At 39.9% G+C, this 144179-nt stretch overlaps 1 protein-coding gene and 2 pseudogenes across 2 annotated transcripts; 2 read left to right on the forward strand and 1 right to left on the reverse strand.

Annotated features, from left to right (window-relative positions):
- Nucleotides 1-2449: 2449 nt before the first annotated feature.
- On the reverse strand, nucleotides 2450-87313 carry Cstf3 (cleavage stimulation factor subunit 3). 2 transcript variants are annotated; one of them, XM_048443664.3, is made up of 21 exons: nucleotides 87108-87311; nucleotides 67473-67574; nucleotides 67259-67354; nucleotides 29093-29125; nucleotides 27222-27319; nucleotides 26421-26487; nucleotides 26252-26286; nucleotides 26044-26170; nucleotides 24719-24796; nucleotides 23350-23512; nucleotides 21152-21261; nucleotides 20337-20453; nucleotides 19876-19950; nucleotides 14683-14826; nucleotides 13383-13485; nucleotides 8565-8634; nucleotides 7249-7444; nucleotides 4297-4450; nucleotides 3617-3711; nucleotides 3431-3491; nucleotides 2450-3166 (listed from the first exon to the last, which is right to left on the reverse strand). In XM_048443664.3, the coding sequence occupies exons 1-21, from the start codon at nucleotides 87132-87134 to the stop codon at nucleotides 2964-2966; spliced, it is 2154 nt and encodes a 717-aa protein (XP_048299621.1). In that variant the 5' UTR covers nucleotides 87135-87311; the 3' UTR covers nucleotides 2450-2963. The 2 variants fall into 2 exon arrangements, with proteins under 2 accessions (XP_048299621.1, XP_048299622.1); XM_048443665.3 differs by lacking the exons at nucleotides 3617-3711; nucleotides 4297-4450 and having other exon boundaries at nucleotides 87108-87313.
- On the forward strand, nucleotides 58157-58979 carry LOC125406544 (nuclear autoantigenic sperm protein pseudogene; annotated as a pseudogene).
- A 6204-nt stretch (nucleotides 87314-93517) lies between the features above and the next one.
- Nucleotides 93518-95105, forward strand: LOC125406533 (zona pellucida sperm-binding protein 4 pseudogene; annotated as a pseudogene).
- The last annotated feature ends 49074 nt before the right edge of the window (nucleotides 95106-144179 follow it).

A 144179-nucleotide genomic window follows, 5' to 3' on the forward strand; every position in this document is an offset into this window, starting at 1 on the left:
CTAGGGTGGTTATGCACTACCTGTTGTGTGTGCTGGGAACTGAATTTGGGCCTTCTGGAAAAACAGTCTGTGCTCTTAACCACGGAGCCACCTCTCCAACCTCAGAAATACCACTTTAAAACAGAATCAATGATTTACTACTGTGTAAGTGAACTTTTAGCATTTACATACTAACCACAGCTCTGTAGATATGCTGACAAAAGTAGGGTTTTGGGTTTTGGTTTTTTGGTGACATTGGTTTTATTCTGTGGCTTGGTCTAACAAGGAGCCTACTATGTAGCCCAGGCTAGCCGCTGTCTAGACGTCCTCTGGCCTCAGCCTCCATGGGATTAGAGGTTTGATTTTGTTTCACTTTTTTTTCAGTCTTAATTTGTTAAGGTTGGCCATACATTAGTGGCACCTTGTTTCTAAAATGTAGTAAAAGACACAATTTGAAGCTGAATTTCAAGCACAGGATAGGATAATGTAATCACACCTGAATTAAAATTATAAATGGTTTGAGTTGTATTCTCAGTATACGAGTTTCTTTAACATGGCAGCTCCATTGTACTTTGGCTTTTGTGTGTTATTCTCTTCCTTCCTGGGTTTGATCTAAGAAGCTTCTCTAGAGATGAGGCAGGAGGAGGCTTGTTTCCTTGCTACTAAGTGCTGGATTAAAGGCCTATGCCATGGCCTGACTGGGTAATTAACTTTAGTCTCTTAGATGATCTCGAGCTCATGAGAAAATGTACATAAGTACTTTTTGAAATACATTTCAACAGAGGATGAGACAGGGAGTCTTTGAGATGAAAGAGCCTGGCTCAGTGGTGCACACCTTTAATGCCAGCACTCGGGAGGCAGAGGCAGGTGGATCTGTATGAGTTCAAGACCAGCCTTGTCTGCACAGTGAGCGCCATGATAGCCAGGACTATATATACCCTGCCTGAAAAAAACAAAGACGAAGTAGGGATTGGAGAGATGGCAGTTCAGGGCACTCCTTGCTCTTGCAGAGGACCAGAGTTCACATTACTCTATATAACTCCAGGGCTCTGGCACCCTCTTCTGGTGTTTGTGGATACTGCATGCAAATGTACACACACAAAAATAAATCACTAAAAAAAGGAGGCTAGAAAGATGGCTCAGTGGCTCAGAGCCCTTGGTGCTTTGCAAAGGACCAAGGTCAATTCCCAGCCCTCACATGCAGTGGCTCTTAACCACACGTGACTCCAGTTCCACAGGATCCAACACCCTTTTCTGGCCTCTGTGGGAGTCACATGTGTGGCACGATACATAAGAATAAAATTTTTTTAAAGTAAAAAATACCTCAATTAATAGAGGGTCTTTTTTTTTCTGTGTGTCTACTACATGTGTGAGTTTCTTCTCCCCCAATAAATTCCTTTCTTCAACTGCAAAAATAACAAAATCCCCAAACAAAAAAAGCAAAAACCCCAATCTCCCTCAGAGTTGGGGAAATGGCATTCACATTTTAATATTTATAAAATGTTTACTTTGTCCCCATTTTTGTTGTTTTGTTCTCTGAGATGGGGTGTCTCTGTGTAGCCCAGATTGCTTGTGCAGGCCCATGCTCGCTCCACCCCAGTCCCCTTCAGCCCAGGATAACTTTGTCGTCCATACAGGATGGTCTTTAGCTCTTGGTCCTTCCACCTCCACCTCCCACATGCTAGATTACACACATGTACTACCATGTTAGGCAAGCACCCAAACTCCGGAACTGCATCCCCAGCCCTTAATTAATCCTAGCAACCACATGGTGGCTCACAACCATCTGTAATGAGATCTGGCACCCTCTTCTGGCTGCAGGCAGAACACTGTATACATAATAAATAGTCTTTTAAAAAAAGTATCAAAAACCCAGAACAAAACAGGAAAGGACATATGTCTGAATACACAGAAAATGACTTTTATCTCTCTCTTTCTTTCTTTCTTTTTTTTTTCTTTTTTGTTTGTTTGTTTTGAGACAGGGTTTCTCTGTAGCTTTGGAGCCTGTCCTGGAACTCTGTAGACCAGGTTGGCCTCAAACTCAGAGATTCACTGGCCTCTGCCTCCCGAGGCGTGCGCCACCACCACCTGGCTAGAAAAAGACTTTTCAGTGTTCTGTTAGCATTTAATGCAAATGACATTAGATGAATAATATAGTATCCATAGCTATGATCATAAAATCAGAAGAAGAAGAAATATTGGGGAGATGGCCAGTGGCCTGAGGCCCTGAGCTTGGATCCTTAGCACCCAGATAAAAAGCCAGGCATGCCTCTGCTTGCCTGTAACCCCAGCACTGGCAGACCCGAGGAACAAAAAGGCAAGCTTCAGGTTCAGGGAGAAGGTGTCTGTCTCAGGGACTAAAAGTGAGAAGACAGCTGACGTCCTCCACTGGCTTCTGCGTGTGCACATGTGGACTCTCCCCATATTCAAATGCACACACACACGCGCACACACAAAGAAACAGGAGGCATGTTTTTGAGGTCCTTTATTTTTTCAAGGGACCTTCTTAAAAATTGTCAAACTACAAAACAGATGCCATATATTCTGCCATAAATAAAAACAAACAGGCAGGACTATGTAAGCAAACTGAGAACAACTGTTTTTCAGAAAATGTGAAAATATTCTGCAATCATAAGTCATCCAGTTTTTAAAATAAAACTGTGGAAAACTCACAAATCTTCAGTGGCACATACAAGCCACCCTTGAAGAGGAACAAGATGTGGCTTTGCCATTTTGTAAATTATTTAAAGCCCATCCATACTTTCTTAGAGGATAGATAGGTCATTCCGTATTCAAAATCCACACAGGCTTAGTTTCTGTTTTCTCAAGAACCATATGATAGAGGCACCAATGACAATACAACTTTGTTCCCAAAAACATTGTAACAAAGCTTTGTTTCTTTAAAACATATGACTTAAGAGGCAAAAAAGGAATCCTGGAAAAGAGTCTTTTCTCTCAGAGGCAGGTAGGTTTTTGAAACTGTCTCATCGTATCCGCTTCTGCTGCCGTGCTCTGTAAATGTCGTGAACAGGGGGGACTACAGCCCCCTTTTCTTCGTCTTCGTCTGAGTCCTCATTGGGTCTCTTAACAGCCTTGGTGAGTACAGCGCTGCTTTCCACTGGGCCATTGCCTTCCACAGCCAGCTCCGGGGCCCCTCCAGTGATGATCCTCACAGCTTCCTCAACAGCTGTTGGGATGGAGCAAAAAAGACAGTGATGCTGCTATAGAAGAGGGCTCTGCTTATTCCCTGGCCTATCAGCAAGCTTCAGCTGTCTGACTGCTACCACACAAGATGCTGTTAAACTAAGACAGTGCACACCACAGCTAGGACTGTGACACATCTGCAGACTAGATAACTGGCTTTAGAGACCTCAGGGGAAGAGAACGATCCCTCCTCTTTGGGAAACACTAATGTGGGCCCCATAATGAAAATGGAGCTCCTATTACTCACTGTTTGGTATCTTGCATCTTCGGAAAATTTCCATCAGTTCATCCACTTGTACAAAAGGACCCTATTATGATATGAAGAAATTTAATGTCAGTTATCCGATAGATTAACTATTTTGTACTTCCCATTATACAAGAGAAAAAGCACAGAATTACTGGCCCACAGAACCGGTGTGTATAGTGAACAAACCTGGAAGCAGATAGGAGGAGGGAGCAGTTTCATTAGAACAACAGCCGCAGGAGGCACTGGGAACACGCCACCGGGGACGGGGTGTAAGCCTGGAGCTGAGAGAGAAGGCAGGCGTGAAAACAAGCGGCTGCAGTCTCTGTAGGAGAAGCTGAAATCAAGCGGCCTGCACACCTCCCTTGTCCCTGCTGCTTTCTTCTGAACACTTAAGACGGGCTGTGGTGCCTTCCCCTATGACCAACTGAAATGGGCCAGCCAGGAAATGCAGTGTCAGTCTCAGGGAGGGAGACAGGTGGCTTCAGGTAAAGCAGGCCAGGGCTGGACTAAAGGACATTTTTGAGTTACACATTGCTTAAGGTCAGTTAATCAATAGCACATCGAATCCAGAGGGTCTTGTTGAAAGAGGGCCACCAACCATCATTCACAGCTATGGTCCAGAATAGCACGGCCGCAGGGTTTCCAGTTGGCCAAGCAATCTGCACATGGCAGTGTTTCTGAGAACTGCAGCACTCAGGGCTGTGGTGATTTTTTAAATTCTTAGCTCATCTGGCTCAACTATTACTGTCAAGTCACTTGTCACTGTGACCCTAGGTCTAATAACCTACAGTGGAAAAGTTCAGGTTACCCCCCACCCCACGTTGAATTTAAATTAAACAAACCGAGGTCTCAGTACTGGGTCTTACGTGCTAAATGCCGTGGCTGAAACGGGATCATCTGCTGAGTGTCTGGCTTAGGGTACTCTGGTTTTCTGTCCACTTCATCTTTTAGAACAGGCACTATAGAAGGAGCTACAACTGGGTCTGGAATTATAGCTGCTAGCTTAGCACGGGAGACGTCCTGGAAATGCAGAGCAGAGGAGTCCTGAACCTGAAAAGGGTCTTACAGAGTATTGTGCAGCTCTATAATCCTCAGGCTACAGCAAGAAAAACCAGGCTATAAGCACAGGGAGTGTGGAGAAAAATAAGCAGGAAATCTTATCCTGCTTATGATACAGACTGTTCAGTACTCAACAAGGGAAGCCATTGGCTTTGAAGGTTGCACTTTAAAAAGTTTAACTTTAACCCCAGCAAAGATCACTGGACCATCTCCAGGCAAAGTCCTCGCAGAATAGAGACAAACCTTTGTGGGAAGAGTTGTGGGAATGGGCACCAAGGAGAGGGTGGAATAATTTGGAGGAAAAGATTTATTTTATATATATATATATATATATATATATATATATATATATATATATATATATTTGTTTATTTGAGATACGGTCTCAATATGTAGTGCAGGCTGTCCTGGAACTCACTCTGTAGACCAGGCTGGCCTCAAATTTATATATATAGATATAAATTTATATATATAGATATTCACCTGGTTTGCCTCCTAAGTGCTGGGATTAAAGGTGTGCTCCACCACTTCCCAACAAGATTTAGATTTTTTGATACCTCCCTTCCATTGGAATTGAACAACACTTCAGTTAAGAAGCCTGGATTAAGTGAAGTCTTGCTTCAGAAAGCCAAGAGAAGGATTATCTGCACCTATACTGTCTAGTAATGCCCTGGGGATCCGTGCCAGTGAAGCTGAAACCCACTCTCCCCTGGGTGACTACCCCAGGATTGTCCATGCCCTGGGGATCAGGCTGGAGAAACTGTAGCCCCTCTTTCATGACTGGCCAATAACATGACCTACCAGGGGCTGGGGAGCCAGGCAAGGGAAACTGCACCCCCTCTTCGATGGCTGGGCTCCCCAGAATGGGCCATGTCCTGACGAGCATGACCACTGAAGCTCTACCACAAGGAGCACTCTGCTAAGCAGTGAACTTCCTTATAGGAGCAGAGGAGAGAAGGAAGGGAACTGAGCAGCTCCATCTGTCAGGTTAACTAGGCTGTGTTTACTCTCTGAGGCCATGGACTGACACGCAGAAGGGATCACATAGCTAACAGGAAGTGGGAGAGGACTGGGAGCCCACCCTCTGCCCTTTCCAACATTAGCAGGACCCTCTCCAAGGTAGTTTAGAGGAGCCGTACGGTCACCTATTAACAGGCCCTATCAATTCCAGTCCTTCAAATCTGCTGACACAGTTGGTGACACTGCTTTTGTGAGCAAATCTAAACGAGAAGACACAGTGAAACTGCTCACTAGGCACACAACTTACTATACCAAACACCACATGGCAAAGTACTCTAGTTCTTCCCAAATATTCTTTTTTTTTTTTTTTTTCAGGATCTCCATGTATCTCTGGCAGGCTGTGCTTGAATTACAGACATAAGAGAGACACACGGCCTATGTCTCTGGAATGCTGGAATTAAAGCTATGCACCATCAAGCCTGGCAATTATTTGTCTGCCCCCAAAATTGTTTTAAATTATATTTATGCATGTGTATCATACATATAGGTGCACATGTGTTTGTCAGAGTTTAACTTGGAGGGGTTGGTTCTCCTTCCATCACATGGGCTCCAAGGATTGAACTCAGGTCCTAGGCTCCATTACCTACTGACCACCATCTTGCTGTGTCTCTTTATTTTCATTAAACTCCTGAAAACCACTTTCATCCTAGAAAAAAACTGGTCTTTTCTAATAATTTAAAAAAAATTTTTTTCATTGAGAAGTAAAGGTAGGAGTTCACTTTTTTTAACAGTGAAATGCAGGTTATTAGGAATCCTTTGATTCAGAATAGAATTATGGAGCTGGTGCAGAACTGGAGCTTCCATTTAGACCATTAGAAAAGGTCTAAAGCTAAATTATGTATAATTTTTTCAACGTTTTTAGTCTGGTTCAGACTGAGAGTGAGACTCAGGCCAAAAGGGTGGTGAGGAAAAGAACAATGGCCAAGGACATCCTACTGCCAGCTGATTTAAAGGGACCAGCCTAAGACACATGGACAGACAGCTTTCCTGGGAGTTTCTTCCTTGACCTTTGTTTATGCCAAGGGCACAGAAAGACCAAGAATGAAGAATCAATGGTGTTTTGCACAAGGGCTATTTCTGAGGCTTCAAAAACATTTGGGTCCAGGGACTAAATTAGTTTTTTTATGGGTCAGTCATCTACGTAGATGAAGACCACTTTTAGAGAAGCCAGTTCCCCCAGAGGCTGCTGTAGAAAGAAAGCTACAGGCCTCTCAAGGAAAGTGGTACATTTAGCAAATTGTGGTTTTGCTTTGTTTGGATGGCCTAGACTGACCTCAAATTTACAACCCTCCACTTTTCCCATCCCAAATCCTTCCTAGGCTTGCGGTTATAAGTGCATGACCATGCCTGGCCATATCCCTTCATGGTATCTTGACAAAATTTGCAACAGCAAATACATTTAGTTGATGATCCATCAAAAATATTCATCAGTTGATAAAAATTATTCAAAAAACAGACAGTACTAATGGTTACATTAAGACTTTTCTCCATTATCCATCAAACATAAGGCACCGACTGTTCTTGACACACAATGAGAGCATTTACTCTCTCTATCTCAAACATTTAATTTTCAATTTTGTTATATTTGATATTCATAAACAACAACAAAATCATTGAGTTTTTTGTCTTATTAAGTACCATAATAAAGAACTGATCTCAGAATGAAAATAATCTATGAACTCTTAAAGAAACATTGGGCAAGTGGAGATACCAACTATATTTTGGCGCTAAGAACATACCTTATAGCCCAGTGCTTTGAGCTCACTTGCAGAACAAGGGTATAGATCCATGAACTTGTATCTGTCTACGAGTAAGGCTGTTTCTTTGCCTTCATACTCTTCTCTGAATGCTGTAAACCGTCTTTTTTCCACTTTGAGTATACTAGCTAAATCACCAATATTACTTTCAAAAGCTAGAAATCGAGCCCAGATTTCTCTGTAAGAAAGTAAATATAACCAATATTTAGTCATAAAGTTTGTTTTAAAATAAAGATTTCCTAATAATAGAAAAATAGGATAATTCAATGAATAGCCCTTTCCTGAGTTGAAGGCGCTCCCCCCCCACACACACCTTATCTTCTTATTTGAGGTAAACAAGGTATTAGAGAGAGAATAAATTGTTGGTAGAAAAAGAACCTAGACAGAGGTCGATAATTTTTTCCTGTATAATGTGGCTTCATTATTTTACTTAGTGGCATAAATTATGTTGTAGAAGATTTTCTTCATCTAGTGTATGAATAAACAAATATTCCAAAATCTACTATGAGTCTATGATTGATTCACTGAGGACAAACTGTATACATTGCTGCTTTAATGTGCTCAGATTACTTTAATACCACAGGCACCTAAGGTAAGAGACTGGGTACCTATAATGTAAGAGGAACTACAGAACTTACACACTGCTAGACATATTTGTGATTCAGTAAGAAAATGAGGATTAGTAAGGTGCAATTTCCCACTGTCCTGGTGCTGAGCCAAGATGCAAATCCTGCTGTGATGGCTGAGCCAATAGACCATATTGCTTCGTGCACAGACAAAGCCACAGGTGGGATGGAACATGGAAAACTAGCTGTTGCAGGATATTTGATTGCACTTAAACTCCCAGACTGTTAATAAGGTTAACCTTAATCGGGGGCAGAGTCAGCAATAACAGACCGGAATTAGCCATAGAGAATCCAGAAATCCCGGAGACACATAGGAAAGAGAAAGGGAGACTTAGATTTTTCATGGTCTTTTTGATCTGGGAAGTGTGGAGAGGGTCAGCTAGTCATTCCTCCACTGCTTTCTTGATCTATCAGGTTTTTACACCAATATCTGAGTTTTTATTGGTAATAGGACAACTTAGATAAACACATCAATACAGAGGAGTCTTTGTTTTCCACTAAGGAGATACATTCCAGAATGCCAATATGTAAAGTTTTAGAAATATTAAAACAGAAAGATATATATAGTAAAATATCTAATAAATTAATTAGACAGAAAAGAAATTTCTCCTGAAATGCACACTCAAGTGTACAGTCCCACAGACCAGAGCTCACACATTTTGCAGGACTTACCCAGACTTCTCAGGAGGGAGACTTCCAGATGTTAAAACTCGTTCAAACAAAACTCGGGTATTATTGTCCTCTAGGATATTTAAAAAAAAATTAATGTTAAATCAAAGAAAGTTTTACAATTCAACAATTATTTTTTAAAATATTTATTTATTTATTATGTATACAATATTCTGCCTGTGTGTATGCTGCAGGCCAGAAGAGGGCACCAGACCTCATTACAAATGGTTGTGAGCCACCATGTGGTTGCTGGGAATTGAACTCAGGACCTTTTGAAGAGCAGGCAATGCTCTTAACCTCTGAGCCATCTCTCCAGCCCCCTCAACAATTATTTTTTAAAAGCAAAACAAAACTCCAAGCTTTATCTCAGCTAATCCTCACAAAAATCCAGTGCAGAAAAATAACTATGACAACTGACTTTTACAGAGAAGGAAATTTGGAGGTTCAACATCACTGAGTTTGAGAGATTGGTAGAAAAAACCTTTATTTAATTCCACCACTCAGGAGGCAGAGGTGGACTGATCTCTGTAAGTTCTAGGCCAGCCTGGTCTACACTGAGTTCAGGCCAACCAAAGATATGTATTGAGACCCCTGTCTCAGACAAACACCAATTATACCCAATGAGTTGGACTTGGCTCACTGTTGTTGAGTAACAAAGCTGTTACCAGAAGCAAGATCTTTCCACCTCAAACAGAGCCCCAGTTTGTACTATAGTGCAATGAAAACAGTGATGTATGAACCAGAGGTCCTATTTGTCTTTCAAAATTAATGAGAATTACATATCTGTTGACATAACAGATAGTATGAAGGATGGCAAACTTAGATACAACTTAGTTTCCTATTAGTTATTTCATCTCATAGAAGGGCAATAATATTTAGGTTGGGAGGTAGACATGTAAATAGTAAATGAATTAAAGAGTTGTCAGAAGTGGATTAAATTATAATTATCAGGAGTTCCTTGGTAAATTGAAAGCAGGACTTTTCTTATAAATAAAAGGTATATTTTTTAAAAAAATTTAAGAATCTAGCAGAATTTCACAACTGAATTGTACACTTAAAATGAGTACATTCATTGTATCTAAATGATAATTCAATAATTTTTAAATCCAGTAGCATGATCAATTGTTAATGTCTTAGCATAGCCACTTGACTTACTATCTGTCCATACGAAAGATAAGTCCATAAAAGATTAAATATATTCATCCAAAGAAGATGGCATCAGGTCATATTCATGACTTCAAGTAACATAGTGTATTTTTAATTTTATTTATTTTTATTTTATGTTTGAGTACTTCTCCTGCATTTATGTCTGCACACCACTTGCACTCATTCCCCTGGAAGCCAGGAAAGAGTACTGGGTCCCTAAGACTGAAGCTGTCAGACTCCACTGTTGAGTCTCACCGGGTGCTGAGACTGCAGGTCCTCTGTGAGAGCAGCCAGTGCTCTTAGCTGCTGAGCCATCTTTCCAGCCCCATATCTTTAAAAATCATATTAAATCTTACATTTTATTCTTGCTTTAATCCAAGCTTTGTTCCAAACAACCCTTTTACTATCCCAAGAACCTCCTTCCTGCTCACTACTTGCTGTGTTGTCTGGCTGCAAAGATGCTTTCTCTTCTCTTCATCTGGCTAACTATTGTTCATCTTCAAGACCCAGCTCACATGGCCAGGCAGTGGTGGTGCACACCTTTAATCCCAGCACTTGGGAGGCAGAGGCAGGCGGATTTCTGTGAGTTTGAGGCCAGCCTGGTCTACAAGAGCTAGTTCCAGGACAGGCTCCAAAGCTACAGAAAAACCCTGCCTCGAAAAACCAAAAGACCCAGCTCACATACTTTCTGTGAACCTTTGGGATAGCGCTGTCCACACAGTAGAATGTAGCAGAATGTCATTTAAACTTCTGCTAGACATACTAGCCATACTAAGAGGGTAAGATTTATCTTAAGTAGTTAACCAAGCATATCCAAACTGTCTTTTCAACATGTAAACAATATGAAAATCACCACAATATTTTACATTCTTTTTATTTTTGTTTGAATTAAGTCTTTGGAATCTGGCACACACACCCTGTTTGGCTTAGGTACACTTCACTTGCTCAGTAACTTCATAGCCACTCAGGACAACTCTAGAGCTTGGACTGTCATCTTCATGCACCACAGTGCATAATTCAGACTCTGCTATAGTTACTGCTTCCCATATTTCACATATAAATCAATATATGCAAGAACTTACTTGATCCTCTCAGTTTTATGAAAGGTATTCAGTATTATAACCATGTTGTCAATGGGAAAACTATAGTTTTAAGTTTACACACCTAACCTCATATACAAGTAAATATAAGTTTTCTTAAAACAACTTTCATACAAGGTCGGTATTTTTATTTTTTAGGTTTCTTTTGTGTGTATGGCAGTTTTACCTGTAAACATGTATATACACCATGTACATGCCTTTTAGATCCCCTAGTGCTGGAGTTACAGACAGCTACAAGCCACCATGTGGTTGCTAGGAATCAAACCCAGGTCCTCCTCAAGAATAACTAGTACTCTTAACTGCTGAGCCATTTCTCCAGCTGGCCTAGTTGCTTTTCTTTTTCTTTTTCAAGAAGTTATATATCCTGAACTGTCAATAATTATAATATTTTTTATAGAGATACACATATGACTGGGTAATTATCTAGCATGATTGACACGTACAATAGAATGACTATATTACTATTAACCCAGCAAAGTAGGAAAATAAAGATGTAAATGAACATGTTTCTTTTAAAATTTCATCCCTATAACCTCAGAGTGTTTTTCCTTACTATGCAAGTATCCCAGGATTTGGTGGTTATAGACTTCTGTTTCTGTTTTTGTAGCATTGTGTTCCATATTTCCCATCTACAGGGAAAAGCTTTATTACCAAGCTACATATCAGCCCTAGAGGGCTTTTAAAATATCTGTATACCCTACAAGATGAGAGATGAGTTGCAGAGGGGCTAGAGAAGAACAAACAACTCTGATTCTTAAATGACTTTGCAGCTTCACCTAATTGCGGGTAGCACTTTCCTGATCCAAAACCACTCTGTAGAGTCACAAGCCATCAACCATTGTTCAGGGAATGCAAATACACAGTCGATAGGGCTGGGTAGAGAGCTCAGTTGGTAGAATGCTTGATGTGATAGCTATTCTTGGTTGTTAACTTGATTACATCTATATTTAACTAAAACCCAAGTGGCTGGGTATACCCATTAGCTTTCTTTCTTTTCTTCTTCTTCTTCTTCTTCTTCTTCTTCTTCTTCTTCTTCTTCTTCTTCTTCTTCTTCTTCTTCTTCTTCTTCTTCTTCTTCTTCCTTCTTCTTCCTTCTTCTTCTCCTTCTTCTCCTCCTTCTCCTTCTCCTCCTCCTCCTCCTCCTTCTTCTTCTTCTTCACCTTCATCTTCTTCTTCTTCTTCTTCTTCTTCTTCTTCTTCTTCTTCTTCTTCTTCTTCTTCTTCTTCTTCTTCTTCTTCTTCTTCACCTTCATCTTCTTCTTCTTCTTCTTCTTCTTCCTCTTTTTTTTTTTTTTTAGATTTTTCATGACAGGGTTTCTGTCATGATAGCTTTGGAGCCTATCCTGGAACTAGCTCTTATAGACTAGGCTGGCCTTGAACTCACAGAGATCCACCTGCCTCTGCCTCCCAAGTGCACCACCTAGAAATACTTTAAGTGGGAAGACCTACTTTTAATTCAGATTTTTGAGGCGGGAAGATCCATCTTTAATCTGGGCCACATTTTATGGTAGCAGCCTATATTCAGGACATGGAAGAAGGAAGCTTTTACTCCTTGTCAGCTTGTTCTTGCTGTTGTTGGGTAGTCTATTCCTTTGCTGACATTAGAGCCTACTTCTTCAGGATTCTGGCATATACGGAAGACTAGCTTAGACATCCAGTCTCATGAACTTAACAATTATTGGATTATTGGACCTTCCCTTGGTAGACAGGACCACAGCCTATAAATCATTCTCTCTCTCTCTCTCTCTCTCTCTCTCTCTCTCTCTCTCTCTCTCTCGCTCTCTCTCTCGGTAGACAGGACGACAGCCTATAAATCATTCTAATCTCTCTCTCTCTCTCTCTCTCTCTCTCTCTCTCTCTCTCTCTCTCTCTCTCACACACACACACACACACACACACACACACACACACACACACACGCTCCCTCTATACTAGTTCTGTTCCTCTAGAGAACCCTAATATATACCTTTGCCTAGCATGCCAAAGACATTGGGTTCAATGCCAGCACCATAAATTAGGGATGGTAACAAACATGTAGGCACGTTGGATTTCTGTTAGTTCAAAGCTAAACTGGTCTACATATCAAGTTACGGCCAACCAGTGTTATATAGTAAGACCCTGTCTAAAAACTAAACTATTGAATTCATGGATAATAGGCCTCTATTTCCTAGATGTCTACCAAGTAGCTGTTTCTGGTGTAATGTTGGAATTACAACATTTTAAGAAGAAAATAAACCCACCCAAACCCAAGCTACATAATTTCAGATTGTTTAATATTTAAAAAACATGGTAGGGACTAGAGAGATAGCTCAGGGGCTAAGGAAACTGGTTGCTCTTTCAAAGGATCTAGGTTTGGTTCCTAGCACCTACATGGCAGCTGACAGCAGTCTGTAACTTCAGTTTTAGAGAATCTAATGCCCTCTTCTGATCTCTGAGGGCAATAGAGAGCTGGGTACACAGACATAATGATGAAGAAAGACGCTTAAAAGAAATCCCACATTAGCTCAGACATAACATGCAGGCAAAACACAAAATAACATAAGTGAATCTTGAAAAGATTCTAGATTCAACTTACCATTGAGGTGAGAGAGATAGTCAATATAAGCCAAGACATATTCTGGAATGTCTCCATATTTCTTCAGTCCCAATTCAAAAATCTTAAAGGCAACAGATTTGTCCTAGAAGTAAAGACAATACTGGTTTCCATGAAATGACAATGCATTAAAAAGAATATTAAAGCTACAGAATCTAATAGTTATAGTGGTGCACACCTATAATTCCAGAAGGAAAGACTAAGAGGAAGGAGAATTACCACAAGTTCAAAGTTAGAGCAAGACATTTTCTCAAAATATAAAAAAACAAAACAAAAAAACCTCTCATAAAATTTAAATATGACAAGACACAGAAGAGCGAAGATGGAAATTAAACTCATGCTATATTAAAAACTCCTAAGCTAAATAAAAACCAAGTAAGTGTTTAAGTTCAAGGTCAGTCTAGCGAATAAAGACTAGCCTGAGATACTTAGTGATATGTGCCTCAAAACAAAACAAAATCCAACAAATGAACCAAAACAATCAAGGGTGAGCTGGGAGGGGATCAGAGGTAGAACACTTGCTTGTCATGTATCAATTCTTGAGTTCAGTCTCCAGCAGGGACCCCCAGTCCTCCCCACCCCGCCCTCCAATTCTAGGTATAGAGTTTATCTAGGATGCATTAGGCCTTCTAGTATATTAACAATTAATAAAGAAACAAAGAAAAAATTAAAAATGTGGAGTTTAATAAGGCTCAAATTAGCAAGCAACTGAGCTGGATAATATCCACATAATTTAACACAGATAAACTTAAGACCGCCTTTAAAAAATGAAACAATTAAGCTTAATTACTTAAAGTGGGGCTTTTAGAGATGGGGGTCTTTGCTATGTAAATCTGTCAGGCCTGGAACTCAGTAAGGTTTGCCTGCCTCCACTACAGTGCCGGGATTAAAGAAAAGTGCCCAACAGGACTGCTTTTCTTTTCATAAATGTGCATCAGATGAAGAAAATGATATCATCTTTCTAGAAGCATTACAGTGTTTATCTTACTACAGTAATACTCCATGAGTGCTGCAGTGACATAGACATTACAGTGTTTACCTTACTACAGTAATACTCCATTACAGTGTCACCTTACTACAGTAATACTCCATCACAGTGTTTACCTGACTACAGTAATACTCCATGAGTGCTGCAGTGACATAGACATCACAGTGTTTACCTTACTACAGTAATACTCCATCACAGTGTTTACCTTACTATAGTAATACTCCATCACAGTGTTTACCTTACTACAGTAATACTCCATGAGTGCTGCAGTGACATAGACATCACAGTGTTTACCTTACTACAGTAATACTCCATGAGTGCTGCAGTGACATAGACATGATGACGGGTTCTGGCATCCTCTCTTGCTTTTTTAAATATCATTCTTCCAGATTTGATACCTTCTGCTCTCCTTGCAAATTTCATATATTGGATATATACCTATGAGAAAAAAATTATTTGTATTCTACACATTAGACAGAATATGGCCCTCACAGAATCTAGTACCAGAGAACTAAGTTCTATGCTGTTTCTAGTATAGGAAACTACAGGGTAGAATTATAAGTTACTTTTCCACAGGCATTAGGGATACATGCTAATTTTTATTGTGATGTGCAAAAAATGTCTTCTAATGCTGGTTCATACCAGGACTCTTAACCTGATACTAAAGCTAGGGCACGAACTGCAGAGGACCCGAGTAAAATTAAAATAAATGAAAAGGGGGAAAAATAAGGAATACAATTTGGAGGACACAATTGTGTGGTGATGGCACATGTTTTTAATCTCAGCGCTCAGGAGACAGAGGCAGGTGGATCTCTGTGAAGCCAGCCTGGTCTACAGAGCAAGTTCCAGGATGGTCAGAGCTACATAGTAAAACACTGTCTCAAAAAAAACCAATAATAATCATAATCATCATCATCATCATCATAATATTTAGAGGAAACAGGTAGGGCATAGTGACATATACTTTTAAGCTCAACCCTCCAGAGTCAAAGGCAGGCAGATCTCTGGAGTTTGTGGCCAGTCTGGGCTACATGGCAAATTCAGGCCAACCAAGGGTTCACAGTAAGATACTATCTCTGGGGGAGGAGAGACATATCCACCAACCAATGAGTAAAACACACACAAAAATACAAAACCAAAGTGCTGAAAATAAAATGAGACATCTATAGTAACTCTTATCCCCCAAGACTCAGAGACCATTATGGAAGAGGGGAAGAAAGAATGTAAAAGTTGAGGGACATAGAAGTCAGGCTAGTGGCACATACCTTTAATCCCAGCATTTGGGAAGCAGAGGCAGGCAGATGTTCAAGGTTAACCTAGTCTACATATTGAGTTCCAGGACAGCCAGGGATACATAGTCAGACCGTGCCTCAAAAAAAAAAAAAAAAAAAAAAAAAAAAAAAAAAAAAATAGGGAGGAGTGATCTGAAATGCTGCCTATAATTACCAGTTTACCAGTACAGGATCAAATCAACACAAGCAGTCAGCATTTCAACAGGCAGCACCAACTGGACACAGTGGGTTATTAATGTTACTAACAACAAAGAAGCCAGGTGCTGGTACACACCTTTAATCCCAGCACTCGGGAGGCAGAGGCAGGTAGATCTCCATGAGTTTGAGGCCAGCCTGGTCTACAGTGTGAGTTCCATGACAGGCTCCAAAGCTACAGAGAAACCCTGTCTCAAAAAACCAAAACAACAAAAATAACAAAGAAAGAGAGGAGAGACAGACAGAAGGGAAGGAGGAACAAGAAGGAAGGAGAGAGGGAGGGAGGGAGGGAAGGAAGGAAAAGGAAAGGAGAAAACACAAAAGACAATAAGAAGCTGTGTTGGGGGTGCCTGGTGGGAGTGAGTGGGGAGTCAAGGTACATATGGTCAAGATGCATTGATTGCATGTATGAGAGAGCCAAAGAATAGAAGATAGTCTTCATCTTTAAAACACAAAAAAGGAGACTAGTCACTGTGATCATCCACAACCTCACATTTCCTCAACAAAAGACTAAAATTAATGAGATAGCTAAATGCCAAAAGATTCCAGAGTCCCACTTTTTAAAAGGATCAACTCCCACATAGAAGGTGTGATGAAGTAAGCAGATGAATGAAGTAAGGAAATCAATTCAGATCCTAGACAGGAAACTTAGTAAAGTGGACAGAACTATCGGTGATTTGGAAGAGAATGGAAAACATGGAGGACAAACAGCAAGGGAATTACGATTCTGAAAAGGAACAAACAGAAAAGCTGAAAATTAAAACAATCAATCAATCAATCAATGAAGTAAAAAATATCATCAACAGATAAGAAAAGCAGCTGGGTGTGATGGCTCACACTTCTAATCCCAGCACTGGGGAGTCAGAGGCAGACAGATCTCTTAGTTTAACAGCCTGGTCTACAAACAGGGTTCCAGGACAACCAGGGCTGTTACACAGAGAAACCCTAACTCAATATATATATAATAAAATTTATATATATATATATATAAAATCAACACACACATATAATATATATAAATAATTGAGACAAAGAGAGAGAGAGGGGAAGAGAAAAAATTTTGAGATGAAGGATAGGATTAAGACAGAAGTAAATAAAATAGAAACTAAAAGAACAATACATGTAATCAAACAAGCAGATTTTTTTCTTTTACACTTCTTTATTTTATTTTATGTGCATGGTGTTCAGCCTGCAAGTATGGAGGTGGACAACATGCATGTCTGGTGCCTGTAGAGGCCAGAAAAGGGCATCAGGTCTCCTAGAACTGAAGTTCTAGGTGATTGTGAGCCTCCATGTGGTTTCTGGAAATTTTTCAAAGCTGGGTCCTCTACAGGGGCAACCAGTGCACGTAACTGATGAGCCATGTCTCCAGTCACAAAGAGCTGGTTCTTGAAAATAAAAGTAAACTGATAAATCCCTACCCAAACTAGCCCCAAATGAAAAAAATCTAAATTAATAAAATTAGATAAGAAAAATGAGATGCTATTAAATAGATTACAATAAAGGTAGACAAACATTAGGAAATATTTTGAAAAAAAAAAAAACAAAAAAAAAATGAGCCGGGCAGTGGTGGCGCATGCCTTTAATCCCAGCACTTGGGAGGCAGAGGCAGGCGGATCTCTGTGAGTTTGAGGCCAGCCTGGTCTACAAGAGCTAGTTCCAGGACAGGCTCCAAAACTACAGAGAAACCTTGTCTCGAAAAACAAAAAAACAACCAACCAAACAAACAAACAAAGAAAATTCCAGAAGAAATTAGGAAGTCAGGACCACGAAGGGTGCGTCCACCCACTGAGACGGTGGGACTGATCTAATGGGAGCTCACCAAGGCCAGCTGGACTGGGAGTGAACAAGCATGTGATCAAACTGGACACTCTGAATGTGGCTGGCAATGAAGGCTGACTGAGAAGCCAAGGACAATGGCACTGGGTTTTGATTCTACTGCAAGACTGACTTTGTGGGAGCCTGGTTTGTTTGGATGTTCACCTTTATAGACCTGGATGGAGTAGGGGAGACCTTGGACTTCCCATGGGGCAGGGAACCCTGACTGCTCTTAGGACTTGAGAGGGAGGGGGAGGTGGGGAGGTGGAAATTTTTAATAAATAAATAAATAAATAAAAGGAAATTTCAAGGGTTGGTGGTGGGGAAACAAGAGTCTTATTTGTTCATAATGGGTTGTTCTTGGAATGTGCTTTTGTGTCCCTACGGGGTGTAACAGATAGGAGTGGGTTTACTCATCATTTACTATTATTATTCAGGTGATGTGTCCAAGCATAGGTTGTCCTCATGATTGTGTATAGCCTAAGCAAGTATGAACTTTGTCTATATAAGCATGCTTAACCCTCAGAATATTCTCAGAATTGAGGTTATACCAATACATTGTCTGATGCTCTTAATAAGTTGGCTATTTCATGGGACTTTAGTCTGTCTCTCTTTTAGGCTCCACTCTCACAGGTTCATGCCACCAGCTAGAGCAGTAACACCTTAATATAAGACCTTAGTTGAAATTTCTAGAAAAGGTGGCTGGAGAGATGGCTCAGAGGTTAAGAGCCATCAGAGGTCCTTTCAGAGGTCCTGAGTTCAAATCCCAGAAACCACATGGTAGTTCACAACCATCTGTAATGAGATCTGGTCTGCAGGCAGAACACGGTATACATAATAACTAAACTGGAAAAAAAAAAAAAGGAACTGCCTAAGCTACACTAGATCCTGTCACAATACCCCCAATCACCATAGCCAAAAAGAAAAAAAAATGGTAGTATATATACACACAACAAAATTTTAATCAGCCATAAATAAAAAAATATAACTGTGACATTTTCAAGAAAATAGATGGAACTGGAAAGCATTATCTTAAGCAAAATAAGCCAGACTAAAGAACAATTCTACATGTTTTCTCTCACATGTAATTCCTAAACTTCTATTTTTATATATGTGTACATATGTATATATAGGAAAAAAGGTATATTAGGGTTTTTATGTGTGAAGACACACCATGACCTTGGCAATGCTTACAAGAAAAAAAAATTAACTGCGGTGGCTTGCTTACAGTTTCAGTTCAGTCCATTATCATCATGGTAGGGAACATGGCAGCGTGTAGGGAGACATGATATGGGAGAGATAGCTGAGAGTCCTATATCTTGCAGGCAACAGGAAGTGAACTGAGAAGGTAATCCTGAGCATAGCAAACCAGCAAACCTCAAAGCTCACCCCCACAAAGACGTGTTTTCTCCAACAAGGTCACACCTACTCCACCAAAGCCACACCTCCCAACAGTGCCACACTGTATGAGATAATTACAGCCAATTGTTCAAACTAGCACAGATGGACAATGAAACTATAAACTCAACCATGAAAAAAGAGATCGTTAGGGTAGAAAGTAAGAGAAATAGAATATATTTGACATAAAGGCAGAACAGAGGTTGCTGGAATTGGAAAGGCACCAGCTAAGGGGGAAAAGGAGATGAGATGGGGGAGTAGGAAGACAAAGCATGCATGAAAATACTGTAATGAAACCTCTATTTTGTATGCCTGTTTTAAAAGACTATTTTAAAAATATAAACTTATATTGTTAAAAGAACCTTTTTTTGTAGCTATTTCATACTGATGCAGTAAAAACAAAACCAATCCAACAGAGTGGAGATCACCAACTCTTAGGGGAAGAGCGAAGGGTTGACTACAAAGGGTCACAGAAGGGGATTTTTCAGGGATGATGGAAGTAGTGTTTCTTTATTTGGTTTTTGAGGCAGAACCTTATATAATGCAGGTTATCCTTAAACTCACTATGTAGTCAAAGATAACCTTGAACTCCTGATCCTTCTGTCTCCACTTCCCAAATACTGAGATTACAAGTGTGAGCCATCATGCTCAGCAGTGTTTTGTATAGAGGGTCCCACGATCTAATAAGACATAAGAACAACGAATCTTATTCTGTATGAATTAAATTTTTGTTGAATTGAGTCAGAGTTTGATGGTGGGGAAAACAGATTTAGAGGTTACTCACCAAGGTGGGGTCAATATCCTCAATTGCCAGAAGTCTGTTATATATACTGTGAACCTTCTCATACTTCATGCGACTCTAAAGTGGCAGAGAAGTGAATATAAATATATACTCACTAACGAGCAGATCTGAGCTTTAAGGAGCCCGAAGATTATACTCCTGTTCCCATAACACACACAATGGCACCTGTATGGCACATAAACTTTTATGAACTTGATTCTAACAACTGTTTATGGTTATCATCTCTGGCTACAAAAGCAAAAGAAGCTGGAATAAAAAAAATTTTAGTCATGCAGTAAAATTGTAAGCACTAGATGTAATCCCAGTATTCGGCAGGCTCAGGGAGAACCACAAATTTGAGGCCAGCATGGGACACACACAAACACACACAAACACACACACACACACACACACACACACACACACACACAGAGTTCCAAACCTTCTGACTCTTCACATCTCACCTCTTCATAATCTGCGTATGCAAAATAAAGAAGCATGTTCTTCTTTAATAAAGTGCTTATGGCTCTTTCATATATATTAGCAGCTTCATCACTAAATAATTTGGCATTGTTCATATCCTAAGAGGAAAAACAAAGCACATCTTCAATAACTTTAATGTAGTTGAAAGTAAAAATGAGACAGTATCCACTTTATAATGTATTTACTAAACAAACAAACCCAAATATACATTTGCATTTAAGAAAAAATTACCAAGGATTCTTCCTGCGCTGGTCAATGAAGTTTCTAGAGCTTGAGCCCAGGGGATTCTACTACCCAGTTATGCATTCCAGCCCCCCTTACTCTAAACTATAGGAGAACCATTCAAGTTCTTTAAATGATACTTTAAACAGTTTCATTTAACAATTTGAACAGTTTTAAAAGCAATCATATTTTAATTCTAAGGAAGTATAATCATGAGTGTTACTAAAGTTCATATTGACATAAGCTTAAATTTTTCAACATATACTTTTCATATATAAACGTTTAATAAATTTAGCAAATAGAATGAGTTTTATTATGACATTTTCACACATACACACACACATCCACCACTGTACTTTGCTGAGAGTATACCACTACCTTGTCTAGTCTCTCCTCCCCACATCCCAAATAGCTTCCCTTCTGTTATTTAATGCTATGCATGGGTGTATGTATGTTTGTTTAAACCTAGACAATATTTACACTTTATTACTAAAATTGGTGTTGTAATTTTTCCAGTAGATCTTATTGCTAGAGCAAAGAAACAAAAGGAAGGAGGATGGAGAAGGATACGCACCCCTTTTTCTGCAAGCAGCTTACTTGACTGCTCCAGATACTGGGCAGCTTCATACCAAATATCAGGGTGATGGCCCAGAACAAGCAGGCACTGTTCATAAGCAAACATAACTAAGAGAAGACAAGCACAAAAAAACTCAATTAAGATAAAAAGAACTAACAACAATATCACTACAAGCACACATGAGATTATTAGACTCAGACATGGTCTTTAACAATGAATGATGAGTTGAAATAAAGCAGTAACCTCTGATGTCACCATCCAGAGGCTGATTTGTCCACTATTCACCAAGTTACTATCTACTGGGACAACTAGATGCTGGAAGGAGAGAAAGGCATCAGCAGTGCAAAAGTGAACAAAACTTCCAACAATCAAGAAGGACAAAGGCTATGGTGGTGGCACACACCTTTAATTTCAGCACTCAGGAGGCAGAGCTCGGCAGAGTTCTGTGAGTTTGAGGCTAGTCTGGTCTACAAAAGCTAATTCCAGGACAGTTTGGACTGATACACAGAGAATGTCCTGCCCAGTCCTGTAGCCATTTAGTCCCAAAGAAACACACAGAGGTCTACATTAATTATAAACTGGTTGGCCTAGCAGCTCAGGCTTTCTTATTACCTAATTCTTACATCTTACAGTAACCCATAATTACTGTATGTGTTAGCCACATGGCTTGGTACTTTTATCAGTGAGGCATTCTCATCTTGCTTCCTCTGCAGACTCAGCCTTTCCTCTTCCCAGAATTCTGCTGTTCTGGTTGCCCTGCCTATACTTCCTGCCTGGCTACTGGCCAATCAACATTTTATTAAACCAATACAACAGACAAATCTTTACAGGGTACAAGATCATTGTCCCACAGCAAAACTCTTCAAAAACCAGTCCTCTGACTACCATACATGTACACACACACACACACACACACACACACACGCGCGCGCGCGCGCGCGCGCGCGCGCGCGCGCGCATGAGAAGAAAGAAAGCCTAAGTGACTTTACTGAGTAACTGGCATCTGGAGAACAAAGGGGCAGAGCCAGTCAGTGAGAAGTAAGTGGGACAGAGGAGAGGGTGGGTAGACATTGGCAGAGGTTACCAAGGATGTGACTCTGGTAAAGTTCTTGTCTGCCATGCATGTGGTTCTAGGTTTGATCCCCACTGCCCCAAAATAGATGTAAACAAAGAAATGGTATTTATAAAGCCCTGCAGGTGAATGAGCCTACAAAATTGAAGAATTCAGTGAAATTGCAATCCAGCAGTAACAGTAGTTAGAAGAAGTCTAACGCTTCTGAAATTAAAAATTGTGAACTGAAGACAGTTGTATTTCTGTGATAGAGCACATGCTAAGCATGTACAAATGCACAAGGCCTTGGGTTCAATCCCTGCTACTTCTTTATCTCCATGTGTATCTATGTGTGTATGTTTTCATGTACATGTGTTATATAAGTAAAGTAAAATAAAACACCCCTGCAAAAAAAAATAGCAAAAACCCTGAATATTAAATTGTACTGCAGAATAAAGCAGAAATTAAAGTAGATTGGGTAAGGAGCAACAGTGAGATTCATATTGTCCAAATGGACAATAAGTAATATACACACAAGCAAAAATTAAAACACACACATACATACTCAGAAATACACTGTAACACATGAATCGTAACAAAAAAATTAAAATTATAAAAAATTTTAGCCAGGTGGTGGGGGTGTCCGCCTTTAAGCCCAGCACTTGGAAAGCAGAGGCAGGCGGATCTCTGTGAGTTTGAGGACAGCCTGATCTACAGAGTAAGGTATAGGACTGGCTTCATAGCTACTGGGAAACTCTGTCTCAAAAAACTAAAATAAAAAGAAAATTAAAAAAATCAAATGGAAATTCATAGAACTAAAACTTACAGTACACAAAATGAACAATTTGCTATATTAACTCAACAGCAGATTGGATATAATAAAACAAGGAGTAGGTGAACATGAAAATAGATCTATAGACATGATTTTGAATGAAAAAAACGTAAGTGGAAAAACAAAAGATTTAGGAATAAAAAGCAAAGCCTCATCTGGGCATGGCCGTACATTCCTGTGACTCAGGAAGCTAAGATAGTAAGAGCCTGCAGTGGTGGGTGGGAGAAGAAGAGCTTGAGGCAATCCATGAGGTTAAAATCACACAGTCCAAGATACATGGAGTAGGAGTCCCACGAGGGTTACTCTTGTTACCTCTTTTTGTTATAAGGGTCTGGTCCTCAGTACGGAGAGGGTTACTCTTCTCCCACTGGATGTACTTCTTCCACATATCCACTTGCTGAGCTTCTTGAGGAGTGTTCTGAGGAGGCACTGACGGAGCATTGCGATCTAAGCCTTTCATTACTGTCTCATATTCCTAAGTAAACATTTACAGATTTTTTGATGAGCCTAGAACTCAGATATATGAGGGGCAAGTTGATCAGTCTAAAATACTTTGTTTAAAATGTTTACTCTTCTAAACCTAATATCAGTTAGTTAATATGATTTTAGAATTCAAGGTTATCTTCAGATACATAGTGAGTTTGAAGCCAACCTGGACTACATGAGACACTGTCTCAAAAGGCAGAAGTCAAACAACATCCAAAAACAACAAAACAAAACAAAAGCCCAAAGTAAGGAAAGACATAATAGAGTGTTACCAACCAAAACCAGATTTCTAGGAATGGTGAATAGAATACCCAGGGGCTATCTCTACAGGCACTGTAGGAGGGTCACTCTGCAGGATGGATGGTGTAAGATATAACACAAGTGGAGATTCGGGAGTATTGTTACTGCCTTCTTTGGAGAAGCTAATAGTTTGTACTATTTGGCTATTTTCCCAATGAACAGAAAGGTATGATGTACACAGCACAAAATCTCTCCCAGAGAGCTATGTTATTTTATAACCACACTCTGAATACAGAGTAACACAATATTCAGATAAGCAAATATGAAGGAAGGATATCAACTAATTCAATAATTCTATGTAAAACTTCTCTGTTTTGAAAAATATTTCTGGCCAGACCTGGAAGCTCCGGTCTATAATTTTAGCACTTGGGAAGATGATACAGAAAGAATGCCACATTTGAGGGCAGCTGAGCTGTACAGTATCAGGCCAATCAGAACTACATAGCAAGACTCCATTTCAGAAACAAACAGAAAAAAAGAACTTTTATGACTGGGATGTAACTCAGTATTAGAACACTTCTGTGAATCCCCAGGTTAGATGATGCCCTGTAACAAAAGCACACACTGGGTTAGTGACGCCCAGTAACACACACACACACTCCAAACAAACAAACAAAGGGAAAAAAATTCTTCCAAATATAACATATTATTTCAATTTAACTATATCATTTTGCTAGGCCTTTAATTCTAACACTCAAGAGACAGAGGCAAATTGATTCCTGTAAGTATGAGGCCAGCCTGGTTTGCTTAATGAGTTCCAGGACAGACATTACTATAGATCCTATCTCCAAAAAGACAAAATTGAAAATATCAAGAGTAACATCAGATAGGAAAACTTGCTAATTATTTTAATGATTCAAAACATTAAATTAAGTAACCTGATAGAATTTCATACCTTTGCTACACGTCGAGCATTCATGTAGTCTCTACTCCGATCTTCAATCATTTTTTTAGCTAAATGAATATTGATACCCTGAAGAAAAAAATAATTATTATTAATTGCTTTTTCTTTTCTTTTCTTTTTCTTTACAGTTCTGCAGACTAAACCCATAGCCTCCTGCATACAAGACAACTAGACAAACACTCTATCACTAAACTATATACCAGGCCTAGGGGGAAAAAATTTAACTATACTAGCATGCATGATGGTTTTAGTAGGCAAAAGCACTTGGGTTTGATTCCTAACACCCACATGGTAGGTCATAACTATCTGTAACTCCAGTTCCAGAGAATCCAATGCCTCTTCAGGTCTCTTGGAGCACCAGGCACATTAAGCAGTGTACAAGGCATTCATGTAGTCAAAATATCCATACATACACAAGCAAAAATTAAAACACACACATATACTCAGAAATACACTGTAACATATAAATTACAACAGAAAAATTAAAATTATAAAAAACTTTTAACCAGGTGGTGGTGGTGTTCGCCTTTAATCCCAGCACTTGGAAAGCAGAGGCAGGCGGATCTGTGAGTCTGAGGCCAGCCTGATGTACTGCAGCTCTGCAGCAGACATGACATCATGAGATTCTATCTTATTCAGTCACAGCAGTCATTAAGCAAACAAATAATAACTGCTCTCAAGGATGTGGACAAAAGGAACAATTATACACTACTGGTGGGAGCATAAATTAATTCAATTGTTAATACAGAGATTTCTTTAAAAAACTGCAAAAGGACCTACCCAGCTAAACCCCTCTTGGGTAGCAATCAAAAAGATTTGAAGCCAATATATCACAGAAATACTTGCACATTAATGTTACTGCAGAACTATAAAAAAATTAAATTATTTATTGGAATCAATATAAAACAATGTGTCTAGGAGTATATAGCTCCATCGTAGGGCAATTCCCTCATATGAATAAAACTCAGGGTTTAATCCATAGTGCAGCAAAATAAATCCCAATAGCAGGAGGACACACTATGTAACACTAATATTCAGACACCTGACAATAGAAGGCTATATTCCCTAAATTTAATTAAAATGTCCAGTTTGAGCTGGGCAGTGGTGGCGCACACCTTTAATCCCAGCACTAGGGAGGCAGGGGCAGGTGGATCTCTGTGAGTTCAAGGCCAGCCTGGTCTACAGAGGGTGTTTCAGGATAGCCAAGGCTATTATAGAGAGAAACCCTCTTTCAAAAACAAACCCAAAACAAATAAACAAACAAACAAAAAACAAAGGAAAATGTTGAGTTTGTAATAAACTCTGGCTTAATTTACCTCTTCATACTTGTTGTAGTCTCTCCAAAGTTGTTCGATGTTGATCATTGGATTAACACAACCTCGTTGATAAACTCTTCGGACAGCAGTTATTCTCTGATTTTCTGCATAAGACCCGACAGCTTCCCTGAAGTTGGGTAAGAAATACCATTAATTGTATTACAGCCAAATCAATTGTTTATATATTAAAAATTAAAGCAATACTTACACGCCTTTTAAGAAATTGATGTAATCCACCCAAATCTAAGAAATAAAACAAAGCATTAATATATTTGATTATGTTTACATTTTAGCACATACCCAGAGGTCTCATGCACACTGTGTAAGTACTCTACCTCTGAGCTATATTTCCATATATTTAAAACTATGAACTCTACCTGATAAGACATAATTTCCATTCCAATTTTATCCAGTGCAAAGTCATAAGCTTGAGCCATTTTTTCTCTGAAATGAAAATAAAAGATATTTTAAAAACTTGTTATCACCAAGGTATGGTGGTTCATGACTTCCCAAGAAGTTATTGACACAGGAAGCTGAGGCAGAAGCATTACCCTAAAGGTCAGTCTGGGCAACAGCAAATTCAAGGCCAGCCTAGGCTATATAGTACCCCTACTACTCTGAGCTACAAAGAAAAAAAATCAAAAACCAAAACCAAACCTAAACTGTTGTCAAAATGAATCAGAGAACATCAGGTTAGAGTCAGTGAAGGTAGACAGGCAGGAGTCATAGTGGGCAACTAACTACCAAGCCGCTGCCTTGGACATCTTAAGTGGCACATATAACTTATACTATATAACTTTCCAAGAATGGTGCTGAGAAAAGCATTAAGAAGTTTCTTGCACTTTTCCTGATTTCTTGGAGAATTCTGACTTTTCAAATGCTTAGATTTCTTCCCATCTGTCACTCAGAGACAAGAGATAGTCACGTAAAAATGACTGTGTCTAGAGACAACATCCAACCCCCAATGCGCGCGCGCACACACACACACACACACACACACACACACACACACACACTACAGTTTCTCTGTGTAACCCTGCCTGTCCTGAAACTCAATCTGATCAGGCTGGCCTTAAACTCCCAGAGATCCACTTGCCTCGGCCTCCTGGCACTCAGATAAAAGATGTGCACTACCACCACCTGGCTTCCACATGCATTAAGACCATGATTTTACTTACTTGTAACTTGGCAGTTTACCCTTGGTTTCTCTGACGTATGAAAGATAACATTTCCATAAATCAATGTGCAAAACCTTCATAAGGCATCTTTGAAATAGCTTTAAATGTAAAAAAATAGTATCAGCATCCAGTTAAATCAATTTCATATTTGCATAAATGAAATAGCATATTAAAAAATAAAGTCAGGTCTTTTCAGGAATTACTTTTCTTATAAATAAAAGGCAAATGGAGGATAGAGAGATGGCTCTGTGGTTAAGAGCACTGACTGAGGGCCTAGGTTTGCTCATAACCATTTGTAATTCTAGTTCCAGGGTTCAGATGTTCACTTCTGTGGGCACCAGACATGCATATGGTGTACAAATGTGTGGATATAGTATGTACACACACACACACACACACACACACACACACAGAGGCAAAACACTTATACACATATAATAAAAAGCTCTTTAAAAATTTTTTAAAAGGCAAATACAATCCCCTCCTTTCAGTTTAGACAATTAAAATCAAGCTTATGAATTTGTCAAGTATAGTCATTTTCTTCTCCCCAGAACCATAAGTAAATAAGTAAACAAATACAATCATTTTTCTTTTCTAAACTTTTCATTAGTTTAAATTAGCATATAAAAGGAATTTCATGGAGACATTTTCATATTTTGCTCTTGTTGACACTTGTCCGTCATCCCTCCCCATCTCCCGGTATTCCTGCTGGTTCCCTTCCTCTCAACAGCTCCCCTCTGCTCTCATGGCCAGTGTATTCCACACACTTACTTTTTTCTTTTTCCTCTTCTCTCCTGGCCCCTTTCTAATTCTCCCTTTCTCATACACACTCACCCACACAACCATGTCTAGAATCCCCATGAGAGAAAAATGCAGTATGAGTCTGGTTTATTTTTTTTAACATGTGATATCTAGTTTCATCTACTTTCTTGCAAATGTAATGATTTCGCTATGTATATGTACTGTATTTTCTTTATCCATTCATCTGATGATGGACATCTAGGATGGTTCCACTTCTTCTGCTGTGAACAGTACAGCAATAAACATGGATGTGCATATGTCTCTATTGTAGGATTCAGAGTCCTTTGAGTATATGCCCAAGTGTGATATAGCTGGGTCACATAATAGATATTTATTTGTTTCTGAGTCAGAGTCTCACTATGTATCCCTGGCTGTTCAGGAACTCCTTATGTAGAATAGGTTAGCCTCAAACTCAGAGACCCACATGCAAAGATTAAAAACTTATATACTACATACCTTGCTGCTGTTTGAGATCATGTTACCCAGGCTATGTACTAAAAAATGACTTTCTAATTCTTCCCCCATTTCCCAAAGGCTGGGATTATAGGTGTGCATTACAATGTCTGTGTTTTTTTGTTTTTTGGAGACAGGGTTTCTTGGGGTAGCTTTGGAGCCTGTCCTGGAACTCTCTCTATAGACCTCGAACTCAGAGATCCACCTGCCTCTGCCTCCCAAGTGCTGGGACTAAAGGTTCAGTGTCTGGCTTTTATGCAATGCTGGAGACTGATCAGCAGTCCTGGCTCCTGCTTCTCATTCTTTGAGAAACCTCCACACTGATTTCCACAGGGCTGCACTACTTTACACCCACTAACAATGTTACTTAACCATTCTCTTTTCTCATTTTCAACAGGATTTATTGACATCTTTTTCTTGGTGTTAGCCATATGACAGGAATGAATTAGAATTTCAAAGTAGCTTTAATTTATATTTCCTGAAAGCTAAGGAATAGTTAAGTTTCTAAGTGAAGCTTATAACTGGAGTCAATAACTTAAAATTGTTTAACTAAATTTATTTACCATATTAGTCATATAGAAACTCTTAAATTTCAAAATACATTTAAGAGAACTTACCTTTTCAACCTTGTCATAATTTTTAGCTTTAATCTGAAAACAAAGAAAAACATAGATTAATGTTACTTCTTTTAACAGTATCAACATACCATTATGAATTTTTTTACTAATTTGACCATTGTTTTAACCAATCTTACAAATTTTTCCTGCAAAAAAACCCAAATAAGTCAAATAGAGTGGTGCACACATGTGATCTAGAACTTTCAATCATGAGACCCAAGTGGTCAAAGAGAGAACTGGTTTCCAAGTAATCACTTATTACCCATCTATTACTATTATCACTACCACTAATTTCTGCTTGAAATTAAGCGTGTCCCCAACCTTCTTCTTTTTTCTTTGAGACAAGCTTTCCCTGTGTAGAGCTGGCTGTCCTGGAACTTGCTCTGTAGCCCAGGTTGGCCTCAGACTCTTAAATCTGCCTACCTCTGCCTCCCAGCCCAGTGCTGGAATTCAAGGCACATGCCACCACCACATGCCCTTTAAACTTGTAATTCTTTAGAATTTATTCTTTGAGAATTTCATACTGTATACACACACACACACACACATACACACACACACAATTACATCATTTCTCCCCTTCTCGTTTATATCTCCAAACCCTTCCATATCATATATACTTTCTTCTTTCAAATTCATGGCCTCTTTTTCATTATTGTTACATATATTACATGTATTCATAAATACAACCTGCTCAGTCTGTATGATGAAATTTGTATGTTTTCAGGACTGACTATTTGATACTGGATAACCAATTGGTGTGCTCTTCCCTGAGGAAGACTATCTGCCTGCTCTCAGTGTTCCTTGGTTGTCTGTAGTTCTTTGTGTAAAACTGAGGCCTCCCGAGTAGTCTCCTTTCCACATTAGCATATCTATTGGTATACTCCCTGTTTAGTTGCTGTTGGTAAGACTTAATGGATGTGGCTTCTGACATTCCTAAGAGACACATTTTACAGCAAATACCCCATTCCTCTGGCTTTTATAATCTTTCCATCCTTTCTTACACAATTACTCCTGAGTCTCAGGTCCAAGAGTTGTGTTGGAGATGTACTAGTTGGGACTGAGCTTCACATTTGATTGGTTATAGTTTTCTGTAATGCAAAGAGAATTTTCCTTGACAAAGGGCAAGAACTGCACTTCTCTGTGGCTTTATGGACAAAACTTTAGAATGTAGTTAGGGATTGATTATGCTGGTTTAGTAAAGTAGAAGCTATAGGTTCTCCTCCAGGATCCATGAATTCACTAGCCCTATGTAGAGGCTAGGTTTCTGATACCAGGTATGATTTCCATATTGTTGAGGTCTAAAGTCCAATTAGAGAGCTGTTAGTTACTGCCAATGTTTGCATGCCACTACTGTATCATTAGGGTTATTGTGCCATGCTGGTCATGGTTGTGGCTCATAGGCATCACAGCTGGGTAGGAAGGTTGGTTGTTCCCTCCTCTGGAAGCTTACATGGCACTTGATACCATAAAAGATAGTCCTGGGGAAACAGATTTTAGGTTATAACCAGCTCAGGGTACTTTGGGCCTTGTGTCTGAAGTGCATGGTGTCTTAAACAATAGCCTGTGTTATGGGAGTCTCTTGAACAATCAAACATAAACCCCAAAACAGGCATGAGAAGCCCCTCTTTTGAGCCGTTGATCAGGACTGTGCAAAAACCTCCTAGAATATTCTTTTTTTTTTTTTTTTTTTTGAGACACGGTCTCACTATATAGCTCCAGGTTTCCTGGAACACTGCATAGATTGGCCAGTTTTGAACTGACAGAAGTTCACCTGCCTCTGCCTTCAGGGGGCTGGGACTAAAGGCATGGGCCACCATGCCTAGCTATCTTATTCTTTCCCATCTCCAAATTCTTCCCGTATCCACCCTGCTATCCTTTCCCACCAAACTTCATATTTTCTCTCTTAAAAACAAACAGAAGAAAAAAGGCACTGAAAACCACGGAGCCTGATTTGTGTTGTCCTGAATATGGGGCTTACCTTGATATACCTACACTATTACCCCTCTCCCAGCACCTATCATTTGCAAAAAAAGCGTCTTAGTTTGGGATGGGACTTTGTACCCACTTCTCCTGTGCTGGGATTTTGTCAGGCTTGAGCTTTTGTAGGCTTATCAATCTCTGTGAGATCATATGTGCATCTGCACTGCTGTGTCTGAAAAATGCTATTTCTTTAAAATCATCCAGCACTCCAGCTCTCACAGCCTTCTGCCCCTTCTTCCATTTAGATCCCCAAGCGTTGAGGGCAGAGCTCCAATAAAGACATCCCATTCAGGACTGGGCATTCCAAAATCTCTCCAGGTATGTTAACGTCTCTGGTGTAGGTTGAGTGATGCTCTGCTCTATGTAGATAGCAGTGTGTCATTTGGAATCATTTTATTGCAACGTTCATTAGCAGAATAATTTTAGTAGGTTTCTTCCAAAGGCCCATGACCCATCTACTCAGGTTCTTTGCCTGGTATGGGCTTCATCTCATAGAGTGGGTGTTAACTCTAATTCAAAAGTGGTTGTGAACCTGTAAATTTAAGGTTTTTTTTTTTTCATTGGAATTTCTTTTCTTTTTGGGTTGAGCATGGTGGCGCACATCTTTAATTCCAGCACTTGGGAGGCAGAGAAAGGTAGATCTCTGAGTTTGAGCCAGCCCGGGCTACAGAGCAAGTTCCAGGACAGCCAGGGCTACATAGTGAAACCCTGTCAAAAAGCAAAAACAAACAAAAAAAAGACAAAACAATAACTTTCAAAGTTATGGTCTGTTTTCCATTGTTCCTTTTTCTTTCTACACTTAAGGTCTTCTAGTTATAGGCTCAAAATATTAATTTTACTTTTTTTAATTTAAAGTTTATCTGCTAGATTTTCCAGGTAATTAAGTCTGTGCATGACCATTCTACTTCAATTTAAGTACTGATACTGTATTTGGTTAACAAATTAATGGTTTCTGGCACCAGGTTTGCAGCAATCAATAATGCATTTTGAATCTTGTGTTAAACTTATTTTTTCCCAACTCTCCTCTCCTAGTAGCTGTTTGGTTGGGAGCCTGTTGTGTCAGTTTTAGTTTATATTCTTCCTGATGCTACACTTCGGTTGTTTTCTGATTCAAAGAGCTGTGCTGGCAGAGAAGTTGACTCCTCTCTGAGTATGGAGGAGCAGATATAGACAGCAAGCAGGCTGTTAGTTCTTTACAAAGCAACCAAGAATGCATGCTTTGGCAGGAAGGACTTAGTCTGCCTGTTTGGTTCAGGTTTGCTTTTGTTTCTTAAAGGCCAATATAAACAGCAGCAGTTAAAGGTACCTACTGTTCTTGCAGAGAACTTGTCCCAGTACCCACATGACAGCCCACAGTAACTCTAGTGCCAGAGCATCTGACACCCTCTGTCCTCCAGGGACACTGTTTCCAGACAGTGAATAGAAAGATTAAGGCAAAATACCCATAAACATGAAACAAAATTAATCTTAAAAAAAGAAGAAGGGAGGGCTGGAGAGATGGCTCAGTGGTTAAGAGCATTGGCTGCTCTTCCAGAGGTCCTGAGTTCAATTCCCAGCAACCACATGGTGGCTCACAACCATCTGTAGTGAGATCTGGCACCCTCCTCTGGCGTGCGGGCATACATGGAGGCAGAAATGTTGTACACATAATAAATAAACATCTAGAAGAAGGAGAAGAAGGAGGAGAAGGAGGAGAAGGAGGAGAAGGAGGAGGAGGAGGAGGAGGAGGAGGAGAAGAAGACGACGACGACGACGAAGGCGGCGGCAAGCTGTTAACTTTCTTCTGGGGTAGAAATGCAACAAACAGCTTCTCGGTCTTTTTTCCTGTACTTTATGCAAAGCCCTCTTTGAGACATCCACGAAACCCAAGGACACACATCTGATCATTGGAGAGTGGGGTTGCAGGTGAGTGTGAAGAGGATAAGTTTAACTCACCAGCTTCCTATATGCAGATGAAATTACTTACAGGTCTTCCAAGTGGTCAGAAAAACCAAATTATTCATTGTCCAAACTACCCAAGAAGATGAACAAATAACTCCCAACAGATGCAAAGTTAAAAACCATAAGGCAATATGTACAAACTTCCAAGTGAGAAAGATAAACCAGGAGCCTACATATCAATTTACATTCACCAGGATGGTAAAACTTTAAGAGTATTAAGCAGTGCTTGGTGGTGTGCACCTTAAATCCCAGCACTCAGAAGGCATCTCTGTGAGTTCGAGGTCAGCCTGACCTACATAGTGAGTTCCAGGACATCCAGAGCTATGTAGATAGATCCTGTCTCAAAAAACAAACAAAAATAAAACAAGCAAACAAAATTAGAAAAAAGGGATTAATACTAAAAAAGGGACAAAGACATGCAAGGAAAAGTTATACACTAGTGGACCAAGCAAGACATACCCTTTATGGAAAAAACACTGGTAACAGCCATTAAAAGAAAAACAATAAAAGACCTAAGTTGTTTATAGCTCAGTTGGTAGATTGCTTGACTAGCAGTAGTATGAAGCCCTGGGTTTGATTCTCAACACCACATAAATCAGATATGGTGGCTCATGCTTGTCACCTCAGCATTTGACAAGTGTAGGCAGGGAGATCAGACATTTAAAGCTATCCTTGACCACATGGAAAGTTTGAACCCAGCTTGGGACACATGAGACTCTATCTCAATTAAAAGAAAAGAGCTTCAACAATTCTAGTCCTAAGATCTATCCCAAAGAAACAAAAGCAGCAGGCTACACAAAGTGTTTGTACAAGGCTATTGTAAACATGAATAAGTGCAAATAAATGCCCACAATTTAAACAGTATAATAAATTATGATGCCTCATAGCATGGATTATATGCACCCATATAAAATGAACTATCTATACTAGCTAATTAAGAGGGATTTCCATCAGACCATGATAAACGGGTGTTAGTACTGTATGTAACATAATTCATCTTTATGAATTAATTTGATAAACCATGGAGCAGACATAAGGTGGTTAAACAGTTGTCACAGCACTCAGTAATAAAGGGTTTTCCCCTCAAAAGGTCCATACATAATTTATGCAGTTTTTCTACAAAAATTGGTCCTATCTCCTGAATTCTTTCTTTCTCTAAGACAGTGTTTCTCTGTGCAACCTGGCTGTCCCGGAACACAGAGATCTACCTACCTCTTCTTCCCCAGTGCTGGGATTAAAGGTGTGTGCCACACTGCTAGTTGATTATTTCTTTAATTGGTATTACCATAACAAATATATGCAGAAAAATATACTTTTGATTAATGTAAAATTAATCATAGTCACTGTCAATCATAATTCAACAAACGAATATTGAGAATTCCTGTAATAAACCAATCTTGACAAAAACACCACAACAGATATACTCTCATTACTTTTTTGTATATGAGAACATATTTGTGTGTGTGTGTGTGTGTGTGTGTGTGTGTGTGTGTGCGCATGTGGAAGTCAGAGAACAACTTGTGGGAATCTGTCCTCTCCTTCCACTCCTACCTTCTTGGACCACCAACCCCTAAATCATGACATGGAATAATTATTACGAATGTTTGGCTTTAGTTTAGGCTAAACTAGCTCTTAAAACTTATATTAACCCATTTATTTTAATTTAGGTTCTGTTACATGGCATTACCTCTCATTTTGCACCTCCTGTTTCCTCCCTGTCTGGCGACTCCGCCTTCTTCTTCCCAGAGTCCCCTCTGTCCCCAAAAGTCCTGCTTAACCTCTTCCTAGCTATTGGCCATTCAGCTTACTTTTTAAACCAATCACAGCAATACATTTTCACACAGCGTACTAATATCCCACAACAATGGGTCCTAGGTATCAAACTCAGATCATCAGGCTTGACAACAAAGCACTTTTTCTTTTTTTTACTGTGCAACCCACTTCAGTGCCAGTAGCCTACAGGCAGAGGCCAGGCAAAGGGGCCGCCCACAGGTTGCTCTAGCACAACAAAGCACTCTTTTACCTGTTGAGCAATCTCATTGACCCCCTGTCCTGTTTTTACTCTGTTCTTAGAGCTCACTGATTAGCTAGACTGGCTGTCAATGAGCTCCAGGGATCTATAACCTGTCTTTGCAAAGAATTCTAGATACGATGTACTCAGCTTTTATGTGGGCATTGGGGATCTAAGCTACCCCCCACACACATACACACACACACACACACACACACACACACACACACACACACACACAAGGTGAATGTATGTCTGTGTACATGACCAAGGAAGTCAGAGGTGTTGGGTCCTTAAGACTGGAGTTCCAGGCAGTTGTGAGCTTCCTGTTGTGGGTGCTGGGAATCAAACTCAAGTCCTATACAAGAATCAACATATACCCTTAACCACTGAGCCATTTCTTTAGCCCTAAACTCGGATCTTTATGCTTGCAAAGTAAACACTTCACCAACTGAGCCAAATTCCCACCCTAATTTTCTTATTATTTTAAAAGTTTTTTTAGGCCAGGCAGTGGTGCCGCACGCCTTTAATCCCAGCACTCAGGAGGCAAAGGCAGGCAGATCTCTGTGAGTTCGAAACCAGCCTGGTCTACAAGAGCGAGTTCCAGGACAGACTCCAAAGCTACAGAAAAACCCTGTTTCAAATAAATAAAAATGAAAGAAACAAAATTATTTTTTAAAGGAATTTTTTATGTGCATAGGTATTTTGGCGGCATGTATGTCTATGCACCATGTGTATAGAATACCCTCAGAGGCCCAAAGAAAGAGTCAGATACCTGGAACCGGAACTACATTTGGTTGTGAGCTATCAATATGGATGCTAGGAACCCAACTCAAGCCTTCTGGAAGAGCAGATAGTGCTCAACTGCTGAGTCATTTTTCTAGCCCCTTAAAAATATTCTTTAGTGGGGCAGTGGTGGCGCATACCTTTAATCCCAGCACTTGTGAAGCAGAGGCAGGTGGATCTCTGTGAGTTTGAGGCCATCCTGGTCTACAGAGCAAGTCCCAGGTCAGGTTCCAAAGCTACAAAGAAACCTTGTCTCGAAACCATACCCCCACATCCCCCCCAAAAATCTTTAAAATAATTGAGCAATTATTCTTAATTTACTTTGGGAGTAAAATTTCCATTGTAATAAAATGAAAAGAACATGATTAATTTGTATCAACTATTTAACATTGCCAGCATCAGCTTTGCCGTTTACACTATAGGAATGGCAATGTCCATTTCAAAAGGTATTCCAAGGACTGAAACTGTAAACCATCTGAAAGGTTCACATGCTGAAAAATCCTACTAACAACCAAAAAAGTACAAACTTGGAGTAAGAAACATCTTATTTACAATTACATATAAATATTCTTATTCACAAGCTGGGCAGCATCTAGGGTGTGTGTGTGTGTGTGTGTGTGTGTGTGTGTGTGTGTGTGTGTGTACGGGGGGGGAATCAGAGGCATGTCTACATAGTAAGTTCCAGCCCAACCAGAAATATAGTAAAGACCTTGCCTGAAAAAATGAAAATTCTCAGTCATATTCAAAATCTTATTTCATTTCATACCATTATGTAAAATAATTATAGATGGTGATCTGGGCTAGAGAGATGGCTTGGAGGTTAAGAGCACCTTCCAGAGGTCCTTAGTTCAATTCCCAGCAACTGCATAGTGGCTCACAACTGTAATGAGATCTGGTGACCTCTTCTGGCTTGCTTGCATGCATACGTTCAGGCAGAACGCTGTATACATAAATAAATAAATCTTAAAAAATAATTCCAAATGGTGATCTAACACCTCTGGTCTCTGTAGAAATTTGCATTCATGTACCCAAAATTATATGACCAAGTACAAGGCAAGTGGCTACATAACAAGAACCCATCCTTTGTCACAAAATACCTAAGCAAAACAATCTCAGTCTATATATTTTGTTGGGGTTTTCACAAATTCACTATTTGGAACAAGTCAAAATATGTTTTTAGACAGTACTGAGAAAAACGAGTAAGGATTTCTTATGGCAGTTGTTTACAGTAAATGATAAATAGAAGAATTGCAGACCTGTACTTCCCACTCGTTCTCACAGTCTTTTCCACTCTGAAGTGCAATCCGTACACTTTATGGGTCTTAGGACTAATGTGAGTATGAGAGTCAAAGATGTCAAATTCTAATTATGAAAAACAGTGGTGGCACATGCCTTTAGACCCAACACTTGGGAGTTAGAGGCAGGAGGATCTCTGAGTCCTAGGCCAGCTATGACTACAAAGGTAGTTTCAGGACAGCCAGGGCTACACAGAAAAACCCTGTCTCTAAAAACCAACCAACCAAATAAATAAATGGAAGGAATAAAGAAAGAAAAAGTAAGCTTAGTTCTAATCTTGAAATCTCAAAACAAACAAAATCCTAAATTCCCTTTGGATGTGTTTTTCCCCCCTGAGACAGGGTTTCTCTATGTAGCTTTGAAGCCTGTCATGGAACTCACTTGCTATGTAGACTTGGCTGGCCTTGAACTCATGGAAATTCGCCTGTCTCTGCCACCTGAGTGCTAGGATTAAAGACATGTGTCACCACTATCCAGGCTAAATTCTTAGTTTGAACATTTTTCCCACTACAATTTGGCTTCTTTTCAATCCCCTAATACAGTGAAAATTATAGGAAGATTATAGAATATAAACAAAACAATAACTATAAATGGGTCAGGCATGGTAGTGTACACCTGTGATCCCAGCACTCAGAAGGAAGAGGCAGTAAGACCACACATTTTGAGGCCAGCCTTGTCTACAAAGCGAGTTCCAGGACAACTAAGGTTGCATACGGAGAATCTACTTTAAAAACCTATTTAAATACATTTTCAAGTTGTTTAAGTGGTTGTGACAGTTCTTTGTGCCTCACTCAAAAGTTTTACGATAAAGTTGTCTAGGAGATGCAGCTCAAGTGGTATCTGTATATTAATCAATTTTTATTCAGCAGGCAATTACATGAACACCATATAGCAAGTCTTTCTCCCTTCTTGAGCACTGATGGACAAAACTGAGCTTTAACTCATGGAGTCGTATTTTAATTGTTGTACAGACAATTCAACAACTGAAGAAAAAAGACAAGTTTTGCCAGTTTCTATTTCTTAGTTTTTCCAATAATAACATTTATTGCTTAAGTAAGCTATAATTTTCCCATTAATTATAGATATAAATGGGGCTAAGGGTATGGCATGGCTCAGTGGTAAAGAGCTCACACTATAAAAAAAAAGAAAATTAAAGTATAAATATAATTGGGTCACTATAATGTTGTACACACCAAGACTTAGTAGGTTGGCCACACTCAAAGATGCCTCATATGCTTTAAAGACTTCACTGTCATAAAATTAACAACTTGTCAATTATAGCCAGATATTCTAGATCCCTGTGAATTATTATAACTATAATTAAATGTGTTAAAATTATTCTCTTTTATAAAATTATGCCTACACTAAACTTACTTCCCTCTGGGCTGTTTGTACTGCTCACTGAGTACTACTAATCCTTTGCTTTCCTGAGTCACTTAAGAAATCTGAGGGCTAGGAGATACAGCTCAAGTGGTGGCACATGTTTTCCATGCACAAGGTTCTAGATTTGATTCCTAACACCTCTCAACAAAGTGTTCATCATGTGTTCTTATTTTTTTTCTTTACCAAGTGGATATACTATAACTGAATTCTCTATAACTTATTTGGAAACATAAGACCAATATTGAGAACAATACAAAAGTGAATTTAAAATATTTTTTGCTCTGTATATCCTCTATATCCTATGAAATTCAGGAAAGGGGGAATGAAAAGTAGATTTTGTAACAAGTTAAGTTTTTAATGAGATGGAATCCTGGCCACCATGACAAGCAGAGTTTATATAACCCAATGAAATGAGACACTCAGGTATTCTGTAGAACAGTGAAGATATCCATGTTAAGTAAGAATATATAGTGGAAAAACAGGTTGGCTAATTGTAGTAGATCCAACAGAGAAGGCAAAAAGAGCCAAGCAGAGTTAAACTGATGCACAAAACACCTAGATGTGATTGTGTGGTGGGTAATGGCTACATTATTGCAATTCTTCTGGCTGGTGATAATGATGATGTAAGCAGAGGGAGAGATGGTTCATCAGAGGAAATGGTGGTGGTAGTGTTAGAGATCAGAGAGAACACTAGTTTCTGGTGCTGTGCAGTATTAGTTACAAGGATTGCTGTTATTTGTAGGTCAGGAAATATTGGTTTGAGCCAGCAATACACAGAAAAACAATAAACAGTTTTCCATGGAACAAACATGAAAACTGTTGAGGGCTTTTGCATAGTAAAGTTTATTTTATATTAGACAGACCATTTTCAAATAAGATAGTATGATTTATTACAAACATGAAAAAAATAATACATGAAAAAAAAATACACCCAGACTCCTCTTCTTTTGTTTTTGTGTTTTGGAACAAAGTCTTGAAATTTCGCTATTTCAAGTGACCAGGCTGGCCTTGAACTCACAAGAGATCTGCCTGACTCAGCCTCCTGAGATTAAAGTTTGTGTCACAAGCTTGGCCAAGACTCTTACTATCTGTTCCTAGACAGAGAAAAGGAAAATCCACAGAGTACTTGAGATAAGAGAAACAGGAGAAAAATAATATCAAAGAAGTCAGAGAATACAAAACAAACAAACAAAAACAGTGGATGGTGGAAAATGCCACCAATCAAAAATAAAGTACACAAAAAAAGTAGATTTAGCAATAAAAGGGTCATTATTTATTACAATTTGAATGTTGAAGCAATTCACCTTCTTAGGACTTAAAATTACTAATAAAATCCTGGTAACGCTATCAGCATCTATCACATATACTCAACAACTAACTTAGTGCATTAACTAATTCACTGTTAGAAAAAAACTTCAGGTCTGTGGCTGATGAGTTGGCCCATTTAAATTCAATCCATTGGACATGGTGGAGGAAGATAGTTGAGACCAGATATTACAGAATTTGTTATCCAGTTTCCACATGCATGCCATGGTATACACACACACACACACACACACACACACACACACACACACACAAAAAAGAAAAGAAAAAAAGAATCAAGTTTAAGGAAGAAGAAAAGGAGATACAAGGATGTTTAGACTTGTCCAAAACCACACTATTGAGGATTGTTACTATGTAGCCCAGGATAGTTTCAATTCATGATCCTCCCGTCTCAAAGGATCCCCTTCCCAATGCATTTAAACACATATGAACTAGAGAGATGCGTCAATGGTTAAGAGCACTTGTTCTTGCATAAGACCTCATTTTGATTTCCAGTACCCACATGGAAGCTCACAGTTGTCTGTAAACTTTAGTCCCCGGAGACATGATGTCCTCTTCTGGGTTCCACACAGGCACTAGGCACACATACTATGCATAGACATACATGAAGACAAAACAACCATATACATAAAAGAAAAGTAAACAAAGAACAAATATGTACATTTAGAATAGAGAATGGCAAGGGCTGGGTATGTACCTCAGTTTGCAGAGTGCTTGCCTACCATTCACTAAATCCTGGATTCAATTTCCAGCACCACATAAAATGGGCTGCAGGCATTACTTAAATTATTTTCCAATCTTTTGTTCTCTTAAAATTAATTAAAAACCACTTCTAGTGGGACACACATGTACTCGCAGAACCAAAGATGTGGAGGCAGGGAGATCAGAAGTTCAAGATCATTCTTGGCTACACAACAGCTGAGGCCAGTCTAAGCTATACAAGCCCCTGCGCTAACAAACAAACACAGTAAAAAAAGTAGACTACCCAGATGTGATGATGCACACCTGTAATCTCAGCCACTTGAGAGGCTGAGGCAGGAGGGTCACTTGAGCCTAGAAGACTGAGACCAGTCTGGATACAATAATAGCCTTCACAAACAAAACAAAGCAAGCAAGCAAACAAACAAAATCATTAAGAATGGAAATATCCATATTATTTTAAATGCAAAACTTAATGTTGAAGCATTCAAGAGACTGACATGGAGGATTGCTTGAGCCCAGACCTTCAAAGCTATTCTGGGAAAAATCATATGACCTTCTTTTAAAAATAATATACTAAATAGTATACACATTTGTTATCTATATATGTACTACCATGCTAGAGATAACAATACAGGAAGAATGTATTCAGAACCGCAGACCAAACTGCATACAGTGAAGGCTGAGACAATTACTGTTACAGTTATATATTTTTTCTAATATTTTATTTCCATACAATTTTTACAATAATCAAGAGAGTTGGGTTGTTTTGGTCAAACTGCTCTCCAGCAGATCCTCTTGAACTATCACTGGCATTTTTCCATGCATAGAAATATCCCCATTGAAAACCTACTTTTAGTGCTCTCAGATTTTTATCCAGGCTAAGAAAGTCGAATAACTGCTAAGTATACTGATCTCAACCAAGACTGTGAAACACAAAGTTTGGGCCTAAATTTAATTTTGCCCCAACACAGGCAATATCTATCAGTGAACATTTACATTCAGCCTTATTTTAGCTAACAAAATGAAGTAGTTTGTCATCATCAATCCGATTATTACTTTTCAAAGCATAACCGACCTTCAGTGTATATTTTTTAGAAAAATAGTGTCAAGGCTGGTCTTCAGCTCAAGATTATCTTGCATCTATTTCCCCGGTGCTATGATTATAGGGGTTTGCCATGTTTTGTGGTCTGTGCATACTATTCAACCAAACTGAGTTGTCTCCAGGCTTTATATTCCTGTTTTTTAAAGCAACTTTGCCACCCTCCCAGAATTGACCTATCACCATAGTGCACTTATCTGCACTATGAAATAAACCTTTCACTTATTCAATAACTTAGTGTTACCATACTCTAAAATATTCCATATTTGAAAAATAAAATGAATACTATTACTTGAACATTCTTAAGCAAACCAACTGCATTATGATCCAACACCCATATTCTCAATCCTATATTCATAGTTTCCCAATTTTATTAATGAAATGACTCAATTACAAATACCTTCAAAATGCTTATCAAATAATGTAATCATCTTCTGCACCAAAATGATATATTTTTTCAGTCCCATCCCCTGTACCCAAAACTACTCTTTAGCTACTCTTTTTACAATTCTGAAGTACAGCTGGGTAGTGGTGGTTCATGCCTTTAATCCCAGGACTGGGAGGCAGAAGTAGGAGAATCTTCCAGAGAAGCTTTTAAAAATCTAATGGCTAATTTGAAAGATCCTACCAGCAATCTTTGATAACGAAATACAAATTCTAAAAGGTAGACCTAAAGAAACATCGTGAATGTATAAATATTGAAAAGCAAATACTGGAAATAACAAGTGCTGGGATTAAAAGCGTGCGCCACCACTGCCCAGCTACAAGTGAGTCTTAAAAAATACAGTGCACTACCATTTCTAGGACTAAGCTGTGTGGTACAGCAGTTGCCTAGCATGTGAGGTCCTGTGAACAGTTCCCACCATCAGAACAATACTCTACCATGTGAAAAATACAAGCTGCCAAAAAAGCATTAAGAAGGGCTTAGAGTCCAATCAGGAGTTAAGAGCATTTGCATCTGCTCTTCCAGAGGACCTGAGTTCAAACCCTACCACCCACATTAGGTAGTTTACAACTGCATTTAATTCCAGCTCTGGGAATTCAACACCTCCTCTGGTCTCTAGGAATACCTGTACACATATATAACACACATGTAAATAAAAATAATAAAATAACTTCAAATATTTATTTTATGTGTATTAATATTTTGCCTACATGCATGTGAAAATGTATGTGTCCGTTGGATGCATTGGAACTGGAATTATGGATGGTTGTGAGCTACCATGGTTGCTGGAAAATGACCCCTGATCCTCTGCAAGACAAGTACTCTTAGCCCAGTGATGGTGGCACATACCTTTAATCCTAGCACTCGAGAGGTAGAGGCCGGTGGATCTATGTGAGTTTGAGGCCAGGTTGGTCCACAGAGCGAGTTCTAGGAAGGCTCCAAAGCTACAGAAAAACCCTTGACTAGTGGAAAAGAACTCCCTCCCCCCGCCCTCCCAAAAACAAACAAACAGAAAAAACAAGTACTCTTAATTACCGGGCCAACCCTCCAGTCCTAATATTTAAAAAAGCATGAGGGAGAGCATATGCCTTTAATTCCATCCAGTGCTTGGGAGGTAGAGGCAAGCAGATCTCTGAGTTTGAGGCCAGCATGGTCTACAGAGTGGATTCCAGGACAGCCAGGGCTACACTTAGAGAAACCCTGTTTCAAAAAACAAAAAACAAACACTAAACTAAAAGCAAGAGTAAACATTGTCCCTTTGTACTCATAATTTTACTACAAAAACAAATTATGCTTTTAGATAAAAATGTTTTCCTTCAACAATCAAAAAAAAAAAAAAAAGTCTGTGCTTTCCCTCCCATCCCCCTTTACCTGGAACCATTCATAGTGTTTGCCTTTTAAAATTAGTCCTTTGATTCTAAAATTATCTGTACATGTACTTAGCTTCCATAGTAAGTGTTAATGAAAGCCTGTGACAATCATATCTTTTCACTAGGATTATTCTGCTCACTCATTAGAAAACAAGATTCAACATAGTTTTCTTTTTCTTTTGATACAGGGTCTCATTTTGTAGGTCTTGTTGACATTGAGCTCACAAAGATCCATCCTCTTCCTGAGTACTAGGATTAAATGTGTGCACACACAGCTCAACATAATTATCAAAACACCATGAGTGCCAAGGAAATGGCTCAACAGGTAGAAGTCCTGACTATGAAAGCCCAACACAAGTTTAAACCTGGAACTCACATAAAAGTCAATGACACACGTGTAATTCCGGCACTGAAACACTGACAGGAGAGTCCACTTGAAGCTAGTGTAACAGAAATAACATTCTACCTCAACAACATGGATGGCAAGAACTGATTCTTAAAAGCTCCCTTCCGACTTGCACACAGCCCCCCCTTTAAAATTCCTTGAGTTTTTTTGGGGGCTGTAGAGATGGCTCAGTGTTTAAGAGCACTGGCTGCTCTTCCGGAGGACCAGGGTCCAACTCCCAGCAACCACATGGCAGTTCACAACTATCTGTAACACCAGATCCAGGGGATCTGACACTGTCACACCAACATACATAGAATAAATTTAAAAAAAAAAGAGAAAAATATCTTGTCTTTTCTCATAGAATTCAGAACAGTATTTGACATACAACAGTACTAAATCAATGTAGATAAAACCTATATTGATTTAAATTATCTGAATATGAATATCCATATTTATACATTGTGGTCAAAATTACTTATAAAACATACTATTTTGATTTGTTTTTTGAGAAAGAGCCTTAATATGTAGTCCAGGATGGCCTTGAACTCAAGATATGCCAGTCTGGGATTAGAAGCATGTCACCATGCCAAGCCATAAAATATTACCTTAAGTATTATGAGAATGTAAAATGTATAAAATCCTATAAACTCATAGGTCTGGAATCCTTAAGTTGGTAGCTTTAAAACTCCAGTTTATTTTCCTTGTGCATTTTGTGCATGCATGTACACATGCAGATGATAACTTGCAGGTGTCAGTTCTTTCCTTCCTCCATGTGGGCCCCAAGGATTTAACTCCATTGTCAGGGTTGGTAAAAGGCACCTGTACCTGTTGAGCCTCATTACAGGCTCTGAAATGGAGTTTTAAATTTGGTAGATTTCCATGATTTAGATCTTCAAATGAGTATAATAAAAATCAATGCTACTTCCCAATGATTCTACTAAAGAGAAACAAGGTTTTTAGTTCTAGAATCATCTCTTAGATGTGAAAATGAGAAATTAGAACCTGAATATGTAAGTATAAGGAAGTAGATATAACAAAAAACTGACCTTATAAGAAAAACAAACAAAAAAAAAAACAGAAAAAAATTCTACATTCAACAAATATAAACCCTTTCTTTGTGAAATAAAACAATTTAAAAATTGACATCTGGCTATTTCTAATTTAGCAGCTCATTACAGTGAACTGTCAAATTATCAATAGATATGCTAAAAAAGAAATAGGAAAATAAATTACAGTGCCAAGGTGAACCCAGTAGCTCCTTTTCAGTCACTACGAAAATCTGAATGAAGACAAAACCAACATTCTTTCCTCCCTATCCCCCACTGTTCAACCACATGTATACAAAGTATTAAATTTAAAGACAAATACATTTGTATAGGTAAGATTTTCATTGGATAGAATGGATTATATTTTGGAAAACAAGATTCCATTATTCAGCATTTGATTATATCACCAATAGGAAAACCAGAACAGAAACGTTTAATGTTAGTAAAGTAGAATATAATCTTTGTATATAAAACTTATTTCAAAAGACCTCTAATTATTGAAAGATTTCATTATGACTTTAATGTCACTTTCCATAAAATGACCCAATACGAGTCTCTCAAGAAAAAAGTCAAGGTCTTTCTCACAAACATCTTTTGTGGGGTGTGTGGGGAGGGCATTCAAGGATAATTTCATTCCAGATTAAAAAAAACCAAAAACCCACAACCCAGGGCAAGTAAGCTATAAATCTTGGCAGCTAGGTGGAGTGGAGAGGAATAAGGAAAAAAAAAAAAAAACCATGCCATTTCAGTTAAGCCTGGAGGTCAGCCACATGGCAGATAAGTCACATGGCAAGAGGAGGGAGGCTACCCAAAAGAGAAGGAAGCCCAAAGTGTTAGGGAAACCATATTTAGGTTCTGGCCAGCATCCAAAAGAAAAAGAGAAAGTCGTAGCTTTTGAATAAAGGCCCAGGAAGGAGAAAAGAAAGACCCAACAGAACTACATGGTAGCTTTGGAGCAACCGATTCTAGCTTATATTTTATAAGCAAATGATCAGAAAATAAATTCAACCAGCACAGATATTCCCTTGTAAAACTATGTGAAACTACGTTCACAAGAACACTCAAACCTTCTCATGCTTGATGTTGAATTGTAAAAAAAAAAAAAAGCTTCAAAGGTATATAATAAAAATAATCATAGTTCGGCCAGATGGCTCAGCAATCAGATAAAGCACTTGCTATTTATTTTTTTTAAGATTTATTAATTATATATAGTGTTCTGCCTACATGTATGCTTTTAAACCAGAAGAGGGCACCAGATCTCACTGTAGATGGTTGTGAGCCACCATGTGGTTGCTGGGAATTGAACTCAGGACCTCTGGAAGAACAGCTGGTGCTCTTAACCTCTGAGCCATCTCTCCAGCCCCCAGCACTTGCTATTTATACCTGATGCCAAATTCAATCACCGAAACAAAGTTAGGAGAGAACCGACTCACTGAAGTTGTCCTATGCTCTCCAAACTTATGCCATCCTACATTCTCCTATCATGGGTGGTGTGTGTGTGTGTGTGTGTGTGTGTGTGTGTGTGTGTACGAATTATAATATAAGTCTTGCTGGGCAATAGTAGCGCACGCCTTTAATCACAGCACTCGGGAGGCAGAGGCAGGCAGATCTCTGTAAATTTGAGGCCAGCCTGGTCTACAAGAGCTAGTTCCAGGACAGGGTCCAAAGCTACAGAGATACCCAAAAAAGTAAGTCTTAGGAAGTTTTACCAACAGAAACCTATATACAAAACATGTAGCTGAAAAATTCGGAAATATTGGTCCTTTATCTTAACTATATTGATCACTCCAACTGACATGAGAAAAACAAAGGCAATACACACAGTAACATATTGATGATTTAAATATTGCCAGAAGTATTTGAACTTATAAGACAAGCATGGCAGCACATGCCTGCAAAGCTAGAAACTGGGAAGTAGAAGCAGGACTACCCAGAGCTCAGGATCACCTTCTTCTCATGCAGGGAATTCTAGATCAGTTAGAACTGAGACCATTTCAACCCTCTGTCCCCTCTACCTTGAAATTATAAATAGCAAATTGCACTAAAGTTAAAAGTTCCCTTTCAGTTAACCAATGTTTTTGTGCAAATATGTGGGAAAAGATACAAAAAATGAAGTAAGATAAATTAGTTTTAGAAATTTAAAGAACTCCGAACATATGAAAATATGCTCAATCTTCTCCATAAAAAATGCAAATCAAAATTTTCCTGAAATGACCTTCAAAGTAATTTACCAGGCTTATTCTCTGACAATTTCATATGTGAAATAATTTTTTTAACCCAAAAGTATTGACAAAAGTTATTTTCTCTAAAAATAACATAGGAAACAAAGATTATCAATAGAGTTGGAATTTAAAATTTCAACAGCCTAAATGGAAGACTTTTTGGATTTGAGAAGTTCTGACAAATCTTCTGGACTCTTTGATAGAGTAATAATTAAAAATAAAATGTGTCATGGGTATTTTGCCTAAATGTGTATTTGTGCATCACATGCATGCCTAAGGCTAGAAGACCATGTCACAACCCCTGGAAACAGGGTTACACATGGTTGTGAGATGGGTGCTGGGGATCAAATTCAGGTCTTCTGCAAAATTAGCCAAGGCTTAAGAGCTGAGCCATTCCTTTAGCCCCATACTTCTAGGAACTTAATCTACAAATATTTAGTACAACTGGAGGTGATGTATAAATAATTATTCACTGCAGTAATATCTGTAAAATAAAAACAAACAACAAAAAAGTTGAACCAGTGGTGGCGAATGCCTTTAATCATCCCAGCACTCCGGAGGCAGGAGGCAGGTGGATCTCAGTGAGTTTGAGGCCAACCTGGTTCACAAAGTGAGTTCCAGCAAAGTAATAGAGAAATTCTGTCTTGAAAAACAAAAACACATAAACAAAACAAAACCTCAAAAAAACCAAATGACAAAAACCAAACAAACAAAAAAACCAAGTTGGGAAAGTATTTAATGTTCTGAAATACAGAAGAGAGTAAACAAAAGACAGTATATTGTGTACTAATAAAAAAAAAATCAACATTTGGGGCTGAAGAGATACCTCAGTGCTTAAGAGCATTGACTGTTCTTCCAGATAATCTGGGCTCAATTCCCAGCACCAACATGGCAACTCACAGTAACTACAATTCCATGAAAACTAATGCCCTCTTCTAGCCTCCAAAACCACCAAGCATACACATGATACAAATATGCATGCAGAAATAAGAAAGCACGTACATAAACACATTAGATATCTTAAAACTCCTGAGAAACTGAACAATGTTACTGACAGAAGGCTTTGTGCTTCAGTGCTCCATTGTAAGTACCTTCTTAATTTCCTGATCTTTGACTTTTATTGACATGCATTTTAAAGCTTCTCTTCAGGAGATGTATACCTTTTGGGGCTTCTATTTATTTGTTTGTTTGTTTATTGTGGTCCTTGAGATTGAACTTGATAGGCAAACACTGTACCAGTAAAATACATTTCCCACCCTTTACAACTTTTGTCTAGCTAAATTGTCTAGCTGACCTTGAACTTGTTATGTAGCCCAAGTAGGATTTGAAGTGGGGTTCTTCCAGTCAGCCTCTGAAGCAGACAAGATTACAGATATATACTATCATGTCTAGCTGTTTTTTTGTTAATATATTAAATGTACTGTCAACCAGTTCTCAAAACAGTTACAAAAACTTTTAAGAACGCACAAAAGAAATAAAACACACATTATACATATTAAAATTCAAAGTATAAAATAGTTCAATTATATGTTAACATACATATTAGTGTGTTCCTATAGAGGTCACCTTGAGACAGGGTCTTTTGTTTGTCACTGCTTAGATAGCTAACCCATACTCCTGGGAATTCTTTGTCTTCACTGCCCATCTCACAGTAGCAGGACTGAGATATGTGGCATTGCATCTGCATTAGATGGGTTCTGGGGATCCAAACTTAGGTCCTCATGCTTGCATTAAAAACACTTCAACTCTGTAGGCATTTGTCCAGTCCCTAATGGTATTTATTTTACGGAAAGATTATTCTTAGCCTCTAAACATCTATTGAAATTGAAATTAGGCATAGTAATATATGCCTATATTTTCAGTACTTGGATGCCTGATTCAGGGGAATGAGAGTTCAAGGCCAGTAGGATTACAAAACAAATTCAAGGGCAGCCTGGGGTTCACATTGTCTTAAAAATAAATAAAAATTTAGTCTACATCTTTAAGAAACTGCTTGCTTGATGCCACAAATCACAAACTTTTGGGATTAAACCAATCAAGTAAAATTTACAGAGACAATAAGATGGCTCAATGGGTATGGGTGTTTGCTGCCAAAGCCTGAAGAACTGAGTTCAGTTCCTGTAATCCACATGGTAGAAGACAATTGTCTTCTCCAAGCTGCTTCCCTTGGCCTCCAGATACAGCACTGATACACTGTAAGTACATACACATATACTTAAGTAAATAAATCAGATTTACAAAATATTTAGTCCATTAAAAATAAAACTTAAGGGTTGGGCTGGGAAAATGGTTCAGTTATTAAGAATACTTTCTTACAGGAGATCAGAGTTCAGTTCCCAGCACACACACACACACGGCCCTAGGTCAGACAATCTCTGGCCTCCACAGCCACCCACACACAATGCGGCACATACACACATAAACATTAAAAAAAAAAATTAAAGCCATGGGGTTGGAGAGGTAAGAGTAGAAATTGCTTTTGTAAGGGTCAAGTTTGGTTTCTAGCACCCAGTCTCTAACCCTGATTTGATAGCCTTTTCTGTACTTCGTAGGTACCTGACTTATAAGCACATACACCTATTGATATATATATACACATAAATAACTTAAGAACAAAAAAAATGCTTTTTAAAAATCAAGCAGGAACCAGGTAGTGGTGGTGCACACCCTTGATCCCAGCACTCAGGAGGCAGATACAGGCCAACCAAGGCCTGTATGAGACCAAGGGTAGTCTCATCTACAGAATGAGCTCTAAGACAGCCAAGGCTACACAGAAAAACTGTCTTGTAAAAAGAGCTGAGTTAGTAAAATCCATATCTAACATGCCCAACGGCCTGGGTTCAATTTCCAGCATCATATAAAATGGTTATGGTGTTACAAATTTGTTAATCCAATCCAAGTACATGTGAGATATAAGTGGGAAGATCAAAGTCATCCTTAACTAGTGAATATGAAGCCAGCCTGGGTGACAGAGTAAAAGACATCAAAAACCAAAAATTAGTAAATTCTGTTTTGAAAAGAAAAATGGAATTTAAAGTGTACTAGCTGAGAATATTAATATTTAAGTGATAGTACACACACCTGGCATGTACAAGGCTAAGAATGTAATCCCCAGCACAAAAGTAACCCACAAATGTAATGATAACCCAATGAGTTACTAAATGGTCTCTAATATATGTATACAAATATATGCAAAACACACATTCCTTTTAGTTTGTTAAATACTATTGATGATGTCCAAAAACACATTTTAACTGGGTATTTTATTAACCTCGAAAAGAAATCTACTCCATCTCAAATTTTGAATACTGTTAACTGACCAGCTGTATTCTTTCAGCAAATTGAAGAGGCACTTCCACTGTGTTATTGCTTCCTCTGTTGCTGTAAGGTGTCAAGCTAACTGCCATCAGTTTGAGGGTCAAGGATATCCTGTATTCATTCACTCTTGGTGGCTTCTTGTTGCTGTTAACTTTCGTTCTCATATATCTTGGGGTAGCTCTCTTCACCCTCAGTCCTTCCTGGGATTCAAGAACTATCATGAATCTGACTGAGTCTAAAATCCTAAAAAATTCTTCCAATTCTGCTTTGCCTTTAACCTTTCTTCTACTTCTAGAATGTCAAGAAACTGTTTAGTTTTGAGTCTGTTAAAGCTCCAAACTGGATTCCTTTGATTCTCCTTTATCCTTTTGCCAGTGTATGGTCTGTGCCTAACTCAATTTAGCTTCTGAAATTTTTGGAGTCTGTAGCTACTACAAGTAGTTTCTTTCCATGCTTAGCTTTAAACAACCAAAATGTTTCAAGTTTCACATTTGTAAAGTTAATTTTTGAGGCCTTGTATGAAGGTGTACTCCTCCAGAAGTTTGAATAAATGATCACCAAGCATCAGTATCACAATTTAGGTAGGCTGAGTCCCCTTAAGCAGACGGTTGAAATATTTCTCTCCATACTTAACCCATGTAACATTGCACGATTTCCTCTATACCATTCTTCGGACCAAAGAAACTTCTCTCATCCTATTCAGTTTGTAAAATGGCATAGACTTACTCCTGGTTCACCATTGTCATTCTAAGTGTAGCCTTTTAGCACAGACCTCTAAGGGAAAAGACATCCTATTGAACTTCCAACATAGACAGGTCTTGAGCTTCACTAGAGTGTAGATTTCCAATCGCAGTTCAGATTCTCCCAGTCTGGCAAGTTCTCTCAAGACAAAGTTTAACCACTTCTATCTTTGAGCTTCTTTTCCATTTTCCTCCGAGCAAGGCTGTGGTCTTTGGAATCCTTTGTTGTACTGACAAGTCTTCAACACTTTAAAGATGTTCTTAACACTCTACCCAGCAGCTTAACTTGAGAAAAAAGATGAATATCTTAACTCTTACCCTATACTCTTCTGTAGTACACATTGTTAACATCAATTGCCCTCAAATTACAGTAAACTGTCTTGTAAAGCAAACACCACTGCATGCAACATTCTTGAAACAGTAAAATTTCAAAGGTAAAATACTAAGGTTCAACAAAACTCAACCAAGTATATTTTTCCTCTAAAAAACTTTCATAAGACCAGTATTTTGGTATCTTTAATGTTTAGTATGCCTAATTGAGAGGTTTAGATTAAAAGCTTTTACTTAGAAACAGTGACATTAAACATAGACTGTAAAGCTAAAAGCTACTCTTTTTGTTTTTTTTTTTTTTTGAAATCTAAATGTTAAATTTAAGTTAAAACAAGAATATATATGAGTCTGGGGACTTGAACCATGGTATGAGGTCACAGAATAACAATGAATGTTGGCTCTCTCCTTCTACCTTGTAAGTTCCTAGGACTTAACTCAAATTATCATGCTAAGTGGTACGCATTGTGATCTGCTGAGTTCTACAGATCCATTTTATTTTTGTTTTTTGAGACAAAAACAAAATCTATGTCTCTCTATGTAGTTCTGGCTGTCCTAGACAGTTATGTAGATCAGATTGGTCTCAAACTCACAGAAATCTGCTTGCATCTGCCTCCTGGATGCTGGGATTAGAGGTGTGTGCTACCATGCCTGGTTTAGGCCCATATTTTCCATATTTTTTGAAAATATAAATGACCCCAACAATTTTTCATTCATGGGTCACATATTGGCATAATTGAAATAAGCAGTTTTAATCATACCAGTCAGTCAAAGGAATGGGAAAAGTTAAAATGGTTATCCTGTAATTCAGCAAATCAACCCATGAAACTTGACAACACATGAACTCAAGTTTTTATAATGTAGGTGCATATGCAAATACCTCATACTTTTTACTTCAATGTAGATTTTATTGTACCCAGTAAAGAGTTTCATCTTCTTAAAATCAGTTTTTAGAATTTTAGGTTAGTATAAATGGATAATCATACAAAATGTCACCCCATGTACACTTTTTAAAAATGTTATATCAGGATAGCCAGGCAAATAACCCCCCAATTAGATAATAAATAAATAAATAAATAAAATTAAAAATTTGAGGAACTAAGGTTATTATGCTCCAGGACAGCACTGCAAGCGAGTACAATAAGTGGGGGAGAAGAGGTAAGGGGATGAAACTGAATAAGGGTGAGACAAATAATTCTAAATGTCAAAGAATCTTTCTCTCAAATTAAATGTTAGGGATATTAGACAACTAAAAAGAATAGCTAAAAAGAAATACCCCTTGACTGAAGAATGGATAAGGAAAATGTGGTACATTTACACAATGGAGTATTACACAGAAGAAAAAATAACGACATCTTGAATTTTGCAGGAAAATGGAGCTAGAAAACATTTTGAGGTAACCCAGACACAGAATGACAATTATCACATGTACTCACTCATAAGTGGCTTTTTAAACCCAAAGCAAAGAAAACCAGCCTACAAACCACAATCCCAGAGAACTTAGATAACAATGAGGACACTAAGAGAGAGTCATATATATCTAATCTACATGGGAAGTAGAAATTAGAAAAAGATAAGATCTCCTGAGGAAACTGGGAGCATGGGGACTTTGAGGGAGGGTTGAAAAGGGGAGCAGAGAGGCAGGGAAGGAAGCAGAGAAAAATGTAGAGCTCAATAAGTCTCAATTAAAAAGAAAGAATAGCTTTTGGAGGCCCATTAGATGGTTCAGAAGATAAAGGCACCTGGCCTTGAGCCTGACTACCTAAACTTGATCCCAGAGTCCCACATAGTAGGAAAGAACAACTCTGGTAGATTGTCCTGATATCTACCAGGATGCTCTGGCATTCATTTGCTTATGAGTGTGCACAAAGCACCTTTTTAAAGTTTCTTTAATGCTTAAGTATAAGACAGACTTTTTTCTATATATGTAGGTTATCATATCTGTAAAAGTATCAGCCATATAAAGTTTTATAATAGTAAAAATGAAACTTTGTTATAAACTGTTATTTTCTAATTTTTAAAAATTACCATTTATGATTGGGGACAGAAAGGTGCTCACAGGTTAAGAACAAACACTTGCTCTTCTTGCAGAGGACCAGAGTCTGGCTCTCAGAACTCATACAACAGCTTATAATCTTATCTGAAATTTCAGTTCCAGTAATCTGATGCTTTCTTTTGACTTCCATGAGTACCAGGCAGATATATAGTACACATATGTCTATGCGAGCAAAACACCCATATACATAATTCAAAGATCCCCACTCCATCTTCCTAACACAGGGTTTTACCTTAGGCAAGCTCAAAATCAATACCCTTCCTAACTTTATAATTTCTACATACTTGGAATATAATACTGGGTATGTTTTTGATATTCTAGAAAGTAAATAAATGTGATCAAATGCCAGTATGGTAGTGAACACCTTTAAGAGGCAAGCAGGTGTTTGTAGGATAGCCAGGGCTACAAAGAGAGTCAATGTCTCAAAAATAATTGACACTCATGAATTCAGAAATCAAATTCCCTTCCTTACTCTACTACCTTAAATAATAACATAGTTCTCTTTCTAAAAACTATGTAACACGGAAATGGTGACACATACCTTTAAGGCAGAGGCAGATGGATAATTCAAGTTTAAGATTGGTTTCGATTTAAGCTAGTCAGATACATACTGAGATCCCACCCCAAATAAACAAACAAACAAATAAATGCAACATTACAATGCTAGTATAATTCCTATTAACACCTTCCCCATCAATAATGTTATTTAAGGCAACCTTTCTCAAAATCTTCTAATGCTATAAAGCAATAAAATATTATTTCCTACATATACATCAGGCTTCAGTGTATTAAACTTCCATTAGGATTTCCTTGACTAGACCTCTCCATATCTTCTGTCTTCTACACCAAAGATGTGCATAGCAACTAACAATATCTAGCATGTTTTTATTCAGTAGATAAAGAAAAGTTAATATGCTTTGTAACATAATTTTTTCATCCTTTCTTGACAAATTGTGAAAGTAAAATTTTTAAATGCTCCATCATTCACTATGCACCTACAAGCTATGTAAAAACCTCTGAAAATAAACAGAAGATGAAAGGCTTGAAAAACACAAGATGTCCTAACAATCTTTGGCTCCAACAGTAAACCATACTATAGGAAAATATTTTTAAAGACTACAATTTTATCTGACTACAACTAACACAAGAACCTGCACCGGTTTCATTCTACTAAACCCCCACCTTATTAGGGTTCTTTTAAGGACTAGGCTTTCACATAAACAAGCAAGTAAAAAAACTGAAGTGTTTGTAAAACACAACTCAGTGCCGTCTTACTACCTAGTTCTGGATATCCTAGAAATCACTATATAGAACAGGCCTACACTCAAGAGACCTTCCAGTGCTGGGATTAAAGGTATGCATCACCACACAGGCCCTGCCCAGTCACACAATTTTCTGAAAAGTTACAAGATTACTACATAGTTTTCTCTGCCTATTTTCTTTCTTCAATACAGGGCCTCTCTGTGTAACAGCTCTGGCTGTCCTGGAACTTATTTTGTAGATCAGCCGGGATTAAAGGAATATGTCACCATTGCCCAGCTCATTTTCTATCCGTAAAAGTTTTGGAATAGGGGGCTGGAGAAATGGCTCAGAGGTTAAGAGCACTGACTGCTTTTCCAGAGGTCCTGAGTTCAATTCCCAGCAACTACATGGTGGCTCACAACCATCTGTAATGAGATCTGGTGCCCTCTTCTGGCATGCAAGCACACATGGAAGGAATGTTATATACATAATAAAGAAATAAATCTAAAAAAAAATTTTAAAAATTTGAAAAAAAAGTTTTGGAATAAACATCACTAAATTTATTAAAAGAAAACTATACAGTTCAAATTTGGAAAACAGAATTGAAGGTTGTTTTATGGGTAAACAACTTACAAATTTATAAAATATAATGGCCTAGAATCTTGAAGAAGTAAATGTCTAATGAAAACATGGAAACAATATAATCCCAGAAGTAGCCATTATTATCACTTGGGGAGGGGGTTATAGAATACTTTCTTGCGTTAGAAATAAGAATATTAAGTCTGTAATCCTAGCATTTAGGAGGCAGAGGCAGGCAAATCTCCACATGTGAGGCCAGTCTAGTCTACACAGTGTTCCAAGACAGCTAGGGATGTACAGAGAAACCTGTCTCAAAAAACAAACGAAAAGGGAGAGTATGAGGGAAGTATGCTTACTTTGAGAAAAATAATCACACTCTTCATTTGAAAAAAGTACATGGGGCCTTGTTTACCTCTTCCCCCAAATCAAATATTTACAATAAAGATGTCAGAGGTGGGGTTGGGAGTAAGCAAAACACTACAAAGCATTCTTGAGATAAGACATTATATAAAGCAAGTGGGATATAGTGATTCATATCTGTAATCTTAGCATTTGGGAGGCTGAGGCCAGGAAATGCTGTACAATAAAACCTTCTAATATAAAGCATGATTTGAGGTTGCATATAAATTACTGTACTCTGAAATCTGTTAACTGGCACAGTGGCCTATGTCCTTAAGTACTATGTGGTTGAGCAATCTACTCTTTAAGTGAACTCCAAAATTCTGAAAGACTTACATGAACACAGCTAATAAATGAAATTCTAGCAAAACAGAGTAGATAACGGGCATAGAGATTTATTAGAAATAAAATTTAACCCCCCAGCTTTTCTTAAACTAAAAAACTAAGTATCTCAAAAAATTATGTACCTATACACCAAAAAGTAGAGTAATGACTAACCATAGTAACACATAACACAAAAGAACTTTTATTTTTGAAGCAAGGTCTCTATACATAGCCCTTGCTCACCTCAAAAACCAGAGATGCACCTGCTTCTGCCTGCTGAGTTCTAGAACTAAGGGTTATATGGGTCACTATGCTTCTTTACATGTTTCATTATTTGGAATTAAACCCAAGGGTAGAGAAGGACACCATCACTGAACTACATTCCCAGCTCACTTCATCCTTTCTGCGACATGGTCTTAAAAAATTGCCCAGACTGACCTTGGACTCATTCTGTAGGCCAAGCAATATCCTCCTGTCTTGGCCTCTGAGATTATACGGTCCTCTAAATGTGTAGATTCTGCACATGTAACCAAAGATTGAAAATATTCAAAAGACAAACTGCATGGATATTAAATAGATTTTCTTCTCATCATCACTACATAACAACATTTCCACAGCAGTTGCTGGGAGGAGGTGGTGCACATCTTTAATCCCAGTACTCAGGAGGCAGAGGCAGGTGGATCTCTGTGAGTTTGAAGCCAGTCTGGTCTACAGCAGAGCTTAGTTCCAGGACAACCAGGGCTAGAGAGTAACCGTTTCAGAAAAAAAACCAAAAGAACAAAAATCAAACAAAAACTGGCCAACCAAAGCAAAGGATATGTTGGAGTGTTGGGCATGTTCATCCAATCAAAGATTCAATAATTTCAAAGTAAGTTTAAAATAAGATTATAAAAAGTTTCCATTTTTGAGCCATGACAGTTCACAACTATAATCCTAGAACTTTAAAGCTGAGGCAGAAGACTCACAATTTTAAAAGCTGTCTGGAGAAAATAGATAGTGCCCATTAATTTTAAAAGTACAAACATTAATCATTTTATGCTACAAAAGCTTTGTGATCATTATATAATATGGACTGTCAACTTTAAGTATTTATAATCTAATGTTCTTAAGCATTTGTCACCTAAAAGGTTCCACAATATTCAAATACTTTTATTTAGTATGTATAGGTGCTTAGCTGGCATATTGTCTGTGCATCACCTGTGTATGTCTGGAGCCATCGGAGGCTGGCCTGAAGATCCCCCTAGAACAGCATTTACAACTGTGAACAGTCACGTGGGCACTGGGAATCGAGCCCAACTTCTGGAAGAGCAACCAGTGTTCTTAACTGCTGAGCTGGGCGTTGGTGGAGCACACCTTTAAACCCAGCACTCAGGAGACAAGAGGCAGGTGAATCTGTGAGTTTGAGGCCAACCTGGTTTTCTAGAGCTAATTCCAGGACAGCTAGGACTGTCACACTGAGAAACTCTATCTCAAAAAAAAAACAAAAAAAAAAACAAAAAAAAAAACCCAAAACAAAATAAAAACTGCTAAGCCACCTCAAAATTTTCTTAATTGCAATGCAAAACCAAAACTGATAACCAATGCTACTGGTAGACAAAAGAGTTACAGGAATATATCTAAGAAATTTAAAATATTAAGATTTGGTACTGTATAGGTTACTTACTGAAAAATGCTGCCACTAATTTTCTTCAGCTTAAGTGATTCTCAAATAAAACATGACACTTCCTTAAAGCTTGACAGATTCTTCAGAATTTGATACTGATGTTATGCTGGCCTTTTGAAATTGATGGGTTTTAATTCATGTACCATGGCATGTATGTGGAAGTAAGAGGACAACTGGGGACATCAGTTTTCTTATTCCACAGGCGTCCTGGATACTGAACTCAGATCTTCAGGTGGCAAGTACCTTAGCCTGGCTGAGCCTTCTCCATGACTATTTGGGGGATGGGGTGGAGGGGTATCACAGATAAGGGCAGTGTTTGGCCTTCAACTCATTTTCCTGTCTCTTTATCCTAAATGCTGGGATTCTGATAGACAGCACAATTCCAAGCCAAGGTTTTTTTTTTTTTTTTTTAAAGGTTATGGAGAACCTAGAGCTTGCCTGAGATATGCTGGATTTAGCAAAGATCATTTTCAAAAGGCAAGAAACAAAAGCTCAGCTTTATGGTGCACAAGCTCATCTTAACTTGGAGAAGTTAGTGTTGAATTTGAGAATTATATGCAAGCTGTGGAAGAGTTCCAGGCTTGCTTAAGCCTCCAAGAACAATATTTGGAAGCCCATGACCGTCTCCTTGCAGAGACTCACTACCAGTTGGGTTTGGCCTATGGTTACAACTCTCAGTATGATAAGGCAGTGGCACAGTATGGCAAATCTATTGAAGTCATTGAGAAGAGAATGGTTGTACTAAATGAGCAGATGAAGGATGCTGAAGGATCATTTACTGAATATGAGAAAGAAATTGAGGAGCTGAAAGAACTGCTACCTGAAATTAGAGAAAAGATAGAAGATGCAAAGGAGTCTCAGCGCAGTGGGAATGTAGCTGAACTGCCTTGAAAGCTACTCTGGTAGAGAGCTTCTCTTCAGGTTTCACTGCTACTGGAGCAGGCACCTCAGTCTCCATGATTGCCAATAGAAAACCAAGAGATGGTGCTTCCTCGTCAAATTGTATAAATGATATTTCCCATCTTGTCAGAAAGAAGAGGAAACCAGAAGAGAGCCCCTGGAACGATGGTGCAAAGAAAGCCAAGCAGGAGCCAGAGCTGAATGGAGGCAGTGGGGATGTTGTCCCCAGTGGACCTGAAGTTTCAGAAGACATGGAGGCTGAGGCTGAGAATCAGGCTAACAGTCCGACAACAGCAGAGGGGACAGTGGAGTCTGAAGCTACAGCTGAAGGCACTGCATGACAAAAGGGAACAGAACCTTTCTCCCAAAGGAACGTGGTTTTGTACATAATGTATTTTTTCACTTTTGGGGATTCTTTTTGTATAACTTCAATAAAGATTGTGGGCAACAAAAAAAAGAAAAATGAAAAAAGTTATGGAACAAAGGTTCTTGGTTAAGAACATTCACTGCTTGTTGCAGAGTTCCTTTCTCTGCCCCATATCTGCCTGTAACTCAGTTCTAGGGGATCCAACACCATCTTCTGGCTTTAGCCAGGCACTGCACTCATTATGTGCAAAACCACACACAAAAATAGATATTTTTAAACAATAAATTTACTAAATAAAAAATTGTCACAGGAGCCTGGTGGTGGTGGCACATGCCTTTAATCCCAGCACTCAAGAGGCAGAGGCTGGTGGAGTTCAAGGCTAGTCTGATCTACAGAGAAAGTTGCAGGAAAGTTAGGGCTACACGGAGAAACCCTACATAGAGAAACTCCCCCGCCAAAAAACGTTATACTAGCTCCTAACTGTGGAGTTAAGTAGATAAGAGTTGCCCAGACTATATAAGGCTTGTCTACAAACAAAGTGTGGTAATGGTGAAAAATAACTCACATATTCCCACTTGACTGATCTAATAAACAGCTACAATATTACCAAAAACGTAGTAACACACCTCAGAGCACCTCTTGACTATGTAAGAACAAACAATTATCTTCTTAAAAGGCAGGGAATGTTCAGTCAGACCATAATAAAATCTGACTGCTGCCCTCTAAGGCCTCAACTTCCCAAAGTGACAGGTAATCACTTTACCATGTATTCATTGTTAGAACATCAAATCACAGTACTGGAGCACACAAACTCAGGCTCGTGTGTAAGCTTTGGCTCCAAAGTGTAGCAACTTGATGTATTCATGAGTAAGAAACCAAATTTATCTTCTCGCTCTATATAGTTAATAACTGAAACAATATCCTTTGCTTTAAATATGTGAATTCTCAAGCATATAATATGCTGAGTAGAAGAAAATTAAAAACCATTATCAATAAATGGTCAGCATTGTTTCTTTAAATCCATTATAAGGCTGCAGAAATTACCATCATAAAAAGGGCCATCTCCCATATGTTAATTTTAAGATAAAGAAAAACAATGTCAGACATTATTTGCAAAAGGTAAGATTTTCTAACTGCAATGTCTACAACTGAACATGTTTAGGAATGCTTAAATTTGAGATTAAAAAAATACAACTTTAGGACTTTGTTAACCTTCAGTATCAGAACACATTATTTCAGAAGTACATTTCAACCTTTGCGTTCGACAGATATTTTAAGAACTATTGATTAACACCACCAAACAGAAAATTTTTCTTTGGAAATCAACAGGCACACAAAATAGTATCTTACCCACATTAAGTTTCCCTGGGCCTAAGAAAAGCAGGTGGATTTCAAGTGTAGTCAAGGCAATATTCACTATCTTTGTTCAGATGGGGGTGCATGCTGACTTCAACTCATTACACTAGCCAAATACTTCTTTCCTGCTAGGAACTTCCTAGAGATAAATAGTTCAGTAATAAGTTCCTCACATCGATTTAAGAGAGCAGCTTATCTGGGAAAAGAGGAATCTGTGTCAGCTCTTCGGAGGTTGAGGTAGGACTGTTGTTGTGCATTTAGACCAGCCTGGGTTACACAGTGACACTGTCTCACAACAGAACAGGGCCAGTTAGCCATTAGAGCATAAAAGTGCTTGCCACACAAGCATGACAACCTGAGTTCAATACCTGAAACCCACAGTGAGGAAGAGAACCAATACCCAAGTTTTCTGATCTCTGCATGCTGTTATAGTCCCACATATAACAAACTAATCCACCTCAGTGTGGTACAATAGGCCTATAATTCCAGCTGTTGGGAAGTAGAGCTAGGGGAATGAAGAGGAACTTAGGGTCATTTTTTTTCCCCCTGCTTTTTCGAGACAGGGTTTCTCTGTGTTGCTTTGGAGCCTGTCCTGGAACTAGTTCTTGAAACCAGGTTGGCCTCGAACTCACAGAGACCTGACTGCCTCTGCCTCCCGAGTGCTGGGATTAAAGGCGTGTGCTACCATCGTCCAGATAGGGTCATTCTTTATAAACAGCTAAGCATGAAGCCAACCAGAATTAAATCACATCCCGTGCCAAAACAAAAAAAAAATATAAACAAACCAAAACCAAATCAAACCCACTCACCGAAAACTGAAGTGTAGTTTATAAAAGCTAATATTTACTTTTGTTTGTGGGTATGGAGGTCATTGGGTAGCTTGGAGTTGGTTTTCTCCTTTGTAAGGACCTGGGATTGAACTCAAATTCAAGTTTATACATAAGTGGCTACATCCCACCAGCCCAAAATTGAGTTTTGTTTAGTTTTTTTTTTTTGGTTCTGGTTTTTTGAGACAGGGTTTCTCTGTGTAGCCTTGGCTGTCCTGTAACTCGCTCTGTAGAACAGGATGGCTTCGAGCTCACAAAGATTCACCTGCCTCTGCCTCCCAAGTGCTGGGATTAAAGGCTAGAATGACCATGGTCCAGCAAGTTCAAGTTTTAAAAGGATACATTTGAGCCAGGCAGTTGTGGTGCACATCTTTATTCCCAGCACTTGGGAGGCAGACACAGGTGGATCTCTGTGAGTCTGAGGCCAGCCTGGTCTACATAGTGAGTACTAGGACAGGTTCCAAAGCTACAGACACCCTGTCTCAAAAACGATACATTGAAAACATGGTGGCACATGCCTGTAATCCTAGCACCCAAGAGTCTGAGATAGGATAATTAAAAATTGGAAAGAAGTCAGAGACATCATGTCTTCAAAAGGGGGGGGCAGATTCTATAAGATTATATATATGTGTATAAAATAAAGTCAAGTGCCACATGTTCAAAGTCAGGGACCATGAAGTCTTTCCTGTGATGAAATTATTTCTATTCCCAAATATGGAAGTTGAATATATAGTATTGTAAAGCATTTGAGCATTCTGTTTACTCATGGATACCATATATTGGGGTGTATCTTCACCTCTTGGGATGAAACTCATATACCAAAATTACCCTCTTATGATTAAAAAATAAATAAAACCATACACTCTTTGGTTCACAGGGTGGCTTATAAATAACTGTAACTCCATCTCCAGGGAATATGATGACCTCTTCTGACCTTTGTGAACACGAGGCATGCATGTGATGCACATATATACACACAGGCAAAACATTAATAACACATCTAAAGTTTTTCAATTATTTAAGATTGATTTATTTTCATTATATGTATGCATGTCTGATTGGGGATTTGTGCATAAGAGTACAGTTGCAGCTAGAGTCCAAAAGAGATCTCTGGATCCCTTGGGGCTGGTGTACAGGCAGCTGTGAGCCTTTTCTTCATGTGAGTGCTGGAAACCAAACTCCTCTATCAGAGAAGTATTTCGTATTAATTTTAGTTACTGAGACATCTCAAAAGTCCTAGCCTCGATGACCTTAATGTCTATATTCACAAGTTGAAAAAAGCACTGTTATTCCACAAAGGTGGAAATTCAGACTAAAACACTATTCTCAGGAAAACTTCAAAATGCACGATCTGATTCTATTTCACAATTAATTTTAGACTGCACAGACATCATAAATCTATTTAGTCTTTTCCTACATTTCAGATTCCTTTTGAGTATTTGACGTAAGTCTCTCTCACTATAGCCCAGTCTGCTACAACCCACCTGCTTCAATCTCTCCAGTGCCGTGATTATAGGTATGAGTCACCACCCAGCACTATAATTCTGATTTACAAGTTGAGAAATCCAGGACTGATGAGATGGCACAGGGGGTTGCCTTGCCACCAAGTGTGACAATCTGAGCCTGATTTCTGGTCCCCATATGGTACAAAGGGAGGAACTCTATCCAATGACCTCTATTGGCAAGTGATGGCACAGGTGTAAACATGTATACACACAAATAAACAGTATGAAATTAAAGTTGAAAAATTTAAAGAGTATTTTACAAAAAACAACAACAACAAAAAACCAACAAAAACAAATGGCCAAATGTTAGAAGAAAAGAATAAATTTTCTAGAAGATATAAACCATAGGTTTTATTTAAAGGAACTTTAGAAACAACTATGTCGCCAGGTAGTGGTGGTGCACACCTGTAATTCCAGCACTCGGGAGGCAGAGGTGAATGGATCTCTGTGATTTCAAGGCCAGCCTAGTTTTCAAGAGCTAGTCCAGGACAAGCTCCAAAGCTACAGAGAAACCCTGTCTCGAAAAACAAAACAAAACAAACAAAAGAAACAGCTATGTCTTTTGCAAATAGTTCAATATGAAAGGCTTGAATCACAAGAGAAAAAAACTACAGACTACTACTAACAATGACAATGCTTAACTATCAGTGCTGCATAAATGGGTGGGGAAGGAAAGAGAAATATACTTCAATAAAACTTAAAAATAATTTACTATTTGTAACAATAAGTATGAAAATATTTTTTGTTTATAAAACAGTACTATAATTATTTAAATCAATTGTGGTTGTAAGTAATTCTTAGCATTTTTATATTTATGCATTTAAGAAACAGTAGATTAAGAAGAGTTTTAGAGTAAAATCTGAATAATCACACAGACATGGACCAACATTTATTACAAACAGGAAAAGCAGATCTAAGAAGAGTACAGATTTTTCAATAAAGGGCTATAAAACTGAAATGTAAAAATTTCCATAGTCTACAAAATTTTATCTGTATTTAAATACATTTAGTATGTACAAAACATTGTAATACAGTAATTTAAACTGCTATGTGGAGGCATTAAAACAGAATCAAGAATGGAGAAGTTTATTTCAATTTAAGTCACTCATGTTCCACCTTGAGTTAACTTTCATATTCCAAGGAAGGTTATTTTGAGAAAAGTAAAAATTGTATTTTACAACCTACTATTTATAAGGAAAGAAAAAAACAAGTATAGAAAGCAAAGAATTCATGTTTAAATTGTTAAATGAAAAAGCCATCAACCCTCTACATGGTTTATTAAATTGCAGCTTTCACAGACAGCAAGATGCACCACTGCTGTTACCAGCAGCATAACTTCTTCCTCCTTCAGCTACCCATGAGAACATCCTTCCGTTCGTAAAGTCTTATGAATGTGGCTCAATTCAAGACAAATTACTTGGAACAATAAAATATTGTACCTTATATGTTGTCAGTGTTCACTTAATTATATAAAAAGCTACAGAAACCACAAAAAGAAAGAGAAACTTAGGGGAATATAGCAAAACTGTGTAATGTTCAGTTCTGTGGTAACTTAGTGACCCATTAAATCTCTGTGAAAAAGCTCTGTAGAGAAAGCTGAGGTTGACTATGGCTAGAATACCATAAAATATTAAGAAAAAGTTCTATTTGTTAAGTTAAAAAAAAACGCTTAGAATTCATTTAAGACATTATATGAATTCAATGAAGCTGTAGATACACTAAAATATTTCTTCTGCATAGAAACTAGACAGTCAGATTTAGACATTATTCTGATAACAACACTCTATCATATTATTGCCTGTTTTCTTATTCTTTTGAGACAGAAGTTACTGAATACAAGAAAAGCAATGCATTTTAAGGTCCTGGGACAAAAATGATCTTTAATATTATAATATATAATGATAAGTATGTTGGCTGAATTTTCAAATTTTATAAAAATATACAATTTGATTCTAAATGTTCATCATTAGGAGAATGTTATCTCCAATATTTTTAAACTGTAGCAAAAAGAAAAACAAAATAGGAAAAAGAACACCTAAGTAACTAATTTAGGGTCCCATTTTAAAGCGTGTATTTTACACTGGAAAATTTACACAACATTGCCACTGATTTAAGCTAGCTTTTTTCTAAATTTAGCTGTTATATTCTAATTTTTAACTCATATTTCTAACTAAAAATAATTTAAAAAACTATTCTTTTGTTCCTTCTGTAGTGAAACAGCATAAGTAAAATTTACAAGAAATTTCCCTGGGGAAGCATTTCTCTCCTTTACTGAAGATGTTTCTTCTAGTAGAAAAAAAAAAATCTGATGTATTTAGCTCACAATAGTTTAGCTGAATTAAATGTAGTATCATCATAAATGCCCCACCATGAAGTACTGAGTTACAACAATGTGTTAACAAAGCTTTATTTTCTTGAGTGTGCACACAGGATGTTACCAAACAATTAGTATAGTATTATAGTATTGTATATATAGGTTGGTTATATGTCTTCATGACACACTGAGTGACATGACCAAAGAAAATTTTATAGCTTCTTATGAGTCAAAAGATAAGTGTGAAAATAAAAATTAAGAGTAAACCAGGAAAGAGAAAGACAGTTTAGGTGTGCATTTCTGAAACCAGCATTTAATTTAACATTGTAATTCCTAAACCAGAAATATAAAAAAATTAAACACACATATATTTGATATCATTTTTTGTCAACAGTTTTATACATATACATATTTCTTTGTTTGTGCTTTATACATACATATATATTTGTGTGTGTATGTGTGAGAATGTGAGTGTGTGTGTGTATGTGTGTAAATAGCTGCAAACATTACCACTAGACAAACCAAGCAACTCCTAGCAGCTCTGAACTGCTATATGAAACAAATCTGTTATTTAAACAACTTTCAGCCCCTTGGAATAACACCTACTCTTTTATGCAATTCTTTTTTAGAATACAGTTTGTACCTTATACTCAAGGAAGGAAATTTGGAAGAAATAAAACAAAACAAACCCTTGTTTATGTTTATAATTACAGAATTAGAACCTTGTTGGCAATTTCAATTTAAAGTCAGTATCTGAATTTTAGAAAAAGAATTTAACTCAGAAGGTACTATTTTGTTTTCCAAAAATAATTATCTTTCAATCATGTTTGTTTCTAGTGAGGTGTTTGTACAGTCAGACTAGAAAGTAAAAGGGGTGCAGGTGATCCTGGTTATTTGTTATCAAGTTGTAGGAAACAGTATTGTCTTTAGCATACATAAAACAGACCTGTTTGAGTTTCAAGCCCATCTACCTTGATGACTTAAAATATACAGAGGAACGGAATGATTCCAGGAGAGGTGATGGAACTTTAAAGATATGGTTATGGGTCAAATTACCAGACTCCACATAAGTTATAATCTCATTCACACACACAAACACAAGCATGCAAACCAAACACACATACTCACAAACACACAATGTTCCTGTTATTATTGTCCTGTAATTTTCCTTCCCTACAAAATAATACAACCTAAACTATAGCACAGATTCAATCAAGTACACTGCAGCCTCTGTTTAAATATGTTGCTGGTTGGGACTATGCTGAGGATGCACCACAGGTGATACTACAGTCTATTAATACCACTGATGGTTAAAGTCTTTTCAGAGATCCAAAAGAGGTTCACAGATCACCAATTTCAGCAACAGCTGAGACCACAGAGTACTTACGTTGAGAATTCATATTAGAAAATATTAGAAGTACTGCATAAGTAGTATAAATAAAAAGAAATGGTTATCATTTTCAGCTTAATGTGGATATTCAATTTCCATTTCTCACAACACATTTAATTTATATTGTGTTTACTCCGTGCCAATCGATATTGGCACATTAGTATTTTATTACAGATTTGACTGTTAATTCCAGTCTTAAGGTTTTTTTTTTTTAAAAAAAAATCATAGTCAAGAATGGGACATTAAACATGCCTGACTGCAAGTTAAGACAAAAAGAAAAATGAAAATATCATTGGGGTAAATTATGATTAAAAATTTTGAGTCATATTAGCTTATTCCTATATAATGTAAGCTTTATCATATGGCAGAATAACTTTAAACCATTGCTTAAACTGACAAACCATGCATTTTTCATAAAATTAAAATGTGAAATAATTATTCTCCAAAATGTTTCATTTCACCAGACATTTAAAATACTCTAGTAAACTAAGCCAACATTTCTGTATTTTCGGATTAGTTTGTTATAGGAATAAAAGAAAAATGAGTTCTAAATAAATGACACAGGAGGCAATAAATTGACACGACAAGTAAATAAAAGGCTAAAGCACTCCAACACCATTGAAACTGTTTTAATGTTGTTGCAACTCCAAAATGCAACAATCATCAGCTTGTGAAAGACCCAAATTTCAAAAATTCATTTTAATTACTCCTTCATACCTATTTTACAAAATAAAGGCAGAGACATTTAAATCCTCCTTGTCTTGATTATACTACACTCCTAACTTCTTTTTTTCTATCACTATAATGTAAGCTGTAATTCCCACCAGATGCTATATAAGAAAAAGTAAATAAAATATTAACCTCTGCTTCAATGTACAGTTTCCAGAATCTGCCAGAACTGGGGAACTGGGCAACAAGGCGCTCGTAAGTCTTCCGTGCTTTGTCTATAGGTTGATTCTAAAATTGAAAACCAATAAACAGCATTTACAATGTTAGGACTATTAAAATATTACTGCAGAATCAAGTAGTGTGATTGGACCCATAGAGAAGGAAATGTAATCCTATATCACTAAACCTGTGCCTCTCGAATGAGAATGCTCCAAGCATCAAGGTCATATGGATTCTCTTCTAATTTCTTTTCCGCTTTCTTCACCTTCTCTGGGACATACTCAGCTGCCTGAATGGGGGAAAAAAAAATAACAAACTGAAGTTATTGTTTTAAAAATATCATGTCCAATTAAGTCAAGAACGACACATCTATCCCTAGACCCAATGCCAATACAAAGATTCAATGTCTATACAAAGTATTAAAACCTAATTTTAAGAGGAAGGCAGTATCTAGAATATGGGAAGTGCATACTTTATCAGAAGTTATAGCTGGACATGGTGGTGCATGTCTTTAATCCCAGCACTGGAAAGGTAGACATGGGAGGTAGACCAGCCTGGTCTATATACCAAGTTCAAGGACAGCAGGACTTCATAAAATGGGTGAGTGATCACTTTTGTCCAATAAAAATGGACTTTATTTTTATGTAAGATACTTCAGACACAATATGTAGTTTATATATACAGCATAATGAAAACTCTACATGAAAAGAGTAGGATGTGACTCTATTGTTAGGGTCTGTCTAGCATACATGAAGTCTCAGATAACCACACACATAGTGTGGTGTTTCATTATTAGTAATTCTATATTCTACATGACACCTTGTCTCAAAAAAAAAAAAAAAAAAGCTGAGCGGTGGTAGCGCATGTCTTTAATTTCAGCACCCTGAAAGCAAAGACAGGCAGATCTGTCAGCTACAGAGGAAGTTGCAGGACAGGCTCCAAAGCTACAGAGAAACACTGTCTCAAAAAAAAATATCTATCTATCTATCTATCTATCTATCTATCTATCTATCTATCTATCTATCTATCTATCTATCTATCCATCCTTCCTATCTATCTATCTATCTATCCTTCCTATCTATCCATCCATCCATCCATCCATCCATCCACCCATCCATCCATCCATCTATGGTCTATCTATGGATGGACACACACACACACACACACCCCGACCAACCAACCCCAGGCATTGGAGTATTTGGAGAGCACAGTTTTAAAGATTTACTTGTTATGCCGGGTGGTGGTGACCCCAGCTTTAACCCCAGCACTCGGGAGGCAGAGGCAGGTGGATCTCTGTGAGTTCAAGGCCAGCCTGGTCTACAGATTGAGTTCTGGAACAGCCAGAGCTGTTACTCAGAGAAACCCTATCTCTAAAAAACAAGGGGTGGGGGGCTTCTACATAAAGATGAAAGAAGGGGGGGGTCTGGATGAAGATGAATACAATGAATAGAGAACTTAAACATACTAAACCAGGCATGGCTACATACATTTGTAAATTCTAGCACTTAAGAGGCTGAACATAGAAGAGCATGAACTCCAAGCCAGCCAGTATTCAGTCTGTCTTAAACAAAGAAATCAAGATCTTACAATGGTCACATTTATTAGATGGTGTGTAACAGAGAACCGAACCAGGCATGGTGGTATATGACTTTGATCTTAGGAAGGTAGACTGAAGGGAGTTCTCTTCAAAAACAAAACAAGAAGCAGAAATAGATCAGTAGTTAAGATTGCTTGCTGCTCTTTCAGAGGACTTAAGTTCAGATCCCAGAACCCAGATAAAATAACTTACAATTATTTATAACTCAAGTTTCAGGAGATTGGAAGCCCTCTGAGTACTTGAATGTACATGATACATATAAACCCACGAAGACACATACAGAGACACATAACATGTAACAAGTCAGGCAGATCTTCTGAGTTCAAGGTCAGCCTGGTCTACACAGTGAGACCCAGGACGGCCAGAGATGTTACACAGAGAAAATCTGTGTTGAGGGGAAAAAAAAGAAAAAGAATTTTTTTTTTTTTTTTGCGGGGAGGGGCACATTTCAAGATAAGGTTTCTCTGTGTAACAGCCCTGGTTGTCATGGAACTAGCTCTTGTAGACCAGGCTAGCCTCAAACTCAGAGATTCGCCTGTCTCTGCTTCCTAAGTGTTGAAATTAAAGGTGTGTGCCACCAATGCCCGGCATAACAAGTAAATCTTTAAAACTTTGTACTCTCCAAATACTCCAATGCCTTAATAACCTGGTCCTAGGGACATGGTTAGAAAAGTGCTCTATCAGTCTTTTAATAAGTTTGTTTTAGTCTTATTGCAGAATTTTTTCTTAGAGCTTGGGGTATAGCTTACTAGTACTGGTAGAAAGCTACCAGACGTAAGGTCCTAGGTTCAAGTCCTAGCATTGCACATGTACATGCAATAGCATCGCACATGTACATGCAAACACACACACACTTAAAAGAAAAGAAAGGTGCTACAGTGATACCTTAGCAGTTAAGAACACTTGCTATCCTTCCAGAGGACCCGGGTTCAGTTCCTGGCACATAAATAACAGCTCACTACAGTATGTAACTCTGGTTCCCATGTTCTGTCCTCAACGGGCACAAGGTACATACATGGTACACATACTGACATGCAGGCAAAAAGTCATACATATAGAAAAACTAAAGATATTTAAAATTGAAAGAAAAAAAGCAGCACCTAGTACCAACAGTGTAAACACAAGTATTAACTTCTAAAATTGTTTAGAATATTCCTGCGTATCAGAATGAAAAGTGATACTCAAAAGAAATCTACAAATACTGACACACTAAATAATAAAATACACTAAATAATAAAAGTAACATTTTATATCACAATGGTGAATTTCTCGCAAATGTAATAACTGAAATCAATTATATCAAGGTAAAGCCAAATTCTCACTTTTTTGTTTACCAAAGAATCGTTAAAACACACACACGCCAAGGGCTTAAAATATTGTTCATGGTAAAAGTGCATGTTTAGCATTTGCAAGGCTTTGGGGGTCCATCTTTAGTGTATATACACACAAACGAACTAAATATACAATATTCTGAGATGTATCTTAAGTTTTCAACACTGTATCCAAAGTGTGTGTGTGTGTGTGTGAGAGAGAGACAGAGAGAGAGAGAGAGAGAGAGAGAGAGAGAGAGAGAGAGAGAGGCAGATAGACAGACAGAAAGACAGAGACAGATGAAAAGGTCAGTAGTAGCCACTAAACTTACTAGCATAAAGTCCAGTCAATAAAAAGGGACAAATAACTTTTTACTAAAAAGAAATAAATTTATCCCATGGGATAGAAATGAAATGTTCTATAATTAACACTGACATTCTCAGTGAGGTGAGGGAAAGTAGGAAGAAAGAAACACTGACCAAAATTTAATATGAATAACTGATACTGAATATCATTTCTAGTAACTTATACTACTACACAACAGAGTACAAGAAAACAGTCAACTACTGGCCTGCTGTGTAAGACTGGTAATAATTTAAATAGCCATGTCTGAAAGAACCAGTTCAATTATGACTTGCTTAAGAGTTCCCAGCACTCGGGAGGCAGAGGCAGGTGGATCTCTGAGTTCGAGGTCAGCCTGGTCTACAAGAGCTAGTTCCAGGACAGGCTCCAAAAGCTACAGAAAAACCCTGTCTTGAAAAAACAAAATAAAACCAAAAAAAAAAAAAAATTAAAAAAAAAAAAAGAGTTGGTTCAGTGGTTAAGTATCACAACCACATGTAAGCCTAGTTCCAGGAGCTCTAATGCCTTCTAGTCTTCTCAGGCACAAGGCACGCCCATTGTACAAAGAGAGACATACACCCAGGCAAAACACCATACCTTATGATCAGTCAAAATCCATACATAATTAAAAAAACAACAAAAAACCTTAAAATTAAATAGGAAATAGTTATTAAATAGGCTGGCAAGATTGTCCAGAGAGCAAAGGCACTCTCCATGCAAACTTGACAACCTATGTTTGATAACTGGAACCCAGAAAGTATCCTCTGACCTCCATTCATCCATAGACACATCATGCATGAACAGCACGTACCACGCCCACACTTTAAAAAATAATAATAAAAGACTGATTAAACGAAGGAGGGCCTGTAGATTTGGCTCAAAGTTAGCTAAACTCTGCTTTGCATTTAATGAGGACTGGAGTAAGATCCCAGCACTCACCTCAAAGGAACAGGCAGAGAATTATATTCAGCGCTCCACAGGCACAGAGCCACCTGATGGCCTGAGTTAGATCACCAGGACCCTCGTAGTGGAAGCAGTGACTCTTCCACGTTGCCCTGACCTCCATAAAGCACCCACCCACCCATATATGTAAAATAAAAAATTAAATGTAACAACCTTTAGAAATTACATTAAAAAATCGATACAAAATATGGACTTCTTTTAACCTTTTAGTAGCATAGTTCATGTACACAATAAGCCCAATAATATACTAAATTTGTTACTAAAAATTAGGATAATCCTTTTATCCCCCAGTACTAAGATCTGTGCCCTTTCAAGGAAAAATGACTGCTGATAAAACAAACAAAACACAACACAACACACACACACACACACACTGAACAAACAAGCAAACCCAAAAAATGCCAAGGTTTTCTGTTGCAATTTTTTTTAAAACTTCATGTGGTGGTTTGATTGAGAATGGCCCCCAGAGGCACATCTTTGAATACTTGGTCCCCAGTTGGTGAACCTGTTTGGTAAGGATTAGGCAGTGGAACCTTGATGGAGGTAGGCTTTTAGGTTTCAGTGTACTCTCTCTGCTTCCAATTTATGGATCAAGACCTGAGTTGAGTTCTCAAATGTTCCTGCCACCATGCATCTGCTTTTTGGACTCTAACACCCTGAACTTATTTAAGTCCATCAAACTTTCTTTTTTCTTTTCTTTTGGTTTTTCAAGACAGGGTTTATCTGTGTAGCCCTGGCTGTCCTCAAACTCAGAGATCCTCCTGCCTCTGCCTCCCAAGTGTTTGGGAGCAAAGGTGTGCACCACTATGCTTCACCACTATCCACCTTAAACTTTATTTTTCAAGTTTGTTCATGTTTGGTCACAGAAATAGAAAAGTAATTAAGTGTAAGGATGATTAATTTTGTACTGTGAGAACTATTTGAAGTGCCTAAAAGTATATGAGAACTACCTAGAGCTCCAGATCTGCTCAACAGAAAATTAACTCCTCAAATTAACAATTATATACTATAAAATATACAAAATAGAGCACTAATATTTGGTCAACATATGCAATGTAAATACTAAGAAAACTATGGTAAAAGGATTGCTATGAGTTTGAGATTAGTTTGAGTTGCAGGGTAAGACATTTTAAAATCAATTTTTCTGACCAAACTTAATCCTAGCAACACACACACAACACACACACACACACACACACAAATAGAATAAGCTATCCTATTAACAAGTCTCAGTTATATAGCCCAAAGTGGGCTCAAACTCCTGGATTACAGGGGTGCACCACCACATCCTGATAAAGCCAAAGTCATATATTATAAGATATAACGAGTACATAAAAAATGTTCTAGTGGTCAGTTCAATGCAAGCTATTCTGATTATTTATGTCAAAGCCACGGGTGATGTAACTACTATAGTTAACACTATTACTCTAGGTTCTGGTCTATATTAATAATACAAGAAAGGGCTATGGAGATTGAGTAGACAGTTCAGTGCTGAGCAAGTTTTGAGGAGCTGAGGTCAGATTCTCAGAACCCAAATTAGGCCAGAAACGATAATTCCAGCACTCCTATGGCAAGATGGGAATAAACATCTGATAATTCAACAAAATCTCCAGTGCCAGTGACAAACAAACAAAAGACCTTAGGCTGAGATGCTAGACAGGAGAGATGATAGCTCGGCACAGCGATTTAGTGTTTACTGCCCTATGAAAGCACCAAAATTTGGGTCATGGCACCCACAATGGGCATCTCATAATATCTTTAACTCCAGTTTCAGATGATTTGACTCCCTTTTCTGGCTGCCATAGGCACCAGCATATACACACACAGTTTGGGGTTAGGGGGTCAGATAAATAAAACGTGAAAAGAAAATGCTCAGAGATTAGTTAAAAAAAAAAAGAAAAAAAACATAATTTCATTAAAGCCTGAAAATTCTATATACAAGCAACTGTAGGAATAGCTGCAAATCTACTTTCCTCTGTCTGATGATGAAGTAAAATGTTTGTAAAGTAATCTATATAAATAATTCTCAACTGTTTAACAACGGAAAGATTTCAGGTCTGTTGCTGAGGAGCGAGCTAGATGCCACTGCAGGGCCTTGAGTGTCCTGAATTCTTACTAGGTTAGTGAAAATTCCACATGTAAATTCTTTGAGGTTATCCTCATCAGTCCCTTCCACAAAGCTATCAGTAGAAACCCTGACACTCAGCAATCAGAAAACCAGCACAGGGAGATTTATGGGCTGACAATCAGCAGGAGCAAAAGTTGTGGCCAAGTTCCACAAGCTCTCACACTGCAGCTAGAAGGTACAGAACTCTCCAGCTCCAGCATTAACAGTAATAGCAATGCTTGTGAAATTCACATCCAATAAACAATTCAGGGCAGTCAAACAAACACACCAGCCACAATGAAAGCTATCCAAAATGGTTGGTTACAAGTACATGCCCTGCTTACTAGTTATGGTCACATTCAAAGCCCACAAAAAAAACCCTTTTCTTCATCAGTTATGAGCTCGTAAGTAGCCAAAGTTAAAAGCTACTTTAAAAAAACAACAAACAAACAAACAAACAAACAAAAAACAGGGTTTCTCTAGGTGGCCTTGGCTGTCCTGAAACTTGCTCTGTAGCCAGGCTGGCCTTGAACTCAGAGATCCACCTCCAAGTGCTGGGATTAAAAGCACATGTCACCATCACCCAGCACCAGCTAATCTTAAAATTAGAAAAAGACAACCAGACAGTGTGTGCCTCATATCTGAATTCAATATGAGACTTATAAAGTCATTTATGAAATACACTTGAAAGGAAAAAAAAAGAAAAACACTGAGGTGAATCTGACCAAGTCTCAAATCCAATTAGCGGCTTCCAGAAATTATATTCTAGAACAAAGAAACAAGATAAAGGGCAATCAGCAAAATACAGTAAGAAAAAAATTGTGGTTTTTGTTTTTCTTGTTTTGCCAACACCCAGCTAAGAGCTATATTTTTGTCTTCTGTCCTACTATAGAACAAAAAAACCCTCAAGTTTCCTAAGATATGGAAAAAAAAAAAAGAGACATGTTAGTATAAATCCAGTCAAAAAGACTGTGACAAGGAAGGTCACAGGCCTTCCTTGAAGAAGCTACAATTATTTTGCTAATTGGACATGATGTACCTGCCAAAATGCCTTCTGAATAATTATGTTTATGTCCATCTAATAGTACTGCTGGCAGGTTTTGTCAGAAAAGCTTCTGTTTGCACTAAGTGGCAGTCAGTTTTCAGACTCAATGTTGAGTTTTTTTTTGTTTTTTGTTTTTTTCTTTTTCCTGAGACAGGGATTTTCTGTGGCTTTGGAGCCTGTCCTGGAACTAGCTCTTGTAGACCAGGCTGGTCTCGAACTCACAGGGATCCACCTGCCTCTGCCTCCAGAGTGCTGGGATTAAAGGTGTGCACCACCACCACCATCCGGCGAATGTTGAGTTTTAAATTGGACATCTACATCACCTTTACTGCAAGGTTCCCAGGATACTTCAGAAGAGGGAGTGGAAAGGATTAAAAAGTCAGAGGAAGGGGGTGTGGTGTAGAAAGCTGCTTTCCTGGTAGGACATGGCCACTGCACCCTTGAACACACAGTAGCTGTGACTACCTGTATTAGATCTGTAAATGATGGGGTACATACATAAACATGGGCACACTAGGCCCCTTCTGGGCATCTACAGGCAGTAGAGACATTTTCTTTAGTGGTATGACCACTGGTAATAAGCCCACTTCCAGAAAGCAACCCTAATGAAACTCACTGGGCCCCCTAAAGTGGAAGGGGGGAAGACATAAAATATAGAAGAGAGATTACATGTTCCAGAAGAGGATCAGAGGAAAGAGGACAAGAGGATCAAGGGGAAAATATGATCAAAATACATTATATACACATATGAAAATGTCATGATGAAACCCAATATGCACAATTAATATATGCTAATAAAAACATTTTAAAAGACAGACTTGATCTCTATAAGGAACTGGGTTATTTATTTCCTGGCTCTGATGCTAACACAAAGAAATAGGACACAGAAGGAAAACTTCTAGTGCTCATTTGTAACAGAGACAAAAGGTTGCAAATGCACAGCTCAGCAAAAGGACAGATAGCCTTTAGTCCCAGCACTTCAGAGGCAGAGGCAGGTGTATCTTGAGTTTGTGGTCAATCTGTCTACACAGCTGAATTACACGAAAATCAGAGCTACATATTGAGATCATGTCTTTTAAAAAAAAAAATTAAGTACCAAAATCCACCTTTTGCCTTCAGGAGATAACTAGTCAGAAAGTGTGAAGCATCTAAATAAGCACACCAAAAGCTAAACTAATTCCCAAGGATCATTATCAATTACTTAATTTTCTGTGTGATAACTGACTACAAGTATGGAAATATAGTAAGTATATTATGCATTATATTCTTACTATTAGGTTTCACTATAACATAACATAATCACATACTGTAAATCCACCTTTTTAAAAGGTACACTGCCATTTTTTTTTCTGTTTGTTTTGAGACAACACTTCACTGTGTAGCTCAGGCTGGCCTTAAACTCAAGAGATCACCTGCTCCTGCATCCCAAGGAGAACTCACTATGCCTGGCCAAGATAACCAAAAGATTTCTGCAAGATGTAAGTTTTCTGCAGTGCTGACACACACCTTTAATCCAACACTGCAGAGGTAGATGTATTTCTAAATTAGAGGCCAGTCTGGTCTACAGAGTGAGTTCTGAGCTACACAGAGAAACCCTGTCTTGAACCTCACCCCACAAAGATGTAGGCTTTATCAATGCTTATATTAGAAATTAAAAGTGATTTAAAAGGTTAAAAGTACCAAACTCATTTAAAAATATGAATCTTGAGAAAATATATTGTTAAGTGGTAGAGCACTTGCCAGTACTTGTAGGTTCTGTGCTCAAACTCAGCACAAAGAAAACACCTTAAACATCAATATCTATGTTTTGGAAATGCATGAAAGAAAGAAAGAAAGAAAGAAAGAAAGAAAGAAAGAAAGAAAGAAAGAAAGAAAGAAAGAAAGGGAGGAAGGAAAAGAAAAGAAAAAGAAGGCTGTGGTTGTTTTGTGCAAAGGGTAATCAAACTTAGGTATTGTGCTTATTGTTTAAGAACTCTACTACAGAGCTATATTCCCTAACCAATGGTTGCGCATTTGGATGATCTTTTAAGCATCTAGCTGAGGGGCTGGAGAGATGGCTCAGACTGCTCTTCCAAAAGACTTGGGTTCAGTTCCCAGCATTCACATGGTAGCTCCCAATCATCTCTTCACTCCAGTTCCAGGGGATCGATCCTATGCCTTCTTCAGGCTTCCAGAGGTACCAGGCACAGGCATGGCATCAATCTACATGCAGATAAAACATTCATATACATAAGACAAAATAAAAAATTTCTTTTGCAAGAAGAGATATGGATATTGTGACTCAACAATAGACCATTTGTCTAGCAAGCCTGAGCCTCAGATCTCAAGTAAAATATAAGTATTCTTTAATTCCTTATATTTGTTTTTTTGTGTATAGATATTTCCCCTGCATGTATGTCTGGGTACTGTATGCATGCAGTGCCCACAGAGGCAAGATGAGGACATTGGATCCTATAGAACTAAAGTTTTTGGTTTTAAAGATTGATTGATTGATTGATTGATTGATTGATTGATTATACAGTGTTCTGTCTGCATATATGCCTGCAGGCCAGAAGAGGGCGCCAGGTCTCATTGTAGATGGTTATGAGTTACCATGTGGTTGCTGGGATTGAACTCAGGACCCCTGGAAGAGCAGCCAGTGTTCTTAACCTCTGAGCCATCTCTCTAACTTCTACAACTGAACCCAGATCCTCTGCAAAAGCAACAAGTGTTCGTTACTGCCAAGTTGTCTCACTAACTCCAATAGATAATATTTTTTAAAAAGAATAATGAAGGCTTGGGTGTATCTCATTTGCCTAGCCATGAATGAGGCCCTGAATTTAATTTCCAGCACCATTAAAATGAAAATACAAGAAAAATATGCAATTCTTTCTGTTCCTACTAAAGAAGTAAAAAAGGACACAGCTTTCCCCAAATAAATTCAGGGTAAACTGGAATGGTATTACATAGGAAATTTAAAGTAAAATTGAAATAGAAATTAGCTTAGGCAGGCAGACTGTCACAAATTCAAAGGCCAGCCAAGATTACATAAAGAGTTATAGGAAACCCTGGGCTGTGCACATACATACAATTAAAGAGATTGACTTTATCTAAGTATTACACATCAAAAATATGGGGGAAGAACTGTAGAGACGGCTCAGTGGTAAAAGCACTTACCGTTCTTCCATAAGTACCAAGTACAATTCCCAGAACCCACATCAGGCAGCTTGCAACCACCTGCAACTCCAGCTCTAGAGGGATCTGATGCCTCTGAGCTCTGAGTGCACTTGCACTCATATGCACAAACACAATGCACAAACACAAAACTAAAAATAACTTAAAATCAAAGCTTTAATATGAACAAACCAGTCATGGTGACATAGGCCTTTAATCCCAGTACTTGGAAAGCAGAGGCAGGTAGATCTCCAGGTTTTAGGCCAGCCTGGTCTACACTGCGTGTTCCAGAATAGGATAGATAAGACTACATAGACACACTGTTTCAAAATAAACAAATATACATATGAATTAAGGGAGAAAAGGATATCATAAAAAGATGGGAAATTAAGAGGAATTAAATCTATGCTTGGATAATAAGCTCTTGCCTGTGACCAACTGAAAAATCACAGATAAGCCTTGATTCCCATTTTAAAGTATGTATTTTCTATTATTGAATGTACTAACTATAGTTAGGGAGAATTAAGGAAGAAATTCAGTAAGATATTATTCTCATATTCTGCAGTTTTACCACTTATTTTTATCAAATATATGTATTTAAAAGCAATTTATAGCTGGGATGATGGTTCACCCTTGTAATCCCAGCACTTGGGAAATTGAAGCTGGAAGACAGAATTCAAGGTCTGCACTACGAGACTATCAGGGAAATGAATTTAAAGACATTTATCAGAAAAATGAATTTAAAGACTTCCCCATAATTCTGAGGTTTACAACCTTTCATTTTCTTAAAATCACCAAGCACATGTTATTTTCTTTTTTAGTAAGTGTTTTAAATGAAGATTCTCAGTTCACTAACAGAATCAGAAACAGCAACCTGAAATTATGGCAGACATCTATTATTTTCATAAAGGACCTAAATAATTTTTTGTCCTGAACTCTATGAGAAACAATAAATGATACATTTTAGTCAATATATTTTAGTCAATGTGGTATACCACATACCAAATAGAACTATAATGGTGTTGAAAAATTCCACCACATTTAAGCTTAGTGACTTATTTTTTTTTGGGGGGGGGTTTAGACAGGGTTTCTCTGTGTAGCCCTGGATATCCTGGAACTCACTATGTCTAGAACTCAAGCGATCCACTGCCTCTGCCTCCCAGAGGCGTGCACCACCACTGCCAGGGTTGTTTAGTGACATCTTGACCACCAATTTCAATGCATTACTGGTGTTGGAAGTGATGCTGGCTAGAGTAAACAAAGGTCTAGTACATATAATTACACACATAATACTTAATAATAACTGGGTTGTTCCTTAAATAGTTACAATATTTTTAATTTATTTATTTTTTATTTCATGTGCATTCATGTGTCTGCATGTATGTCTGTATGGGGTATTGGATCCCCTGTAAGCTGCCACATGGTTGTTGGGAATTGAACCTGGGTCTCTGGAAGAACAGTGCTCTTAACCACCAGCTCCCCTCCCCTCTCTCCCTCTCTCTCTGTGTGTGTGTGTGTGTGTGTATATACAATAAAATATATACACTTAAAAAATATTTATTATGTGTATACTGTTCTGCCTGTATGTATGCCTACAGGCTAGAAAAGGACACCAGATCTCATTATAGATGGTTGTAAGCCACCATGTGGTTGCTAGGAATTGAACTCAGGACCTCTGGAAGAGCAGTCAATGCTCTTAACCTGAGCCATCATCTCTCCAGCACTACAATATGTTTTTAATCAAAATATTAACATAGAATAACACATACTCATTATTTTTCAGTGATAAAAAAACTTAAAATGTGCCAAGTGGTAGCAACGCATGCCTTTAACCCCACGCTGGGGTACGGGGTGGGGAAAAAGGATGGACAACTTAAAAAGTATGGTGTAGCCAGGCATGGTGGCACATACTCAGGGGGCAGAGGAAGGTGGATCACTGAGTTTGAGGTCTATGCGATGAGTTCCAGGCCAGTCAGAGCTACAAAGTGAGACCCTGTCTCGAACAAACAAAACAGTAAAATATGTTGCATACCTTGGATGTGAACACTAGACAGGCAGAGGCAGGTAGACCTCTGTGCGTTCCAAGTCTGTTGGGACTATAGAGTTAAACCATGTCTTGCTCAGGAAGCTGAGACAAAATGAGAAGTTTCCGGGGAGCTTCAGCTACATAGCCAGAACCTCTCAAAACAGTTTACTATGTAATACTATTATTCAGGTATGGTGGCTTATGCCTATAACAAAGCACTTAGGAGACTGAGTGAAGCAGAACAGCCTTGAGTTTGTGGTCAGCATAAACTACATAGTGAGTTCCAGGGTAACCTAAGTTACAGGGTAAGATCATGTCTCACAAATAAAGCAAAATGCATTTTGACTAACATGTTTGAGGCCCTAGGGTTCCATGCCTAACACCATGGAAAACACCAAATAAACCAACTAGTATGCCCCCTTTAGGCCAGGAAGCAGCTCCTTTCTTTCTACTTTCTTTCTTTCCCCACTTGTTTTTGGGTCCCCACCTGAGAAACTTAATGCCCTATGCATGTCAGGGAAGAATCCTACCATACTCTCACAGCAATGCTCCTCACTGCACCACTTCCTCTTGCACTTTATTTTTATTGTATATTGTTTTGTTCAATGTGCCTCTTAGAACAGCAGGTTAATAGAATTCTGCCATTGGACTCATAAACTTACAGGTTATAAATATACACACATATACCCCCTACCACAAAACCCCAGGCTGTAACATAGTTTAAGTATGATCACTGTACAATTTTGTTGTTTAACACAACAAAAATCACTTCAAGAATACAATGAAACATGACTATTATCTAAGTCTATCTGTTCTAAGTACATTTTCTAAATATCATGTATCCATGAAATGTAAGTTGGTACCAAACCCAAATGATCTTAACTTAATTTTTTGCTAAAATACTAAGAAAACTGCAGATAGTATATAAGTTTTTTCTCTCTGCAACCTTCTTCTAAAAATAAAAATAGGCCCAACAGGGTAATGGACACCTTCAATCCCAGCACTTGGGAGACAGAGGCAAGTAGATCTCCATAGACTTTGAGGCGAGCCTATTCTATATAGTGAGTTCCACGCTAATCAGGAATATATAGTGAGACCCTACCTCAAAAAAAAAAAAAAAAGAGTAAATAACTAAATAAAAATAGGCAAAGGCAGCATTCTTGGAGTAAGTACAAGCTTAACTGAGCCAACTTATATACTCAACGAATAAAGTATATTTCAAGATAAATGTCACATTTAGGACTAGATGCCAGTTTAGTCCTATGCTCCTTTGCCAATGCAAATGAACTGTGTCCAAGAAAAGCAGTCCGTATCACATAGTAATAACCCCTCCAACTTTTCAAAAATAAAAAAAAATCCTATTCAATTTAAAAACTTAAAAAAAAATCTAGAAGTAAGGTGTGGGTTGAAATAAGAATCATACTCACTTCTTCATATCCTAGAAAGCAAACCAAATAAATAAAAAAGCTGGGGATGTAGCTCTGTGGAACATGAGCTAGTATAAGCAAGGTTCAATGGCCAGCAATGCAAGAAAATCACCATTCAAAAAAACAAACAAACAAAAAAATCTTGGGCAAAGTATCTGTTCAGTAAGAATGATGCCCAAAGTTCAATCCACAATACTACCAGAAAACAAGAAAAAGTCTAGCTTGGGGCAGGCACACACCTATAATCTAGCATCTGGGAGGCTGCAGGTCACCTGTGGAAAAAGAAATCTTTGAGCTGTGGATAGGTCTATAATTCCAGCACTTGGAAGACGGAGTTCAAGGCTAGCCTGAGCTACCAAAGACCCAGTTACAAACAACATAAGAAGGAAAACAAGCCAGGCAATGGTGGTGTACGCCTTTAATCCCAGAACTCAGGTGGCAGAGGCAGGTGGATCTTTTTGAGTTCGAGGCCAACCTGGTCTACAAGAGCCAGTTCCAGGCCAGGCTCTAAAAACTACAGAGAAACCCTGTTTCGAAAAACAAAACAAAACAAAGAAAAAACAAAAAAAGGGAAGGAAAACACAAACACAAAAGGCAACCTTTAGAATTTGACCAACAAGGCTCTTCCAACCAAAAGGAGCCAAGATATTGGTTCACTAGATTAAGTGGTACATTAGAAAAACAAAATAAAGAACATAGTTTTTGTGATTCTAATTTTATTCAATATTTACAAAAATAAATTATCAATAGTTTAAATAGCTGGGTAAGTTAGTATATACTTAAAATCCCAGTACTCAATGCTCATGAATTCCAAGTCAGTCTAGATTATAAAGGCACTCTACCACTAAATAAATAAAAATCCTTACTGATTTGAATCCTTTTTTAGATCTCTTCTCATACTATTGCCAAATTTACAACTGGATTTTGTTTAAAGAGAAATGCAGATATGGGACATGGTGGAAAAATGTAAAACCATGAACAGTTTTTGGCAATAGTAATGAACAGATACAAACACATGAATACTGATTTTACCATTCTACCCGAGATATACATTCTTTTTTATGTCCAGAAACAACCTAATGCTCAACAAATATAATCTCTAACAGTTCCTTTCAAAAGAAAAAAAAAAATCAAAAGGACAGATCTAGTACCCTTAGGAACAATTCTTGTCAAATAAAGAGGAGGAAGTCCATTTTTCCCAAGAAATATTAAAAATCAAACCAATTTACCTACTCAAAATTGTCTCATACTAAGCATAATTTAAAACAGGAGAGAACATAGAAAAAGCTATAGCAGAGAAATTTTATTAAACATTTTTAAGAAATTTTATTAAATATTTATTATTTATAAAAATAATTGGGTTCAAAAATACATTGTTCAACATATTTGGTTATCCTGCTTTCTTCCCAATTTTCTCCCCTCACATCTACCTTGACTTTTAAATTATTTGTATGACTCACGTCTTTAATTTCAGTGCTCGGGAGGCAGAGGCAGGCGGATCTCTGTGAGTTTGAGGCCAGCCTGGTCTACAAGAGCTAGCTCCAGGACAGGTTCCAAAGCTACAGAGAACAGAGAAACCTTGTCTCAAAAAAAACAAAACAAAGCAAAACAAAACAAAAGATTTCCATTTATGTGCATGAGATGTAGACAAGTATCTAAGAAGACCAAAAGAGGGCATCAGATCCCCTGGAGCTCAAGCTACAGGTACCTGTGAGCCTCTTACAAGAACAGCAAGCATTCTTACTGTCTCCAGATTTCCACTGGCCATTGTCATAAAGACTAAGAACTGGACAGCCAATTCACACTTTAAATCCTACCATACTTTCAAAGTATAATTTAATTACTACTAAAGCAACTGAGATTTACCTCAATGCAATGAAGGCAGAGAAAGGAAAAGAGCAGCTCTGTGATAAATACGTCACATATAATATTGCTTTTGCTCCTTGCTTGAAAAGTACCACTCAACGTGTAAAAGCTATTGGGGGGAGTGGGGGTGGAGTATGACTCAGTGGTATGGAGCCTGACTTGCTCCATACCACTCTGACTGCTCTTGCAAAGGACCCAGGTTTAGTTTCCATCACCCAGATGGCAACTTACAACTGTAACTCCATTTCCAGATCAAAGACCCCCTTCTGATCTTCTTGGGTGCCAGGCAAAGCACTCATACACTTAAAAAATTAAAAGCCAGGGTCAGAAGATGGTGTTGCACACTTTTAGTCCCAACATGCAGGAGGCAGAAAGAGGCAAAATCTCTGAGTTCTAGGCCAGCATGGTCTATACACTAAGTTCCAGGACAGCCAGGGCAGTTACACAGGGTAGTTAGCTACCTGTCTCAAACAAAAAAGTGCCTTTGGGGCCAGCAAGATAATGATGCTTGCCAATAAGCCTTAGTTCAATCTCCAGGACCAACAGAATAGGCAAGAACTGACTTTTAAAGATTGCCCTCCGACTTTCACCAAGACCACTGATGCACACACACATTCTCCTACATATGTATTCATTAAATATGTGGTTAAGCTTCTCTATGTAATAGTTCTGGTTGTTCTAGAACTCACTGTGTAGACCAGGCTGGCCCTAAACTCACAGAAATCTGCCTGCCTCTGCCTCCAGGGTACTGGGATTAAAGTAGTGCACCACCACCGTCCGGCTAATGTATTCTACTTCATGCAAGATATTTAACTTCAAAATTATCAAGACTCAGAATAGACCTAACTATAAATACTCCAAGAGTAAAAGATCTACTAAATGACACCACCAAAAACTCTCCAAACAAAACCTCAGAAAATGATAAAATAACTCTTTTCAAACAGATAATGTAGTTGAGGAGGAAGGTGCAGGCTAATAGGAAGAATGTTTATGAGATAAGCAAATTCATAAGTACAGAATCCAATGTTTTACTTAAATTTTGATTTGTTTGATCTTTTTTTTTTAGTTTTATTTTGGGTTTTTGTTGTTATTGTTGCTGTTGTTTTGAGACAAAGTCTAAGTCTTAAAGTCCAGGCTGCCTTTAAACTCACTATGTCGCCAACAATGACTCTGAACTTCTGATCCTCTGGTCTCCCTCCAACTCCTGAGTTCTGGGGATTATACATCTTCACCACAAAGCCTGTCTTAGGCAGTGCTCAGGATCTACCCAGGGTTGGATTCCAGAGCCTTGGACTACACAGCCACTCTTACCAACTGTGAACATTCCCAGTCCTATAAATCACATTCTTGGGGCAACAACAAATCTGAATATAAATTATGTTAGAAGTACATCATTTTGAGCCAGGGGCACTGGAGAGAACCTAGGATCCTAATTTAAGGCGAAAATTTAAGGTCATCATCAGCTACAAACTGAGTTTGAAGCCAGCCTGTCCTCAAATTTGTACAAGACCCTATCTCAAAAAAATAAAACAGATACGGTGTAACTAGATTTTGAGTGGGCTAATGGTATGGTAATTATGTAACATCATTAATGTCACTATACAAGAGAATACTGAAATAGTGTGAACGGAAGTGTGATGTCAACTTTCAGAGAAATATGGAAAAAGAAAATGTTAAGGTTTGAGGCATACATCTGTAGTAGAGGGTTTGACTAACATTAGCAAGATCCTTGATTTGAGCCACAGAACCATCACATATAAAAAAATACATGTGTAAACACATACATACCCACACATATATAATACAATCGATAACATCACATACATAAGTATGACAAACCCTGTAACCATTGCTGGGTTCAATGAAAATTATAGTAGGTGCTCATGAATTTTTCCTTCAACTTTTTTTTTTCTGTAAACTGTACAATAAAATTCAAAGGAGGCAAGCCTGGTGTGGTGGCCTCATACATATAATCTCAGTACTCAGGATTCTGAGGCAAAGAGACTGAAGTGAGTTCAAGGTCAGCCCGAGTTAGAGTATATTCCCAAATTTTTTTAAAAAAAAAAAAAAAGGCTGGCTGGTGCACCATCTCTACCCTACCATTCAACAAGGCAGAGCCAGGCTATCTCCATTAATTTGAAGTCAGCCTGATCTACATAGCAAGTTCCACGCCAGCCATGCCTACATAGTGACACTGTCAAAATACAGGTGGGTTGGAGGATAGAGTTTCATAAGTTTGAGGCTATATATAACTCTGCGATTGAAGGTTTCCCTGAATGCACAAGGCCCTGGGTTTAATTTCCAGCTGGGGTGGAACAGGATAACACAAAACAAAAAGCCCACAGTTCTATAAACAAAATCATGACAATACTTTTGTCTTTATAATTTTATATAAAGAAACAAATTTTAGACACATCCAATATTTGCTTCACTTTCAGAAAACAAAAAAAAACTAGCTCAGAAAAAGAGTAAAGAAACTGTTTAGGTAAAAGAGCTCAAAGAAATTGTAAAGTTGGGCATCCCAACTCTAGATAAAATGCAAAAGTACTGCCAAGATTTCAGGGATGAATTCGGTCCTCAAGCAGACGTGAGTTTTGCTCACTTTTCCAAAGTAATTAAATTTATAGTTTACCCATACTTCATTAACAAACAAACAGTCTTATTTTATGTCATGCATTAACCTCCATATAGTTTCCACGTTATAACTGGAGACTTGAAAAAAGAAAATACAAGCGTATTTTGTTGCTACAGCAACAGGAAATTTAGGACTTTGCAGGACTTTCTTTTAAAAGATATACTAGGAAGCCAGGCGGTGGTGGCGCACACTTTTAATCCCAGCACTCGGGAGGCAGGGGCAGGTGGATCTCTGTGCGTTGGAGGCCAGCCTGGTCTGCAAGAGCTAGTTTCAGGACAGGCTACAAAGCTACAGAGAAACCCTGTCTGAAAAAACCACATTAGGATCAAGATCTAAAAACACCTCTTTCATAAAATCAGGATTGTTGGTTTTTTTTATTACAATAAAAGGCAAATACTATTCTACAAAATTCAGGCTATAAAAGAGTAAAAGAACCCGACATGGAGATGCACGGAAGTATCCCCAGCCAATTCTAGCACTGAAGAGGCAAAGAAAGCAAGACTATTACTAAGTCGCACTATACAATAAAACCCCGTGTATAAAAAAAAAGACAGCAAAAGAGGGGGATCTCATATCAAAATATCTGATTTTTGTTTGTTTGTTTGTTTTTCGAGACAGGGCTTCTCTGTAGCTTTGGAGACTGTCCTGGAACCAGTTTTTGTACACCAGGCTGTCCTCGAACTCAAGAGACCCGCCTGCCTCTGCCTCCCGAGTGCTGGGATTAAAAGTGTGGGCCACCACCGCCCGGCTAAAAATCTGGTTTTTAAAACACTTAACTATCACATCTACCATTCAAACAGCTGGTGCTTACAGGGTCCAAAGCACATTTCCTGTTTTCAATTTCTCAAATCCTGCTATGTTTGCGTAGCCGCAAAAGCAAAAATAAAGTGTTCCTAGACAAGAGGGAAAAAATGGGTGAGAGAAAATCCAGTCCCCCCCCCCCCCCAAAGCTCAGCACAGCCATGCTCTGATCCTGGACGACTGCTTTTTCACCTTCGCTCTCTCGGGGGCCTAGTTTTCCAGACTGCTTTCGTTCCTATTTCTGGGGACGGCGGACCGGGGAGCAAAAGTGGGAAATCTTGCCATGGCAGGTACACAAGCCAAAATGGTTTCAGCTCAACCGTCCCGACCGAAGAACTGCGGTGGACGGGGCGAAGCAACCTCAAGCTATTGTCTGAGTCAAATGCTTGTTTATATGAACGTCACGGAGAAGGCAAGACTGGGGGACCCCAGGAGTGCTCCCGGCCCGCCAGAGCCCTTCCTCACGCGAACCTGGCTGGAGGGTCCGCACCCACAGGGCCCGAGAGAGAAAAGAGGTCGGCACGAGGATCCGCCGCTCCCGCTCCTCACCTGCTCCGCGGCTGCGTCGCCTGACATGGCCTCGGGGGACGACAACGGACACACCGGCCGGCAACGGGAAGCTAGAAAGGAAAAATGAGCTAACAAAAAATCCCCGAAAGCCAGCAACACTACTCCTGCCCCGCAGAGCCGGAGCCGCCACGGGAGTCGCCACCGCCCACTCAGATATGAATTAAAATGGCTGCGCCCCAGCCGGCTGAGGGGGTGGGAGGAGTTTGCGTATTCACTTCCGGGACAATAGGCGGGGCTAGGGCGAGACACCCGGATTCTTAGAGGCGCGCGGGCGCAGAGCTAGCTCAGGGGGCGGGCTCAAGTCGTGAGCAATCATCACGGCCCGGAACTGATGACGCCGCGGCCCAGATTTCTGAGGGAAGCCGGAAAGATGCCGTCTATTGGTCTGGGATCTCCCGCGCTTCTTGGAATTTAATTCCTTAGTTGCAGAGGCGGGCTCCTCCCTGTGGAAACCTGACTGCCAATCAGTTCAGTTCAGACGAACTGACCATTTTAGGGAACAGCGGGGAGAGTCGGTGAAATGCCTGTCGTGTTTAGGGGATAAGGAGTCTATTAAAGCGTTCTGTGGTCTCGGCTAATGCTCTTCCTTTTCTTGGGGAAAAGAACAAATCAAGTCCGTATTAACTTTTGCTGTCACCGGTCCCTGTAAAACCCTGGATTTTAGCTTAGCACGTCACCACCGTTTCTTGTCTGCAAAACTGTGGTTGTAGCGCAGAACGGGCGTTGTTTTGAATCCAGACTTCTCTCCTCACTAGAGGAGTTACCTGGGAAATTTGCCTTCTCTGTGTCACAGTTTCCATATCTTTAGATAGGAATAAAAACAGCGGCTGACTACATTTTAATCATTTGTCCTTATTGTAAATTCCAGCCTCTGGCCTCCATCTTTGGAAGCCCCTCTCCAGTGCCCCTCGAACCTTGACCCCGGGGGCAAGGTGGCCCGCCAAACCTTGACCCCCTCCCCAAGAAAGGTCAAGACCACTCCCACACTCTATATTTAAACTGCTCTTCAGACAATAAACGCGTGATATTTTTTTGTTTTGTTTTGTTTTTTTCCTCTCCGGTGGTCACGTCGAAGATTTCCCGTTCCCCGGGAGCACAGGTGTCTAATTAAACCTGGAAATCTTTTAGTTTGGTCTGATTTGATTTGATTGGGATTATTTTGCTTTGGCAGAGAGCTCGCGTTAGAAAATATTCCTAACATCTTGGAGGTCCCAATGAGTGGGCGGGTTTTCCCACAAATAAGTGTGGTCCTCACCCCCTCGTCAAGAAGACTTCTCTTTGTCACAGAGACCATTACCTATCAAAATTCAGTTGCGGAGTCCAATCTCAACTGATACATCTACAATATAACTTCTGAACCTAAGGCTAAGGGGTTATTGTGCAAGAGAAAGATGGAAGATTCTTTCATGTGACAGGAACACAGAGTGTGTGCCTCATAGGAGTGTCAGAAGCCACACCCGTAAGTCTTAGCGATCCCATTGCCTAAACAGAAGCTGGACAAGAATAACAACAGTAGACATACTAACGTGGTCAGGGGAAAGCTCACAAAGCCTCAGCCCTACACCAAGAACTACAAGCAACCAAGAAATGCTGAGAATGGGAGAAAACGTCTTCCTCAGAGAAGAGCATACTAGTTGATTATCCAATACCAGATGGTCAGCCCTGAAAGCACACATACACGTAACATACAGAGTGCCCAGATTATACTTATGTATTTAGGAATATATATGTTTACACATACATACATACATGCATGCATGCATTATATAACGAAAATTAATGAAAAAAGATGACATGAAATTTTTTATTTTTCTTTTTGAGACAGGGTCTCACTATGTAGCCTTGACTGTCTTGGAATTCACTATGTAAATCAGACTGCCCCCGAACTCACAGAGATTCACGTACCTCTGCCTCTGGAGAGCTGGGAGCAAAGGAATGTGACACCAGTGTGCCCCACTGACGTAATGAAATTAAAAGAGATGCTGCGCAGTGGTGGCACATGCCTTTAATCCCAGCACTCGGGAGGCAGAGGCAGGCGGATCTTTATGAGTTCAAGACCAGCCTAATCTACAAGAGCTAGTTTTAGGACAGGCTCCAAAGCTACTGAGAAACCCAGTTTCGAAAAAACAAAAACAAAATAAAATAAAATAAAGAAATTAAAGGAGAGTATGAAGGGGAAGGCATATATGTGATGGTTTGGTTGGCGGTATGGGAAGAGGGAGATGATGTTATTAAATTATAATAATCACAAAAGATAAAAGGAATAATCCAAAACAACAATTTACTTATTCCGAACAGTCCATATAAATGCACTTACACTTAAAAAATAGAAAAATCTTATTTATGCACTAAAAATTGTTTTTTTAAAAAATAATTTTCCCTTAATGAATTCATATAAGAAAAGCAGGGGCTGGAGAGATGTTTCAGTGATTAAGAGCTCCGGTTGCTCTTCCAGAGGACCCAGATTCAATTTCCAGTATCCACATGGCTACTCATAGTTGTTCAGAACTCCAGGCCCAGGGGATCTGACACCCTCAAACAGATATACATGCAGACAAACACCAATGCACATAAGTAAAATAAAAATAAAATTATTTTTTTTAAAAAAAGAAAATCAGGCAACTGAAAGTAATGGCATATATCTTTAATCGCAATGATAAATTTTCTGTAGGTTGTTAATAGATTTCTCTGCCTAATGCAGTAAGCCAGATCAGGCTAAATTAAAAGGCAAAAGACCAGGTGTATTTGAGCAAAGCAACATCTAGGTGAGTCCTCCAGCCCCCAGAGACTGAAGTGGGGGAAGGCACAGGAGAATGGACATTCTAAAAGAGGGGGCTTTAAATACTCTGTAGGTGGGGGGAGGGCGGCGATGACACACCCTTCGCAAGCTGGGCTTGTGCCCAATCATAAGCTTTGGGTAGTGACTTGAAACATTGCAATCTCAGAAAAGGAGCCGCAGCTTGGTGGTTTTTCTGAGAGGGCAGGGTTTGGAGAGGGAGGGATGGTCTGAGCAAGCAGCAGTGAGCTGAAGATTCCAGACAAACACCCAACACTTGGGACGCAGAGACGGTGAATCTCTGCATTTGACACTAGCCTCCAGGTCTGCAGAAGGAGTTCCAGGACAGCCAGGACTACACAGAGAAACCCTGTCTTGAAAAACCAAGAAATGAGCCAGGCGGTGGTGGCGCACGCCTTTAATCCCAGCACTTGGGAGGTAGAGGCAGGAGGATCTCTGTGAGTTTGAGGCCAGCCTGGTCTACAAGAGCAAGTTCCAGGACAGGCTCCAAAGCTAGAGAGAAAAACTCTGCCTCGAAGAAAAAAAAAATGAAAAGAGAAAGAGAAGAAAGATCTTAAAACATAAAATGTTGTTTTCACATTGTATTTAAAATTCCACTTCTCATTTTTTGTTTGTTTGTTTTGTTTTAATGAAAAGCTTCAGAGATAAAAGTTCAAAAAAACAATAGGGCTGGGTTGTAGTTAACTGTGCAGAGTGCTTGCCTAGCATTCATAAGTCCTTCATTGATCCCTAGTACCACATAAACCCACATACCAGTAATTGTAAAACTCTGCAGGTCAGGGGATGGAGAGATGGCTCAGCAGTTAAGAGCATAGCCTGTTCTTCCAAAAGTCCTGAGTTCAATTCCCAGCAACCACATGGTGGCTCACAACCATCTGTAATGAGGTCTGGTGCCCTCTTCTGGCCTTCAGGCATATACACAGACAGAATATTGTATACATAATAAATAAATAAATAAATAAATATTAAAAAGAAGACCTCTGGAGGTCATTCTTTACTGTAATTTAGAAGCCTGCCTAGCATACATGAGACCCTGTCTCAAAAAAAGTGTGTGTGTGTGTGTGTGTGTGTGTGTGTGTTCAGAGCCAGTGAAATGGCTCAGGGGTTAAGGTATTTGCTGCCAAGCCTAGTGACCCAAATTTAATGCTCAGAAATTACATAGTGGAAGGAATGATCCAACTCCTGCAAATTGTCCTCTGACCTCCACAGTTGAGCTATGACACATATGCACCTACATCCCCATAACCCCCCCCCCCCACTAACACACTAAAAAATATAGCCACTACTTTGATCTGGGGATTAACACTTTTGACTTGTTTGCTTTATATGCATGTGTTTACATATATTTGTGTTTTTGTTTGTTTTGGTTTGTTTGTTTGCTCTTTGGGACAAAATGTCACGATGCCATCTTGGATGGTGGAGTAAAGGACTATACCATCTTTAAGATTTCTCCTGGGCCTACTTGCGGAAGACCATCAGAACTAGGCCAGAAGGTTGATCGTCACCTTCCCTGGGAGAGCAGGATTTGGGAAGAGTCTTGGAATCCTCATCTGAGTATTCTACCACTCCTCCCAAACAGCTGAATGCAATTCTGCCTTAACTGTATGTGTCCTCCGGGTCTCAGGAGAGGAACTGGAGGAGATAACGGGGAAAGGGTTTTCTGTCTGTGTGGATCAGCATCATTCCTGCTGGATGCTGCCCTTCCAGTGTGACTGTCCTAACTCTTCCAGTGTGACTGTCCTAACCCTCCCAGTGCGACTGTCCTAACCCTTCCAGTGCGACTGTCCTAACCCTTCCAGTGCGACTGTCCTAACCCTTCCAGTGTGACTGTCCTAACCCTTCCAGTACGACTGTCCTAACCCCGCTCCCATTGCTCCATAGGTAAGCCTAACAAACTCATTGGGTCCCACATGTGAACATTTGTGGGACCTTCCTCAGTTGGGACCTTAAGAAGAGGGGTACACAGTGAGTGTTTCCATCTCTCCCAGGGAGGGAGTCTTAGCAGCATTTGTCTCATGTTGTGAGGACATTCCTGCCTCCACGCACCAGTGTTGCTACACACGGCAATCTGTGGTTTGCTGCAAAACAGTTTAAAAATAAATTATATTCATCCCCCAAATAAGTCAGTTTGTGTTTCCTGAGAATAAGGACATTTTCCTTCATCTTTGCGAGGCCATCTATCACACCCAAGAAAGCATTCAATTATTTCCTGACATTAATTATTATCAAGTCCACATCCAGATTTTCACATTTATTTTAACAGTGTCCTTTTTAAGAAAAAAAGGGGGGGGAGGAAGGAAGGGAAATGGGAAAAATGTATAGCTCAACAACAATGAAAGGAAGTCAGGACAGGAACTCAAACAGGGCCTGAGGAGCTTGATGCAGAGGCCATGGAGGGTTGCTGCTCATTGGCTAGCTCCCCCTGGCTTCTTCCTACTACTTGCTTATAGACCTTAGAACCACCAGCCCAGGAGTGGGCCTACCTACAGTAGACTGCACCCTCCCCAGCAATCACTAAGAACATGCCTTACAGACTTGTATATAATACTATCTTAGGGAGGCATTTTCTTAATAGAGAGAGGTTCCCTACCCTCTGTTGACTTTAGGTTGTGTTGACATAAAATTATCCAGGACAAGGATCTCCACCTCAACCCCACAGAGTCTCTGAAACTCAATCTGTAGACCAGGCTGGCCTCGAATTTAGAGATCCGCCTGCCTCTGCCTCTTGCTGAGATTAAAGATGTGTGCCACTACCAGCAGAAAGGGTCTTAAACATCCCTATAGTGAGACACAACAACTTCTGGATCCTTCTATATTGCTTGAAGTGCTGGGGATTGTATCTCGACCTCTCTCGTGTAAATGTTTACTGTGTCAATGAGCTACACTCGAAGCCCCCCAACTACCTTAATAACTGTGCCACTAATACTGACTCAGCATCCAGAAGTCTTGATTTAATTAAAGTGTGACTGTTAAAAAAATTTCTAGAACTCATGGGGCTGAGGCCAGAGGAAATCTGAGATTTCAGAAACCGGCTTGGAATATTTAGTGAGACTTTTTGGGGAAGAAGGTCAGAGAACAGAAAGAAAAAGGTACTTGCAATGATTCTATGAAACCCCCAGATGGCAGCAAACACAATTTACAGCTAATGATTTAACAATGGTGGTAATCCCACTAATCTATATAACTATCTATCTATTTATCTACCTATCTACCTTTATCTACCTATCTTCCAAATTCAATTAGAGGCTAGCATTGTGGTACCAGCAGCTGTTCTGAGGAGCGTTTCATTGTCCAGGTTTCGGAGTCGTAAGGAAGACAATTCAAGACAAGTGTCTCATAGACTTGTAATGTTGTTATGTCTCTTGCTGACAAACCTTTCCTAGTGCCTGGAATGCAGCCCTCGCTACCTCTATCCTCCTCTTGACGCCTGAAATAGTTCCCGCCTTTGAACTGAGGTTTCCTCCCAGATAGACAGCAGCTGAATGTGTTTGAGATGGCACGTCTCGGGAGGATTCTAGGTGTCACGTGAAGAGATAGGGTGCGCAATGATGACGTCAAGAAACCTCTCCAGTGGGCTAGTGAAGGAGAAAGAATGGTCAAGCGAGCTCTAAGTCGCACTCTGTGGCTTCCGCCAGGCACCTTTACTGTGTTTCCCAATCTGTCCTCCTTTGAGTGGGCGGCACGTGACTGAGTTGCCAGCTGTGCTCCACTGTGGGCTACAAAGCTTCCAGTTTACTGTGAACCTCAGCCTGGAGGCAGCGAGTCCTGGAGGTCGAGGCTGCCACACAGGCTAAAGAACGACTCAGACTGTGGCACATGGGTGACAGACGGTCCGGGTGGTTCTCTGGTGTTGGAAGCTACCTACAGTGGTACTCTGAGGGGCTCCCACGATGTCATGATGGTTGGAGTGCAAGGGGTAGATGTAGCTGGACGTATGGCAGGGGCAAGGAAGAGACTGCTTAAGTGCCCTTTGGATCTTCTAGCACCAGATACTCCGAGTACTGAAGTGTGAAATTCTGTGTCAGTAAAGGGAAGGCTGCCCTGTGCTCCCTCGCCCTTCCCTGGAGGAGATGGTGACCAGCTGGGCTGCTGCTACAGCTCTGAAGTGCAAGAGGCAGGCTCCTGTTACTATGGAAACCCAGTGACCTCCCAGTGCACCAGAGAGGGCCACTTCTTCGTTGCTGTGTCCAGGAATGTGACCTTGCCACCTCTGTGCTGGGTTCACTACCCTTGATCTTCAGGCGTAACAGTGGATGCGATCTGGTGATGGCAACATTCACTTTTGTCCTGTTCCAGTTTTTATTTACTTCCTGTGGGACCACAAGGCAGATCACTGGAGACCAGGTCGAGTATGAAAACGAGCTAGTGGCCACCCAGGATGTGAGAGCCTGGGGCAGACTCTATTACTCGAGACAGCACCTTCAGGCTCCGAGTCAGATGCAGCTACTTCATTCTCAGCAACACATCCCCAATTAACATGCAAGAGCTGACACTCCCACCACCCGTTCTAAGACCCAGCCTGGGCCCCACTCTCTGAAGTTTCAGAGTGCCAAGGATAAAACCTATAGCTCTTACCATGGTGCTGATGACTACCCACTGGTGAAATTATCTCCAGGATCCTATTTATGTTGAGGTCTCCATCCTTCACAGAATAGACCCCTTTAGGAGGTTACTGCTAGAACAGTTTTGGGCCACATCTGGCCCCAAGCCTTCTCATCAACCGCAATGGTCCACCATATGCAGGAGACAACTATCAGACCAAGAGAATCGCTGTCCAGAAGGCACCAACCCCGTTTCCTTTTTATCACCAATGCTTCAGTATCCCTACCTTCAGCCTTATGGATGCTGTAAGGGAGGAGCAGGCCCTTCGTGGACAGGTTTACTGACACTGCAGGGCATTGGTCTGCCAGCCTGCTGGGATGCCATCCTGCATGGCAATTTGTCCTGCTTCCAAAAGAAGACGAAAATCTGAGCTTTATTTTGAAAACAACACTGCCAGGATATCTAGCAAGGGCCCTGTGATCCTCCTCCCAGTCACGAAATACCCTACAGATGTGCTTCATAGATACTCAAGCAGCCCCATGGATCCCCCTGCTCTGTAGATGGCAGAACTTTCTGTAATCATGATCATCATTTGAGTCTTATTCGTCTTCTACTTGGCCATCAGAAAACTGAGATGAATTGCCATGGCCAATTGTCTCAATAAATCAGATAGGAAGAAGAAGAAGAAGAGGAGGAGGAGGAGGAGGAGGAGGAAGAGGAAGAGGAAGAAGAAGAGGAAGAAGAAGAGGAAGAAGAAGAAGAGAAACATCTCCATTTACAGAAGGAAGTAAACTATAGGATACAGTAACAACACTTGAGATACTTCGGCCATGTTATGAGAATGAATGACGGCAGATACCCAAAGACAGCACTGCTTGGAGGAGTGCACGGGATAAGGCGAAGAGGAAGGCCCAGAAAACTCTGGATAGACAGCATAAAAGAAGACTGTGGAACCTTGGGTATGAAAATAACACAAGCATCTAGGACTGCCTAGGATAGGAACAACTGGAGAACCGCCATAAACGGGCTGCCTATGATGTTTAAGCATTGCTGGGCATATATAATGATAACATGATGATTGTGGTATCAACTGTAATTAATCCCAGCATAAGAAGGTGCAGGAGGGTCAGAAATCTAAGGCTAGCCTTGGCTACTTGTGAGGCCAGTGTAAGCTATTAGAAACTTAGTCTCTAAAAAAACAAGAAAACAAATGAGAGAAAGAAAAGAAAGAAAATCAATTAGAATATTTTAATTCGGGCCGTAGTGTCACACTCCTTAATCCTAGCACTGGGGGAGGAGGGGTGGAGGCAGGTGGATCTCTTTGAGTTCAAAGGCCAGCCTGGTCTACAAAGTGAGATCCAGAGCAGACAAAGTGACAAAGCTACACAGAGGAACCGTGTCTTGACCAGACGACGACAACAACAAAAAAGACCCCCCCCCCAAAAAAAGAAAGAAAGAAGAAAGGAAAAAAAGAAGAAAAGAAAAAAAGGAAAGAAAATTTAATCAGAGTTCTAGAGTAATAACTAGGCATTGTGATGAGGTTGGTGCTGGGTGGCCGGTGTATGGTACAGGCTTGGATGTTATAAGTTAAAACTGATAAGTCTGATAAGCTGCAGGTGGTAGCATACACCTCCCAGCACTGAGGTGGCAGGGGTAGATCTCCATGAGTTTGAGGCCAGCCTGGACTACATCAAGAATTTCAGGACAACTGGTCTACATAGAGAGATCATGTCTCAAAGCAACAAAGTAAAAAATTAAAAAAAAAAAAGAAACAAAAACGAGGAAGCACAGAAAGGAAACCCCTGGTTAACTTGGTCACCACAGGTCTGGTCATAAATCACATTGGCCACACACACTTGCTCTAAACGCACCGAGTAGAGCCAAACTCTACCCATGCGGCTGCATTCTTTCCATTTCTGTCCTTTGATATTTTGATTTATTTTAGAGAAAAGATTGACAAGCCCTTGACTTCAGCTATGCAGAGGGATGGGTGACTATTTCAAAAGCCTGTGTGTGAGAGACAAAGCTATATCTGGGATTTTATTTTTAAAGTGTGTGTAGCATTCTCAAGAAACAATCTCTCAAAATACATGACAGAACTGACAAGAATGACTGTTGACTTATCTTGAATTGGAATGCTGACTGAACACATTTTCATCATTAAAATTTAATCTGACCCTCTTACTTGAATTTAAAATATTTAAAAATCGAACTAATGCTAGGAAATCAGTTTAAAAGCATCTAGGTAGTCAATCATATTTATTATTATTAAAGATCTATTTATTTACTTAGACTATCAGTCTCACTATGTATAGCTCTGGATGGCCTAGAAGTCATAGAAATCTACGTGTCTCTGCTCCTGAGTGCTATGATAAGGGTAGGGGCCCCATACCTAGCAAAAGTTATTTACTTTTTATGTGTATGACTGTTTTGCTTGCCTGTATGTATGGGCAAGGACCGGGGAAGGAAGGAAGGGAGGATAATTTTTTATTTCCTATAATCTCTTTGCATATTCAAACATATGCATACACTTCTCCCACTGTAGTATATATTAAACAAATACAAATTTAATTACGTGGATGGTTATTTGTAGTTTTAAAGGATGTGAGATCTTAGCTGGGCAGTGGTGGTACACACCTTTAATCCATGCACTTGGAGGGAGATGAAGGCAGATGGAGGCAGATCTCCCTGAGTTCAAGGCCAGACTGGTGTACAGAGCTAGTTCTAGGACAGCCAGGGCTACACAGAGAAAGCCTGTGAGGTCTCTGTTGCTGAAGACACTACAAACCTGTTACAAGATGTAGAGAAATGAGGCTGGAACGCAGTTGGAAGCTTCTTCCCCCCTGGCAGTCTTTGATGGTTCAAGGAGGTGCTGCTATCCAGGTTGCTGGGGGGGGAAATGCATCAACATTTTTTTTTTAGCAAACTGTGATTCCTACAAACTGCAATTGTTTTCTTTTTTGTTGTTGTTGTTGTTGTTTCCTCACTTTTAAAAAATAGATTTATTTGTTATGTAGACAGTGTTCCATCTGCATGTCCACCTGCAGGCCAGAAGAGGGCACCAGATCTCATTACAGATGGTTGTGAGCCACCATGTGGTTGCTGGAAATTGAACAAGGAACTTTGAAAGAACAGCCAGTGCTCTTAACTGCTGAGCCGTCTCTCCAGCCCTGTTTCCTCACTTTTTAAATGATTCATTTAAAAGAGAAATAAGTTTGTTGTTTAGCTTAATTTGTACGTGTGTTCAAGTGTGTATGTATGTGTGTGTGTGTGTAGAGAACAACCATGGAGAGTCAGTTCTATCCTTCCACTATGCAGAAGTCCCCGGGCTTGGTGATAAGAGCCTTCACCAGGTAGCAATCTTGCTGGCTTTGTCAGTGTTTTGAGACAGGGGTCTCCTTTAGTCCAGGATGGCCTTGAATCTTAAACAAGGCGGGTAATCAATGCTGACCTTGAACTCCCAATCCTCCAGCTTCCTCCTCCCAAATGCTGACTCTAGAGTTGGGCACCACCACACAGAGCTTAGAAGTCATTTTAAAAAACAGTCGTTACCAACTCTGACAAATGACTCGGTGGTGTTTAAAAATAAGGATCACCTTAGGACTTTTCTTTGACAAGTTTCATTGTTGTCAGTGTTGTGAGAACTGTACAAGGGCGGTATTCATTTCCTGGGAGGAAAAAGGTTATCTACAATCTCCATACATTTACATGATTTCAAATGCATGCCTGTTTCCAGCACAGGCATTTGACCCACAAAGAGCTCTCGGGTGGGGATGTGCGCCTCATAAATCTTGCAGCGATGGCACTCGTCACACACTCCCCACTATCTCCCTCTTATGTGATTTCCACCCAAAGACACTTCGGCATTCACTGCACGAGGCCCCAAACACTTTGACTATCTGATGGTCATTTCATTATTTACTGGTTATAGCACCCAGAGATTGGAATGTGTTCTCCTGGCACAAAGCGTTCTGCTGGGAGTTTAGAGAATGAAGTGTCTCCGTACTTCAGTGACTAAAGAGAAAGCACTTGTGGAAAAGGGAGAAAGCAAGTTCCAAGAAGTCTCTACTCCTTATCTCTGGGCCAGTTCCTCGGAACTCTCTGTCAGTGAGGTCATGCTTTTCGCCCCAGCTGTGGCTCATTTGTCTCTGCTAGCTTCCTTAATTACACCTCACACCATAGCTCTGGACAACTGTTCAACAAATGTCTTTTCTTGAGCAAAAGTAAACCTAAAAAGAATTTTTACAAATCCGCGCAGGCCTGAGGAAAAGGCTCCCTTGGTAGAGACCTTGCATGAAGCCTTAAACTTGATCCCCAGTACCACTTAAATTGTCCAGGTATAATGATACATGTCTTCGATCCTCCCTCCAATCCAATAGGGAGGCAGAGGCAGGAGCATCAAAAGTTCAAGGTTATTCTAAGCTACCTAGAGAATTTAAGACCAGCTTTTGATGTATGAGAACTTAATTCAACAATTACAATGACAAAAAATCCCGTATACAAATTTATCGCTATAATTAGAAACAACAATGAACCCTCTTATTTAATTGACAATTAATTAGAAGAGCTACTATCTTTTTCTTTTAAGACAGGTCTCATTATGTTCCCCTGGCAGGACTGGGCAGGAACTAGTTATATAGAGCAGTCTGGTCTCGAATTATCAGAGGCCGGCCTGCTTCTGCCTCCCAAGTACTAAGATTAAAGAGTGCCACCACACCGAGCAAGTCAACATTTTCATCTAGATAGTGCTTAGGAGTGTATACAAAGACACTGTCCACATTACACAGATAAATCAATCCTTAAGTGAATCTAGATGGACAATTAATTAAGGTGTGTTAATGTTGGTAATTCTCCAAATTTATTTTATGGTGTCTGGATCAATATACAGGTACAGCCTACTTAAGTTAAAAGACCTGGAGTTGGAGCTGGAGCTCAGTGAATGAGGTCCGTGATCAAAACCCAGCACATCTCTCTCTTTCTCTCTCACACTACACAAATACACACACACACAAATACACAAAAAAAATTTATATAAAAGCATCGCCACTTGAGTTTCAAATAAAAATCACTTCTTTGAAGGACATTAAATCTAATAGGAACCAAAAAACCAATCAAGACCGACTTAATTTGGCTCAGATGAAAAGACTCAGGGGCTACTTCCTATTTCATTTCAAGCACCAAATTTTTATTCCTTTGGCTCTCTTGGTCACATAATTTATCACAAGCTAATTTAGTGCCATCTGGGCTTCAGAAAGAACATGACACGTCCCTTAGCATCTAACGTGGGAGTACAATCCCTCGAAAATTGGTTAATGCAGACCGATGTAGGACTGCCCAGGGGTAAACTAGAATATGGGTTTTTAATAAAGATAACTTTTCAGTGACCAGATTAATGAACACATAGCAACCTGGAAAGCATTGTTTTTTTTTAAATATTTATTTATTTATTATGTATACAATATTCTGTCTGTGTGTCTGCCTGCAGGCCAGAAGAGGGCATCAGATTTCATTTCAGATGGTTGTGAGCCACCATGTGGTTTCTGGGAATTGAACTCAGGACCTTTGGAAGAGCAGGCAATGCTCTTAACCACTGAGCCATCTCTCCAGCCCTGGAAAGCATTGTTTTGAAAGTGTTTCCAGAGAAGGTTGGCGTGTGAGCCGAGAGGACTAAAAGGCACGTCTTCGATGTGGCTGACACTGTCCAGTAGGATAGGACTGGATAGGAAGAACAAGCACAGCCCAATTGGTTGTTCCCTTTAAGAGCTGGGACATGTTTATCTCCTGTCCAGGATACCAAAACTCCAGGCCCGTGGGCCTTCACACTCCAAGACCTAAACCAGTGATAATATCTGGGGACCTCAGGCTTGTATGAGTTTTAGCTTTGGGTTTCTTTGGTCTGAAGTTCTCAGCCTTGAACTTAGTCACAACATCAGCATTGTAAGGCCGTTACACGCAGGAGCCAAATTTGTAATCAATCTTCTCATATATTTATATTAATATCTACTGGTGTTGGAATACACTGCTGGCTGGTTAGAGGTCGCGGCCTGCCACAGCCTAGCAGGTTTCTCAAGCTCAACATCTGGAACCCTTTTCTTCCCCCAGCAAAGATTCCTGCTCTCTACCTAGCCTTATCTGGAGGATGTCTCTGAGCTGGAGGACTGAATGACCTTATCTGAAGCTGTCTCTAAACCAGATGCCTGTCTCTAAAACCTTATGCCTGACTTAGCTTTAGCTTGAACTCCAACATAGACCCCTGCTGGAAGGTTCCCTTGCTGCACATATCAGGAGCCTTATGATAGGAGCGTGCCTCTTAATGCAAATTAGGTGATACCCCTGCCCCTGTCCCCAGCCTTACTTCCTGGAATAAAATGGAGTTGTAACACTTAACTGTCTCCCCATCTTCCCCAACAAGCCTGGGAACCCTGTTCACTCATTCAGTTCCTTCCCTGCTCTTGGACTCCCTGAGGCAAGTCCGACAACCTAAATTTGATCTTACTGTTGTGATAAAATACTTTTTTTTTTTTTAAAAAAAAAAGCAAGCAGGGCAGTTGTGGCACATGCCTTTAATCCCAGCATTTGGGAGGCAGAGGCAGGGAGATCTCTGTGAGTTTAAGGCCAACCTGGTCTACAAGAATGAGTAAGGAAGACCCCCCCCCCAAGAATCTCCGATAGGAGCGAATGGTCCCGATGATCCAACATTTCAGAGGACCTCTGTTGGAGTTTCCTCTGAGTTCTGCATCCAGAACAGTTTCAAGACTGCTCATTGAGATGATCAAGCCTCACAGAATACTCCAGTCAGGACTTGATCAAAATTCTCAGTTTTTCTTAGGTTATTTTAAGATTATCAGTGCCCCCAATCAGCAAGAAGTAGCCTAGAAAACTATGCCCACATTCCCCAAAAAATGGATTATAGATGTTTTTCTTTGTTTAGAGTGGTTGATTACAAGTTGTTATGGATAATGGTTTGGAAAAAAGCTAAACAAAGGAGATTGATTCAGAGTTCTTGTTTTGAAAAAGAAAGAGGGGGGGAGTGCTGTGGGACAATGGTCTTGAACCCTGTAAAGATTTGTTACTTGTGGTTTGATAAAACGCTGATTGGTCAGTAGTCAGGCAGGAAGTATAGGCGGGGCGACCAGAATAGGAGAATTCTGGACCATGGGGAAACAAGACATTCACATGGTCTCAAAGTATCAATTCCCAGAATGCTTTTAAATTACAAAGGAAAAAGATATCTGGATGTCAGAGACAGGAGGACAGCAGGCAAAGAAAGGCGGAGCTTATCATGACGCAAACGGATGCAATGCCTTCTGAGTGGGAATATCCTAGAGTTACCCTCTCATGGCATGGACACACGCGAACTCACAAAGCTAAAAATCGCCTGGATGCGGCGACACCTGCGGCTTATCTCAGCAGTTGGGTGACTTGGGGGCAAGAAGATTGTACATTTGCGGCCAGTCTGAGAAACTTAGTCAATTTTAGGCCATCTTGAGGATGATGATTAAGATGATAATTGTCAGACTGATGGCATGTGGAATCTAACACCTGGAAGATGGTCCCTCTGCATGTTTGTGCGGAAACATTTTGACTAGATTGTGATGTGAAGACCCACCCATTGTGGGCGGCACCATTTCCTGCACTGGGATCCTGGATTGGTACACAAAGGAGAAAGAGAACTGAGCACTAGCATTCCCCATTGCAGATGAGAAGTGACCAGCTGCCCCCAGTTCCTGCTGCTGTGACTTCAAGGGTACACCTTAACCTTAAATTGTAAGTCAAAATAACCACCATCGCCCTTAAATTGCCTTCCACCGGGGCACACGATCGATCATGCCAACAGAAAAGTGATTACACTGGGCTCCATGGTGAGACACTGTCTCAAACTAAGAAACCAAAGTAAGCACCTCCAATAAAGCTGGTCTAGGGGCCCGGAAGACGGCTCTGTGCCTTAAGTCATCTCTGCATGAGCACGAGCACCTGAGTTTGGATCCCCGCATTCATGTAAACATGGAGGCACAACTCTGTAACCCAGCATGGCGGGAGGTGGAGACGCAAGTTTGTGAGGAGCACCAGATAACTGAGAGACTCTGCTCAAAAAATAAAAGGAAAGAAATAGGGTCTGGAGGGATGGCGCTGGATGCCTACAGTCGTCTGTCACTCCAGTTCCAAGAAACTGACATTCTTTTTTGGGCACAAACACATGCCAAAACACATTCAGACAACACATCGACACACTTCAAATTTAAAAAATAAATGCCCAGTCTCCCCCGCTTTTCTTTTGTGATGCTCCCCAGGCTCCAGATTCCGGGATCAGACTTCCTTATGCCTAGGGCTTGTGCAAGAGCCAGTGAGGGCTGTTTTGGAGTTCCCATTTGGATGCTTGGGGCCTGCTTTGGCTGATAAACCCTCCAGTCCCTCCTGTAAAATGGGGCTAATGACACCCCGCCCCCGGAGAACTGGTGAACACTCTGTACACACCTCAGGGATTACTATGGGTGAGAGCAAACAAGCAAACGAATAAATGCCAGGCGTGGTGGCACACATCTTGAATCCCAGTCCTCAGGAGACAGAGGCAGGCAGATCTCCTGAGTTCGAGGCCAACCTGGTATACAAAGCGAGTTCCAGGACAGCCAGGGCGACACAGAGAAACCCTGTCTTGATGAACCAAATCAGAAAAAAATTAAAAAGAAATAAAATTGTATGCTGCTCACTTGACCTTGAACTCACTACCAATCAGAAAATGAACTGGAATTCACGATCCTCCTGCTTCTGCTCCCTAGTGCGAAGATTACAGGCCACCATGCCTGGCTTTGTTTCTATGAATTTGATTATTCTAGATACAGCATAAGAATAGAATAAAAATGTATTTGCCATTTTGTAAACAGTTTATTTTGTTTTATTTATTCATTCATTCACTTCGAGATAGGGTCTCCCTGTGTAACCCTGGTTGGCCTAGAATGGACAGTACAGGACAGGCTGATCTCAAACTCACAGAGATCCCCCTGCCTCTGCTTCCTGAGGGCCAGGACTGAAGGTACATGTCACCCATTTTGCCACTAGGTTATTAGTAAAGGTTCTCGGAGTTATTTTTAGATAGTCTGCTTTTTTATTTTTATTAATTAATTAAACAATTTTTAGATGTTAAGAACAGTGCTGCATCTTGTTTTATGCTTCATATATATGGACTATCATAGGTAATACACATATGTATTATGTGTGTGTGTATCACTTTTTATTTTTAAGACAGGGTTTTTCTGGGTAACTAGCTCTGTAGATCAGGCTGGCCTTGAACTCACAGAGACCCACCTTCTTCTGCCTTCTGAGTGCTGGGATTAAAGGCAGTATCACTTTTTTTTTTTTAAGAAGCACAGATTGTCCCTTGGACTTGAAATCCTTCCGTATCAATCTTGAGCCACCACACCTGACCTCTATCATGTTTTCTTTTCCCATTCATTTGTTGATTAACATTCGGTTTACTCTCACCTCTTGGTCCGTGCGAACCATTTAGGGTGACCTGGGTGAACAGATACTTCCCTAGTCTCTGTTTCCAGTGGTTTGGAGTATATACCTAGAAGTGGACACAGGGAATTATATGATAAACTCTATCTTTGTAAAGAATTTCTGTGCTGTTTCTCATAAAGCCTGCACAATCTTTCACTCCCAACAACAGCACACAAGGGCTTCAATATTCCATATTTGTAGCAGTACATGCTATTTTTTTTGTATGTGAAGGGGCAGGGATTAATGGAGGGATTGTACCTAGAGACTTGGACATGCTCAGCAAGTTTATTCTTTTGTTTGAAAACTAACTTTTAAAAATTAAGCTAGGTGTGGTAGAACAGGCAGATAATTCCAGCACTTGTGAGGCAGAGGAAGGTAGAACTCTGTGAGTTCAAGGCCAGCCTGATCTATGTAGTTAGCGCCAGAATAGCCAGGGCTCTGCAGAGAGACCTTGTCTCAAAAAACATTAAATAAATAAATAAAAAGGTTATGGTGGTTTCTTGTTTCTGTTTTTTGGGGGAGTGTTGATTGTTGGTGTTCTCTCTCTCTGTTCCTTCCTTCCTTCCTTCCTTCTTTCCTTCCTTCCTTTCTTTTGTTCTTTCTTTCTTTTTTTTAAATGGACATAGAGTCTTGGTTAACTCTGGCTGGTCCTGAATTTTGTGAGGATGGCCATTTTGAACTCCTGATCCTCCTACCTCAAGCTCTCCAGAGGTATATGTGCATGGAGTGCATTCATGTGAGCTGCAAGTGTGTGTGTCTACATGTGTAAAAGCATGAGGTTAACTTCAACTGCTTTCCAGAATATTTATTAAGGCAGGGTCCTGGGTTGACCTGGAGGCCCCAGTTTAGCTCAGCTTGCTCCGATGATCCCTATCTCTGCGTCCCACATGCTGAGATTGTGGGCAGTCTGCCACACTCGCCCATTGCCCACCGTTCCTCACACTTCCTCATCCTTTGCCTTTTAGTTTGGGGGCAGGGTCTTGCCAAGTGGCTTGGGCTGGCTTTGAACTCTCTTTTGTAGTCCAGGCAAGCTTCAGTTTTCAATCTTCCACTTCAGCCTTCCAAGCAGCTGGGATTACAGACCTGGGTTACCAGACCAGGTTCTTTCCTCTTTAATTTTCAAACGGGGACTGGCTGAAAGCCCAGGGTGGCCTGTAACTCATAGTGTAGCCCAGAGTTCCAAGAGCTAGGGTTCCGTGTGTGAGCCGTTAGTCTTTTATTGTTTTTAATGACATGTTTGTGTCTGAGTACGGGTTTGTACATGCAGGTGCAGTACCCACAATGGCCAGAAGAGCGCAGTGTATCACCTGGAACTGAAAAGACTTGGCGTTTGTGAAGCCACCCCACCTGGTGTGAGTGCTGGGCACTGAACTTAGGCCTTATTCAAGAACAGAATGTGCTCTTAACTTTTGAGTCTTTCTCCAACTCCCATATGATTTTAAGATTTTTATACAGTCCCATCTGCCTATGTTTATCACACCCAAGAACATGTTGCCAAATCTATATACCTAAATAGTCTCGTTCCTTTCTTCCTCTCTTCCTCCCTTCCTTCTTCCCTCCCTCTCTTCTTGAGTCTCACCGGTAGCTTTGGCTGTCCTGGGACTCACTATGTAGACCAGGCTAGCCTCAAACTTACAAAGATCTGCCTACCACTGCCTTCTGGGAGCTGAAATTAAAGGTCTCCACTACTACGCCTAGAGCCTTTTCTTTGTTTCATTTTCTGATTTAACTTGACAGAGAATGTTTTCTTGCTTGATAATATAAAAGCTAAGTTTTGTCAATTTTCCCTGTAAATATGCTTGAAGAAATATGGGACAAGCACATTCTCGTGTGTCTTATAAATATACAAAAAACCAAAAATAATTTCTTTTCTGAGTAGCTTTCAAGGTTGTCAGTAAGCACTAATATGTAAAAGTCGGTTGGATAAAAATAGCAATAATGATAGGAAGGAAGTAATTCACAAAGGGCCAACAAGAGTAGCAAGGTGGCAGAGTTGCACGCTTTTGATCCCAGCACTTGGGAGGCAAAGGCAGGTGGATCTCTGTGAGTTCAAGGCCAGCTTGGTCTTCAGAGTGAGTTTCCAGGACAGCCAGGGAAACCACATTTCTAAAAATCTAAAAAAGAAAAAAAATGACTTAATGGGTCTTTGTGCTTGCCTCCCTCACAAACTTATTAAGAGAGTTTAACCCCCTGAGAATTGTCCCCTGACTTTCACATATGTGCTGTGTAACACTCATCCCCCCACAATAATGATGGTAACAATAGCAATAATAATTAGCAAATAAATAAACTGAAAACAATTTAATACGCTATTAAATAAGTATTTAAATTCCCAAATTAAAGCTGCGATAAAGGGCTCTTTCGTGACAATGTCACACGCCCTTATTTCCCTAAGGGTTCCTCCAGACCAAAAAAAAAAAAAAAAAGAAAGAAAGAAAAAAAAGGATGCCTCCAGCAAAACGAGAGAGGAAGGCGAAACAGTGCAGAAGGATCCTGGATCCTGGATGAGCTGAAATAACGCCCTGTTGTGTTTGAGAGCGGAGCGTCCTACGAAGGTACAAACATAGCTCGGTAGCCGAGTCAGGGGATCGCGTTTATAGACAGCACCTGTCGGCGCCGGCGTGCACGCAGTCCTTGTTCAAGGCTTCCAGTTGGAACTGGCAGTTGTTGTGGGGATTAAATTATTTAAAGCTTTCAGCTGGCTAGTGTAGGCAAGCAGGAGCTTAGAAAACACTTCATCTATTTTTTAAAATCTGTTCCTAAGTTTGCTTTGCTTCTGCGGGAAGGCTACATGCGCCGCCCACCTGCCACATTCTGGAATCTTTTAAATTTATCCGAGAGAGAAAGGGACCTTTAAGGGATGTCTATATTTTAATGCGATGCGCCTATTTCTGAGCAAAATCTATTTCTGATACATAAACCACAATTTGCTAGGTGTCTGAAGAAGGGAGGTTTGCTTAAATATTTTTCATAAGAAAATTACCACTTTCTTTTGTTGTTTACACAGGGGTCTCTTAAATTGTTGGTCTGTTTATTTATTTAGATTTATTAAGATTTATTTATATATGCAATGTTCTGCCTGCAGGCCAGAAGAGGGCATGACAGCTCATTATAGATGTTTATGAGCCACCATGTGGTTGCTGGGAATTGAACCCTGGTCCTCTGGGAGAACAGCCTATGCTCCTAACCTCTGAGCCATCTCACCAGCCCAAGTGATTAGAGTTAGAAGGACTTTCAGTGTTGCTCCACGGATCCTTTCAAGGAAAAACATGTTTTAAAAGGGAAGTTCTCTTTAAATCAAGCAGTTTGGCAGCACATCACAAAGCATCTTACTTCATCCTAGACAATCAGAGCCATCCCTGTGCCTTCAAGTGACCTAACAATGTGTTCAGATAAAGTCTGATCAGAGGATTTATTAGGCAAATCTTCTTATGGTTAGCTCATTAACCAGCACCTAGAGGCACAGTGTGTTATTTTCGCAGATGAATACTACACGCAGGATGACTCCTGAAATGTTAATTCTAGCCGTCTGCCTCCCATCTCTTTGACTGTGTTCGATGTATGACAGGTTATGCTCCATCTGCAAACTAACTGCTTCTTACATCATGCGCCGACTGAGCCTTTTCCTGTATGGCTATAAAAATAGAAGAAGCCAAGTGGCAGTAGTGCACACCTTCAGTCCCAGCACTTGGGAGGCAGAGGCAGGGGAGTCTATGAGTTCAAGGCCAACCTGGTCTACAGATTGCGTTCCAGGACATCCAGGGCTACACAGAGAAAGCCTGTCTCAACAAACAAACAAACAAACAACAATTAAAAGAATAAAACATTTTTCCAGATTGTTGAATATAAAGTAAAATATGGTATTTCTATATTCTTAGTTTCCTAGAATATATTGGAGAGAAATAAACACAATGCTATAAAATCCACATGAAATATTGAAGGATAAGATTCTTTTTTTTTTAATATTTATTTATTAATTATTTATACCATATTCTGTCTGTGTGTCTGCCTGCAGGCCAGAAGAGGACATCAGATCTCATTTCAGATGGTTGTGAGCCACCATGTGGTTGCTGGGAATTGAACTCAGGACCTCTGGAAGAGCAGGCAATGCTCTTAACCGCTGAGCCATCTCTCCAGCCCCGAAGGATAAGATTCTAACCTTTTTCTTTGGCAATTAACACAATCTCTTATTTGAAAGGCTAACAAAATTTACCATCCTCTTCATTTTTCTCCAGACTTTTCATTATTTACTCCCTTTTCTTTGACACAAGGTCTCACTAGGTAGTCCCGGCTGTCCTGGAACTTGATATTCAGACCAGGCTGGTCCAGAACTCAGAGAGACCCTCCTGCCTCTGCCTCCCAAGTGCTGTGCCACCGTGCCCAGCAATGATGATGGTTTTTATTTAACTGTATTCCAACCTGGCACGATGCCATCATTTCTCCAGTTTGATTGCTAGGGAGAGGGCGCAGCATTGATGAGAGCCGGCTGCTCTTCCAGAGGACCTGGGATTGGCATCGGGCACTTAGCGGTTACAAATGCCTTTAATTCCAGCTTCAGGGGATCTGACATCCTCTTCTGGCCTCTGTGGGCACAGAAATATACGCACGCAAAATACCTACAGATATAAAAAAAAAATTAAGTTGTTAAAAAAATGTTAAACTCAACTGGGCAGTGGTGACGCACACTTTTGATCTCAGTACTCAGAAGGCAGAGGCAGGTGGATCTCTGAGTACAAGGCCAGCCTGGTCTACAAAGCAAGTTTCAAGATAGGCTCCAGAGCCACCTCGAAAAACCCTGCTTTGAAAATCCCTGCCCCCCAAAAGTTAAACTCTTGGGGCTGGAGAGATGGCTCAGTGGGTTAAGAGCCCTGGCTCTTCTCCAAGAGGACCCAGGTTCAATTCCCAGCACCCACAGGGAAACTCAAAATCATCCATAGCTCCAGCTTCAGGGCATCTGTTGCCCTCTTCTGGCCTCTGACAGCACCAGACACACATGTGGTACACAGACATAAATGTAATCAAAACACCTGTACACAAAAAATAAAATTAAATGTAAAAATGTTTAGCTCTGTATTTTGATCGGTTGTGGTTTTCTGTAAAAGTCTCTACTTGAGGAAGGCTGAGGACTGCTTTTACGTGTGGGTAGTTAGGGATCATGCTGCTTTTACAAAATAGTGATTATATGTTCTCCTCTAAGTTTCGTGACTTCACTCTTTCTGAGTAGTTGGCTAGGTTTCTGGAATCAAGGATGGTTTGTTTCCCTCTTGTTCAGCAGGTCTTAAATCCAGTTAGAGACCCATTAATTACCAGAATATGCACACCAGTACTGCAGCTATAGGATTACCATGGCACGCTGGTCATTGCTCTGGTTCACAGGGGTCGTAGTTGGGTAGGCCTATTAATTGCTTCTGTCCTTTGGAAGCTTACAAGGCCCTTTCTAATGCCATAAAAGCTAGTCCCCAGGAAGGAGGCATTCAGGTCAGTTCCAGCTCAAGGGCCTCTGGGCCCTGGAGCACATAGCACCTTCAGCAATAGGGACCTCATTTGGAAGGCAACTAAAAAAAAATATCCCAGGAGGCCTCAGTCTTACACAAAGAACTACAGGCAACTAAGAAGAAATAGTTTTCCCCAGGGAAGAGCACACCAACTGGTTACCCAATACAAAGGGTCAGTTCTGAAAACAAAGTAACATTAGACAAACTGAGCAGCTGCCATTTACATTTACATGTTTAGGACATGCGTAAACATATATGTATGTAATAATAATCAATGAAAAAGAAGGCCATGAACTTGAAAAGAGCAAGGAGGGATATATGGGAGAGTTTGAGGGAGGAAAGGGGAACTGATATAATTATATTATAATCTCAAAAAAATTTAGCAAATTATTTATCAAGGGGCATTACCCCAGAACTCAGTGATTGAGGCTGGGAAGCCCGGCTCCCTTTCCCCTTCTGAGCCACTTGCTGGTATTGAGCTGGCCCCTGAGGGAATCAATACTCACTTTTCAACTCTCACAGCTGTCTCTGCCTGCTCTATTTCCTGGGGTGCCTCCTCCATCTCATCCTACCCAAGGATTATGGGTATGGTCTGGTTATGGTCTGACTCAGCTTGTCTAACTGGTCCCCTCCCTGCCTTTCTGCCATCGAGAATAAACAAGAAGGCTGTTTCCACACTGAGGAAGCAGAGCACCAGGAGAGCTCTGCAGCGCAGACATCTTCACCTCTGTCGCAAAGGCATCCTTGCGTGAAGTCCGTTCACTCTCGTGTGCCGGACTTCTAGCAGTCTACAAGGACTCACACTGGTATGGTCAGATGGCATGGCTCAAGCCTGTAATACCAGCGCTTGGGAGTCAGAAGCAGACTGATCAGAAGCACAGGGCCAGGTCTGACTCCACAGAGAGTATTGAAAATGACGTCAACACACCAAAACGTCATTCTGTTTGTCTACTTTTCCTTCAAGGATGTGTCCTCTCCAGCGAGCGCTTCTTTCCCTTACAGTGGGTGCCACCTGCACACACACAGCTGTGCTCTGCAGCTGTTAGACAACGGAACAGCCAACAGGCTGCTGTAAGGTGTCCAGAGGAGGTAAGGAAGTTGGTGAGGTGGCTAAGCGGGCAAAAGCTCTGGCTGTGTGAGCCTGACGAGTGACAAGTTCTGAGTTTGGCCCCCAGAAACCCCGTAAAGTAGACCAGACTCCACAAAGTTGTCCTCTGAGGGCTGCAAGTGTTCTGTGACGTGGGTGCCCACAAACACACCCTTAATAATAAAAAAAATGAACAAAATAAAATGTGCAGCCTACAATCCTGGTACTTGGGAGGCTGAGACAAGAGGACAGTGAGTCTGAGGTTCTCTGAGTTACTTGTGAGACTGTCTCCAGAACAAACAAGGAACATACGCAGTCGGTAAAGTGCTGCCTGCCGGCAGGAGGGCCTGAGCTGGGTCTCTAGCACCAACAAACCCGACCAATGGTGCACAGACCCCAGAGCTGGAAGCAGGGGGATCAGGACTTTAGAATTATCCTTGGCTTCACTAGTTCCTGGCCAGCTGGGCTACTAAGAGTCTGTCCCCAAATGACAAAGTGTTAGATATTTGGCAAAGGTGGAGGTGCATACTTGGGAGGTGGAGGTGGGAAGTCCAGTGTTCAAGATTATCTTCAACTACAAGATCTCAGGCTTGCCTGGGCTACCCAAGACTTGTATCTAAACACAACAACAACCAAACAAAAATCTGCAGTCTTCACTTAGCTCTGTTAACCTGCTACACTCATTTAGAGGTCCCCAGCTTGAACTTCAGGCATCTGAGCTCTCTCTTCCTGATGGATTGATGTTTATCAAGATCAGTCAGATAGGAGAGTGTGCTGTGTGGCTGCCAAACCCCCCCCCCCCCCACCACTGCTAATCCCAGAGGCAAGAGAATTGCCGTAAATTCAAGGTCAGTCCAGTCAACACAGTGAGTGAGGGTCAGGCCACACTCTAAGACCCGTTCTAAAATAAAGTAAAATAAAATAAAGAAGTCAATAGTCTATATATTTCCTGGTTTCTCTTATGTAACATGAGGGGGCCTGCTTGTTGGGGTTTATATCCTGCCCAGTTCCATACAGCCGGCAAGCCCCAAAGAAAATCACACAGAGATCTCCATAAGTTATAAAACTGATTGGCCCATTAGCTCAGGCTACTTATTAGCTCTTATAGCTTATATTAACCCATTATTCTTATCTATGTTAGCCACATGGTTCGGTACTTTTCACAGCAGGGCAGGTCACATGTTGCTTCTTTGGTGGTCTGGGCTGGACTGCAGAGGGAGCTTCCTGCTTCCCAGAATACGGCTGTTCTCATCACCCTGCCTCTACCTTCTCACCCACCTATACTTCCTGCCTGGCCAATCAGCGTTTATTTAAAACATGATTGACAGAATACAGACAATTCTCCTGTACCACTCTTAAAAGTATTACCCAAGTCAAAAGTAGCATATTTGAGCCATGGATTTCCTGTGGATTATTGGGTCGAGTATGGGGCCTTGCAAATAAGTTCTACCTCTTACTGACACAGTTTTTTTTCTAGTTTTTTTTTTTCAAGACAGAGTTTCTCTGTGTAGTCCTGACTGTCCTGGAACTCGCTCTGTAGGCCAGGTTGGCCTCAAAAATCACAGAGATCTGCCTGTTTCTGGCTCCCAAGTGCTGGGACTAAAGGCGTGCACCACCACGGCAGCAGGTGCCAGCACACTTCTTACAGAGACTACTGACAACTGTCTATGGCCAACACCTAGACTCTGACCTGGGTGAGACTGGGAAACCTTTTTCCTAGACTGCTTTGAGCCATCTCACATATTACCTCCCTCAGCTGAAAGACTTTGCATCTTGGATTTCCTTTACTTTTCCACATCTGTATTTAATTAACAAGGCTCTTAATTTATTTTATTTTTTCTTAGAACAGACCCAGTGATTCCTTAGAATGCTGTCTCTGGTAATTTCTTTGGAGCCAACAGAGAAATTAGACCAATCCTCTGACTTCCTAGGGCTGTAATAGGATTAAGTGAGTTAGCATTAGTAATGCATTTACAGCAGCGTCTCACACATAAAGACACAGGAACGTTAAAGGAATGAAAAGCTAGTTTTAAAACCGGTTCATATATATCCTCCTAGATGGTAAGGAAATGTAATTATTTAGGGGCTAATGAGATGGGTTAGCAGGTAAAGACACTTGTTGCCAAACTTGAGGACCCGAATTCACTATTAACTGAGGCTTGACCTGGTGGTGTATGTCTATAATCCCATTATTTGGGAGGTGGAGGCAGGAAAATCAGGAGTTCAAGACTTAGCCTTGACTAAAAGTCAAGTTCAGGAGGCCAACCTAGACTGAATGAGACTCTTGTCTCAAAAACAAAACAACAGCAAAATAATAAACCAAACCAATAGCCACCTCTCAAACATTATCATTTGGAGCAGTGAAAAATATTTTCATGTGGCCTAGAAAGAGTTCAAGAATGAAATTAATTAAATTATAACTATTTTGCATAATATTGGAAGTTTTCAGTTTCAAGTTTCAATCAATAAAGACATTGCTCCAGCGATAACTAAATAGAATACTTATTATTTTGAAGTTTGGTGAGGAAGGTCTTATTTATACCAGATGGAAATAATTTTCATATAAAATAAAATTGTGAAATTATGTGTTAGCTGAGCTGAAATTATGTGTGATATAGGCCTATAACATCTACTTCTTAAGATGTTGAATCAGGAAGATCCCAAACTCAAGGTCTGCCTGAGCTACAGAGTGAGTTCAAGGACAGTCTGAGCAACTTGGCAAGACCCCATCTCAGAATACCAAGTAGGAGGCAGTTCCATGCACTTGGCTCCTAGGTGAAAGGCCCTGGGTTTGAACAGGAGGAAGCAGGATGGGTTAGGCAGAATGAAAGCATTAAAGCAGTTGTTTTGTTGTGTTTTGTTTTAACAATGCTGGTTAGTTTTTGTCAACTTGACCCGAGCTGAAGTCATCTGGAAAGAGCAAGCCTCAACTGAGCAATCATCTCCATCTAGTTGGTCTGTAGACCAGTTATGGGGCATTTTCCTGACTAATGACTGATGTGGGGGAACCTGGCCCTTTGTGGGCTCCAGAACCACCCCTTGGCAGGTGGTCCTGGGTTGTATGTACTAAAAAACAGGCTGAGCAAGCTGTTAGGGACAAGCTAGTCAGCAGCATCCTGCCTTGGTCTCTGTTTCAGCATCTGCCTCCAGCTTCCCATCTTGAGTTCTTGTTCTGACTTCCCTTCCTGAGGGACTATAAGCTTTAATCAAAACTAACCCTTTCTTCCCCAAGTTGCTTTGGTCATGATGTTTATTATAGCAATAGAAAGCGAGCTGGAACAATACCGTTAGTTGTTTCTCAAGATAGATTCTTGTTATGTAGCCCAGACTGGCCTCAAACTCATAGTTTTCCTTAAATAGTTCCCAGAGCTGGAATGGTATGTGCTAATATACTTGGTTACTTTATATTTTTTAATACATTTATTTTAAACTAAGTAAGACTTAATTAATAGCCTAAAATAAGATGGTTTTTAAAAATTGTAGATTTACTTCACATGCATGAATCTTTTGTCAGTATGTATGTATGTGCACCACATGTGTACCTGGGGCCTACAGAGGCCAGAAGATGGCATTAGATCCTCCAGAACTAGAGTTACAGATGATCATGAGCCACCATGTGGAAACTGGGAACTGAACCCAGGTCCTCTTCGGGAGCAGCAAGTGCTCCTTCCTAAATGCCGACTAACTCTCAAGTCCCACATTTATTTCATACACACACACACACACACACACACACACGTGCGCACGCGCGCACACACGCACACATTCATGCAGAAGAGTTAACTAACTCTATGATTTTTAGAAAGTGAGAGAGAAAGAAAGGAAGAAAGAAAAGCATACATTATATAAGGAATGTGTGTGTATGTCGTTCAAATAACCCTATTGAGCAAGTCATACTCAAAATATGGTCCAAGAAAAGCTGGTCCAGGAGTGTGAGCCGAAGAGGAAAAGTTCCGGAACCCAGGCATTCAACACTAGCCTGGGAAATACAGAGACCCTGACTCAAAGCCAAACAGCAACACAAAAGAAAAGAAAAGAAATACAGTATGAGCAACTTTATTTTCCTCTCAGTGACTCATTAAACCCCAGAGGAAATTTTCTGTAGGTGCCTCGTAATTTTCTGGGTCATGAGTTGGGTAGCAAAAAGTCCCCAGACCACATGTTTCCAATAATAGTTTCATTTCTGTAATGACACCGTCCTGTCCAGCAAATAATGGAAGCCCTGAACCCACACACGATCCGGCACTTTCCTCAAGCTCAGCTCTATCTTGACCATGACCAAAGGCCAGGTCTTTCTCTTAGGCTGCCTACTGCCTGCCAGCTAAACAACTCTGGCTCCTTGGAAAAAAGAGAGAAGAAACAAGGTCTTATTTGACTGACAATCAGGCAAGCCCTGTTGAGACTTCGAAGAGCAGCAGGTTCTTGCTTTTTGTTCCTTCTTACCATATTTCAATTTTTTTATGCGTGTAGATGTTTTACCTGCATGTATGGCTGTACACTATGTACAGGTGTACAGAGGCCATGTACACCATGTGCCTTCTCAGAGGCCAGAAGAAAGTGTCAGATCTCCTGGAACTGGGGTTAAGGAGTCAACATATGCGTAACCTAGAGGGGAACTGGGAGGAACAGAGGGGGAGGAACAGAGGGAGAGGAAACTGTAATCAGCATATATAATGTGAGAAAAAAGAATTCATTTCAACAAAAGGAAAAATAAATAAGAATAAATGCTTTCTTTTGTAAGGTGCCTTGGTTGTGATGTTTTGAAGCTTTCTTCTGGGTTAAGCCCAGGGAAAACACCCCAAAAACACAAGGAAAACACACAAGAATGACACAGTCATCTCCACAGATGAACCCTTCTTCAAGATACTTCAATTTCAAGCCTCCATAACCACAAAATCTATTAAGACTCCTGTATTCTGACTTTTTCATTGCTGCTATGAAACACCAGACCAAGGTGACTTCCAAAATCGAGGGTTTATTTTTATTCATTTATTTATTGTCCCTTTTATTGAAATAGATTTTTTCTCACATAATATATACTGATTACTGGGGGCTGGAGAGATGGCTCAACAATTAAGACCACTACCTGCTGCTCTTCCAGAGGTCCTGAGTTCAAGTGCCAGCACCCGCTGTGCAGCTCACAACTGTCTATAACTGTAGTCCTGTGAGACCCAATGCTCTCTTCTGGTGTGCAGATAGATATACATAAGGAAAAAAATACACCCCTCTCAGATTCTTCCCCCAGATTCTCTTTCTGGAAGTCCCGCCTTTCCTCTCCTGCCTAGCAGTTGGCCATTCAGCTTTTTATTAAACCAATCAGAAGGTGCCTGAGGCAGATGAGGTAAAACAGACACATCTTCACAGGGAACAAAAGGATTATCCCACAACAGGGATGGATTTGATGAGGCATCTGGTTTAGGGCGGAGTGTTCCAAGGTCTCTCACTCTCTGCATAATGTCTGCCTGTGGATACATTCTGTTTGTTCCCATCTCTTTGTTCCCATCTTCTGCAGGAGGGAGTTTCTCTGATGATGGCTAAGCAAGGCACTGACCTATGAACGTAGTAGAGTGTCATTGGGAATCATTGTATTGCTACGTTCTTTTGGTAGAAAAGTAGTCTTTGTTCCCTGGGCTATCTGGTCTCAGGTTCTCGGGCCACCCAAACAATGTCAGGTATGGGTTCCATCTCAAGAAGCGGGCCTTAAGTCAAGTCAGGTATTGGTTGACTGTTCCCACAAGCTCTGTGCCATCATTGTACTAGCATATCTTGCAGGCAGGACACAACTGTAGATCATAAGGCTTTGTGTCTGGCTTGGTGTTTATGTTTCTCCTTTGGTAGCATGTAGAGTACCTTCCTGTACCAAAGATGCTAGCATGTAGAGATGAAGGCTCTGTGTACGGACCAGTTCAACTTCTCCAAGTTAAATGAGTTATGAAGTGGGTTTAGCAACAGGGCCTTGCTACCGGTTTGTGGAAAGTAACCTATAGTCTTGGCAACAGCATTGGTTGTTAAGGGATTTCCATGGGATCCCTTGGGTCAACAATTCAATTAAATGTAACCTGTTATCTATTCTGGAAGCTTCTTTTGGTGACAAGAGGTGTCCAGTTGTGGCTCTGTCTCCCCGTTATTTGGCAATTTCATTTAGATAGCCTTTATATATGTATACATTTTAGGAAGCTTCTTCTGTATTGGGCTTCTATATTACCCATCAAATGGCCTTTAATTTATCTCTCCCCACTTTCCCTTCCTTGTCAGTCTCTTCCCTCCCCCTCCCCCTCCCCACTTGGTTCTCCCATTCCAGCTGCCCCTCCTCCTATCAATCTGTAACCATCTATTCTATTCCCTGTTCCAAGGGAGAGCTTTCTGTCCCCAACACACACATGCCAGTCCCTTACTCTGTACCTAACTTCTGTGGTTTTATGGATTGTAGTTTGGCTATCATTAACTTAACAGCTAATATATATATATAAATGAATACATACCATATTTATCTTTCTGGGTCTGGATTTCCTTATTCAGGATGATTTATTGTTGTTGTTGTTGTTGTTTGAGACAGGGTTTCTCTGTGTAGTCCTGGCTGTCCTGGTATATATATATATATATATATATATATATATATATATATATATATATATATATTTCCATGCATTTACCTGGGGATTCCATGATTCATTTTTAAATGGCTAAGTAATATTCCATACGTTGTGTAAATGTACCACATTTTCTTTATCCATCCTTCTGTTGAGGGGCATCTAAGTTGTTTCCAATTTCTGGTTATTATAAATAGAGCAGCAATGAACATGGTTGAGCAAGTGTCTCTGTGGTAGAATGACATGTCCTTTGGGTAGATGCTGAAAAGTGGTATTTTACCCAAACTGGATCTTGACGTGGTCCCATTGTTCTGAGGAACCACCATACTGATTCCCATAGTGGCTATACAAGTTTGCACTCTCACCAGGGGGCGAATGTTCCCTTACTATACATCTTTGCCAACATGTGCAGTAACTTGTTTTACTGACCATTCCAACAGGTGTAAGATGAGATCTCAAAAGTACTTTTGACTTGCATTTCTGTAATGTCTAAGGATGTTGAACTTTTCTTTAAGTGTTTCTTAGCCATTTGAGGTTCCTCTTTTGAGAATTCTCTGTTTAGATCTGTATCTCCTTTTTAAAATTTGGTTATTTGTTTTCTTGATATCTAGATTTTTTAATTCTTGTATATTTTGGATATTAGCCTTCTATTGGATGTGTAGTTGGAAAAAAAACCCCTTTTCATATTCTGCAGGCTACCACTTTATACGAGTGACAGTGTCTTTTGCTGGAGAGAAGCTTTTCAGTTTCACGAGGGGGCTCATTTATTAGCTGTTGATCTTAGTACCTAGGCTATTATTGTTTTGTTCAGAAAGTCTTTCCCATGCCAATGCATCCACGGCTATTCCGCACTTTCTATCAGATCAGTGTCTCTAGTTTTATGCTGAGATCTTAGATTCATTTGTAGTTCAGGTTTTCTTTTTCTTAAGGCAGTGTTTCTCTGTGTAACAGCTCTTGAACTCACAAAGGTCTGTCTGCCTCTCCTTCCAGAGTGCTGGAATTAAAGACTTGTGCCACCATGCCCAGTTTCGAGTTGAATTTTGTGCAGGGTGAAAATATGAAACCATTTGTGATCTTATATGTGCAGCTGTCCAGTTTGATCAGCACCATTTGTTGAGGATTATTTTTTTCCAAAGTGTATTTTTCTGGCTTCTGTATAAAAACAGGGTGTGCATATGTATGTGGATTTCTGTCTGAGTCTCTGATTTTTATTCCTTTGATCAACCTGCCTGTTTTCATGCCAATACAATGGTGTTTTTATTACTATAGCTCTGCAGCACAACTTGAAATCAGGGGTGGTGATGCCTCCAGCAGTTCTTTATAGTTCAGGATTGTTTTAGTTGTTCTGGGGTTTTTTGTTTCCACGTGAAGCTGAAAATTGTCCTTTCAAGATCTGTGAAGAATTGTGTTGGAATTTTGGAGATTTCAATTAGTCTATGGATTGCTGTTGGTAGGATGACCATTTTTACTGTATTAATCCTACTGGTCCATGTGCATGAAGATCTTTACATTTTCTGAAATCTTCAATTTCTTTCTTCAGTGTCTTAAAGGTTTTATCATATAAATTTTACACTTGCTTGGTTAGAGTTACCCCAACATATTTTATATTATTTGAGGCTATTGTGAAAGGTGTTGTTCTTTAATTTTTTTCTCAGTCTGTTTGTCATTTGTGCGTAGGAGGGATACTGGTTTTTGTTAATTTTGTATCCATCTACTTTGCTCAAAGTGTTTATCAGCTGTAAAAGTTTCCTAGTGAATTTTTTCTTTTCTTTTTTCTTTTTCCTTTTTCTTTTTTTTCCTTTCCTTTCCTTTCTTTCTTTCTTTTTTTTTTTTTCGAGACAGGCTTTCTCTGTAGCTTTGGAGCCTGTCCTAAGTCTCTCTCTGTAGACCAGGCTGGCCTTGAACTCACAGAGATCCACCTGCCTCTGCCTCCCGAGTGCTGGGATTAAAGGCGTGTTAATGCCACGACTCCCAGTGAAATGTTTAAGATCACTTATGTATACTATCATGTTATCTACAAATAACGATACTATGACTTCCCCTTTCAAATGTGTATACACTTCATCTTCTTCAGTTGTCTTATGTTTTAAGACGTTAAGTACAATGTTAAATAGGTATGGAGAGACCTGTCCATTGGCGAGAGTGGTGTGTTGAAGTCTCCTACTATTAGTATGTGGGGTTTGATATGTGATTTAAATTTTAATAATGCTTCTTTTACATATGTGGGTGCTCTTGTATTAGGGGTATAGATGTTCAGGATTGAGACTACATCTTGTTGGATTGTTCCTGTTATGAGTATAAAGTGTCCTTCTCCATCTCTTCTGACTGATTTTAGTTTGAAATCAGTTTTGTTAGATATTAGGATAGCTACACCCGCTTGTTTCTTAGGTCCATTTGATTGGAAAACCTTTTCCTAACCCTTTATTCTGAGGTAGTGTTTGTTTTTGAGGTTGAGGTGTGTTTCTTGTATATAGCAGAAGGCTGGATCCTGTTTTTGTATCCATTCTCTTAGCCTGTGTCTTTTTATAGGTGAATTGAGTCCATTGATATTAAGCCATATTAATGACCAGTGGTTGTTAATTCTGTTTTTTTTGTTTGTTTGTTTTTTTGGTAGTAGTGTTTGTATGTTTCCCTTCTTTGGGTTATGCTGGTGTGTGTGGGGTTATCAGATGCCTGTGTTTTTGTGGGTGTAGTTAGCTTCCTTGGGTTGGGGTTTTCCTTCTAGTACTTTCTGTAGGGCTAGGTTTGTGGATACGTATTGTTTAAATCTTTTTGTCATGGGATATTTTATTTCTCCATTGATGGTGATTGAAAGCTTTGCTGGGTATAGTAGTCTGGACTTGCATCCATGGTCTCTTAGTGTTTGCAGCACATCTATCCAGGACCTTCTGGCTTTCATGTTTTCCATTGAGAAGTCAGGTATAATTCTGATAGGTTTATATTCATATGTTACTTGGCCTTTTTCCTTTGCAGCTCTTAATATTCTTTCTTTATTCTGTATAATTTGCATTTTGATTATTATATGGCGAGGGGATTTTTTTTTTGATCCAGTCTATTTGGTGTTCTGTAAATTTCTTGTACCTTCATAGGGATATCCTTCTTTAGGTTGGGAAAGTTTTCTTCTATGATTTTGTTGAATATATTTTCCATGCCTTTGAGCTGGAGTTCTTCTCCCTCTTCTACGCCTATTATTCTTAGGTTTGGTCTTTTCATGGTGTCCCAGATTTCCTGGATGTTTTGTGTTAAGAATTTGTTGGATTTAATGTTTTCTTTGACCAATAAGTTTATTTCCTCTATAGTATCTTCAGAACCTGAGATTCTTCTATCTCTTTTTTCTTTTTTTTAAAATTTATTTATTTATTTGTTTATAAAAATTTCCACTCCCTCTCCTCCTCCCTCTCCAGTCCTAAGAGCTCTTCTATCTCTTGTATTCTGTTGGTTATACTTTCTTTGTAGTTTCTGTTTGTTTACCCAGATTTTCCATATTCAGAATTCCCTCAGTTTGTATTTTGTTTATTACCTCTATTTCAGTCTTCAAGTCTTGAACTGTTTGCTTCACCTGTTTTATCATTTTTTTTCCTTAGTTTTCTTAGGTTTCTTTGAGGGATTTATTAATTTCTTCCAATTTTTTGTTTGTCTTTTCCTCCATTTCTTTTTTATACATTTTTATTGATATTTATTGAGCTTTACATTTTTCTCTGCTCCCCTCCCTGTCTCTCCCCTACCCCCTTCAAACCTTCCCTCAAGGCCCCCATGCTCCCAATTTACTCAGCAGATCTTGTCTTTTTCTACTTTCTACTTCCCATGTAAATTAGATTTATGTAAATCTCTCTTAGTGTCTGCATTGTTGTCTAAGTTCTCAAGGATTGTGGTTTGTAGGCTGGCTTTCTTTGCTTTATGATTAAAAACCACCTATGAGTGAGTACATGTAATAATTGTCTTTCTGTGTCTGGGTTACCTCACTCAAAATAATGTTTTCTAGTTAGATCCATTTTCCTGCAAAATTCAAGCTGTCGTTATTTTTTTTTTTTTTTTTTGCTGTGTAGTACTCCATTGTGTAAATGTACCACATTTTTCTTATCCATTCTTCGATTGAGGGGCATTTAGGTTGTTTCCAGGTTCTGGCTATGACAAACAAAGCTGCTATGAACATAGTTGAGCACATGTCCTTGTGGCATGATTGAGCATCCTTTGGATATATACCCAAAAGTGATATTACTGGTCTTGAGGAAGGTGGTTTCCTAATTTTGAGAAATCACCACACTGACATCCAAAGGGGTTGTGCTAGCTTGTATTCCCACCAGCAATGCAGAAGTGTTCCCTTTTCCCCACAATCTTTCCAGCATAAGTTGTCATCAGTGTTTTTGATCTTGGCCATTCTTATAGGTGTAAGATGGAATCTCAGAGTTGTTTTGATTTGCATTTCTCTGAGGACTAAGCATGCTGAACATTTCCTTAAGTGTCTTCTAGCCATTTTAGATTCCTCTGTTGAGAGTTCTCTGTTTAGGTCTGTATTCCATTTTTTTTTTTATTGGATTGTGTGATCTTTTGGTGTCCAGTTTCTTGAGTTCTTTGTATATTTTGGAGATCAGACCACTCTGTCTGATGTGGGTTAGTGAAGATCTTTTCCCATTCTGTAGGCTGTCGTTTTGTCTTGTTGACCATTTCCTTTGCTTTACAGAAGCTTTTCAGTTTCAGGAGATCCCATTTATTAATTATTTCTCTCAGTGTTTGTGCTGCTGGGGTTATATTTAGGAAGTGGTCTCCTGTGCCAATGTGTTCTAGTGTACTTCCCACTTTCTCTTCTATAAGGTTCAGTGTGGTTGTCTTTATGTTGAGGTCTTTGATCCATTTGGACTTGAGTTTTGTACATGGTGATAGATATGGGTCTATTTTCATTCTTCTACATGTTGATATCCAGTTATGCCAGCACCACTTGTTAAATGTGCTTTCTTTTTTCCATTTTTTTTTTGCTTCTTTATCAAAGATCAGGTGTTCGAAGATGTGTGGATTGATATTCGGGTCTTCTATTCAGTTCCGTTGGTCCTCCTGTCTGCTCTTATGCCAGTACCAGGCTGTTTTCAGTACTGTAACTCTGTAGTAGAGTTTGATTCCTCCATTTCTTTAAGGGAGTTTTTCATTTCCTGTTTAAATGTCTCCATGGCTTTCATAAAGTTATGTTTAAAGTCGCTTTCTTCTACTTCTTCTGGGTTAGGATAATCAAGTCTTCGTGTTGTGTGACCATTGGGTTCTGGTGTTACCATGTTGCTTTTTAGGCTGTTGGAGGAATTATTGCATTGGCACTTACCCATCTCTTCCTTCAGATGAGGCTGTCTGTGTCTTTGCATCTTGGTCCAATCCTTGCAGTGGCTGACTGAGTGTTTGGGAGTTTTTCTTGGTCTGCTCTGTACTGTCAAAGTCTGTCTCAGAAAGCCTCTGAGGGCTCTATACACCCGCTCTCTTGGTCTTCTCTCCTGGTTTGTTCTCTTGGTGCTCTCTCCTAATCCCCTCAGTGTTATAGCAAGCTCTTGGTCCTCTCAGAATTATAGCAAGCTCTCTGCTCTTAGGCAGGATGTGGCTAGTAGTTTGGGGGGTCCAGTGGATGGGCTTGAGTTTTGGGGGAGCCTATATACAGGAAACTCCCTGCTGGCTGGTTAGAAAAGTCAAGGGAGTTGTGGGAGGGGCCCAGGGTTTTGTACCATTGTGGAGGTCCTAGAGAGTGGGGTGTCCTGCCGTGTGGCTGCTCATTCACCTCTTAAGTCCCCTCAGTATTGGAGCAAGCTGTGCTTTCAAGGTATGTCTCTTGAACACCTAATCTCTCCAGGATTTTTATCATGAAAGGGTGTTAGATTTTGTTAAAGGCCTTTTCTATATCTAATGAGATGGTTATGTGATTTTTATCTTTCAGTTTCTTTATATGGTGGAGTGCACGCATCAATTTACATATGTTGAACCATCCCTGCATCTCTGGGATGAAGGCAACCTTATCATGGTCGATGATCTTTTTGATGTGTTCTTGAACTCAGTTTACAAATATTTTAGTGAGACTTTCTGCACTGTGCTCATAAGGAAATTGATCTGAGCTGGTCTTTATGTGGTCTGGGCATCAGGGTAACCGCGGCCTTGTAGAACAAACTGGGCAAAGTCTCTTCTGTTTCTATTTTGTGAAATAATTTTGGAGTATTGGCATTAACTCTTCTTTGAAATTCTGGTAGAATTCTGTGCTAAAACCATTTTGTTTAGAGCTCAGAAGAGGGCATTGAATACTCTGAACTTAAAGTAGGTATGAGCTACTCAATGTGTGTGCTGGGAACCAAACTTGGATCCACTGGTAAAGCAACAAGTACCCTTACCCTCTGAGCCACTTCTCCAGCCTCCATATTGATTTATTGATTGATGGAGACAAGTCTCATGTAGCCCAGGCTGGACTTGAACTCTGTATGTAGCTAAGCATTACTTTAAACGTCTGATTTCCTGCCTTTGCTTCCTAAGTGCTGGGATAATATACATCCACCAGCTCCCTTTGTGTGTACCGTGCTGGAATTGTACGTGGGCCTCACAGTTTACTTTACCAACCGAGCTACACCCTCAGCCTCCAGGTGTTTGTTTTAAAAGAAAAATTATAATTCAAGAAGAAGAGTAAAGAATTAATAGAATTATGTAAGTTTCCTTTTTCTTTCTAAAAATTTATTTATTGAGTGTATGTGTATGTGTGCATATGTGTGTGTGTGTGTGTGTGTGTGTGAGAGAGAGAGAGAGAGAGACAGAGACAGAGACAGAGAGAGATGAGTTTCATGCAGGCCACAGTCTGAGTGTAAAGACCAATGGAAAAGTTTTAGGACCTCGGTTCTCTTATTCCACCCTGTTTTGTTTGGGGTTTTCGTGTTTTGATTTGGTTTTGTTGTTTTAATTTCTGAACCTTATTATTATCTGTATATTGCACAAATGATGGTAGGGACGCTGTGCCATGGTGTGCACGTCGAGGCCAGAGAACGGCTTTGAGGCAGGGTCTCCTGTTCTTTCTACTGGTGTGCTGTGTATTCAAGCTTCCTCCCATCTTGCAGTGGAAGCGCTGGGAACACAGATGTATATCACTGCATTTCACTTCATACATAGTTTCAGGGCTTGAGCTTTGGTCCTCGGAACTGCGTGGCAATTACTGTCATAAGCCAAGCATCTCTGCCTGGACTTGGGTACCTTTTCTGCTTGAGAAAGCCTTTCCTTTAATTCACCATGTGGCTTAATTCTTGGGTTTCTTGTTTGCTGATTAAAGTGTATTTTTTAAAAATTTTTCATTGATTATTTCAGATTGTGTGGCTACTACTAAACCAGTCAAAAATGTTTGATTCAGTTTACTTAAACCCCATTTAACAGGACTTTACTCATGGAAGTTCAAAAGGGGAAGAAGAGTTAAGTTTTTTTTTTTTTGAGGATGCCAGGCAGTGGTCGTGCGTGCTTTTAATCCCAGCACAGGCCCGTCTGGTCTACAGAGGAAATTTCAGGACAGCCAGAACTGTTAAGCACAGAAAAAACCATGTCTCAAAAAGCAAAAACCAAACAAAAAGAAAGAAAGAAAGAAAGAAAGAAAGAAAGAAAGAAAGGAAGGAAGGAAGGAAGGAAGGAAGGAAGGAAGGAAGGAAGGAAGAAAGAAAGAAAGAGAAACTGTAGTGTGCAGCTGCTCAGGTCACAGCTGGTGATCACAGCCTGGTGGTCAGTTGTCATGGCGGGACACATGATCCGAGAAGCATAAAATCTACTTTTTTTTTTTTTTTTTTTTTGGTCAGGTGTGTAGTTTGTCTCCCCCCCCCACCCTCCCACCCCCCCACCCCCCCCCCACCCCCCCCACCTCCCCCCACCCCCCACCTCCCCACCCCCACCCCCCCACCCCCCACCCCCCCAAACCCCCCCACCCCTCGCAGCAAAGGCGATAAAGAGGAGCATCTATAGTATTATGCAACCCAGCTACAGTCTTTGTCACTGCCTTGTTCTGGCCTCAGGGTAAACTCAAGGCTCCTCTTCATTCATTCTAAGAAAGAAAATCCACTGTAGGAGGCATAAGACTCTGGAGGAAAGCTTTGCAGAGAAAGCAGGCTTACGTCATACACCGCACAGTAAGATTTAATAAAACTCCCACTAAGCATTTCTGTAGGTTCATCCTGGGATATCAACTACGGCTCCCTAAGGACTGTCTTCTCAGGCTGCCGCTGAGTGCCCCCTGCTCAGAGAGCCTTACAGTCCCCAGGGCCTTCCTTTTAAGTCCCTAAATCGATTTTTTTTTAAAACATTTTTTTTTCTTTTTGGTTTTTCGAGACAGGGTTTCTCTGTAGCTTTGGAGCCTGTCCTGCAACTAGTTCTTGTAGACCAGGCTGGCCTCGAATTCACAGGGATTCATCTGCCTCTGCCTCCCGAGTGCTGGGATTAAAGGTGTGAGTCACGACACAAGCTCAGCTGAGTCACTGTCTTAAAAAACAAAACCAAAATAAAAACAAACAAAAAACCCAAAACCATCGTGTGTGTGTGTGTGTGTGTGTGTGTGTGTGAGAGAGAGAGAAAGAGAGAGAGAGAGAGAGAGAGAGAGAGAGAGAGAGAGAGAGAGAGAAAGTGAGCAGTGGAGAGATGGCTCAGCAGGTAAGGGCGCTGGTTGCCCTTCCAGAGGACTGGGGTTCAGTTCCCAGCACCCACACATCTCACAATGTCTTTACTCCAGTTCCTTCTAGGAGATCAGATGGCCTCAAGGGTCCTGCACACACGTGGTAACATAAACATGTAGGTAAATGGTCATACACATAAAATAAAAAATAGATAAATCTTAAAACAAGAAAAACTTGGCTGGGGGGATGCAAGCCTATAATCCCTCACTTGGGAGGCAGAAACAGGAGGATTGATACAAGTTCTGGGCCAGCCTGGTCTACCAAGCAACTTCCAAGCCAGTCAGAGCCACATAGTGAAAGCAAAAAATCTCAAAAAATCAAAACAAACCAAAGCAAAATAAAACCTGGGATCTAGAGTAAAACCCAATGAGGACTCACTAATCCTCCTCCTCAAATCTATTTCCCTTCTTCAGGTTGATGGATTTGAAGTTCGGTGTGGCTGTATGGCTTAATTATGGCCAGTCGAGTAGTAGTGGAGGTGACCACACAACTTTATAAAATTATCTGCTTAGAGCCAGGCTTGGAGGTTCACATTTAGAGTCCCAGCATTGAGACAGGGGAACTGCTTCAAGTTTGTGGCCAGCTTGGTCCACAGAATGGGAGTCTATTTCCCAACAAAACCAAAACCAAGTCATTTGATTGGAAGGAAGGAAGCTGCATGCTGATTTCTTTCTTTTCCCGCTTTGCTGGAGCAGAAAATCAGACCGGACAGCAACACAACTTGGAGCAGTCAGGCAGAGCCACATCCTTCTAGTATCGTGCTCTTCCTGATGTGAGCATTGGCTCGGTCTCCCCTCATCTGCAGCCTAACGAGATGCCCATGTAGTTTGTACTGATGCAGAAGAACTTTGGAGCATGTGGAGGATGGAACCCCGAATGTCAACAGCTAGACCACCTGCTCCTACCTACCTTTGATTACTTCCCATTTTTCTTTAATTTTGGAAAATTAAAAATAAAACTTCCTGGGGAGCTGGGGATAGAGCTCAGCAGGAAAGCATGTGTGAGATCCTAGGTTCAATCCCCAGCATGACACACATACACACACACACACTCACACACGCACTCAAATCTTAATCGGTGTGGGTTGTATTTGTGTGTGTGTCTTACTGGAGTTCAAACTTGAAACCTTCCATACACCAAGTGCATGCTCCCTCAGTCCCACAGCAACCGCGTTTAACAATAGGTTCAGTAGTATTAAGTACACACAGGGTGTCGTGAAACCATCACCACCAAATGTCTCCGGGGCTCATTTCATTCTATAAAAGTGACACTTGAAACTCTACACCCATCAAACAGCAACTGCCCTTTGTTAGCTCCCCCCTACCCCAGACCCTGGCAGCCACTATTTTACTTTGGGACAGTTAGGAGAGGCAAGTCTCTAAATCACCCACTGCTTGGATCCCCTCTTGTAGGACAGAAGAGTTGATTTCCTCAGCTGTTGGGTGCTGACAGCTGGCAGTCTTAGTCTAGGCCCTCTAGAACGAACAGAGCTCAGCCAGTGTCTTTCTAGGGTCAACAAGCTCACATCCAAAAGATGTGGGGGGGCCAATCCCATGTCCATAAATTGGGAGAACTCTAGAACCTTTCTTCTTAAACTCCGTGACCCTGAGGGGTTGGAAATCTGAACACGGAACTTGGAAAAACATCAGTCCTAGTAAAAGGTTTCTGAATGCATGCATAGTCGTCAAAAATTAAGATCAAAGGCAGGATCTCCGTGTTTCTGACAGCCTCTGGCTGGGTCACGTGGTGTGTCTTCACTCCAGCCTTGGTCCTAAGCGTGCAGCATGCTATCACGTGTGCCGGGACGGCTGCCGAAAACACTCCTCAGATTCGAGATTGCTTGTGTTATGAGTTGCAGTGTTTTCATCATATACACAAGCTCTTCTGTAGAAACCATGGTTTAATCTGGAAGACTAATATTTTAAATATTATCTCATCATGATTCCTCATCATGTATGTATCAGTTGAGTATGTAGGTTTTATTGTTTTAGAATATTTGATTTTATAAATTGCTGATGAGTTTCATATAAAATTATTGAATGAATTGACTTAGGAGTAGGACAGAATTTGCAAGACTTTCTGAAATGGCCATAAATACACCTCTGCCATTTTGCACTGTGTATTTATGTGACGATGTATTCTTCCAATCAATGATTATAAAATCAAGATAGCAATCAACTTTTAAAAAATTGGGAGCAGGAGAATCAGGAGTTCAAGGGCATCTTCTTCAACATAGCAAATTCGAAGCCAGACTGGGCTACAAAATACCTTGGCTCACTTAAAAAAAATTAAAAAGAATTCTCTGCATCCTGAAGTATTAAAATGTGTAACCAAAGGGCTGGAGAGATGATTCATTAGACCACCTGCCCAGATGTGGCCCAAATCACAGTAGGCTGGGCCCTCCTACATTAATCATTAAGAAAATGCCCTGCTGTCTATCTACAGCCTGCTCTCTCTCTCTCTCTCTCTCTCTCTCTCTCTCTCTCTCTCTCTCTCTCTTTCTCTCTCCCAAAATAGGGTTTCGTGTAACAATCCTAGATGTCCCTAGAACTAGCTCTTATAGACCAGACTGGCCTCAAACTCACAGAGATCCACCTGCCTCAGCCTTCCGAGTGCTGGGATTAAAGGCGTGCGCCACCACTACCCAGCTACAGCCTGATATTATTGAGGCATTTTCTTAATTGAGACCCTCTCCTTTCCAGTGACTCTAGCTTGTGTCAAGTTGATGTAAAACTAGCAATCTCAATCATCAAGAAAATGCACTTAAAACTGTGAAGTGCTAATGTCAAGCTTGCCTTCCTGTTCTTTTTAAAACTTTTTAAAAAAGATTCATTTTGTATTTTACGTGTCTGATTCTTTTACCTGTCTGAATACACGTGTTCCTCATGTGTGCCTGGTGTCTGTAGAGGCCAGAAGAGGGCACTGAATTCCTTGGAACTGGAGTGATAGGTGGCTGTGAGCCGCCATGGGTGTAGGGAACTTGACTTGGGTGCACTGAAGAGCAGCAAGTGTCCTTCACTACGGAACCAGCTCTCTGTCCCCTTTCTCTTTTGTTCCTTAGTGGTCTCCAGAGTTACTTAGTGCTAGAGTGCTTCCTAGCATTCACAGGCCCTATGTTCTACACCCAGCACCCCAGTACCACAAAAACCAGTGTCCAAGAGGGGCATGGTAGCTCGTGCCTGTAATTCCAGCATTTAGAAAGTAAGGCAGAAGGATTACAAAATTATTAGCAGCTGGAGGCCATCCTGGGCTACATAATGAGCTCTAGGTCACTTTGGTCTAAAGAAAAGACCCTGGTTACAAAACAAAGCTCCCAATATCTACATCTATCTATCTATCTATCTATCTATCTATCTATCTATCTATCTATCTATCTATCCATCCATATATAGAGCATCATACAGCACAAATCTAATTAAAATTTATTTTCACAAAGTCTAGCTTAGTAGTACTGATGAGCCTGAGGCAGAAGGAGCACAGGTTAGAGACTAGCCTAGAGACTGAATAATGAGATCTCTGTCAATATATATTTGTATAATATAAATGTATATATCTATATATACACACTATCCCCCATATATATAGGATATGTATATCATATAATATAAATATATTGTATAGTATGTGTACATCATATAATACAAATACATACTATTTATATATACATATTACTTATGTATAACTATATACCATACACATACTATAATATATACTATATAATATATGTACTATATACTATATAATATGCTATCCAGTATATATAGTATATAGTATTATTTAGTATATTATATGTAAAATATATAATATACATATTATTTAATGTGCATGCTATACACTAAATAAATAATATATAGTATTATATATTAACAATATATACTATATGTTATATATGGTAAACTATACAACACACTAAATACACATTACATATTACACAGCATGTACATATCATGTATATATTATACAGTATATATACATTATGTGTATATCATATATACTATATGATATACTATATGATATACACACCATATAATAAGCACATGCTATATATTATGTAATATATATTTATATCATATATACATACTATATATGGAGAAAAAGATGTGTATATATACATATACACACATGCACACACACATACTTTTTTTCCTCTCTATGTTATACTTTAGCTCTGGTGCCTAAAAATTTGTCACTAGTCAGGCATGGTGGCACATAGTTTTAATCCCAGCATTTAGGAGGCAGAGGCATGTTAATCTCTGTAAATCTGAGGCCATCTTGGTCTTTGTAGTGAGTTCCAGGATAGCCAGGGCAAGAAGAGAGAACCTGTGTCAAAAACAAACAAACAAACAAACAAAAAACCTTGTTGGTGGGGTTAAGAGTGTAGCTTAGTTGGTAGAATGCTTGCACCCTGAACAAAGCCCTGGGCTGGCTCTCCAGTACCACATAAACTGCGTATGGTACATACTTATAAACCCAACACTCGGGAAGTGGAGGCAGGAGGTTCAAGATCATCTCCAGTCATCAACAAGTTCAAGACCAGCCTGGGCTATATGAAATCCTGGTGGAGAAATGGCTCATCAGTTTAGAGCACTTGCTACTCTTGCGGAGGACCTGGGTTTGATTCTCAGCACCCACATGATGGTTTGCAACAGTCTATAACATCAGTTCCAGGGGATCCAACAACCTTTTCTGACCTTTTTGGGCAACAGCATACATGTGGTGCACATACATACAAGCAGGCAAAACACTCACAAACATAAAATAAACAAATGAATAAATCAAAAAGGGAGGAAAGAAAGCTCATCCAGTAAAGGTGCGTGCACACAAGCCTGGTGACGTTGTTTAATCTCTAGAATACACAGAAAGACAAGGAAAGAGCTGTCTGCCCATGGCTTTCCTCTCACCTCCACTGATGAGCTGAGGTGGGTGTGGTCCCCCATGGTGTGCACATAATGAATTTTCAAAGCGTTTAACAAAGTAAAAACTGAGAGGAATCTTTGAATTTCTATGACAGATAAATAGCTATGGTCAGGATTTTCACTGATATCTATTAGAGACGTCAAAATTGTGGGGGAGCCAGGGTAACACTTTGAAGTGGACAGTCTCCTAGACCTCTCTCCACTACATCCTACGATCACTCCTAACCTAATGGCGCTCCCATGAAGACCAAAATGCCTCTGTTTTGAGAATCACAGCTCAAAAAGAACTTTAGTATGAATCATTTAAATAAATTAAGTTATTGTGTATATTTTCTATGATGTCTGGGTAGGGTCACAAAAAATTCCATAGATTCTTCCTGCAAGTCTCTGCTGCCAATTGTTAACACTGTTTATTACCACTTTATTTTTACAGTTAGGGAGTTAGGCTCAGGGAGATTAAGCCACTTGTATTGAGTCACACAGAGAGTATGTTATAGATCGTGTCCATACTCTAACCAGCTCACTATACACTGATATAAAATGATGTATGGTCTGGTGATGGTGCACAGCATCATGGAATACATTATGGACTGTTCAGGAACATTCACAATAAAGCTTTGACTTAGATTCCTAGCTCTTGGATGACCAGTGGAGATATTCATTTCCCCCTTTGACTTGAATCAAAAGCTGCAACAGTATGACCTCAGATATTTCTCCAGGACAGTGGTTCTCAACCTTCCTTATGCCACAGCCCTTAAATACAGTTCCTCAAGTTGTGGTGACCCCCCAAGCATAAAATTCTTTTTGTTGCTACTTTACAACTATAATTTTGATACTATTTTGAACCATAATGTAAATATCTGATATTTCCGATGGTCTTAGGTGACCCCTGTGAAAGGGTCACTTGATCCACAAAGGGAGAGGTACCCACAGGTTGAGAACCACTGCTTCAGGGTCTGGGGCTGTGTCTCAGTTGGTAGCATGTTTGCCTAGCATGCATGAAGCACTGGGTTTCATCCCCAGCACTCTATAGGCCACACATGATGGCTCAGGAGGGTCAGAAGACCAAGGTCATCCTCAGCTAGTTACTGAATTCAAGGCCAGCAAGAACTACTGAGATCCTGTCTCCAAAATAAATAAAACAAATAAGATAAAGACACTTTTCTATGTGAGTATGGTAGCAATGTCCTAATCTCCCCTTATTCCTCCATCCTTACTGAACATCTACATTTTCAAATGATCGTTAACTCTGTCACTCAGCCTAGGGAGTCTGCTACATCTTTATTTCATGTATGTATCACACTGAAGCCAAATAGAGTGCTGGCTGTAGTAACTGCTCTTAGGGCTAGTTAAATGATGGATGAATGGATGGATGGATGAATGGATGGGTGGATGAATGGATGGGTGGATGAATGGATAAATGGGTGGATGGAATGCTGATTCTCTTGAGTCCTAAAGTGGAATTCCTATTCTCATTCATGAACTGAATTTCACTCACTAAACAGGATGCCAATTATCACCACTGAATCTGGCAAATAATTCTGAGAAGATAAAGTCCCATGTGAACTTGTAGGGCTAGAACTACCATAGAAGGTGCTCTGTGGCAACCCTAATACTCAGCAATCTTGAGAGGAGAGGGACATGGCATGCTCATATTGATGGTGAGACTAGATGTTGATGTTTTACTTCTGAGGTTAAATGATGACGTTCATTTATCAATAATACTTTCAGGCTTTTGATACTATAACTTATCCTAGGGAAATGCTGAGATCTGCATGGCTGGGAAATGAATAAGTGATCTCTTACAACAAATTGGCTCTCCAACATGGTCAACTATATCCATGTAAAACCTGAGAAAACTTGAAAAGGAACTCTAGACACTAAAAAACAAAGTTTGGCCAATTTTTTTTTCCAAATGGGCTTTGCTTCTGGCGATATACTGAGGGTTCTTTAAGAGAGGTTTTCATGATTCAGTGGTAGCAGAAAAAAAGTCACGGTGTTTGGAACCAGCTTCCTGGGCTGTGCTGCCAGCATGAACTCTGGCCCTTTCAGGAGACCGAGCATTAAATGGAGTCTATGAGCTGAGTGCTACAGCTTGCTTAATGGAGGCATAAACCCACTGTGTGCCTAAAAATGGGGCAATGTACATGACTCTCAGAAGCAGCCAACAGCCCCACCACTCTGGACTGGGCAGAACAAGCAGGCTGGACCGATTTACTCTAGCAATGCCACAGCTTAGGTTTTTAAGAAGCACACTCAGCATTTTAAGAAGCAGTCCTGATCAGAAAATAATTATAAATACACAATAAAGACAAATATAGATGGAAAAGACCTCTAAATGGGTCACAGTGTTGGATAAATGTACATAGGCTTGCGAGAGAGAAGAAAAAGAATAAAGACAGTTACAAAAAGAGGTAAATAGTTACAAAAAAGGTAAAGCCTTTAAAGAGACAGAGTACAGATAGTTATAGATTAAAAAATGTAAAGAAAGATTAAGCCGTGTAAAGATGGAATATATACAGAGAGTCTGGGTTATGTATACTGTTGTGTTTTCTTTGAATTTTTTGACTGTAGAGAAACATTTGATACTGGGGACTGCTAAGCTAAACCAACATATATATTTTAAAGGTATCTTGAATTCAAAATATGGGTCTAAGTATATGTTGCTTTAGAAAAGAGGTTCTTCTTTTGTTTCCACAGAGGATGAGAACCTTTGGAATCCTTTCAGACTAATGTGGTTTGATGGATCAAGACCCTCCCCCGAAAGGTTGCTGTGAACACCCCCTAAAATTACTTTACCCAACAAAAAGCACAAAGCAGTTTGTAGAGAACTACACTTATATTCTCAAATATTGTCTATAAATGTTTGTTTACATTTAAAGGGGGATATGCTATAGATACGCTATAGAGATTTGCTTTGGTATGGATCTTGCTTTATTTATACAAATTTAAGGTCAATTTTGTTGTATGTATATTTATGCTCTTGATTAAGTTATTGTGTTTGTACAGCTCATTTAAAAGTATAATGTATAATAACAAAATATAGTTTAATAGATAATGATCTACAATAGTCAAGTTTATACTCATGTTAGCTAGTTTTTCTAGATATATAAAGATATATTTCAGTTCGATAGGCATTCTTCAAATCTTTCAGAGACCCTTCAGAATATGGCATTTAAAATGTTTTAAGAACTTAGGACTTTTCATGACAGTGAGACACATCAGCTCCTGACAGCATCAATTACTTCAAGAGGCTGATGGGCATCAAAGAGGCTCCTCATGGAGTTGGTTAGCCATTTGGGTAAGAAACTGCCCTTGCCTGGCCTGCTTAATGATATGCTGTATGAACGAGACATGCAGGATCCACAGAAAAATGACGGCTGAACTTGCCTAAAGGTAAGACTGTCCTTAGGGGTTCCTGCTTCATCAAAGAGTCTGCCAGACATTCTGCAGGATACAGAAGAAAGTGACTGACAAACCGCCAATATAGACAGAACTGTCTTTGAAATTTCCTGCTTCATGGAAAAATCTGCTGGATACTATGGGCTTGTAGGCTGAAGATGGATGCTCCAACAGTACAGAAGAACTTTGGGTCCAGGTAGCGAGCTGTCTCTGTCAATTTTAAAGTTTTGGAAGTTGCTTACAATGTACTTCCTGTTTACTTAGGGGGTAATATTATATCCTTCTGGAGTCTTTGATGGAGTTGAAGAATACATAGTTATAATTATAGTTTTTTTGTTATAATAAAAGATAAAGTAGATATAAATATTGTAACTGTAATTCTTGCTTAATACCTGTTTTGTTATATGTAATTTGACTATGTTAAAGTTAAAACCTTCCTTTTAATTTAAAGAGAAAAAGGGAGGTGATGTGGGATTACCCTCTGTGTGCTGTGAATACCATTGGTTAATAAAGAAACTAGCCAGACCTGTGCAGAGCAGAATAGAGGTAGGCGGGGAAAACTAAAATGAATGCTAGGAGAAAGGAGGTGGAGTCAGGGAGAAGCCATGGAACTGCCACCAGAGACAGATATGCCAGAACATTGCCAGTAGGCCATGATCCTCATAGTAAAATATAAAATACTGAAAATGGGTTAATTCTAGATGTAAGAGCTAGCTAGCAATAAGCTTAAGTGATTGGTCAAGAGTAATTAAACTAATACAGTTTCTGTGTGATTATTTTGAGAGTCTGGGCAGCTGGGAAATGAACAAGCAATCTCCTACAACACTGAGATACATGTAAATATATACATATATATGTATATATTTAGGGCAGGATGGCTTATGATGAGAAACTTGGGTATGAAGTGTAGGGTTGGCTAATTAATATGACAGAGCCACATATGGATTATGTGGAAAGATAGTGTCTTCAGTGGTGAGGAAAGGAACCCAGGAGTAGAGTGTGTGCATAGGCTGAGTGAGCCCTGGGTTCCTATACCAGCACATAAACACGCAAAATGCATAATAATCTTTAGGAAGACTATCTAGTGATGTAGGGGAAGATTCCATAGGGCATGAAATAAGATCACAACTAAAATATTACTGAAGAATGTTGAAGAATGAGCTCTAAGATTGCATTATTTAAATAAAACCAATGAAAGGCCAAGAGGCAGAATAAGTAACCAGCTGATTGGAAGTAACCATAGAGAGTGAGGGGAAGTAGGGAGGTTGGATAGAGAGGCACAGGAAGTAGAAAGGAGGGATACCTGGTTGTAGGAGTTTTTTGGTTTTTATTTTTCAGGAAAAACCCTCTTTCTGAGACAATGGCAGAGGAGGAAGGTCTGTTGACTGCTTTCTCTGCCTCTCTGAGCAGTTTTTCACCCCAGCGTTTGGCTCCCAAGTCTTTACCAGTAGTTGAAGCATTTGCCATCCTATGTGGAGGTGGCTGAGGTGGCAGCAGCTGCAGACGTTCAGGATCAGGTGCAGCCACTGTGCCACACATAAAAATCAACAGAAGAAACTTTACAGTCACTTGAGTTCATGGAGTGGCAGCCTTTATATTGTTCATATGACAATACCACCCAAATGGATCTACAGGTTTAATACAGCCACTAGGGAAATCCCAATAGAATCCCCGCTGCCCCCCAGAAATAGAAGAATTTGGAGCTGGAGAGTTAGCTCAAGAGTCAGGAGCTCTTGTTACTCTCCTGGAGAACCCAAGTTTGATTCCCAGCACCCAAGTTTGTTTCCCACCCACATCGGGTGTCTTACAGTCACCTGCAATGCCATAAACAGGAGATCTGATACCCTTTGCTGGTTTCCAGGGGCAGGCACACAAGTGGCAGGCTGCGGGAGTACCTTCTGCTCATTCAGCCAATAGTCACTGAAGTACGAGCCCATAATGCTGCGGGAGCGCCTTCCGCTCCTTCAGCCAATAGTCACTGAAGCACGAGCCCATAATGCTGCGGGAGCGCCTTCTGCTCCGTCAGCCAATAGCTGCTGAAATACCAGCCCACTGGGGAGTGGTGTATTTCTCTTTAAAAAAGAGCAGCATACCTGGGCTTGGCTCGCTCTCTTGGTTCCCGAGCTTGGTTCCGTCTCCTGCTCCAGCGACTAGGCTCCTTTCCTGACGGTTTGTGTGTATGTAAGTTTTACCCCCCCCCCCCCAAATAAATACCCCTTTAAAACCTAACTGGTGTGGGATTGATTCACCATTAGTGGCATATATTCATATTATTCATATACACATACAAATAATTTGGGGGCAGGGGTTGGAGACACGGTTTTTCTGCATAGTCCTGGATGTTCTGGAACTCACTCTGTAGACCAGGGTGGTCTCAAACTCAAAGATCTGCCTGCTTCTGCTTCCTGAGTGCTAGGATTAAAGACATGTACCACCACCCAGCATCTAAAATTTTTTTAATTAAGAAAAAAAAATCAGGGACCAGATATAATGGCCCATACCTTTAATCCTAATACTCTGGAGGGAGAGGCAGCAGATCTCTGTGAATTTGAGGTCAACCTGGTCTGCATAGTGAGTTCTAGGACAGCCAGAGCTACATATTGAGACACTGTCTTATTAAAAAAAAAAAAAAGAAAGAAAATCAAAATCAGGTTGGCTAGGTGATTCAGCTATGGCAGAGGACTGAAGTTCTATTCCCAGCACCACATCAGGTAGTTCAGAATCACCTATAGCCCCAGTTCCAGTGGATCTAACACCCTCTTCTGGCTTCCCTGAACCATGAAACACATGCATAGAGACAAAACACACATAAATGCATATAGAGACAAAACACACATAAATGCATAAAACAAATACTTTAAAAATATAGAAAAAGTCTTCCTTTAATTTATATACCATCTTAGGATTCCAGCTAACTAAAACACTCTTGGAAAAAGGGTAATTTGAAAGTCAGTCCTGATTTTGAACTTATTATATAAAGTAATAATAATCAAAATACTGTAGTTCTAGCAAAAAGGCCAGGACATAGAAGAGCCCAGGGTTCCCTTGATGACTGACTGGGTGAATGTGTAGTTAAAGACTGATAGTTAAATAATATAAAAAGCTAGGATTAATCAATGAAAATACCCCCATAGATCTTTCTCATATAAAGAGTTCATAGGGGAATTACAAGATGAAAGAAGCCCCCGGTTCCCTGTCTTAGTCACTGCTCTGTTGCTGTGAAGACATACCAAGACCAAGGTAACTCTTATCAAAGAAAACATTTAACTGAGGGCTTGCTCAGCTTTCAGAGGTTAGCCCATCATAGTGGGGAGAAGGACAGCAGGCAGGAATGTGGTACTGGAGAAGTAGCTGAGAGCTACATCCTGATCTGTGAGGAGAGAGAGAGAGAGAGAGAGAGAGAGAGAGAGAGAGAGAGAGAGACAGACAGACAGACAGACAGACAGACACTGGGCCTGGTATGGGCTTCTGAAACCTCAAGTCCACCCCGTACACCTTCCTTCAACAGGTCACATCTACCGGCCAAGCGTGCAGAGATGCTTAAGCACTAAGTCACACCACCAGCTTATCTTTTAGCAGCAAGAGGGAGGGGCTACGAGGTCACAGCTCAGCTTGCTTTTGTCAGCTGTGTCCCAGAGAGAGACCTGCGAAAGGAGGGCTGTGGCCCGATTTCTGGATGGGGAAGAGACAGCTAAGCAGTCTGCACCTAACTGTTGAAAATGAAACTTCATTTTCAGCCTCCTTGAACCTCTTCACAGAACTGTGGTGCCAGTTCAGAATTGAAAATTAAGACTGAAATATTCTTGACTTAATGCTCCTTATTCTCTTTATCAAATCTCATCCTCCCCCACACAACACACTCCCCCCCCCCCCCAGAAAGACCAGCTAAATTCAACAAGAATTTCAGAAGGCCACCAGCGGGGACAAAATGACTGGGCCCCCAGGAGACCAAGAAGAATTAGCGTAGGCAGCTCATGCTTAGTGCATCTGCTCCAGCTTCGTTTTTCCTCCCAGGGGTCTGAGCGGGAGTTGACTTGTATAGCAAAATGGCTCTGGAACAGACCTTCCGGAATATTCCGAGTTCCATCACGGCAGCTGTGTAGTTATAAAAGCGATGCCTTCACAGAGCTTACATTTTAGCAGAGGACAACTTTCAGGAACCATTTTTTTTTTTTCTTCTACTGTGGTTGGAAGGACTGAGCTCAGGTCGTCCAGCTCCAGGGCAAACTCCTTGGTCTCTAAGCCATCTTGCGGCCCGTCTAGTACCTAGGTCTTAATGACGAATGTAAGCTGCGTGAAAACACTTTTAATATAATGCTTAAGAAACAGTTTTCAGTCATGTTACCGGAAGTCACCACGATGATTTCAGGCCTGTCACCTCCGAGGGCACCCTGACTCCTTTAACCTACGAGGGAATTATTCTTCCCAGCCCCTTAAATGCTCAAAACCAGTTGAATTTTTCATGACTCCACCTTGTTGGTTTTTTTTTAATAGCACAAATGATAAAACAGTGGAGTAAATTTTAAAAGAAACAAAGCTTCCACAATGTCTTTGTCTAAACAACTGTTTCTATTTTCCCTCCCGTTTGCCTTTTGTCTTTTCATTTTGAAAGTGCAAATTAAAATAGTTGAGTGCAGAGGCATGTATACATGTGTCTCCTGGTTACCTCGAGTAACATTATCTCAGGAGCTATTTTTCAAGTGACCACATAGTTTGCCTAATTATAAATTTTAGTGGTTGCAAAATAATCCATATTTACTTGTTCCTTTTGCTATTCTTGCTGTTTATTTAGGCTGTTTTTAACACGGGACTGTTAAACTAAGGCCACAGTCCTGAGTATTTACAATGTTTCTCTCAGAATGTGTTGCCAAGAGCCCGGATTGCTGGGTCAAAGGCTATGAACATTTTTATAACTCTTAATATCTAATGCCAAATTGTGAAAAGGTTTGCAAGAGTTCATAGTGCCAAAGGTTGGCTCTTTTCACAGGAAAAGGAAAGGAGTAATCCTGGAGTGTATTAGTATTAGTGTGTATTAGTCAGGGTTCTCTTGAGTAACAGAACTTATAGAATGAATCTTCTATATATAAAGGAGGTTTATTGGAATGATTCATGCCAGGCTGCACTCCAACTAACCCAATAATGTTTGACTGTGAACAGCAAGCCCAAGAATCCAGTAGTTTCTCATCCTACATGGCTGGATGTCTTGTGTTGTCTTCAGCCTGGGCTGGAATCCCAAGGAAGTAGGCGGCAATGCCAGTAAAGGAATGGATGGGCAAGCAAGGCAAGGGCAAGGAGGCAAAGAGCGAGAACTTCACACCATTCTTCCACGTCCTTATATAGGTTTCCAGCAGAAGGTATGGCTCAGATTAAAGGTGTGCCTTCCCTCCTCAAGACCGGATTCAAAGGTGTGTGTCTTCCTACCTCCAAGGTCTGGACTAGAAATGGATTCATCCACTTCAAACCAAGCAAAGCACCTCTCACAGGTGTGCCCTCATCTCTGGATTATAGTTCATTCCAAATGTAGTCAAAGTGGACAACCAATCATAGCTATCTCATGGTGGTCCACGCCTTTAACCCCAGCACTCTAGAGCTGGAGGCAGGGTCATCCTTGGCTACACAGCAACTGCAGGTTAGCATGTGCTACTTGCGATCCTGTTTGAACCCTAGTGACCCACTACCCACCAAGGAAAGCGGAGAGTCGAATCAAAGGCACCGTGTGACAAAATGTTGCTAAGTACAGTTCTACTGAAAGGCTGCATAGAGGTTTTATGAAAAGCTATACAGTTCATTTTTCTACCCTACTTGGGCTTTATACTGAACTTAAATTTTAGCCCAACCTTCAACTTGCTTATTGCTAGGTAGGAAGAAGTCTTTCATATAAACCTTTTGAATTTAGAGTTGACTATGAAATACTGTCTTTCAGCCTGTTGTGGTGGCATAGGCCTGTAATCTCACTAGTTGGGAGGCTATAGGATCACAGGTTTGAGGCCAAATTATTCTCCAGGGCAGGTGGAGCTGCAAAGCTAGACCTTGTCTCAAAAATAAAGTAAAATAAAATTAAATAATTAAGAAGTTAGAAAACCAGTTTAGAAGGTTTGTATTTTCTTCTTTATATCATTACCTGTGTTTTGTATTGTTATTTCAGTGGCCTTTTAAAAATTAATTGTTTTCTTTTTTATGTATGTGGGTGTTTTGTCTGTATCTGTACCATGTGCATACAGGGCCTACAGAGGTCAGAAGGAGAGCATCCGCTCCCCCTGGGACTGGAGTTACAGATGGTTGTGAGGCAGAATGTGGGTGCTTGGATTTGAACCTGGGTCCTCTGGAAGAGAAGCAAGTACTCTTAAACACTGAGCCATCTCTCCAACTCCCTGGGAATATTTTAATAAACTGGGGTAAGAGCAGTAAGCAAAGATTTAACCTGCCTCATCCCTACTGATCTCACCTAACTGAGTTGCTCAAAGATATTAAAGATGTAGAGTCTTTAATGTGATGATTAATTGAACATCTAGTCTCCATTCTCTTTAAGGGTGAAAGGGTAATGATCCATGGTCAATACTGAAGTGAAAAAAATGTGACCAGCTAGTTCAGACTGTAAACAAAAATGTATTACAATGTGCAGTGAATTCTAAGACATTGTTTAATTCTAGCTACAGGTGCCAAAAGATTTGAATCCAGATATTTAAATAGAAGTGGAGAGAGTTACAATCATCTCAGCAGCAAGAAACAGTTTCCTTTCCCCCAAATTCTTCTTCTTCTTCTTCTTCTTCTTCTTCTTCTTCTTCTTCTTCTTCTTCTTCTTCTTCTTCTTCTTCTTCTTCTTCTTCTTCTTCTTCTTCTTCTTCTTCTTCTTCTTCCTTATCCTCCTCCTCCTCTTCTTCCCCCTCCTCTGTTATTGTTTTATTGTTATTGTTTTATCTCTTTGAAACAGGGTCTTTACTGGCCTGGAGCTTGTTATATAGATCAGACTGTCCTTGAACACAGTAATCCACCTGCTTCTGCCTCACAAGTGCCAAATTTCTTAATTCCACCTACGGGGTGGCCTTCCCAATGGTCTTGGCCTTTTGCTCCTGGAGTTTCTTCTGTTCCCTTGTTTTTGTCTGAAAGGCTCATCTTCCTCTTCTGTATCTTCAGCCTGCTTCTTTGGATATCTCAGAGCTTCTTCTTGCAACTTTTGATGCCAAACATGACATCTTCAGCCCCTTCTCCAGACCCTGATCACAAGCCTTGTTTTCCTTCTTGTGTTGAGACCATCCTACTGTATTTCCTAGGCAAGCCTTGTTGTAGACACCTTCCTGCTTCCACTCCCCAGTGTTGGGATTGCAGAGTGTGTCTCCGCCCCTCTCAGATTAGGTTATAAGCCTAAATGGGTTTGGGGGATGTCACAGACTATAGAATGGACTCTGGGAAGCTGGGTTCTGGAGTCTGTGAAAAGTACCTCTGTTCATACATGTGGAATCAGAAACCTCACAGAGCAGGAAAACATAAAAACATCAACTTGGATAAAACATGGCTAAAAAAAGCCTGGTGGAAATGGATCCTCTGGCAGTCATCCTCATTGTCAAGACAACTGATGGGTTCTATGGGTTTATCGTTGGTTGGCAGGGAACCAACGATAGCCTCCTTGTTTGATTTTTTTATGCTATTTTGTTATTACATTTGGTTTGTTTGTTTGTTTATGTGTCTGTTTGTGTGTGGAAGCATGTGGAGGCCAGAGGATGACTTGTGGGAGTCAGCTCTCTCTATTATGTGGGCTCCAGGGATTGAACTCAGGTCTCGGGCTTGCTGGCATGTGTCTTTGCCTGCTGAGTCATTTTATGGGCCTTCATTTGACGGTTTTAAGGCTTGTTTGTAGAAGTATATACCTAAGTATTGGAGTAGCTGTAATAGGACATTAAGTTAGCTTTTTACTCTGTAGACTGCTAACCTTTGTTTCTGGCCACCCAGACCCGAATAAACACACAGAAACTATATTCATTATAACACTGTTTGGCCTATTAGCTCAGGTTTCTTATTAACTAACCCCTACATCTTAAATTAACCCATGTCTTCTAATCTGTGTATCACCAAGAGGCTGTGGCTTATCAGAAAGGTTCCGGGTCTTTCTCCTCTGGCAGCTACATGGCGTCTCCTTTGACTCAGTCTACTCTTTCTCCTTGCTTGGAATTTCTGCCTTGCTTTACTCTGTAAAACCATTGTCCAAAACAGCTTTATTCATTAACCAATAAAAGCAACACATATGTGATTTTCCACATCATTATTCTGTGTGTGTGTGTGTGTGTATGTATGTATGTATGTATGTATGTGTGGCGCTTGAATGCCAGAGACCCTCAGGCGTCCTGCTCTATTACTTTTTGTTTTATTCTCTGGAGACAAGATCTCCCACTTAGCCTGGAATGAGGTTGACAACCAGCAAGCCCACCAATCCTCCTGTCCCTAACCTTGTAGGGCTAGGATGGCAGACTAACATGGCCGTGCTCAGGTCCTTATGTTTGTGCCGCAAACGCCCACCCACTGAGTCAACTCTCTAACACCAACTTCTTAGTCTGTATTGATTTTTGAAAGAAGAATTCTTTGTACTATATTTACACATATCCTAGAAGTTTCACGTTGTTTAAAGACAGAAGAAAAAAGGAAAAGCAAAACACACACACACACACACACACACACACAGAGAGAGAGAGAGAGAGAGAGAGAGAGAGAGAGAGAGAGAGAGAGAGAGGAAGGGAGAGAGAGAGAGAGAGAGGATGAACTGTAAAGGTACACACTAAGCTTCTCCCAGTGGGTAGTTTAGAGGAGACAGTAACGAAGTGAAAGTGAAGCAGGAGCAAATACGAAGTTTGAAATGTTATTCTGCAAAACTGTGGACTGTCACAGAAAAGGTGTGCCTCTACAGAGAAAGGATCCGTCAAAACCACCGAAGAGTTTGGGTCTTTGTGGTCCTCAGGCTCACACTAGCCTCCATCAGCATGGCTTGGTGCCTCGGCATGACTAGGATGGTAAGAGGATGAGCAAAGAACAGAGAAGCTGGGGAAGGTGATCTGAGCAGGCTAAAGGAGCCACACCTACTATTGCAACAACCTTAGCGGCTCTATTTGATGAACAGCACAGGGGTTGGCTGCTCTCTGAAGGTCAACAGTCTTGAGGTGCGGTTGATAGTTTTTGCACACACTGGTTGTCAGGGCCCACGGATGTGAGTCTGTATCACCTTGACTAAAGGTCAGAGAGTTTGAGCTTATTCTTGCTCTTTCAAAGTTATTGACAACAGGTGTGGCCACAAAATTCTAGTCTATATCTTATATCATGTTAATGAAGTCTGTTGTCTTCCTCCTCCCCTTTTGGAGTGAAGTATATAAGCGTGTGGAAAATAAATGTGGACGGCTCAATATTCACTGAATTTCCCTCCTGATGCTGTTCTGTGTTTCTGTCTCTTATTTCTCGCGTATCTCTGTTCCTTTTGCTTAGTAATTCTAATCCTCACGCCCCTACCCTGGAGTGTGCGAGTTTCATCGAGGTTGGTCTCCGACAACTAGTCAACTGTTCATAAACATTTGTATTTTCACACACTGTCAATATTCAAACTCTGACTGGAGGAAGTCTTTGCCATCCCTCTGAACCTCCCTGACTTGGGTTTGCAGTTTCCATGGGTCTGAGGCATTGGGTTCTTGACATGGTCATGCCTGTGCCAAACAATACACATTCACTGTTCTTTACATATTCCTGCAAGGCTTCCTTGGCTCCCATATAACTGAGGGTCTTAAGCATACTGAACATATATGCTGTGGGAGCTCCTTCCGCTCTTTCAGCCAATAGCCTTTAAGAGACATAGTTTGCCACTGAGCTACATCCCAGCTAAATGACAGCACTGAGAAGAACTGTTAGTCATAAACAATACTTCTGTTATTCTGGGGGCATTCAGACTAATATTTTATTTATTTTGTTTTTTCAAACTCATGGTTTGAAACCAATGAAAAAAGATTTATATAATTAATTATTATTTTTGAAACAAGGTCTCACCATGTATCCTTGGCTAGCCTAGAACTCTCTGCATAGACCTGGCTGACCTTGAGCTC

Source organism: Myodes glareolus, chromosome 10 (genome assembly GCF_982192425.1).
Source record: "Myodes glareolus chromosome 10, mMyoGla1.1, whole genome shotgun sequence".
NCBI lineage: Eukaryota > Metazoa > Chordata > Mammalia > Rodentia > Cricetidae > Myodes > Myodes glareolus.

What these genes read in the sequence shown, in the direction of transcription:
- Cstf3 (XM_048443664.3), bottom strand. Translation starts at nt 87,134, where the DNA reads ATGTCAGGCGACGCAGCCGCGGAGCAG. An exon ending in GGTAAACTGCCAAGTTACAA is followed by an intron (nt 26,488 to 27,221) that starts GTAAGTAAAATC and finishes TTTTCATTTCAG; the next exon opens with AGAAAAAATGGCTCAAGCTT. An exon ending in CTCCCTCCTGAGAAGTCTGG is followed by an intron (nt 7,445 to 8,564) that starts GTAAGTCCTGCA and finishes ACTTTCTTACAG; the next exon opens with AGAAATCTGGGCTCGATTTC.